Below are 144,179 nucleotides of genomic sequence, written 5' to 3'. Positions count from 1 at the left end.
GTGGTTATAGATAATGGCAGTTGGTGCTATTATTATTATTATTATTTAGTATTTATATAGCGCCGACATATTACGCAGCGCTGTACAGTGTATATATATATATCTTGTCACTAACTGTCCCTCAAAGGAGCTCACAATCTAATCCCTACCATTGCCATATGTCTATATTATGAAGTGTAAGTACTGTAGTCTAGGGCCAATTTTCGAGGGAGCCAATTTACTTATCTGTATGTTTTTGGAATGTGGGAGGAAACCGGAGTGCCCGGAGGAAACCCACGCAGACACGGAGAGAACATACAAACTCTTTGCAGATAGTGCCCTGGCTGGGATTCGAACCAGGGACCCAGCGCTGCAAGGCGAGAGAGCTAACCACTACGCCTATCTGTTATTTTCCATGTCTTCCAGGAGTAAAAATATACATGCAGGAGGATTGTGGATCAAACAATATGAACAAATTACATGGTGAATATCAATCATTTCTTGATCTTTCCTCTATTTTTTAACTTCTCACTTAATGTTTTGATGTATTTTTTACTCTTTTTCGCTTTTTAACTCTTTCTTTAAAGTTCCTCTTTAAAGAGTTAGCATAATTATATTTTAAGTGGTTTAAAATGACCAATTCTGATGATAACTCCAATTTTAAAATATAATTATTGCACACCTACTGTTATCTTCACAAAAAATAATTTTGTGTAGGACCTCTTTCATCCCAAACATAATTTTCTATAATAAAAAAAAAAAAGCAAAAAAAGCAAAAAAAAAAAAAAAAAAAAAAGCAAATTTGTTTCATTTGGACAATTTTGTTTTGCCACTCTAAAGGTGCCCATTAACGGTACAATTTATCCTTCGGATTCAATCTTTTGATGAGATTTTTGTGATTGAATTGTATAGGAAACTGTGCCGTGTGTGGCGCAAATCGATGTGAAATGATTCTTTGGTTGATTGGAAAAGGATAAATCATTTTTCCAAAAGTTGGATTTTATGACCAAATCGCAATGTAAAACCTTCATAAAGTGTCCTGTTACTGGGAAGAATCAATAATTACCTTAAAGGACAACTGAAGAGAGAGTGATGTAGAGGCTGCCATATTTATTTCCTTTTAACCTTCCTGGCGGTAAGCCCGAGCTGAGCTCGGGCTATGCCGCGCAGGAGATTATCTAAGGCCCTGCTGGGCCGATTCGCATAATTTTTTTTTTTTTTGCAACACGCAGCTAGCACTTTTCTAGCTGCGTGTGCATTCCGATCGCCGCCGCTACCGCCGATTGGCCACCGATTGCCGCGCCACCCCCCCAGACCCCGTGCGCTGCCTGGCCAATCAGTGCCAGGCAGCGCTGAGGGGTGGATCGGGACTCCCTTTGACGTCACGACGTCCATGACGTCGGTGACGTCATCCTGCCCCGTCGCCATGGCATGGGGAAGCCCTTCAGGAAATCCCGTTCTTTGAACGGGATTTCCTGTTCAAAGATTGCCGGAGGCGATCGAAGCAGGTGGGGGGATGCCGCTGCACAGTGGCTATCATGAGCGAGCCCTAGGCAGCAATATCAGTTACCTGGCAGCCCTGCTGATCCTCTGCCTCTATTATGTTTAGCCATGACCAAGCATGCAGCAGATCAGGGGCCCTATGCAATTACCAAACTCGCCAGCGCTAAGTGCTGGCGAGTTCTTAAATTAGGCGTCAGCAAGGTCGCTTAATGCAATTGCATTTAACACCCCCCAGGGCGGAAAAGAACTCGCTTGGGCGATATAATCGCCCAGCAAGTTCCTTTCCCCCTATGCAATTGCATTTTGCACCCCCCGGGAAGCGATGCTTCCCGGCAAACATAGGTGCTGACTTTTCACCTGCTCTGAGCAGGCGAAAAGACCTATCGCTGCTGTCAGCGGGCTGATTTTGGCATCTGGGAGCCTCCTTTACTAAGGAAACCCCAGATGCCAGTGATTTAAATAGGTAAAGGAGTCAGCTTTGACTCCTTACCTATTTAAAATGTAACAAAAAAACATACCGCCATCATTCCGGCTCGCCGCATGTCCCACGCCGCTCCTCCGCTCATCTCTGTGACTGTGAGTATTCTTGGAGCCGGCAAAGCATCTTTGAGTCTCCCGCCGGGGCTCCCTATTCGTCCACTAGGTGGCCCAATGAGAATCATATTAGTGGAGGAATGGGGAGCCCCGGCTGTAGACTCAAAGATGCTTTGCCGGGCTCCAAGAATACTCACAGTCACAGAGATAAGCGGAGGAGCGGCGTGGGACATGCGGCGAGCCGGAACGATGGAGGTATGTATCTTCTGAAGGTCCCGCGGTAGCGACGAGCGGCAGAAGGCGACGGGCGGCGGGTATGAGCCTTGCAACGATGCGCTGGCTCTTGCGACGATGCGCGCGCATCTTCCCGGGAGCGAGGCAGCAGTGTTGTGGTGCTGAAGGACAGCTCCATGGCACAAATGCCTTGCTCGACATCGCTGGCCATACAGGAGCATCGCTCAGCGAATACCTAGTATTCGCCTAAGTTATGCTCCTTTACGCAAGGACATCGCTCAGGTGAAACTGGCAATTGAATTTGCCGGTAAATCCTGAGCGGTGTGAGGAGATAAGAAGCTCGCATGTTTTCAGCTTCTTATCTCCTCGAATTGCATATGGCCCAAGGGTGTTTCTGACATTATTGTCAGATCTGCCAAAATTAGCTGCATGCTTGTGTCTGGTGCCTTTCAGACACTGCTGCAGCCAAATAGATCAGTAGGGATGCCAGGCAACTGGTATTATTTAAAAGGAAATAAATATGGCAACCTCCATATTCCTCTCACTTCAGTTGTCTTTTAATTAGTTTTGATAATTCAAATCACATTGAAAGATCGAATCTGAAGGAAAAATTGTACTGTTAATGTACAGAGCAACACATTCAGTTCTAATGGGATGAAGCAAATACATAGAACCTGATGCCCAAAATTGCAGTAATGCTGACAGCGCATGGCAATATTATCCATACATCTAGCAGTAAGTACCACAAGTTACACTGTTAGCGTGACCCACGATACTCGAGTAGCACAACCGTTGCTACATAACTAACGAGTGTTATCATTAATAATGCTCATGCTTATAGCGCAACTCATGGCACCTACTGATGGAAGTATGGCTTATATTGACATGCACTGTCAGTGCACGGCAGTATTACCACGATTTTGTGCATCAGGCCACAAGATACTTGTTACCAGTGTTGCTTGCAAATTATTGCCAAAGTCATTTTTGCATCGACAATCCTATTTTCGATTCAAGAACATTTTCATAAAAAATAGCCTGTATGTTCGCATTTATCGTAGAAACGTGAAAAATCGTTATTTTTAATCCCGTAAATGTGAAAAGTCAATATTTTTACTGCAAAAATGCAAAGGATGATATTTTTACTGTGACTATTTTACCGCAAAAAATTAATATTTTACAGTGAAAATTAGCAAAAACTTGAAAAATAACTTCTTTTCAATGGAATTTTTGCTTGAAAATGGAATGTAACATTATTTTTCTGAAAATGAATGTGAAAAGAATATTGGCATTTTCACTCATCACTCATGAGTACGAGTGAGCAGATCAGATTGTCTGCATGTATAGAGTAAACTTTTTCTATTTTTGCTCCTCTCTGTTGGGTATCTGTTGTCTCCAGGCTGATTTAATGTTCTTAAATAGCAAAGCTTCGACTTTTTCTCCTTAGACCCTTCCGCTGAATTAAAATGGCATCCTAACTTGAGCCCTACTTGGGTTTTCCTTTGAGCAGAATGATCCGTAAGGGAGAGCTTTCGAGGCATGGTTTGGAGGAAAAACAGAGAAAAGGGGTGATTTTATTTATTGATCAGTTAGATTCCGTTTCATTGCCTTACAGTTCACTGAACTAATGTATATTCATGTGGCCTGTCCACCGGGGCAGCTGAATCAATACTGAGCACAAAACTAAAGCAGCAGACTGCATGCATCTCCTCCACCAGAGCCTGTGATCTGAGGGGGTGCTTTGGAGCTCGGTGGAGTTATTCTTATTTCTCGATCTTTCTTGTTTATCTTTTGTTTTCCTCCACAATATTTTACATTTCAGTTTGGAATTGTGTGGATCCACATGGAATACACATTTACAGAGCTAAGGCTTACTTTACTAACGGGGCCGAAGCATGATGGGAGAGTCCTGGGATTCTCTCATCGCAGCCGTCTGAGAACCCTTTTAATGTATGATGCATTATGGCTTTTATGGATTACAAATAAAAAATGCAGCCGAATCTCTTTTGCTGTAGGAAAAAAAAAATGAGCTGGTTTACTTACGTATATATGTAAAAATCTTGCATTAAAAAACAGTAAAAAAAAAAAATACACAGAAAATAAATGACTACATAGCTTTTTAAAAAAAGAAATAACACAAATAAATAAAGAGGAAACATGGAGATAGATATAATGTTTTATTCCTTTGAAGCCAGAAATGAATTTTCTATAGCCTACATCAAAGTACAGTTGTACATAACCTGCTTTGAAAAAATCGAAATAAAACTTATTTTTTTTATGACTGAGGGAATATGGGCCATGCCATATTTATAAGGGCCATGCCATGACCATGACTGACCAGTATGCTCTGGCCAATTAGCATCTTTATTTAAATTATGATTCACTAAACAGAGGTTTGGCAATCGGCTAAATGACCACCACGCATCAGGAAGTCAGTTGGTAGTAGTGTTGGTGTTCAAATTCAGGATCCTGCATTTGGATACCTTAAGCGCTACTTACCGGGGGCTTCATCCAGCCCCAAGCTACCAGCATGTCCCTCGCCGCAGCTCTGCAGTCAGCCATTCGCCCCAGCTCCCTCCCGGTCCCCGGCGATGACGTCAGGCTGACCTCTAGGTTGGGCTCACTGTGCCAGCGTGAGCGGCACTGTCAATCACCACCACGTGGACTGGAGCAGACTGCGTAGGCGCAGAACTACTACTTAACCACTTTGCATCCAGACCTTGTTTCCCAGAGCAGAGCAGTTTTAGCATTTTGGTCATGTCCCTATTTAATCAGCTATAACTTTATTCCTACTTATGACACCTAAATGAAATATATTTTGTTTTTTTCACAACAAACTAGGCTTCATTGTATGGCATTTTTCCCCCAATCAATTCAGTTTTCTATGCATTTTAATTGGAAAAAGAGGGGGAAAATGAAAATCACCGGTCCACGTGGAGGTGATTGACAGTGCCACTCGCACAGGCGCAGTACAGGCCGACCTCCAGGTTACAGCTGCGGTGAACGGCTGCGTGCAGAGCTGCAGCGAGGGACATGCTGGGAGCTTGGGGCTGGAGGAAGCCCCGGGTAAGTAGAGCTTATTTGCTTAATTTATCCTGATAACTCCTTTAACCCTCCTGGCGGTCTAATTAATTTCGCCAGGAGGGAGCGCAGCAGTTTTTTTTTTTAAATCATGTAGCGAGCCCAGGGCTCGCTACATGATAGCCGCTGCTCAGCGGCATCCCCCCACCCACTTCGATCGCCTTCGGCAATCTCCGATCAGGAAATCCCGTTCAAAGAACGGGATTTCCTGAAGGGCTTCCCGGCGACGGGGCGGGATGACGTCAGCGACGTTGTGACGTCATTGGGAGTCCTGATCCACCCCTCAGCGCTGCCTGGCACTGATTGGCCAGGCAGCTCACGGGGTCTGAGGGGGGGGGAGGCCGCGCGGCGCGACGGTTAGCGGCGATCGGTGTGCTGATGCAGCTAGCAAAGTGCTAGCTGCGTGCAGCAAATAAAAGTCAGTAATTCGGCCCAGCAGGGCCTGAGAAAACCTCCTGCGCGGCTTAGTTCGGGGTAACCGCCAGGAAGGTTAAAGAGAGCCAAAGGTGGGCTTAAAAAAAAAAAGCAGGCTACCTGATCCTGGGGGCTGAGCTGATCAGGTATCAGCAAAAAGTGCCACACCCCGACGCTCCTGTGACCGGTAGGTCACGATGTTGAAACGAGAGATTCATTCTTTCATCCACTGTGCAGAGAGGTGGGGGAGCAGCAGGGAACGCTCGGCCAGGGATAGCTGCCCAATGACAGCTTTGGAAACCCTGCAGGAATGCCCCTGGTGGGCGTTTTGAACATGGAATCCCTCTCCCCGGTGGTGGGGGGGCAGACAGCAGCAGTGTGGGGCACAGAGGCATGTCATGAGGCAGAGAACATGCCTCTGCCCCCCATCTGCCCACCTCGGGTTCTTTTTAATTATGTCAAACGCTGCACTTCAGCACCCAAGCTAGAGGTCAAGGTCACGACGAGGTCACTCATGCTACAGCTTGAAAGGGGGAAGCATAAGAGTCATGTGAAACAGGATGTGATCCGCAACCCTATCCTTTCTACATCAACACCCTGGCTGACATGGATCAATGTCTTGCAAGTAGGGATGCTTATTGGGATTTCCCAATCGGAAATGGACATTGCCGATCGGAACACAGAAGTCGGATTTCTGCAGGAATTCCCGCATTACTGCAACTCGGTAATAGTAGCCCAATCGCAGATCTCAGAAGCATTGGACCAATCAGAGAATGCGGAGTCAACTTGGAAGTATTTGGCCAATCAGAGAATGCAAAAATGACAAAAAATAGATAATTTGGAATTTGGAAATCGGAAAACAGAAATCGAAAATCCGCAGTATCGGTGATCTGCATTGGTGGAAATCGTAATTTTTGCGGAATCGGAAATCAGCATTTCCAACCATCCCTACTTGCAAGGCATGGGCCTTTTCCTCCTTCCAGCTCCATCTAGCTTGGTGCCTAAACCCTGGGACACCTGACCTTCTGTATCCTTCAGCTGCAGTGAGACCTACCTTCACCTACAGTACCCCACCCCTTCGTGTCACACATGGGCTGAAAGTGTGGAGGAGGGCTGAGATATGCTGGATTTGAAAAACAGCAGGCTCAGTTGATCTACTGCCTGCTGTCTGTACTCTGCACTGAACAGACGAGCCAGGGAATGATGGGGTCGGTCTGAGAACAGCTGCCGGCACCACCTGCCAAAAAAATAGTCTGTTTCAGCAGTCGGTGAGGCAAGGAAGGTAAGACTTTGCATCCTGTGCCCATCCTTGTTCAGCCCATAGCCACCCACAGAAGTAGCACACAGATACAAACTTTAGACAGCGCCAGGCAGTGTGCAGAGAGAAATGTGGGGTGGATCCAGCTTTTTACGACCTAAGCCCTAGCCTTTAGGATCTTTCCATAAATCCATTCCTGTGAGTGTGAGGCTTTACACATACCTCAGATGTTGACATTTGTTTGTGTTTTTCATTGTTCTCATACACACAGAGCTGAAATGGAACTCTGACACATCTATCGGTGAGTAATGACATAAGCACTATTCCAAAAAGTCAGTTTGCATATTAGGTTTGCTGGTCCTCTAATTGAGTGTTCTCGTGGTTCTTGTCACTTGGAAGAGAAAGTGGAACATTAACATGAGAGGTCACTGATTAGGTCTGCGCCTGTCAAGAATGACTGCTATTAGCTTCTCATATGGAATGTCTGTAAGACACTAATGCATATTTAATTGTTTATAATCTTCAGTGTGTTCTATGCCAGAGGCTATATCTGCATAGTAAAAGCTCACGTAGGCCAAAATACATAAGGATCACTAATGCAGAGGGTAATTACGATCGATGGTTAAATCAATCTGTATAATTATAGGTGAGAAGCTCTTGAAGCTATTATAAAGAAAACATTTCAAATATTCACAGATGTATAAACATGTCTGGCTCTTATATTTGCAGCAAATACAATAGTTGTGAAAGGTAAAGGAACTAGCAGACTTTGTGTTGCACATCTAGGAGTCATCTGTGAGTCTTGTGAGTCATCTGGAGGCGTACATCCAAAAAAGGAACACTGAAATTTGGTAGGGATGGTCGGAAATGCCAATTTCCGATTCCGCGGTAAATCTGCATTCCGCCATTGCCAAATACCGATTCCACTTTCCGCTACCAATTTCCGCATTCCAATGCGGAATTTCCGCCGGAAATCGCGGAAATTCCGCCCGACTTTAACATCGATTTTCTCAAAAACTATAAGGTCTTTTTGAAAACTTTTTTTTGCATCTTGTTCAGGAGATTCTGCTTAATAAACCCTGATTGAAATTTGGTTTTTCTAGGACTTACGGCGGCTGTGCTATTAACAGCTAAAGTCGGCGGGTTTTTACTGTAATGTAAATGCAGAAAATAGGCAGATGCAGAGTTTCTGCATTTTACATTACAGTAAAAACCCGCTGACTTTAGCGGTTAATAGCAAAGCCCCCGTAAGTCCTAGAAACACCAAATTTTCAGGGTTTATTAAGCAGAATCTCCTAAACACGATGCAAAAAAAAAGTTTTCAAAAAGACCTTATAGTTTTTGAGAAAATCGATGTTAAAGTCGGGTGGAATTTCCGCGATTTCCGGCGGAAATTTCCGCGATATCAGGCGAAAATCCGCCTAACGCACTTGCATTACCGATTTCCACATTACGATGCGGAAATGCAATTTCCGATCGGAATTTCGGAAATTGCATTTCCGTGGAATCCGAATGAGCATCCCTAAAATTTGGGCACCCAGTAATGCTGATGGTAAAATATCGGTATTTAATACCAATATTTTCTATTCAAGTGTAAAATATCGGTATTAAGTGCAGATATTTTACTATGGCTAAACCTAAGCCTACTCTGCCACAGAACACCACCCCGACGCCTAAGCTTAACCTTCCCACCACACAAACTACCTGCCTCATTCCTAACCTTGATCCCCCATCCGCACAAACTACCTGTCTGACGCTTAACCCTAAACCTCCCACCTGTATAAACTACATGCCTGACACATAACCCTACCCCCCTGCACAAACTACCTGTCTCACTCCTAACTCTGAAACCCCTCCCCACCACCTGCACAAACTACTTGCCTGGTGCCTAACCCTAAATCTCCCACCCGCATAAACTATGCCTGACACATAACCCTACCCCCCCTGCACAAACGACCTGCCTCATTCCTAACTAGTGCTGGGCGTAATGGAAAAAACGACGCTTACGGATCATTACGCGTAATTTTACGCTATTACGCATTACGGAATTACGGTTACGGCATATACATTTATCTACGTTTCATGTGTGTAATTACGCATGGTCCTTACTAGAGATGTCGCGAACCTCCGATTTTCGGTTTGCGAACCGGGTCCGCGAACTTCCGCAGAAGGTTCGGTTCGCGGAAAAATTCGCGAACCGCAATAGACTTCAATGGGGAGGCGAACTTTGAAAAATAGAAAAAATTATGCTGGCCACAAAAGTGATGGAAAAGATGTTTCAAGGGGTCTAACACCTGGAGGGGGGCATGGCGGAGTGGGATACATGCCAAAAGTCCCGGTGAAAAATCTGGATGTGACGCAAAGCAGCGTTTTAAGGGCAGAAATCACATTGAATGCTAAATTGCAGGCCTAACGTGCTTTCAAACATCTTGCATGTGTATACATCAAACAGGGAGTGTAATTAGAGTACTGCTTCACACTGACACACCAAACTCACTGTGTAACGCACCGCAAACAGCTGTTTGTGTAGTGACGGCCATGCTGGACTACTGCGCAACATGGCGTGATTGCTCTTCCTCACTCAGTGATGTCAGGTAATGTGTGACTTCCTTCTCAACTTTCCATGGCATTGTTAAAAAGCTTACGTTTTGTTTTTAATTTACATTTTCTACTTGCTGTGTACTTGTTCAGTACCGCTACAATGAGAATCCTGTGGAGGCGGGCAAGTCTGCCATTGTGACCCCGGGTAATGGCCGGGGAATGAGAGGTTTGAATCCGGTGTGGAGCCTGAGCAACGGCTACCACTACACATCCAAGGAGGGCAGCGGGCAGGCATGCACGCCCGCCCGCCCCGAGGTAGTGACCAAAAATAACAATACAGGAGGAGGACTTTCGAGGCCCTGCTGTGTATTTGAAATGAATGTACTTTAAATCCTTTAACGAGAACCAGTTATGGCGGGCAAAGATGACACCACATTCCTTTCACGAGAATCATATGGAGGCGGGCAAGTCTGTCATTTGTGACCCCGGGTAATGGCCGGGGAATGAGGGATGGAATCCGGTGTGGAGCCTGAGAAACAGCTACTACTACACATCCAAGGAGGGCAGCAGGTAGGCATGCACGCCCACCCCGAGGTAGTGACCAAAAATAACAATACAGGAGGCGGACTTTCGAGGCCCTGCTGTGTATTTGAAATGAATTAACTTTAAATCCTTTAACGGGAATCCGTTATGGAGGGCAAGTCTGCCATTGTCACCGCGGGGAATGAAGGTTGGATTGCGGCCCGAAGTGGGAGCCTGCTGAGACCCATGCTGTAGCTGCCCTGACCGTGCTTTGCAGACCAGGCATCTGTGGTCAGATGGACCCTTGAGCCAGCGGAAGACAAACCAAGTCGAAAGCATTTGCCAAGAATGTTTTACAGAGGGCAAGTTTTTTTACCCTTTTTTTAATTTTTTTGAAAATGATAGATGGTTGTATTTTTAAATTGTTTGAAAGTTTAGATGGTTGTATTTTTAAATTGTTTGAAAGTTTAGATGGTTGTATTTTTTAATTGTTTGAAAGTTTTGATGGTTGTATTTTCAAATTGTTTAAAAGTGTATCCATTCTTCCTCCCCCCAGCCACGAACAATACCATGGGAACGTGGAGCAGCAGAAGCCCCCTGTGACGGCTGCCACGGTTGTTCTCCGCTGCTTGTCTTTTGAGGGGTGCTTCTTTTCCTCAGGTGTTCTTGCCATAGCTGTTTGTGCCTTCTCTCCAGGTGCCTTCGTAAAGCACTTGTCCCTACGTGACAGTTGGCCTTTCCACGGCTCAATTTTTGCTGGCAGAGACAACAGATGGCTTTGCTCCGATCTGAGACACACACGTGAAAAAAATTCCAAACCGCTGAGCCCCCCTGGGGTGATGGCGCTACGGTGGCATCAGCAGCAGCTGACGTTGAAGGGCATGTGTGCTACCTGGCCATAGCTGGCGATACATGGCACCGGACACTGCCCCCAGCTGTTTCTGAGGACGAGCTCCTTCTGCTTCTATCATGGAGTCGTCTCCTCCTACTCCTCTCTGACTCCTCCTCTGAACTGTCCCCCTGGTCATCTCCTCTACCGGGAACATATGTGGTATCCGTATAATCGTCATCATAATCCTCCTGGCCAGCTGCGCTTTCCTCAGACACCTCCTCAAGTGCACCAACTTCAGGTGGTCCACCATCATCCCCATCCACACACGTTACGTCCATACTATCGCCACCTAACTCAGACGTATGAGGTGGTGTACCTGCGCCTTCTTGTTGTTGTTGCAGTAGTGGCTGGGAATCAGTGATTTCACCACCACCACCAAATAACTCCTGCGAAGTGTCAAATGCAGCGGATGTGGTGCTTGTTGTAGCGCTGGTGGCTGCGGGAGATGAGGTGTTCTGTGTTAAATACTCAATCACCTCCTCACGATTTTGGGAAGTGATGGCACGTGCCTTCTTCTGAGCACTGTATTTTGGGGCAGGTCCGCGTGAAATCACAGCAACACCACCTCACACAGCCACAGACCTGCCGGTGCCTGGTGGCCTTCCTCTGGGTCTGCCTCTACCTCTTCCTCTACCTGGTTTGTCCATTTTGTCCATCTCGGGGGTATGCTAGCTATATGCAGTGAGGTGGGTTCTCACTCAACACAACAGGTAGTTAGATGCAGTGAGGTGGCCAGGTGGGTTCACACTCAACACAACAGGTAGTTAGATGCAGTGAGCTGGGTTCACTCAACAGTAAAGGTACTTAAGATGCAGTGAGGTGGGTTCTCACTCAACACAGCAGGTAGTTAGATGCAGTGAGGTGGCCAGGTGGGTTCACACTCAACACAACAGGTAGTTAGATGCAGTGAGCTGGGTTCACTCAACAGTAAAGGTACTTAAGATGCAGTGAGGTGGGTTCTCACTCAACACAACAGGTAGTTAGATGCAGTGAGGTGGCCAGGTGGGTTCACACTCAACACAACAGGTAATTAGATGCAGTGAGCTGGGTTCACTCAACACATCGCTAGGTATATGCAGTGATGAGGTGGGTTAAGTAAACACAACAGGTACAGGGTAGTTAGATGCAGTGAGCTGGGTTCACTCAACACAAAGCTAGGTATATGCAGTGATGAGGTGGGTTAAGTAAACACAACAGGTACTGGGGTATATGCAGTACAATGTGCAGCTCCCTGTCACACACACAGGCAGTCAGTCACTGAATGTGCTGGGCTGCTGGCAGTGGCACACACACTATCAATTAGCAAGGCTGTGCATGCAACAAAAGTGTCAAAAAAAAATGTACAGGTTGAGCTCTGAAAAGAGCTGTTGCTGGGTGCTTTAAAAGCAATATTATTTCACCAAGACACTGCGCTCACAGATTCAATACGTCCTCATTCCATAAGTGTAGCTCGGGAAAAAGGAGACATAAAAAACATAGCATAATACTGTTTTAGATGTGTTATCCTTCCCACAACACCCAGTGCTGCAAGCATTGATCTCGTGTATGAATATCACAAAAAGGTCTCACAGGTCCTCACCATTTAGCGTGGCTGCCAAGTCACAGACAGCTATATAAGCCTTATAGTGTCACCAGACAAACAGGTGTTGTCCCTCATCAACCAAGTGACACTCCCAGAATCCCAACACCATCACACATGGACTCTCACCTACTCAAAATGCCATCCAGATTATAAGACAGCATAAGCGCTTAGGGTATTACATCAAAAGAAGGCCACTTCTTGTCAGATAGGATCCACAATTGCCTAATGAACTGAAGAGCTTCACATAGCGTAAAAAAGTACTTTAATTTTAAAAGTTTAAAATCACTGCACTCACATGTTCCAGGTAAATACAAGCATAAAACAATGTCCTCCACGCCAGCTCTGCACGTCTGTAGCTCCGCCTCTCCCACATGTCACCCACATGTCACCCACATGTCACCCACATGTGGGTGACATGTGGGTGACAGATGTGGGCGGGGTGGACAGCGGGAGCCGGCGGGGACTTAGCGTCCTGCAAGGACGCGTAAGTGTATGCGGCGGCTGAGCGGCGAGTGACGTCGGGTGCGGCGTAGTTACAATGTAACAAAGTTGTTACATTGTAATAACTTTGTTACATTGTAACTGATAGAACATTTCCGAGGCTATTGCGAGGGATCATTTATTTAAAGGGACAGGTAAGTATTAATGGTTAATTAAGAATATTAAAGGACTTTTTTCGTGGTTATGTTTTTTGTTCAATTAAAATACTTTTTCTATGTGTTTCTGTGTTTATTTACTTTTAACTCTTAAAGGAAATGGGTAAGGGGTACAAGTACCTCTATACTCATTTCTCCTGGGAGGGGTGGTGGGCATCTGGGGGACCCCTTCTTAAAGGGGACTCCCAGATGCCACCATGAACCCCCCCCAGGAAATCGCGGCCTCCACCTCCACCGCCCATCGGAGGTGGAGAAGAGCCCCTTGTCCTTGGATTGGACAAGAGCTCGGAGGGGGAGGGGAAAGCTTGGCTGCCCCTCCCCTTCCGAGACCCCCCAATCCATGGACCATGCGGGCTGGTATAGTTAGGGTGCGGAGCCGCACCCGGCCGGTGCTCCGCATTCTGGCTATCCCAGCCTGCATGGGGGACAAGGGGTTAAAGAGGTCTGGGAGGGGGGACCCCACGTCGTTTTTTTTTTATATTTCCCACACTCAGAACGAAGTAAGTAAAACTCTTCCCACTTGGGGGAATCTATGAAAATAATACACTATTGTTACCTGTGCAAAAAAAACGGACATTTTCCGCATTTAAAACACATTTTTCCCCTTGAAACTTAAAAATCGATTTTCTCATAAACTATAAGGTCTTTTTGGAAAAAAAAAATTTCCTCCTATTCCCACTGATCCCCTTAATATACCCTGGGAATTTGGTGTTCCTAAATTTTAAGCAGGCTTTGCTATTAACCGTTAAAGTCGGCGGGTTTTTAAATGTATACATTTTTCCTTTGAAACTTTAAAATCTATTTTCTGAAAAACTATAAGGTCTTTTTGAAAAAAAATTTCCCTCTTATTCCTTCTGATCTCCTTAACCTCTTGACGACCAGCTAACAACGATTGGCGTAAACTGGTCGTCTGCGGGTTTCCATGGAAACGGCCGCTCGATCGAGCGGCCTTTCCATGTCCGTTCACGGAGGGTGTCTCCGTGAACAGCCGGAGAGCCGCCGATCACGGCTCGCTGGCAAAATGTAAACAGGCGGGGAAGAAATCCCCGCTGTTTACAACATACGGCGCTGCTGCGCAGCAGCGCCGTATGGCAGATCGGCGATCCCCGGCCTCTGATTGACCGGGGATCGCCGGCATATGATAGGCTGAAGCCTATCCTTCAATGCGCAGGACGGATATCCGTCCTGCGCAGCTCAGAGGGGAAGGGAGAGGGAGGGAGAGGGACGGAGCGCAGAGAACGCTGCGGAGGGGGGCTTTGAAGAGCCCCCCCCCCCGCAAAGCGCAGCAAGCCGGCGGCGATCAGACCCCCCCCAGCAGGACATCCCCCTAGTGGGGAAAAAAGGGGGGGAAGTCTGATCGCCCTGGCATAATACTGATCTGTGCTGCGGGCTGGAGAGCCCACGCAGCACAGATCAGGCAAATCACCCCTGGTCGGCAAGTGGTTAATATATTCTCCAAATTTGAGGCTCTTAGCATTTAAGGGGGCTTTGCTATTAACCCTTAAAGTCGGCGGCTTTTTTATATTATACGGGAGCGTAATATTACGCGTTTACGGCAGACCGTGTAATTTCAATAAGAGTTTACGGTCTTACGCGTAATTTGATACGCGTAATAACGTAACTTGCGGTCTACGTGTAATTAATTACGTGTAATACCGTAACCTTACACGTAACGCTTACGGTGCATTTGTAGTGAATTACGATGCGTAATTATGCTAATGCGTAATTACGGCCCAGCACTGTTCCTAACCCTGACCCCCACCACCTGCACAAGCTACCTGCCTGGTGCCTAACCCTAAACCTCCCACCTGCATAAACTACCTGCCTGACACATAACCCTATCTCCCCTGCACAAACTACCTTCCTCATTCCTAACCCTGACCCCCTCACCACCTGCACAAACTACCTGCCTGGTGCCTAACCCTAAACCTCCCACCCGCATAAACTACCTGCCTGACACATAACCCTATCTCCCCTGCACAAACTACCTTCCTCATTCCTAACCCTGACCCCCTCACCACCTGCACAAACTACCTGCCTGGTGCCTAACCCTAAACCTCCCACCCGCATAAACTACCTGCCTGACACATAATAGTGTTGATCAAACACCCAGATATTCAGGCTCGGGTCGGCTCGGCCGAACATGGTCCGGATGTTCGGGATATTCGGCCGAACACCGAGCCTAATTAAAGTTAATGGGGACCCGAGCATGCCTGCTTTGCAGGCCTGAAAAAACTTGCAAAATGAGGGAAACTTCTGCAAAATGGGTTGGAAATAGTGGGTGGGCATTTTACACATAGATCTTAGGCTCAGAATAAAAGCAGGTACTCATGTTTGCAGAGCAGTGCGCCAATTATACTTGACTGCCAATAAAACAAATAAAACTCCCAAAAAAAAGGCATACGTGTATGGGGAAAAACTGCACGCTTAAGGCCAATGCAGTTTATCGCCATGCATTTATACATTGTATACAAATGAATCTGATATCCTGAAAAGCTGTCCTAGTACCAATGGGACCGGCAACGCTAACCCAGCACACATGATGGAAGAGGAGGTACAGAAGAACCAGGCCTTGCATGATGATGTTCCCAGCTGGCACTGAAAGTCCTGTTTTTTTTAAAACAAAAAGCAATAGTAAAATTAAATAAACTGTGTTTTTTATGGGCACAACTGTTCCCAGCTGGCATTGAAAGTACAACACTTGAGAGTAGAGAAACAGCAATGGTGCACATCCGGCTAAAACGTCATTTTATTGCTTTAATTTAAAATCAAATAGCAAAAAGATTACACAGACCAGCATCTTGGAGAGAGGTACAGGCAGTAAAGTGGCATTGAAAGTACTTTTTTTTTAAACAATAATAAGCAACAGCAAAATTTAATAAATAGTGTTTTTTTAGGGGCACAACTGTTCCCAGCTGGCACTGAAAGTAGTGTTTTTTTTTCAACAATAAGCAACAGTAAAATTCAATAAACTGTGTTTTTTTATGGGCACAACTGTTCCCAGCTGCCACTGAAAGTACGTTTTTTTTAAACACTAAGCAACAGTAAAATTCAATAAACTGTGTTTTTTTATGGGCACAACTGTTCCCAGCTGGCACTTAAAATAACTTTTTTTTCTCAACAATAAGCAACTGTAAAATTCAATAAACTGTGTTTTTTATGGGCACAACTTTTCCCAGCTGGAAAATGGGCACAGTGACTGCTGGCAGTGGGCTGGCAGTGGTGAGGCAGGTGCACTGTGGCTGGCCTGGCCAAAAAAAAAAATGGGCATAGTGGCTGCTGGCAGTGGGCTGGCAGTGGTGAGGCAGGGGCACTGTGGCTGCTGCCAGTGGTGAGGCTGGGGCACTGTGGCTGCTGGCTGCCAATGCCTGGCAGTGGTGAGGCAGGGGCTCTGTGGCTGCTGCTGGCAGTGGGTGAGGCTGGGGCTCTGTGGCTGCTGCTGGCAGTGGTGAGGCTGGGGCACTGTGGCTAGCCTGCCTGGCAGTGCTGGCACCTAACCGCTAGCTCTGTCTCCTACCTACCCCAAGCTAGTGCTGGCACCTAACCGCTAGCTCTGTCTCCTACCTACCCCAAGCTAAACCCCCATGCAAATGGCGGAGCGAGCGCGCGTTCGGGTATTTATATACCCGAACCACGTGACCCGCTCGGCCAATCACAGCTATGGTCACAGCCAGCTAGGCTGTGTGACCATAGCTGTGGAAAAAGCATCGTCGCGGCTTATTGGCTGCCTGCAAAGGCACCAATAAGCGAGGGGAGGAGACCGAACAGCGCGGCCGAGCACCATGTGGTGCTCGGCTGTGTTCGAACTGAACCTGAACACCCCAATGTTCGGGGAATAACGAACAGTGCCGAGCACACATAACACTAACACATAACCCTATCTCCCCTACACAAACTACCTGCCTGACACTTAACCCTAAACGCCCGCACAAACTATCTGCCTGATGCCTAACCCTACCTCTCCTGCACAAACTACCTGCTTGACACCTAACCCTAAGCCCCAACATGCAAAAACGACCTGCCTGATGCCTTACCTTACCTCCCACACAAACTACCTGCCTAACCCTAGCCTCCCCCTGCACAAACTACCTGCCTCATTCCTAACCCTGACTCCCCACCCGCACAAACTAACTGCCTGATGCCTTACCATAAACCTCCCACCCACATAAACTACCTGCCTGACACATAACCCTACCTCCCCCGCACAAACTATCTGCCTGACGCCTACCCCTGACCCACAACCCACAACATGCAAAACCTACCTGCCTGAGACCTGACCCTAAACCTCCCCCCCCCACACGAACTATCTGCCTGACACCTACCCCTGACCCACACCATGCAAAAACTACCTGCCTGAGGCCTGACCCTAACCCCCCCACCCACACAAACTATCTGCCTGACGCCTACCCCTGACCCACAACATGCAAAAACTACCTGCCTGAGGCCTGACCCTAACCTCCCCACCCACACAAACTATCTGCCTGACGCCTACCCCTGACTAGAGTTGGGCCGAACCTCCGATTTTAGGTTCGCGAACCGGGTTCGCGAACTTCCGCGGAAGGTTCGGTTCGCGTTAAAGTTTGCGAACCGCAATAGACTTCAATGGGGATGCGAACTTTGAAAAAAAAATAATTATGCTGGCCACAAAAGTGATGGAAAAGATGTTTCAAGGGGTCTAACACCTGGAGGGATACACGCCAAAAGTCCCCGGGAAAAATCTGGATTTGACGAAAAGCAGCGTTTTAAGGGCAGAAATCACATTGAATGCTAAATGACAGGCCTAAAGTGCTTTAAAACATCTTGCATGTGTATACATCAATCAGGTAGTGTAATTAAGGCACTGCTTCACACTGACACACCAAACTCCACTGAACAGAACAGGTATGCAGTGGCGGGTTCACTAAACAGGTATACAGTGGCGGGTCCACTGAACAGAACAGGTATGCAGTGGCGGGTTCACTGAACAGGTATGCAGTGGTGGGTTCACAGAACAGGTATGCAGTGGTGGGTTCACAGAACAGGTATGCAGTGGCAGCAGGATCACTGAACAGGTATGCAGTGGTGGGTGGGTTCACAGAACAGGTATGCAGTGGTGGGTTCACAGAACAGGTATGCAGTGGCAGGATCACTGAACAGGTATGCAGTGGTGGTGGGTGGGTTCACAGAACAAGTATGCAGTGGCAGGATCACTGAACAGGTATGCAGTGGTGGGTGGGTTCACAGAACAGGTATGCAGTGGCAGCAGGATCACTGAACAGGTATGCAGTGGTGGGTGGGTTCACAGAACAGGTATGCAGTGGCAGGATCACTGAACAGGTATGCAGTGGTGGTGGGTGGGTTCACAGAACAGGTATGCAGTGGCAGGATCACTGAACAGGTATGCAGTGGCAGGATCACAGTACAGGTATGCAGTGGGCTGAGGGCTCACTGAACAGAACAGGTATGCAGCCAGGAAGAAGTTAAGCCTAACTAATCTTTCCCTATATGAGAGACTGCAGCAGCTCGCCCTACTCTCACTAATGCAGGCACACGAGTGGCCGTAATGGCCGCCGCTGCCTGCCTTATATAAGGGGGGTGGGGCTCCAGGGGCTAGTGTAGCCTAATTGGCTACACTGGGCCTGCTGACTGTGATGTAGAGGGTCAAAGTTGACCCTCAGGTGCATTATGGGGCGAACCGAACTTCTTCCGCAAAACGTTCGCGTGCGGTACCCGCACGCGAACCACCTAAGTTCGCGCGAACCACGTTCGCCGGCGAACCGTTCGGCCCAACTCTACCCCTGACCCACAACATGCAAAAACGACCTGCCTTATGCCTAACCCTAACCTCCCCTGCACACACTATCTGCCTGATGCCTACCCCTGACCCACAACATGCAAAAACTACCTTCCTGGAACCTAGCCCTAACCCCCTGCACAAACTACCTGTCTGACACCTAACCCTAAAACTCCCCCCTGCACTTCACTGCCTGACGCCTAACCCTAACACCCCCCGCCCTATAGCGCCCAAACTTCAGGCACTAGCGGGTACCCTAATTGCATGCTTTGCCTCTGGAGATCTCAGAAAAGAGTAAAAAGCACAAGGGGACACAGAAGTGCATTATTTCAGTTCAAATGATGCATTCATTTGATGAGATAGTTTATGTGTACATAATGGGGTTGCCTATAGGGCAAACACCAACGAAAGCATGTGAAACAGTGTCTTGTACAACTAGACTGTTGATATACAGTATATACAGTAAATAAAGGTGTGGAGGTGTCCTATAATGTTGGTGATTCAACCTTTGTTTGACAGGCGCATTGCAAAAAGGAGAGGTTCAGGAATGGGCCTCTAATGACCTCCTCCTAACCACACCACACATCCCACACTCCCACATGCAAATCATGCAACTGAAGGACTTCATCAGAGTTGCCCCCATCCTGTGGTCTCTTCCACTGCCCGTCAGGCAGTCATAGTAAGTGTCATTCTGGCTCTTTTTTACTTTGAAATTAACTGCGGATGTCCACTTTAAGTATCAGAAGCACAAGACATGATTAAAAAACCCTACATATTCAGACATTACTTATTGTGAAACTGCATACAGTATGTACATTTTCAGTAGTTTCAGAGACTGGAGCAAAGGCTTTTTAGTGGTCTGTGAGAAAATAAACTGGTGCTACAGATTTTTACCCATGTCTATCAATTTAAAAAACCAAAATATAATTTAAAGTGTACCCGTGGCTGTAAAAAAAAAGCAGAAATATTAGACCCCCCCCATTCCCCACGAGCTGTTCCAGTGCTAGGACCATCTGAAGTAACTTTGCTGTGTTACACAATGACATTAGAATATTGTACCGTGTTAGCCATCAGTAAAAGCAAGAAGTTTTGAATCAGGATGATACAGTTTATTGGCTAACTTAAAAAGTAAGAGTAAGCTTTTGGCTTTTGGCCTTCCTCTGACAGAGGCTCAAAAGCCAAAAGCTTACTCTTATGTATTTTTAAATTGTATCATCCTGATTCAAAACTTCTTACAATAACAATAAAGTGTTTGAATCTTAAACCTATTTGACAAGGGCTTGTCGAATGTGCTCACATGGCTGTGCACCCATCTCTGTATAAGTGCAGCAGCACTGCACAGACGCGAGACAGCACTCTCCTGCTCAGTAGCATGGAGCTGCTTGTGCACGTTTTTTTCACTCTGTGCACGAGCAGCTCCATGCTACTGTACAGGCACAGCTGTCAGTGCCTCAGTAGTGCAGCCTCACTCATTCATGGATGGTAGTGTAGCTGCAAAGAGGAAGAGGTCCCAACCAGCAGTGGAGGGTTCATGGCGGATCAGAGAAGACTCTGGAGTATCCAGAGGCTTCCATCTACCGAGGTAAGATTTTAACTTTTTTGTCCGTTAAAGTCAAAGGTTTGCATTTAACCAGTTTGGGGCCGTTAGAATCTATGCCACATCCGTGGCTCTCTAGTTCTGATGCGACGGAGATTCGATGCCACGGCTTTCCACAGTCCCGAGCCGAACATTGCTCACCGTGGCTGCTAACTCAGGTTTCTTACGACAGCCGAGCTTCCTCCTATCGGTAAGGAGCCAGTTTCCTTGTTCCTATCACAGTGATCACTGAACATGCATGGACCTTAAGGGGTCAGAACCTTGAAGTCCCTAATTGGTTAAGCTTTATAGTAGATATGGTGGATCGCTGCAAACAGTTTTTCATCATTGTTGATGTTATTATGTTGTTATTTCTGTTATTGATTTATATAGCACCATCATCATCTTCCACGATGTGGCATTAATCTTCTGGCAGCATGTGAGGACAAGGTCGGCAGTGGGCATCTCACCTAGATCACCATAACAGCCAGAAAGTTATGGGAGTGACTCTAGTGTCAGCCCCTGATCTGCCCTCCCTGCCCAACCCATCCTCACTGGGTCCACCATACTGACCTCACACATTCCTCCGTCTTCCTACAACACCACTACCAGCTAAAATATTTCAGCCCGCTCCCAAGAATATTTTAATAATCTTTTAAAAAGCCCATATTTCAGGACTACTTTGATCTTTTTTAAATGAAATCATTGTCAGTTATCTGTCTTGATCCCAGGAGACCTCTTCCACGGTCACAACACAACTCTGTGAAACATAATATAATTTAGGTAAATTGACTCATTCACAAAAGTCAACTCACCCTTTGGCCATACCCATGCTACACCTGAGATGAGTATAGAAAAAAAAGACAGCTAACTTGAAAGGAGGAAATTGAGTGCGCGGCCGTTATTCTATTACCTTGTCCATGTCTTTCACGAAGGTCGAGTCATTTGATTACAGCTCTAACTAATGCATCTTGACACCTTTTGATCACATTTCTAACCTTTTCTCACTCTGTCAGCAAAGCAACTGAAAAAAGTTCAGTTGGCAGTTACAAAAACAGAAGTAGAAGAAGATTGACTGCTGTGATTTGATGTTGATGGTGTAGACACTTTGGAAAGCAGCATCTTACTAGAGCAGTAGTAGTACAATTTATGTTTGGAAGTCGGTGCATCAACACACACGCAAAGAACATTCTATTCAGACAGACAGCGCACAGCAATATTTCCATTGCTACTGCCAGTATTTGAGAACCGCAAGTAGTGATGAGCAAAATGTCGATATTCTTTTTGCACCAATTTTCACGAAAATAATATAAAATTTGACTTTCAGGCAAAAATGCCTTCAGAAAGCCTTTTGTAATATGTTTGGGATTTTTTACATTAAAATTAAGGATTGTTTTGTGATTTTTTGCGATTTTTTGCATCATAAAAATATTTGTTTCCTTTGATCATATTGCGAAAATACAATGGATATTCGCAAATAGATTCTCAAAATCAAAAATGACTTTGGCAAAAATTTGCAAGCTACACTGACAGCGAACATGGGTATGGTAAAGCACATGCTGTACCATCAGAGGCGTACCTATGGTGGGGCAAGGGGGGACATATGTCCCCGAGGCGCAGCACTGTGAGGGCATGGCCACCAGCGTGAGTGTGAGGTGGCTCTCTGGCTGCCCGAAGTGCCCCTGCTTCTCTCCCTCCTTAATAACAGCAGAATATTCACCGGCTCTAATGTCATCTCTCCTCTGCATCACGCCCAACACCCTCTCCTTGGTAACAGCAATGCCATGTGACAAGAGACACCGCTGTTACCAAGGAGATGATGCTGTGCATGCTGCAGAGGAGAGATGATGTGATCGCCAAAACATTAACCACTTCCCGACCGCCCCCAGCCGATGGTCGGCAGCAAAGTCCGGGCCCAAACGACCGCAATACGCCCATCGGCGGGGGCGGCTGCGGGAGTGGCTATGCGGCTATCGCGTCATTCGTGACGAGATCAGCCGCCGGGGACTGGCTCCGCCCACCGTTCGCTGTAACCCGCCGGCCGTTCGGAAGCGCCGGTGGGTTACTAGCACCCGGATCGCCGCTGCACGTATGTATAATAGGCTTTGTAATGTATACAAAGCCTATTATACTGGCTGCCTCCTGCCCTGGTGGTCCCAGTGTCCGAGGGACCACCAGGGCAGGCTGCAGCCACCCTAGTCTGCACCCAAGCACACTGATTTCCCACCCCCTGCCCCCTGATCGCCCACAGCACCCCTCAGACCCCCCCTGCCCACCCCCCAGACCACTGTTTGCACCCAGTCACCCCCCTAATCACCCATAAATCACTCCCTGTCACTATCTGTCAACGCTATTATTTTTTTTAGTCCCTAATCTGCCCCCTACTCCCTCCTGATCACCCCCCCACCCCTCAGATTCTCCCCAGACCAGCCCCCCAGACCCCCCCCCCCCGTGTACTGTATGCATCTATCCCCCCTGATCACCTGTCAATCACCTGTCAATCACCCGTCAATCACCCATCAATCACCCCCTGTCACTGCTACCCATCAATCAGCCCCTAACCTGCCCCTTGCGGGCAATCTGATCACCCACCCACACCAATAGATCGCCCGCAGATCCGACATCAGATCACCTCCCAAGTGCAGTGTTTACATCTCTTCTCTCCTCTAAAAACCCACTAATTACCCATCAATCACCCATCAATCACCCCCTATCACCACCTGTCACTGTTACCCATCAGATTAGACCCTAATCTGCCCCTTGCGGGCACCCAATCACCCGCCCACACGCTCAAATTGCCCTCAGACCCCCCCTTATCAATTCGCCAGTGCAATATTTACATCTGTTATTCCCTGTAATAACCCTCTGATCACCTGTCAATCACCTATCAATCACCCATCAATCACCCCCTGTCACTGCCACCCATCAATCACCCCCTGTCACTGCCACCCATCAATCAGCCCCTAACCTGCCCCTTGCGGGCAATCTGATCACCCACCCACACCAATAGATCGCCCGCAGATCCGACATCAGATCACCTCCCAAGTGCAGTGTTTACATCTCTTCTCTCCTCTAAACACCCACTAATTACCCATCAATCACCCCCTATCACCACCTGTCACTGTTACCCATCAGATTAGACCCTAATCTGCCCCTTGCGGGCACCCAATCACCCGCCCACACGCTCAGATTGCCCTCAGACCCCCCCTTATCAATTCGCCAGTGCAATATTTACATCTGTTATTCCCTGTAATAACCCACTGATCACCTGTCAATCACCTATCAATCACCCCCTGTCACTGCCACCCATCAATCACCCCCTGTCACTGCCACCCATCAATCAGCCCCTAACCTGCCCCTTGCGGGCAATCTGATCACCCACCCACACCAATAGATCGCCCGCAGATCCGACATTAGATCACCTCCCAAGTGCAGTGTTTACATCTCTTCTCTCCTCTAAACACCCACTAATTACCCATCAATCACCCCCTATCACCACCTGTCACTGTTACCCATCAGATTAGACCCTAATCTGCCCCTTGCGGGCACCCAATCACCCGCCCACACGCTCAGAACGCCCTCAGACCCCAGCCCTGATCACCTCGCTAGTGCATTGCTTGCATCTATTTCCCCCCTCTAATCACACCTTGAGACACCCATCAATCACCTCCTGTCACCCCCTAGCACACCTACCCATCAGATCAGGCCCTAATTTGCCCCGTGTGGGCTCCTGATCACTTGGCCAAACCCTCAGATCCCCCTCAGACCCCTTTCCGATCACCTCCCCAGTGCATTGATTGCATCTATTTTCCCCTCTAACCGCCCCCTGAGACACCCATCAATCACCTCCTGTCACCCCCCTAGCACTCCTATCCATCAGATCAGGCCCAAAACATCCTGTCATCTAAGAGGCCACCCTGCTTATGACCGTTTCCACAAAATTTGCCCCCTCATAGACCACCTGTCATCAAAATTTGCAGATGCTTATACCCCTGAACAGTCATTTTGAGAAATTTGGTTTCCAGACTACTCACAGTTTTGGGCCCGTAAAATGCCAGGGCAGTATAGGAACCCCACAAGTGACCCCATTTTAGAAAGAAGACACCCCAAGGTATTCTGTTAGGTGTATGATGAGTTCATAGAAGATTTTATTTTTTGTCAAAAGTTAGCGTAAATTGGATTTTTATTGTTTTTTTCACAAAGTGTCATTTTTCACTAACTTGTGACAAAAAATAAAATCTTCTATGAACTCACCATACCCCTAACGGAATACCTTGGGGTGTCTTCTTTCTAAAATGGGGTCACTTGTGGGGTTCCTATATTGCCCTGGCATTTTAGGGGCCCTAAACCGTGAGGAGTAGTCTAGAAAACAAATGCCTCAAAATGACCTGTGAATAGAACGTTGGGCCCCTTAGCGCACCTAGGCTGCAAAAAAGTGTCACACATGTGGTATCGCCATACTTAGGAGAAGTAGTATAATGTGTTTTGTGGTGTATTTTTACACATACCCATGCTGGGTGGGAGAAATCTCTCTGTAAATGGACAATTGTGTGTAAAAAAAATCAAAAATGTGTCATTTACAGAGATATTTCTCCCACCCAGCATGGTTATATGTAAAAATACACCACAAAACACATTATACTACTTCTTCTGAGTATGGCGATACCACATGTGTGACACTTTTTTGCAGCCTAACTGTGCTAAGGGGCCCAAAGTCCAATGAGTACCTTTAGGATTTCACAGGTCATTTTGAGACATTTGGGTTCAAGACTACTCCTCACGGTTTAGGGCCCCTAAAATGCCAAGGCAGTATAGGAACCCCACAAGTGACCCCATTTTAGAAATAAGACACCCCAAGGTATTCTGTTAGGTGTATGATGAGTTCATAGAAGATTTTATTTTTTGTCACAAGTTAGCGGAAATTGATATGTATTGTTTTTTTTTTTTCACAAAGTGTCATTTTCCGCTAACTTGTGACAAAAAAAAAATCTTCTATGAACTCACCATACTCCTAACAGAATACCTTGGGGTGTCTTCTTTGGGGTCACTTGTGGGGTTCCTATACTGCCCTGGCATTTTAGGGGCCCTAAACCGTGAGCAGTAGTCTAGAATCCAAATGCCTCAAAATGACTTGTGAATAGGACGTTAGGCCCCTTAGCGCACCTAGGTTGCAAAAAAGTGTCACACATGTGGTATCGCCGTACTCAGAAGAAGTATTATATTGTGTTTTGGGGTGTATTTTTACACATACCCATGCTGGGTGGGAGAAATCTCTCTGTAAATGGACAATTGTGTGTAAAAAAAATCAAACAATTGTCATTTACAGAGATATTTCTCCCACCCAGCATGGGTATGTGTAAAAATACACCCCAAAACACATTATACTACTTCTCCTGAGTACGGCGGTTCCACATTTGTGGCACTTTTTTGCACCTTAATGCGCTAAGGGGCCCAAAGTCCAATGAGTACCTTTAAGATTTCACAGGTCATTTTGCGACATTTGGTTTCAAGACTACTCCTCACGGTTTAGGGCCCCTAAAATGCCAGGGCAGTATAGGAACCCCACAAATTTTAGAAGACACCCCAAGGTATTCCGTTAGGAGTATGGTGAGTTCATAGAAGATTTTATTTTTTGTCACAAGTTAGCGGAAAATGACACTTTGTGAAAAAAAACAATTAAAATCAATTTCCGCTAACTTGTGACAAAAAAAAAAATCTTCTATGAACTCACCATCCTCCTAACGGAATACCTTGGGGGGTCTTCTTTCTAAAATGGGGTAATTTGTGGGGTTCCTATACTGTCCTGGCATTTTAGGGGCCCTAAACCGTGAGGAGTAGTCTTGAAACGAAATTTCTCAAAATGACCTGTGAAATCCTAAAGGTACTCATTGAACTTTGGGCCCCTTAGCGCAGTTAAGTTGCGAAAAAGTGCCACATATGTGGTATCGCCGTACTCAGGAGAAGTAGTATAATGTGTTTTGGGGTGTATTTTTCCACATACCCATGCTGAGTGGGAGAAATATCTCTATAAATAGACAATTGTGTGTAAAAAAAATAAAACAATTGTCATTTACGGAGATATTTCTCCCACCCAGCATGGGTATGTGTAAAAATACACCCCAAAACACATTATACTACTTCTCCTGAGTACGGCAATACCACATGTGTGGCACTTTTTTGCAGTCTAACTGCGCTAAGGGGCCCAAAGTCCAATGAGCATCTTTAGGCTTTACAGGGGTGCTTACAATTAGGCACCCCCCAAAATGCCAGGACAGTGAACACACCCCACAAATGACCCCATTTTGGAAAGTAGACACTTCAAGGTTTTCAGAGAGGAGCATAGTGAGTCCGTGGCAGATTTAATTTTTTTTTGTCGCAAGTTAGAAGAAATGAAAACTTTTTTTTTTTGTCACAAAGTGTCATTTTCCGCTAACTTGCGACAAAAAATAAAACTTCTATGAACTCACCATGCCTCTAACTGAATACTTTGGGATGTCTTCTTTCCAAAATGGGGTCATTTGGGGGGTATTTGTACTATCCTGGAATTTTAGCCCCTCATGAAACCTGACAGGTGCGCAGAAAAGTCAGAGATGCTTGAAAATGGGAAAATTCACTTTTGGCACCATAGTTTGTAAACGCTATAACTTTTACCCAATCCAATAAATATACACTGAATGTTTTTTTTTTTATCAAAGACATGTAGCAGAATAACTTTCGCGCTCAAATGTATAGGAAATTTTACTTTATTTGAAAAATGTCAGCACAGCAAGTTAAAAAAGTCATTTTTTTGCCAAAATTCATGTCTTTTTTGATGAATATAATAAAAACTAAAACTCGCAGCAGCAATCAAATAGAAGCAAAAGAAAGCTGTATTAGTGACAAGAAAAGGAGGTAAAATTCCTTTAGGTGGTAGGTTGTATGACCGAGCAATAAACCGTGAAAGCTGCAGTGGTCTGAATGGAGAAAAAGGCTCTGGTCCTTAAGGGGCGAAAAGACTGTGGTCCTCAAGTGGTTAAAACCGGTGATTTTTTTGCTGTTAATAACAGATCTGGCTGTATAGGGGGTGGTGGTGGGGGGGGGGAGGGGGATTACACCTGGCTATCTAAAGGGGTACACATCTGGATATTTGACTGGGGGAAGGAGATAAATTTGGCCTTGTAAACAGGGTAAGTGGGGCTCATCTGGCTATCTATAGGGGGAAGGGGGAACATCTGGCTATCTAAACAGCATTCGTACAATTCAATCTGCCCATGCCCATGCCCACATTCTGGTGCATGGCCACACCCATTTCTTGCGCTTTGTCCCCGGGCGCTGAAAGCCCTGGATATGCCCCTGTGTACCGTAGCAACGTGCACATAATTTGAGTGCTGCGGGTCGCGCTAATAGCATAAATTATGGTACGCTGCTGGCTGTAGTAACAGTAATATTGCTGAGGGCTGTCTGAGCACACCAATAATATCAATGCTTTCTACATCAACCCCAATTTTAGTTAACCAAATAAAAACCCTAGTACACATAAATCCACACCAGGCATATCTTAAAATCCTAAAATACGTTAATTAAATCAATGAACTGCATTTAACACAGGTAGGGCTTGATTCACAAAGCAGTGCTAACCTACTTAGCATGTCTAAAGTCTTTAGATGTACTAACCAGGGTGCTAAGTAGGTTAGCACCGGATTTCTCAATCAGATCGCGCACAAAGTTTTACGCTCGCAAAGTCCTATGCGCACGCTAAGTCCCATAGGCTTTAATGGGCACTTCGTGCGGAGCGCCCTGTGCTCCGTGCAGTGCGCGCGTTAAGTTTTACGCGCATAAAGTTTTGCGTGCGAAAAGCTGGTTTAGACGTGCTAAGGGGTTTTTCACAGGCGTGCTAACAGTTAGCACCGCTTTGTGAATCAAGCCCGTATTGTATGTTCAGTATCATATTGCCTGCTAATAATAGGTACATCCATGTAAGACACCACTACAGTCATTTATTACACAAGTACAGCCTAAAACTAAGAATGAGCCCTGCACTCACATAGATAAATATATAGGGCTTGATTCACTAAACCGTGATAACTCATATTATGGCCGCGGTAGCGTTTACGCTAATTTTCACGCGCAAATATTTGTGATTGCACATGGAAATTCGCGATCACACGCAGAAATTCACGATTGCGTGCAAAAACGCTAGATCGCCTGTGATATGAGTTATCATGGTTTAGTGAATCAAGCCCATAGGTACCTAAATGCTATAGGCTAAAACAATACATTGCATGAGTACAGCAATCATTTATTCACTAATTTAAAGAGAAACCGTAACCAAGAATTTAACTTCATCCCAATCAGTAGCTGATACCCCCTTTCCCGTGAGAAATCTATTCCTTTTCTCAAACAGATCATCAGGGGGCTCTGTATGGCTGATTTTGTGGTGAAACCCCTCCCACAAATGATGTCAGCACCTCACAGCACTGAGGGACTGACATCACACCGTGGGAGCCTTGTTGCATTGTGGGAAATAACAGCTGTTAACAACTTCCAAGAAAGCAAGCAGCATCTCCTTCCAGTGACATCACCTACCAGCAGTAAAAATGTCACCATGTAATAAATGTTAGAATGTAAATCAGGGAGAGGAAAGATTTTACAATGAGCAAACACTGACTAAATTATTTATACATAATAATTGTAAAAAAATTAAGCACTTTTTTTTTATTACATTCTTTTCCCAGGAGTTCCTCTTTAAGTGAAATATACAGGTCAATAGCCCACAGATGGTAGAAAAAGATAAAACAATGCAGCTTGATGCCATTTCTGGCCACAACTTCAGTCACACCACTTTTAAAAAATACTATAAAATACATACATAAACATTGCGTAATTAGCACTTGCCATCTGATGCTGCATAAATGAATTAAAATGCATACATTAACATATATAACCAATAAAGCTATGATATTCCCTCACAAAGATAAGCAAAGAGAAGGTACTGGCCATATGGAATTATACTGTATTAAACTAACACTTATGCAAACAAAACACTATTGGTTTTCTATTGAAACACACTGTCAATAATAATTTCATAACTTCACTCAGTATATAATGTAGAGCAGGCGGAGAGGACAAAGCATGCACCATAGTTGTGACTGAGCCCAGCCGCAGTTTTTAACTAGGGTAGAAAGCACCACAACTAAACAGAATCCAGCTGTTACGGCTGTACTTAGCAGCAGAACAAAAGACCACATATTGCAGCAAAAACTGAGATGGAAGCCATAAGTATGTCAATGATCGCTGGTATCAATTAGATGCCTGCGGTAGAGGCCTGCGCGGGTCCACTTTTTCATCCCCGCACCCGACCCGCACCCGACCCGCGACCCGCTTTCTGGTGAATTTGATACCCGCAACCCAACCCGCACCCGCAGAACCGCTACCCGCACCCGACTTGCAGGCCCGCTACCCAACCCGCGACGCGCTTTTTTACATTTTCTTCTAAAGTGCACATTTAAAGTAACATTGGGGAGCTGTAAAGTTAATAAAACCTATTTGTATACACAAACCAAAGCTAAAGAAGGTTTTTAGCTTGCTTTCACTACCCGCGACCCGCAACCGCACCCGCAGACCGCTACCTGCAACCCTACCCGCACCCGCAACTCGCTACCCGCACCCGCAGCTTAAATCAATTCGGGTACCCGAACCCGACCCGCATTTCGGGTTACCCGCGGGTACCCGGCCCGCTGCAGGTCTCTAGATTGCGGTCATTGTAATTGCCAAATAGTAAAATTACACCTACATACTGGTATTTTTCTGTAAAAAGACTCATAATTTCCATTAAAATCAACCCCTTACCCCACTCACTTTTCCATAGTTGCCCATAAAAATCTGTATATATATATATATATATATATATATATATATATATATATATATATATATATATAATATAAATAGTTACCTTAGGGACTTAACTTTTTTTCATTTCTATGTCATTATTATTTTATTATTATTATTATTTAGTATTTATATAGCGCCGACATATTACGCAGCGCTGTACAATGTATATATATATATCTTGTCACTAACTGTCCCTCAAAGGAGCTCACAATCAATGTCATGAGGGTAATAATTAATATTTTCATTAAAATGCGTTTAGATTAAAATAATTTGTAGCAAAATGTACCAAAGAAAGCCTAATTGGTGGCGAAGAAACAAGATATTGATAATTTTGAATACTAATAAAATTATTGGTAAATTAATGGGAGGAGCACTGACAGGTGAAAATTGCTCTGGCCCAGAAGGGGAAATACCCCTTAGTAGGGAGTGCTCATCGATACAAACGGCATGGATTCTGTGAAAACAAATAGGAAAAAAAATCAAGTTGGATTTGTAGTTTTTGAGAAAGTCGATTTTACAAAAATTCAAAGAAAAAAATGTATTTCAGACTTGTATAAGCGGGTACAGGGGGCAGAGGTGACACAGAGGGGGACACTGGAGGCACATGGGGGCACAGAGGAGGCACCGGGGATAGAGATGGCACAGTGTTTTGACTTAGTAACAGATTCAAGTTGAGAACAAACCTGCAGGGGGGGAGGGGGGGCGCAACATGGCCGCGTGAAGACGTGTTCCTGCAAGCTCCCGGCCAAAAGGCTTCCTATATGCATCATTCTCAGCTCTTAATCCCCTCGTTTCACATATAAAACTGTCCCGGATGGTATGGCAAGCAAGCCTAACAAGAGATCGGGTAAGAGAAGGACAGCCAAGAACGCAAGAGATCGTATAGAACAATACTTCACCCCTACTACATCCCGCACCAGGCCTCCTAAGGCCCCGTTCACACTTGCGGTTTTGTAAAAACCGCACCGGATGTCCGGACCGCACCGGAGCCGGATCGGACCTGATCCGCACGGTTCCGGTACGGATCCGGTCCGGATCCGGTCCGTTTGCATCCGCTTTCCGTGCGGTATGAACACGGTTGCGGTCCGGATCCGGATTCTTAAAGAGATAACAACCTGTATAAATACCTGGGGTTCTGGGAGGTCAGCAGAAGCTCTAGGGTCATTGTTGGAGACAGGTGGACGTGTGGAGACCATCCTTGGATACAGAGACTGCAGTTGGGACCATGGATCCAGTCATTTTTTACGCTTATTACCTGGGAATTCTCTCCTTCCTGTTGTTCACCTACTACTATGTGGGGAGAAGGCGTGCTCCTCGCAGGAGATGGTGGGTGCACCCTCTACTAGCTAGGAGGCAGAGGAAGGGAGAGTTCCAGGCCCTCTACCGGGACCTCAGACGACACCCACAGAAGTTCTACAGCTACACTCGGATGTCTATTCCCCTGTAAGTATTGGCCTAAATACACCAACCCCCACCATCCCTATACACCCCACCCTCACCCCCACAACACCTCATCCCTGTATACCTAGCTAAACACACCACCCTGACCCCCACACACCTGTATACCTAGATATACACTACACCCCCACCCTCCACAACACTCCCAAACCTCTGTAAACACACCTCCCCCATCCTCCACCCAACACCTTGTCCCACAACATACTTTACAGCTTCTTCCTTTCCATCTCCTGACAGGTTTGATACCCTTTTGGAGATGGTGAAGGATGACCTTAGGAAGAAGGATACCACGTTCAGGAGAGCAGTCACACCACAAGAACAACTACTCATCACACTGAGGTATGTAAAAACAAATTTCTTTATTGCAAAAACAACCACTTTCCAACATGAAAACATTCTTCCAACATGGAAGACAAAAAATAACATATCTATGGTATAGCCCGGTCAGTGTTATTAAGGAACACCAACCACCAACTTTGTGCTGGAAGAGTTGCAGGGCATAGTTGCCCAAGTGTCTTTCGGGGACACCAGTCCCTAATATTAAAGTGCTTTCAAAAACCTAACCACTGGCACAGGACCCTCTGAGCCATGGATGAAGGACACAGGTCAGTGAAAAGGCTAGGCCTCTCACCGACCAGTCAAGGTGTCCTTCATCCATGGTTCAAAGGGTCTTGTGCAAGTGGTTAGGAACAAGAACAAAGTGAGGAGCAAGAGGAACCGATGGCAGAGGTGCAGGACTACAGGTGCAGTGCAACAGGCACAAGGTTGTGACCCAGGTAGTGTCTTTCGGGGACACCAGGCCCTAAAATTGAAGTGCTTTCAAAAACCTAACCACTGGCACAGGACCCTCTGAGCCATGGATGAAGGACACAGGTCAGTGAAAAGGCTAGGCCTCTCACCGACCAGTCAAGGTGTCCTTCATCCATGGTTCAAAGGGTCTTGTGCAAGTGGTTAGGAACAAGAACAAAGTGAGGAGCAAGAGGAACCGATGGCAGAGGTGCAGGACTACAGGTGCAGTGCAACAGGCACAAGGTTGTGACCCAGGTAGTGTCTTTCGGGGACACCAGGCCCTAAAATTGAAGTGCTTTCAAAAACCTAACCACTGGCACAGGACCCTCTGAGCCATGGATGAAGGACACAGGTCAGTGAAAAGGCTAGGCCTCTCACCGACCAGTCAAGGTGTCCTTCATCCATGGTTCAAAGGGTCTTGTGCAAGTGGTTAGGAACAAGAACAAAGTGAGGAGCAAGAGGAACCGATGGCAGAGGTGCAGGATTACAGGTAGTGTCTTTAGGGGACACCAGGCCCTAAATTAGAGCTTCTAAAACCTAACCACTGGCACAGGACCCTCTGAGCCATGGATGAAGGACACAGGTCAGTGAAAAGGCTAGGCCTCTCACCGACCAGTCAAGGTGTCCTTCATCCATGGTTCAAAGTGTCTTGTGCAAGTGGTTAGGAACAAGAACAAAGTGAGGAGCAAGAGGAACCGATGGCAGAGGTGCAGGACTACAGGTAGTGTCTTTAGGGGACACCAGGCCCTAAATTAGAGCTTCTAAAACCTAACCACTGGCACAGGACCCTCTGAGCCATGGATGAAGGACACAGGTCAGTGAAAAGGCTAGGCCTCTCACCGACCAGTCAAGGTGTCCTTCATCCATGGTTCAAAGGGTCTTGTGCAAGTGGTTAGGAACAAGAACAAAGTGAGGAGCAAGAGGAACCGATGGCAGAGGTGCAGGACTACAGGTAGTGTCTTTAGGGGACACCAGGCCCTAAATTAGAGCTTCTAAAACCTAACCACTGGCACAGGACCCTCTGAGCCATGGATGAAGGACACAGGTCAGTGAAAAGGCTAGGCCTCTCACCGACCAGTCAAGGTGTCCTTCATCCATGGTTCAAAGGGTCTAGCGCAAGTGGTTAGGAACAAGAACAAAGTGAGGAGCAAGAGGAACCGATGGCAGAGGTGCAGGACTACAGGTAGTGTCTTTAGGGGACACCAGGCCCTAAATTAGAGCTTCTAAAACCTAACCACTGGCACAGGACCCTCTGAGCCATGGATGAAGGACACAGGTCAGTGAAAAGGCTAGGCCTCTCACCGACCAGTCAAGATGTCCTTCATCCATGGTTCAAAGGGTCTTGCGCAAGTGGTTAGGAACAAGAACAAAGTAAGGAACAAGAGGAATCAAAGGCACAGGTGCAGGACTACAGGTGCAGTGCAACAGGCACAAGGTTGTGACCCAGGTAGTGTCTTTCGGGGACACCAGGCCCTAAAGTTCAAGTCCAGCAAAAACAAAAGTTCCCTGACATGGTCATCTGAACACCTCTGAACCTTGGTTGAAGGAGATGGGGCAGGGAAAAGGTTGGGCTAAAAAGCCCTGGGATGGTATCCTTCCTCCGAGGATCGGAGGTATTCAGAGGAGCATGTCCAGGAACAATATGACTGTTTTTTTCAAATTTGATCGGCACCACTACTAGAAAAGGTGGGAGTTGCTGCCTGGAAATCTGGACTCTCTTGGGTGCTGGTCGTGGATGAGCTGGACCCTGACAGCGGTGGCCCATATTGACTGCCTCTGTAGCCGGTGTACATCTGTGATGATTGCCAGGGGGGCACCGCTGTAGGTTGTGGGGGTCTAAAAATTGGTGGTTGCAACAATGGCGTGTCCATGTGTTGTTTGATCGTGTCCAGCAAAGTGGAATGGCACGCCATCATGTTTTGGGAAGGCACCTTTTCCAAATATGGTAGTAGAGACATCACAGTGTGAAAACACGGGTGTGCCTGCAATTTCAGCAGTTCCTTGCTTTGTTGATGCATTTGCTGCATCATGTTCTGCAGCTGGCCCACCGACTGATGATGCTGCGCACGCAGTTGGTCGATTTCTCCTCTGTGCATCTCATGCATCATTTTCAGCTCGTCCCTGTAGTGCCCATGTACAGCTTCGAGCTCACATTGCAGTGAAGTGATGTGGGACTTGTACTGCTCCATGATATGGCCCCTGTCCTCATCTTGCAACTGCCGGGTTATGAGTGTTTGGTGGCTCTGCAGAATCCCGAGAAGTCCGGAGACAGCCCCGGACATCTCGGACTCTGTCTCTCTCCTTGTTGGGGGGAGGGTACCTCGACGCCTCACTGGTGGTGTGGCAGCATCTTCCCGTCCTCTGGCCTGCGTCGGGGTTGCCCTGCGCGCTGGTTGTGCTGCAGTCTCTCTGTGCTCCTCTCTTTGTTCTTGGTCCCCTGGATCTTCCATACCGGTCGATTGTGGAGGTGCAGCTTCTGCCACACTCGGTCCTGCAACCTCAACATCCAAGCTCTCTTCTCCCAAGTCATCATCAAAGCCGAGAGCTTGGATAGCGAAGGACTCCCTCCTCCTACTCCTCTCCTCGGGGCAATAGGTGACATCGGCGACCTCATCATCCAACACGCTCTCCTCACTGCTGAAGCGTGCCTCCTGGGTCGGTTCCTTTTGCTCCAAATTGTCTTCAGTCCTGTAGATAAAAAAAAATATTTATTGGTGTGCCAAACAGCATGTGGCATCAATTCACAGAGCTAGCAAACACTAATCAAACACTTTATCAACCGTTTCTACCAAACGTTTGATAAAGCTTTTGAGAAAAGTTCGCTAAAGCCATGGGAATTGAGGCCAGTTCAATACATGGCCGAAGTCATGGTAGTTGTCTGCTAAAATGAGTTCTCAGTTCCTGCCCACAGTAGTGGTACTTACAGTCTAGGTTCCAAGCTTTCATTGATGAAAGATAATTGCTTGGCAAATTGGTAGTCTTTTGGTCGCTTTCCCCCGCCACTGCCACTTCGTTCGGCAAGTTTTTTCTTCCGTAGCCATTTTACGTATGCATCACGTATATTGCGCCACCTTGTCTTGAACCTTTCTCCTGTAACGACATGAAAAATTGATTTCGATTATTTCTCTTGTAGGTACATCGCAACTGGACAAACATATACATCGCTACATGTGACATTTCGTATTGGGAAGAGCACGGTGGCAGGCATCGTCGTGAGGACTTCGAGGATCATTTGGACGCGACTGAGGGCCAGATACATGCCTGTGCCAGACACCAAGAAATGGGAGGAGATCGCCCAGGGCTTCTGGACCGAGTGCAAGTTTCCTAATTGTGTTGGCGCACTGGATGGGAAACACATCAGGATTCAGAAACCCGTGGGGAGTGGCAGCCATTATTTCAACTATAAAAAGTACTTTAGCATTGTTCTAATGGCAGTGACAGATGCGGACTACAAGTTTGTGTACGTGGACGTGGGGTCGTACGGTAGTTCCAATGACTCTGGAATTTTCCAGCGTACGACCCTTTGCCGGCTGCTGGAGGAAGGCAGACTGCGTCTCCCCCGTGACAGACCCTGGCCTGGGACAAGGGCACCGGCCTACCCCTATGTGTTTGTGGGGGACGAGGCCTTCGCCCTGTCCGACCATGTAATGCGTCCGTACCCAGACAGGGGACTTGATGCCAGCCAGCTACACTTCAATGCTCGGTTGAGCCGTGCAAGGAGAATGGTGGAGTGCACATTTGGGATCCTGGTGTCAAAGTGGAGGGTGTTCCACACGCCCATGCTGCTGAAACCGGCCAACGCAGTTGTCGTGGTGAAGGCAGCATGCATCCTCCACAACTTTGTGCGGCAGGAGGAAAGAGACACTCCGGAACCCCCGAATGTGCTTCCACTTATGCCCCTGCGGAGGTATGCAAGCAGGCCAAGGGTAGTGTCACTGCGGAACAGGGACCAACTGAGACTTTATTTTAATACACCGCCAGGACGAGGGTGAATGTTTGGTTTTTAATATGTTTTGTTGAAATGTGTTTATTTTGTAGTTTCAAGTTTTTAAGTGATTTTAAATGTGTTAATTTTTTACAAGAAATAGATGTTTAATAATTGGTCATTGTGTATGTTTTATGTGCACAGGTGGGGTACATCGCAGGTGGGTGGGATACATCACAGGTGGGGTACATCACAGGTGGGTGGGATACATCACAGGTGGGGTACATCACAGGTGGGTGGGATACATCACAGGTGGGTGGGATACATCACAGGTGGGGTACAGGTGTGTGGGATACATCACAGGTGGGTGGGATACATCACAGGTGGGAGGGATACATCACAGGTGGGGTACATCACAGGTGGGTGGGATACATCACAGGTGGGGTACAGGTGGGTGGGATGCATCACAGGTGGGTGGGATACATCACAGGTGGGGTACAGGTGGGTGGGATACATCACAGGTGGGGTACAGGTGGGTGGGATGCATCAAAGGTGGGTGGGATACATCACAGGTGGGTGGGATACATCACAGGTGGGTGGGATACATCACAGGTGGGTGGGATACATCACAGGTGGGGTACAGGTGGGTGGGATACATCACAGGTGGGTGGGATACATCACAGGTGGGTGGGATACATCACAGGTGGGGTACAGGTGGGTGGGATGCATCACAGGTGGGTGGGATACATCACAGGTGGGGTACAGGTGGGTGGGATACATCACAGGTGGGGTACAGGTGGGTGGGATACATCACAGGTGGGTGGGATACATCACAGGTGGGGTACAGGTGTGTGAGATACATCACAGGTGGGTGGGATACATCACAGGTGGGTGGGATACATCACAGGTGGGGTACATCACAGGTGGGTGGGATACATCACAGGTGGGGTACAGGTGGGTGGGATGCATCACAGGTGGGTGGGATACATCACAGGTGGGGTACAGGTGGGTGGGATACATCACAGGTGGGGTACAGGTGGGTGGGATGCATCAAAGGTGGGTGGGATACATCACAGGTGGGTGGGATACATCACAGGTGGGGTACAGGTTGGTGGGATACATCACAGGTGGGTGGGATACATCACAGGTGGGGTACATCACAGGTGGGTGGGATACATCACAGGTGGGTGGGATACATCACAGGTGGGTGGGATACATCACAGGTGGGTGGGATACATCACAGGTGGGGTACAGGTGGGTGGGATGCATCACAGGTGGGTGGGATACATCACAGGTGGGGTACAGGTGGGTGGGATACATCACAGGTGGGGTACAGGTTGGTTGGATACATCACAGGTGGGGTACAGGTGGGTGGGGAACAGGTGGGTGGGCCACGGGTGGATGGGCAACACGTGGGTGACACAAATCCATTACAAAAGTGGAATACATCACAAGCTAACCACAAGCCCCCCAAAAAACTTCTAGTCAACATACCCTCTGTGCCTTGCTGTTTCTTGCTCAAGTGCTCAAAGTCCTCCACATACAGCTTAGCAATTTTTTTCCACAGGCCTCTGCATTTTTTGATGTTGCTGTGGTCCGCATCCCCCTTGTCCCACAGGGCTGGTACCTGCTGCACCTGTAGGATGAGGTCTTCTGCTGTGTAGGGCCTCACCCCCTCGTTATCAGACATATTGTCAGACATGTTGCTGCCAAAGAGCTCCAGGTTGAAGTCACTGCTGCTCCACTCTGTGAACGCTGGGCCCATGTGGTCCCCATCCAAAATGGCCACCATACCATAGAGAAAGCATAGGAAGTGGGGTAGAACGTCCGGTTTTTATAGCCAGTGTGTTGTGCGCTCTCCGGTCCTCATTGGTTTCCATTGGCCGGATGCAACAGTCCGGCTCCGGTCCGGATACGTCAGCCGGAGGAGCCGGACCAAAAAATAGCGCATGTTGGAACGGACGCCGGAGTCCGGATCCGGTCCGGCTCCGGTCCGGACGAAACGGACGCATGTGAATGGTCGCATAGACTTTCATTGCTATGCCGTGCGTCCGTTTCGTCCGGTCCTCATGCGGTCCGGCTCCGGCACGGCGATTCCGGACGGCGACCGCTAATGTGAACCGGGCCTAAGATGGCAGTTGCACAGGCCACGGGCTTGCATTTTTCAGGTTCTATGGGTTCATCCTCTGCATCAAGCGCTCTAGATGATTTATGGACCTACCTTAAGGGCATGCCCATAAAACAAGATATGGATCAACAGACAGATTGCATTCTTTGCTCTACTAAGGCCGAGATTGTCACCATCAGAGACATCCCTGCTGCGGTCCAGAGAGTGTCGCTCTTAAAGACTGAGGTCTCGGACCTCAGAGCTCAGAGTTCAGAGCTGACAGCACTTAAAGGTAGACAGGAAAAACAACAATTGCTGAATAGCGCCATGCACTCACTGATTGAAGACCTCCAGAATCGAAGCCGCCACAATAACATCCGCGTGCGCGGCCTTCCAGAAGCTACGAGAGCGGAGGCTCTCCATCCCACCCTTCAGGCGGTCTTTATCTTTAATGGTCTACTAAATCAAAGTTTGATCGCGCACACCGTGCCCTACGTTCTCCCCCTAAGGGTTCTGAGCCCCTCGGGACGTCATTTGCAGAGTCCACAACTTCAACCTGAAGGAAGCCATCATGGTGGCGGCAAGAGACTCTGGCCCTGTAGACTTCGATGGAGCTTCCCTGTCCCTCTTTCAGGAGCTGGCACCGTCTACATTGACCCAGCGGAAAGCACTGAAACCGGTCCTGGTGGCGCTTCAACAAGCTGGTGCAACCTACCACTGGGGATTCCCTTTTCAGCTACAAGCAAAGCTGGGCTCCACTTTCGGTGTCCTCTGACATCCAAGGGACCTCCCTGAGTTTTTCAGCACCCTCAATATTCCCTCTGTTCCTGCCCCTGACTGGGACCCAGATGCTTTGGAGACCCCCCACTCACAGTGCCAAAGAAAACAGGGTGCCTCCACACCCTCAACGTCGTGAGTATGTTTGTAGGCGATCCTCTTTATTGAAGTTGATATTTCAGATACTTTGTGCCAGGATCTAAGACACATGTTCCTGTGAAGGGCTGACCAAGATAACTGTTTTTATTGCCCCCCTTGCCCTGTCTCCACTCCTGCGCTCATTTGACTCTGGGAACATTGCCCACTTACTATCCTTGATCACCTTTTTGATCTTAACTAAGGGCTCCCGTCACTGTTCTATTTTCTACTCCCCCCTTCTACATATATACTAACTGCCCCCCCCCCCTTTTTTTTAGCAAATCAATGCAGCCATCCATTCAATGACTATGTGGGAACATTATTTTTCTTTTCAATCTGTTCTTCAAGTGGTTACAAGTGGTTAAAGTTGCACAGGGACCACTAATATTCTCATTATATTTTTTGTATTTTGCTGTGCTATGGGGGAGGGAGCGGGTCTAAGGGAGATTTTGTCACTTATGGTCACGTCTATGCCTATGTTGATTTTGAAGCAACGACCTTATTATCTTTGGTGTGCCACCCCTCGAGACTCTCATATAGCCAGCGGTCATTGCTTGATTGTGATACGCAAGCCCCTTCACCGCGGCAAGGTAACAATCATGAAGGGAAATTGACACATGTACATGCCTTTTGTTTTGTTGTTGCAGCCCCAGTGCAGCCAGAAAAATTAGGCAAGCATGTACACGCACCAGAAAAATTATTATAGCGGCCGCTGCTAGCAGCAGCCTTAAAAATTCAGGAATCCGCCTGGAGTCCTGGTGGACCCTGCTGGTGGTGGCGGAGAAGGCAGTCAAGCGGCCTGCAGGCAGAGATGCTGTGTGGGGACCGAATTAGTCTTGGGGCAGGCAGTCCCATGGCATGCAGGCAGAGATGCTGTGTGTGGGGACTGACTTAGTCTTCGAGCGGGCCGTAGCCCTCCAGGATCCATGCCTCATTAATTTTGATAAAGGCGAGGTACTGAACACTTTTTTGACTTAGGCATTTGGGATTACAAATTTGCAACTGCCTATCACACACACAGGTAGTCACTGAATGTGCTGGGCCTGGCAGTGGCACAGTAGGAATTAAGGGGCCAAAGGCCAGCTGCGACTGACTGACAGGGCTGTAAATAAATATAATGCAAGTGGGCCACACACAAAAAAAAAATGAATCACAAGAACAAGATTACCTCTCAAAAGAGCTGTTGAGGGCTGCTTTTTTAGCAATAAGAATCAGCAAGGAGCAAGCTAACAATCCTACAAGAACCTAACTAAGCTTTCCCTGTGAGAGTCTGCAGTAGCTCTCCCTTCTCTAATTACTGCAAAATGATAGAAAATCTCACTCAGTCAATATACAACCGAGATGAGCAGTTTAGCCACACATGGGCTCCTTGGTCGGAATATGAGGAATCAGAGGTGAACACCAGAATGCTCCATACCTAATCCATGACAATGTGTGTTAAATGTGTGTTCTCCGTGTAGACATTGGCAAGCGTCTTAGCTTGAGAACCTTCAGGGTTCCCTCTGCTCTGCGGTCCACTGCGGGCTCCTGTGCCTTGACACGCCACCTCTAAACATTTCCCTATGCCACTTTTTTTTCTTTTTCCCTCTTATCTATTATTCTCCCTTCCTTCTTTTCTTTCTTTCTCTTCTCTGCTCTTTTTTTCTCCTGTTTCCTCCAAACTCAGGTATTTAGTCATCCCGCCATATATTTGGCCTCATATGCTTAGTACTAATTCCATTTGTGTATGTTGAGACAGAGTCCATGATTTCGTGCTCTAGCGGAGATCCCCGAGTGTATGATCCCACTGGGCCTCGGGGTATCCAATTCTTTATAAGTCCTCCTGGCAGGAGGTTCTATTCATAGGACTCTGACGCTCACATGGGGGCAGCCATGTGAATTTAAGTTGCTTAGAACTGCATACATAAGTATCCTTAGATTATATTCCCAAAATTTGGGCATATGATGGACATAGAGATTTGCCCTAAATGATTGTGGAAGTGCTACACTACTCTTGAATAATAATAACTGGCAGCACTGGCTAGCTGCCTTCTGTTATGCTGTATTATGTATATTCTTGACTGTGTTGTACTCTTATTGTTTCTTTGAGATGTTATTTTCTCTTTGTTAAACTTTATTCATAATTAAAACGACCGCCTAACGCCGATAGGAGTTGGCAGGTCGAAGTGGTGTTACCATGGAAATGGCCGCTCGTTCGAGCGGCAGTTCCATGTCAGTTCATGGAGGATGTCTCCGTGAACAGCCTGCGAGCCTCTGATTGCGGCTGGCAGGCTAAATGTAAACACGCGGGGAAGAAATCCCCTGTGTTTACATTATACGGCGCTGCTGCGCAGCAGCGCCGTAAAGGAGATCGGCGATCCCCGGCCTCTGATTGGCCGGGGATCGCCGGCATCTGATAGGCTGAAGCCTATCAGAGGCGGCGCAGGATGGATCGCCGTCCTGTGCCACTCAGAAACAGGAGGGGAGGGAGGGAAAGAGAGGGAGGCTGGGAATCGCTGCAGAGGGGGGCTTTGAGGAGCCCCCCCGCTACACGCAGGTAGCCGGCGGCGATCAGACCCCCCAGCAGGACATCCCCTTAGTGGGGAAAAAAGGGGGGGAAGTCTGGTAGCCCTGCCTGCAAAGTGATCTGTGCTGTGGGCTGAAGAGCCCACGCAGCACAGATTACAGCAAAATCCCCTGGTCCTTAAATGGTTAAAGAATCTTTAAAAAAAAAAAAAAAAAGAACAAAACTGCAGTCCCTATCTCGTTCGTTAACTCGTGACTACCTGTACACACAATTTTGTGAAAACATAATTAGCACATTACAATCATCACTAAAAATAGTGTCCATGATATTTGCGCATATGCCACCTACTGGTGAGCAGAGGGAATACAATAGACCAAGAAACTAGCTACCAGCAGGTGCAACCCCATAGAGCAGAATTCTTAAGAGTGGCAAAGCGGAGAGGCCATCAAGATTCTGGGGAACATTAGAAAGCCCCAAGTATGGCCACATTAAGTTTTTTCTTTAAGTTCAGGTGTACTTTCCGCTGCTGGACAATGCTGCACTACCATTTTTTTCCTTAAAGGGATACTGTAGGGGGGTCGGGGGAAAATGAGTTAAAGTTACCCAGGGCTTCTATTAGTCCCCCACAGACATCCTGTGCCCGTGCAGCCACTCCCCAATGCTTCAGCCCCACCTCTGGTTCACTTCTGGAATTTCAGACTTTAAAGTCTAAAAACCACTGCGCCTGCGTTGCCGTGTCCTCGCTCCCCCTGATGTCACCAAGAGCGCACGGTGCAGGCACAGACTATACTGGGCCTGCGCAGTACGCTCCTGGTGACATCAGCGGCAGTGAGGACACGGCAACGCAGACGCAGTGGTTTTCAGACTTTAAAGTCTGAAATTCCAGAAGTGAACCAGAGGCGGGGCGGAAGCATCGGTGAGTGGCTGCGCAGGCACAGGATGTCTGTGGAGGACCATTAGAAGCCCTGGGTAACTTTAACTCAATTTCCCCCGACCCCCCTACAGTATCCCTTTAAAGGATCACTATCATGAAAATCATAAAATTTCAAATACATATAAATACATACAAATAAGTTCCTTCCAGAGTAAAATGAGACAAACATTACTTTTCTCCTACGCTGCTGTCACTCACAGTAGGCAGTAGAAATCTGACAGAACCGGCAGGTGTTGGAATAACCCATCCCTCATGGGGATTTTCAGGGTTTTCTTTATTTTCAAAAGCACTTCGTGAATGGCAATTGCTCTGTCCAACTGCCAAAAAATATGCAGTGAGCAGGGATGGTTGCCATCATCTTTGTATAAATCTTTTTCAGGGAGTTTGTTTATAAAGATTAAAGGCCATGCTGAGAATCCCCCATGAAGAGATGGATTAGTCCAAAACCTGTCGGTTCTGTCAGATTTCTAATACTGACTGTAAGTAACAGCAACATAGGAGAAAAGAGAGTTGTGGCTTTATTTTACTCTGGAAGAATCATCTTTCTTATTTGTATGTATTTATATGTATTTCAACTTTTACAATTTTTCGCAATAGTGATCCTTTCAATTATTGGATATATTTATACTGTAAGACCTGTTTTGCCACAGACAGTCAAAACTTGGCAGCGATTTTGCTGCTAGGGTTTACTTGGGCTTTAATCCAATATCCCATTGTGTAGACCATTCAAAATAATCTTTTGTTAGCTTCCATTCTTCCAGGTCTGCCACCGCCATGAATACGAAGAGAATTAAAATGCTTCTCCCAGGCATTATCTATTGGTGGGGCTGACTTATCTCAGACAGGCTAGATCAGAGTTAGAGCTAAGGTTTAAATTAGCGCCTTTACCTTGGGCCATGGAGTGTCAGTCTTTTGGTTTCTTGTTGTCAGTCGAGGGCAGCCTGAAGCCCCTCATTATCACTTCAAATGTAGGGAGAGGCAGACGCATGTTGCTGCTTTATTTAATGCGCTCTGCTGTACTGTAATTAATCTTCACACAGGGAGCAAAATAACATGTTGTGTTGCTTGTCAAGTCTGTGCCTTCAATCCTATGTTATAGAGGAACTGCAGTAAAAATAGCATAATGAAAAAAGTACTTAATTTTTACAATAATTTTTTATAGATTATTCAGTCAGTGTTTGCCCATCGTAAAATATTTCCTCTCCATGATTTACATTCTGAAATGTATCTGCTGGCAGGTGATGTCTGCGGAAGGAGATGCGGCTTTTTGCCAGCTGGAAACAGCTGTTATTTCCCACAATGCAACAAGGCTCCCACAGTGTGATGTCAGCACCATGGTCCTGACATCACATTGCGGGAGGGGTTTCACCACAATATCAGCCCTACAGAGCCCCCTGATGATCCGTTTGAGAAAAAGTAAAGATTTCTCATGGTAAAGGGGGTATCAACTACTGATTGGGATGAAGTTCAATGCTTGGTTACAGGTCCTCTTTAAAGAAGTATTCAAATTTTTCAAAATGGACAAGCGATTGAACCGAGTCTTCATTTGTTTGGATTCAGTGTGGAAGGGAAAAAATCAGAATGTTCCACTACATTTTCTGTTCAGTTGCAGAAATACAACCTTCTCCAAACAGAATGTTGATTTCCATTTTTGTAAAGTTGGTTTACTTGTTGTAGCTAAAGTAGTATCAACATTTTCAAGCTAAGAAAAGATTGAAGTTGGAAAATTGCATTATTTATGTCTTATGTGTTTCAACCACAAGCCTCTGAAGACATAACTACAGAAGTTGTTTAGGTAATACCAATAATGACTAAATGTACAAGATTTCTATGTAAGCTTTTGAAACATTAAAGTGACAGTGAAGCGAAAAAAACAACATTAACCACTTTACCCCCCGCGGTACGAGTTTTTCCATCCCTTTTTTCCCCCCTAAAAAAACAAGGGACGGAGAAATCCGTACCTCCCACGCGCCCGCTGTCCACACTCCCGCCACTCGTGCGCATGCTCCCGCCGCTCGTGCACGCCGCCGCCCGCTCACCCGGAGATCAATGAACGGGTAAATACATTCCCGTTCGTTGATCTAAGCCCCCGCAATGATCTGCTGCTTCTATGAGAAACAGCGCGATCATTGTGATTTTCCCAGCCTCATACTGCTTCCTGTATACAGGTCGCATGACAACAAACTTACTTTTTGCCAAATAGTAAAACTACACCCTAAAGCATTTTACATATACAAATACATTAGTTTTACACAATAAATTAACTCATTATCTCCCACACTCCCCAATTTATTTATTTTTTTGTAATTAAAAAAAATAAATATATACAATTAAAAAAACATAAATAGTTACCTTAGGGACTGAACTTTTTAAATATTTATGTCAAGAGGGTATAACACTGTTACTTTATAAACTACGGGCTTGTAATTAGGGATAGATGCAAAACTGAAAAAAATGCACCTTAATAAAATATAAAATATTGGCACCAAACATTGTGATAGGGACATAATTTAAATGGTTTTATAACCAGGACAAATGGGCAAATACATTTCATGGGTTTTTATTACAGTAGCATGCATTATTTAAAAACTATAATGTCCGAAAACTGAAAAATAATATTTTTTCCCACATTTTTTCCTATTTTCCCATTAAAACAAATTTAGAATAAAATAATTCTTGGCATAATGTCCCACCCAAAGAAAGCCTAATTGGTGGTGAAAAAAACAAGATATAGTTCATTTCATTGCAATAAGTAATAATAAAGTTATAGACGAATGAATGGAAGGAGCGCTGAAAGGTGAAAATTGCTCTGGTGTTCAAGGGGTAAAACCCCTCAGTGGTGAAGTGGTTAAGATATAATGAATTCGTTGTGTGGTACGGAAAATTACTGGAACATTAGTAGCAAAGAAAATATTCTCATATTTTTATTTTCAGATGTGTAGTTTTTTTTTTATAACATTGCATCATTCTCTAATATTTGTAGTTTACACACTACTCAGCATTCTAAATAATTTCACATAGCAGGTTAGTGAACTTTTGAACACTCCTCTGCAGAAAAAAACAAAATACAGTGACAGACACTTGTGATAATAAGCTTCAGAAGACCGACCTTTCTGCGACTTGAAAGTCGTGGAGCTCAGTGGCTTTTTTGCGTAGATAACAACTGGAGTTTCTTAACTCTTCCTGTACTGGAAACCATAGTAGACTTATGTCTCTGCTCCTAATGTTTTATATCTTAGCTGTACTACACAACAAATAATTATATCATAAGTTTATTTTCACTTCAGATTCCCTTGAAGTTTCTTTTTCAGGCATGATAAAGCACTGGATGCAATACAAACGAGAAGCAAATGCTTACTCCCAGCCAGCAATCTGCCATTTTATATGGTCCACAAACAGCTTGCCATCCAATCAAGTGTCTGCAGTACCAAATCTAGCAGGAACTGCATATGTTCAGCAAAATTATTCGAACATAATCATAGACTATGTCACCAGCAGGGGGCACCACATGCAGGTATAACCTCCCATTACCTCCCTCCCTAACCACTTACTCGATTCTGCATACTGGAAGCTGAAAAAAAGAAATTTAAAAACACTGGTGCACGTAGCAGGCAGGTAGTGTTGAGCCGAAATGTTCACAATTTCGTGTTTCTTTAATTACGGATGCGAAGTTTGCCGCTACGACACGAATTTGTAATTTCATAATTGCCATACAAACCGTCATTCGTAATTCCGTAAGCGAAATTTCAGTTTCGTAATTGTGTGTTTTGGCGCAAATTCGTGTTTAGCGCAAAACATTTTAATTTCCTGTTTTTCTATAGAAACAGTTATTTTAGTTACGAAAATGGACGTAATTTTGTTTCTATTAGTAATTATGCACATTTAGGTAATGAGTAATCTCAGGAAAGTCACTCATTGATTGCAATTACTGATAATGCAAAGGCCCTGCACATGCTGTCACATTAAATGTACCAGGAGGCTCTACCTGCAACCACTTCTAAGGCAGGTGCTCTTTGCCAAGGTGCACTTAGTGGTCATGTTTAGACACTTGGTTTTGGGCCTTGCAATATCTGATAATGCAAAGGTCCCTGCACGTGCTGTCACTTTAAATGCATCAGGAAACACTACCTGCAGCCACTTCTAAGACAGGTGCACTTTGTCAAGGTGTACTTAGTGGGCCTTGCAATATCTGATAATGCAAAGGTACCTGCAGGTGCTGTCACTTTAAATGTATCAGGAGGCTCTGGACTGGAACACAATTTTGAGAATGGACGAATTTCCGTGTTAAACACGAAATTCTGATTTGTTTGTGTTACGTAAACTATTGTAATTACAAAAAAAGAATAAATAATTATGTAATTCCCCATAAACGCGAAATTTAGGGTAATTTTGTGAAATTCGTGCACTTTTGATTACGGCCATAAGCGTAATTTCGCAAATTATGTGAAATTTCACGTAATCGTAATTAGGTAATTACGCTCATCACTACAGGCAGGGGCCTCGAGCTCTGCCACCGCCCGGGACTCTCAAATCCCCATGCGAAGCAGAGGGGAGGGGGGGGTGCAGGTGAGCCCCACTGCTCCCATCATCAGGGCTTCACCACACCAGTGGTGCTCAAATACCCCTTTTTAAAATTCGAGTTTGGTCGAATTCGAATAGTAAATTATTCGAGGTCAGTCGAATATTCGAGTCGAATAAATTTTACTATTCGATTCGACCTCGGACTTCGAGCTCACTATTCGAGTCGGTATTCGAGCTCATTATTCGAGCTGACTATTCGAATTGGCCTTAAATAGCTTCCCAACACTTGTTTTGAGGGTGAATGATGCAAGAAACATATTTTTTTCCAAGTAACAACAGCAAGTGATTATGTGGGGATGTTCCTTTAAAAAAAAAAAAGGTGAAAAGAGAAGTTGTGTCCAGAATTTTGTTCAGTACTGTATATACTTCTTCTTCTTCTTCTTCTTCTTTATCTTCTATATCTTCTTCTTCTTCTTCTATATCTTCTTCTTCTTCTTCTTCTTCTATATTGTCTTCTTCTTCTTCTTCTTCATCTTCTTCTTCTTCATCTTCTTCATCTTCATCTTCTTCATCTTCTTCTTCATCTTCTTCATCTTCATCTTCTTCATCTTCTTCTTCATCTTCTTCATCTTCATCTTCTTCATCTTCTTCATCTTCTTCTTCTTCATCTTCTTCATCTTCTTCATCTTCTTCTTCATCTTCATCTTCTTCTTCTTCTTCTTCTTCTTCTTCTTCTTCTTCTTCTTCTTCTTCTTCTTCTTCTTCTTCTTCTTCTTCTTCTTCTTCTTCTTCTTCTTCTTCTTCTTCTTCTTCTTCATCTTCTTCTTCTTCTTCTTCATCTTCTTCTTCTTCATCTTCTTCTTCTTCATCTTCTCCTATATCGTCTTCTTCTTCTTCACTTATTTCTCTTTTCATTTTTTTTTTAAAGAAATGCAGCTATTTTTGAGCGTAACAACAAATAGCTGGTGGCGCACGCATGTTGGAAGCGCCATTGTATGTGCTCCCTGGCAGTGGAAACACACAGACAGCAGGAGGTAAATTCAGCAGCAGGAGGAGGAGGATGAGTGTGTGGCAGCATGCAGTCAATGAGGCAGGCAGCGTGACATAATAGCCCTGGTACCTAGCGGTGATACCAGGGCTGTAAATAAACACAACAGGAGGTCCCAGACAGCAGTCGTGCAGCCCACATTGTGTCCAATACACAACTGGGACAACACAGTTTTCAACCCGGGCACCTCAGAAAAATTAAACCTTTTTTTGTAATGGTTTTGTAGTTTTGGTTTTACAACCAATTACACAGATATATAGCTATTTTTTGACGTAATAGCTGGTGGCAGAGTGGCAGCAGAAGGTAAATCTGTGTACCCTGGCGGTGGGAAACACAGACAGACAGCAGCAGCAGCAGGAGGAGGAATGGAGGAGTAATTATGTGAGCAGCTATTGTTTGACGTAATAGCTGGTGGCAGTGTGGCAGCAGAAGGTAATTCTGTGTACCCTGGCAGTGGGAAACACAGACAGACAGCAGCAGCAGGAGTAATGGAGGAGTAGTGTGAGTGTGGCAGCAGGTAGACAGCGTGACATAATAGCCCTGGTACCTAGCGGTGATACCAGGCCGTAAATAAACACAACAGGAGGTCCCAGACAGCGGTCGTGCAGCCCACATTGTGTCCAATACACAACTGGGACAACACAGTTTTCAACCCGGGCACCTCAGAAAAATTAAACCTTTTTTTGTAATGGTTTTGTAGTTTTGGTTTTACAACCAATTACACAGATATATAGCTATTTTTTGACGTAATAGCTGGTGGCAGAGTGGCAGCAGAAGGTAAATCTGTGTACCCTGGCGGTGGGAAACACAGACAGACAGCAGCAGCAGGAGTAATGGAGGAGTAGTGTGAGTGTGGCAGCAGGTAGACAGCGTGACATAATAGCCCTGGTACCTAGCGGTGATACCAGGCCGTAAATAAGCACAACAGGAGGTCCCAGACAGCGGTCGTGCAGCCCACATTGTGTCCAATACACAACTGGGACAACACAGTTTTCAACCCGGGCACCTCAGAAAAATTAAACCTTTTTTTTTTTAATGGTTTTTTGGTTTTGTTTGTAAAAGAAATTACACAGATATATAGCTATTGTTTGACGTAATAGCTGGTGGCAGAGTGGCAGCAGAAGGTAAATCTGTGTACCCTGGCGGTGGGAAACACAGACAGACAGCAGCAGCAGCACACAGCAGCCCACTGTAGGTGTAAAATGTGTGGCTGCAGGCGACGTAATAGTCAAAGTGAACCAGGCTGGCTTAGTGAGCAGGAGCCAGGAGGTGGTAAAGGGTGGTAAGGCACATTAACGATGGTTCTTAGCCAGTTCATGTCCCCCTCTCGCCGACAACAGGGGCCAGGAACTCGCCTTCCACCCACGCCTGGTTCATCTTCAGAAACGTCAGTCTGTCCACAGACTTGTGAGACAGACGTGAGCGTTTCTCGGTGACCACGCCACCAGCTGCACTGAAGCAGCGCTCGGACAGCACGCTGGAAGGGGGGCAGGACAGCACTTCCAGGGCGTACTACGCCAGCTCGCTCCAGATCTCCAGGCGCTTGACCCAATACTCCATGGGATCAACAGGGGCATCGCTGTCAAGCCCGCTGTAGGACCCCATGTAGTCAGCCACCATGCGGGTCAGGCGCTGGCTGTGACCGGAGGAGGATGCTGCTGCATGCACCTCCTCTCTAGTCACTGCTGCCGGAGCCTCTACAGTCCTGTAGAGCTCGTGGCTGAGAGACAGCAGGTCTGTGGGGCGCTTGCTGCTGCTGGATGCAGGCACCTGCTGCTGCCTCTGTGCTGGCTGCTGGACAGTGGGGGTGGAAGGCTGGGGGAAGGCTTCCTCCAAGCGCTCAACAAGGGCCTGCTGCAAGCTCCTTATTTGTTGCGCTGGGTCTCCTCCTGCAGGCGGCAGGAACTGGCTCAACTTCCCCTTGAGGCGTGGGTCCAACATCATGCTGATCCAGATGTCCTCCCTCTGCTTCATCTGGATCACCCTGGGGTCCCTGCGCAGGCACGTCAGCATGTGCGCTGCCATTGGGAAGAGGCGGGCCACGTCTGCTGGCACATCGACGGCAGTGCTGCTGTCCTCATCCTCCTCCTCTGCCTCGTCAGCCTCATCCTCTCTCCACCCCCGCACCAACTCAGCTGCACTGTGCTGCTCCCCCTCATCAGCAGCAAGGTCAGGGACCTCCACCAAGTCCTCCTCCTCCTCCCCCTCAGAGGTGGACTGTGCAGCTGCTTGCCGCTCCTGCTGGTCCAAGGCTGCCGCTCCCTGTTCCAGCAAAGCATCGAGGGCCCTGTTCAGCAGACAAACCAGGGGCACCCACTCGCAGACCATAGCATGGTCCCTGCTCACCATGTTAGTGGCCTGCAGAAAGGGAGCCAGCACTAAGCACACCTGCTGCATGTGCCTCCAGTCATCATCGGGGACGATGGACGGGATGTTGCTGGTCTTGTCCCTTCTCTGAGCGGCGGAAACAGTGGCCAGGGCAAGGTACTGGTTGACAGCGTGCTTCTGTTCAACCAGACGCTCCAACATCGCCAGGGTGGAGTTCCAGCGAGTCGGAACGTCAAGGATCAGCCGATGGCGTGGCAGATCCAGCTCCTTTTGCACGTCTTCCAGGCTCGCACAGGCTGCAGCCGAGCGCCGGAAGTGACGCACAACGTTCCTTGCCGTTTCCAGCAGTTCGCCCATCCCCTGGTAGGTGCGCAAGAACTTTTGCACCACCAGGTTCAGCACATGGGCAAGACAGGGGATGTGGGTCAGGTTTCCCCTGTCTATTGCGGCAACCAAATTGGCCCCATTGTCGGCCACCACCTTTCCGACTCTGAGGCCTCTGGGGGTCAGCCAAATCCTCTCCTGCTCCTGGAGTTTGGCCAACACATGGGTTGCCGTCAGCTTGGTCTTCCCAAGGCTGACCAAGTGCAGCAGCGCTTGGCAGTGGCGGGCCTTCACGCTGCTGCTGAGGCGTGGGGTTTGGCCAGGTGTGCCGGAGGATGGCAGAGGATCAGAGGAACCTGCTGCAGTTCCCCTGACCCTGCGGGGTGGCACCACCCACTGTGTTGCTGCTGCTGCTGTGCCCGCTGCTGCTCTCCCATCCTCACCCCCTTCCACCAAGCTGACCCAGTGGACAGTGAAGGACAGGTAGCGGCCTGTCTCGAAGCGGCTGCTCCAGGAGTCCATGGTGACGTGGACCCTTTCACCAACCGCGTGCTCCAGCCCTCTCTCCACATTGGCCATCACAAAGCGGTGCAGTGCAGGAATGGCCTTGCGGGAGAAAAAGTGTCTGCTGGGGAGCTGCCAGTCTGGGGCTGCGCAAGCAAGCAGCGCACGAATGTCGCTCCCCTCCTGCACGAGCGTGTACGGCAGGAGTTGGGAGCACATGGCCCGTGCCAGCAAGCCGTTCAGCTGCCGCACGCGACGGCTGCTGGGAGGCAGAGCCCTAACCACCCCCTGGAAGGACTCGCTCAAAAGGCTCTGGCGTGGCCTTTTGCTGGCACGGGAATCAGCAGACACAGCGGAGGAGGCCACTGAGGACTGGCTGCCAGAACAGGCCTCAGTGTCGGCGGCAGGAGTTGCAGAGGGGGGAGGAGCAGTGCGTTTCCGCACTCCTGCTGGTGCTGCTGGAGGAGCAGGAGGGCGGGTGGCTGCTGTTGCTGCTGCTGCTGCTGCTGAAGGCTGTGCAGTGATGGGTGTGGTGCCACTGCCAGCACCAGATGCCTTCAGCCTCTGGAACTCCTCATGCTGGTGGAAATGTTTCGCAGCAAGGTGGTTGATGAGCGAGCTGGTGCTGAACTTTAAGGGGTCTGCACCTCTGCTCAACTTCCGCTGACAGTGGTTGCAAGTGGCGTACTTGCTGTACACAGTGGGCATGGTGAAATATCGCCAGATTGGTGACAGAAACATCCCCCTACGGCATGGAAGCGCTGCTGCCTGTCTCCCTGTGGTGGTTGGGGGGGGGGCTTGGGTGCGGCTGGTGGTGGTACTGGCAGATGCTGCTGCTGCTGCTGCTGAGCCTGAGACACCAGCTGGCTGTGGGACCTGCCTACTGCTGCCAATGCTTGCAATGATGCGCCTCCTTGCAAGGCCCACAAGCGCATCCTCCTCCTCCTCCTCAGAGCTGCTGAGGACGACATCCCCTGGAGGTGGTGGCACCCAGTCTCTGTCTGTCACCGGGTCATCATCATCCTCCCCCTCCTGAAACATGTCCTGCTGGGATGATGACCCCCCAAACTCCTCTCCTGATGCATGGATGGGCTGCTTGACTGTCGCCACAGTCTTGCTGTCCAATCCCTCATCCCCCAAAGTGCCCATCAGCATCTCCTCCTCAAGATCGCCAACAACAGCAGACAATTTACTCATGATTCCTGGGGTCAAAAGACTGCTGAATGACAGGTCGGCGAGTGACGGTGAACTGGCCTCCTCCCCAGACCCTGCTGGGCGGCTGCTGCGAACAGGGGTGGTGGTGGTGGTGGTGAGGGTGGAGGCCTCGGATGCAGAGCTGATGGCGGGCTGCTCATCCTCCGTCATGAGTTGCACCACAGTGTCTGCATGCTTTTCCTCAATGGGACGTTTCCGACCCGGCTGGAGGAAAATCGGAGCAGGTGCTACACGCTGCTGCTGCTGTGTCTCTGCAGCGTGAGTTGCAGATGCTCCTGCTGGGCGGCGCCCAAGGCGTCCACGGCCAGTGGCTATGGGAGGAATGTTAGCCACTGACGCTGCTGCTGCTGCTGCGGAACTGTGCATGGTGGCGCGGCCGCGGCCTGCCACAATGCTGCTCCCTCTCCTCCTGATTCCCTTGCTGCCCTTCCCCTTGCCCAAACCACGCTGGCTGCCACTTCCAGACATCTTCGATGTTTTGGGCGTATAGACAAAAGTTTTTTAAAAGGGCGGGTGAAAAGTGGGGTACTTTAATGGAGTGGGTTGGTGGGTGAGGTGACTGAGTGAGTGTCCCTAGTACAGTAAGTAAGTAGTAACAGTCAGGAAGTACAACTAACTAATTACAATAAGCAATCAGTTATCAGAAGGAAATAGAGTGTGTGTAGTGTGTGTACACAGACAGTGAGTGCACACACGCAGGAGCTAGTAGCCTATGAACAGTGACTGAGTGTCCTAGACTCCTAGTACAGTAAGAGTAACAAGTAGTAACAGTAAGTAACTAACTAATTACAATAATCAATCAGTAATCAGAAGGAAATAGAGTGTGTGTAGTGTGTACTCAGACAGTGAGTGCACACACGCAGGAGCTAGTAGCCTATGAACAGTGACTGAGTGTCCTAGACTCCTAGTACAGTAAGAGTAACAAGTAGTAACAGTAAGTAACTAACTAATTACAATAATCAATCAGTAATCAGAAGGAAATAGAGTGTGTGTAGTGTGTACTCAGACAGTGAGTGCACACACGCAGGAGCTAGTAGCCTATGAACAGTGACTGAGTGTCCTAGACTCCTAGTACAGTAAGAGTAACAAGTAGTAACAGTAAGTAACTAACTAATTACAATAATCAATCAGTAATCAGAAGGAAATAGAGTGTGTGTAGTGTGTACTCAGACAGTGAGTGCACACACGCAGGAGCTAGTAGCCTATGAACAGTGACTGAGTGTCCTAGACTCCTAGTACACTAAGAGTAACAAGTAGTAACAGTAAGTAACTAACTAATTACAATAATCAATCAGTAATCAGAAGGAAATAGAGTGTGTGTAGTGTGTAATCAGACACTGAGTGCACACACGCAGGAGCTAGTAGCCGATGAACAGTGACTGAGTGTCCTAGACTCCTAGTACAGTAAGAGTAACAAGTAGTAACAGTAAGTAACTAACTAATTACAATAATCAATCACTAATCAGAAGGAAATAGAGTGTGTGTGTACAAGACTGTGAGTGCACACACGCAGGAGCTAGTAGCCTTAGCCTTAGCCTATGAACAGTGACAGTGAGTGTCCTAGGCTAGCCTAACTACAATACTAAATACAGAATCAATCAGTAGTAAAGGACAGCAGCAGAAATACTGGTATAGATGAGAGAAATATACTAACAGAGGACAGGAGAGAACAGCTGCCCACACAGGCAGGCCCTGAGGCCTAAAGCTGTGTAAGCCTGCAGCAGCTGTGTCTCTGTCTATGTAACACAAAAGCTACTAACTAAAATACAATGTCTATCTAACTAACAACAATATAGGTGTATATAGGAGGTGTATGTGAGCAAAACGCTAGGTAAATGACCACAATAGAGCTCTTGCTAAGCCAAAGCACAAAGGAGCAACTCTCTCTCTGTACAAGTCTCAGGCAAGCACGGAGAAACCTAACATGGCGGCCGCTATTTATAGGGTAGGGGCTGGCCAGGGTCCCCCTCTGTGATTGGCTGCCGTCAGAGGGCCTGGGAGCCCTCTGATTGGCTCTAAGGACATCAATCTGGGCTATGACGCTATTCGAGCTCGGTACCGAGCTCGAATAGCGCCGTTTTGCTCGAATAGCTCGAATAGTGAATGGGCTATTCGAGTGTACTCGAATACCCCATTCGAATAGCTCTAGCTATTCGGAGCTCGAATACCGAGCTCGAATAGCTGAGAAAGAGCTCGAATATTCGAGCTACTCGAATATTCGAGCTCTGCTGAGCACCACTGCACCACACTGCCTCTATATACAGTGGGTTGCAAAAGTATTCGGCCCCCTTGAAGTTTTCCACATTTTGTCACTAGAGATGGGCCGAACCTCCGATTTTAGGTTTGCGAACCATCGCGGAAGGTTCGGTTCGCGGAAAAGTTTGCAAACCGCAATAGACTTCATGGGGATGCGAACTTTGAAAAATAGAAAAAATTATGCTGGCAACAAAAGTGATGGAAAAGATTTTTCAAGGGGTCTAACACCTGGAGGGGGGCATGGCGGAGTGGGATACATGCCCAAAGTCCCGGGGGAAAAATCTGGATGTGACGCAAAGCAACGTTTTAAGGGCAGAAATCACATTGAATGCTAAATTGCAGGCCTTAAGTGATTTCAAACATCTTGCATGTGTATACATCAATCAGGGAGTGTAATTAGAGTTCTGCTTCACACTGACACACCAAACTCACTGTGTAACGCACCGCAAACAGCTGTTTGCGTAGTGACGGTCGTGCTGGACTGGTGCGCACCGTGGCGAGAGTGTAGGCCGTGGTGGTTTTCAAGCCCATATGGTCGCCGGGCTGTGGTAGCACAATGATAGAACAACAGTGACTGTCCAGCTGATCAAATTTGGTCTGACCACAATGAAGCAACGACCTTATTATCTTCTTGTATGTAGGTAGGCATAGGTAGGAGTCCCAGTATAGGTAGGTAGGCATAGGTAGGAGTCCCAGTATAGGTAGGCATAGGTAGGAGTCCCAGTATAGGTAGGTAGGCATAGGTAGGTGTCCCAGTAGTTAGCTAGGCATAGGTAGGAGACCCAGTATAGGTAGGTAGGCATAGGTAGGATCCCAGTATAGGTAGGTAGGCATAGGTAGGTGTCTCAGTAGTTACCTAGGCATAGGTAGGAAACCCAGTATAGGTAGGTAGGCATAGGTAGGTCCCCTAGTATAGGTAGGTAGGTAGGTGTCCCCATGTAGGTAAGTAGGTGCCCCAGGAGTTAGGTAGGCATAGGTAGGTGTCCCAGTATAGGTAGTTAGGCAGGGCCTGGCTTGCACAGTAATAACAATTACCAAGGTCCAGCTGCAACAGATAGGGCTGTATAATGTCAGTGTCAGTGAGCAACACACAAAAAAAACACATCAGGAAAACATTTGCTCTCAAAAGAGCTGTTAAGGGGTTCTATTTTAGCAATAACAATCAGCCAGGAGCAAGCCAAGAGCCTAACTAATCTTTCCCTAGGAGAAAAAAATCTGCAGCAACTCTCCCTAGTCTGTCTATTTGCAGCAGGCACACGAGTGAGTGTCATGGCCAGCGAGCCTGCCTTATATAAGGGGGGGGGGGGGGGCTCCAGGGCTTAGTGTAGCCTGAATGGCTACAATGTGCCTGCTGACTGTGATGCAGAGGGTCAAAGTTGACCCTCATAGTGCATTATGGGGCGAATCGAACTTCCGCAAAAGTTCGCCCGGTCCAGGCGAACGCGAACCCCCAAAGTTTGCCTGCAACCGTTCGCCGGCGAACCGTTTGGCCCATCTCTATTTGACACATTACTGCCACAAACATGAATCAACTTTATTGGAATTGCCCCTGAAAGACCAATACAAAGTGGTATACATGTGAGAAGTGGATTGAAAATCATACATCATTCCAAACATTTTTTACAAGTAAATAACTAGAAAGTGGGGTGTGCGTAATTGTTCAGCTCCCTGAGTCAATCCTTTGTAGAACCACCTTTTGCTGCAATTACAGCTGCCAGTCTTTTAGGGTATGTCTCTACCAGCTTTGCACATCTAGAGACTAAAATCATTCTCTGCAAGACAACTCCCACTCAGTCAGATTAGATGGACAGCGTTTGTGAACAGCAGTTTTCAGATCTTGCCACAGATTCTCGATTGGATTTAGATCTGGACTTTGACTGGGCCATTCTGACACATAGATATGGTTTGTTTTAAACCATTCCATTGTTGCCCTGGCTTTATGTTTACAGTCGTTGTGCTGCTGGAAAGTGAACCTCCACCCCAGTCTTCGCACCCTGAGCTATACCAGCCCGCATAGTCCATGGTATGAGGGGCCCTGGGAGAGAGGGGTGACCAAGCCTTTCCCTCCCCCCCGGAGCCCTTGTTCAATCCATGGACAAAGTCCAATCCATGGACAAGGGGCTCTTCCCAACCTCTGGTGCCCTAGGAGAAGGTGGGGGCGATGACTCCCTGGGGGAGGGGGGGTCATGGTGGCATCTGTCTCACCCCCTGCTAGTTGCTCCCAGTGGCCGACTGCTGCCCAGTTCCTGCCAGGATCAGCTGCTAACTGATATTCTGGAAACCACTTCAGCCCCCCACATTGCCACAGTGCCCTGCCACTGCTACTGCCACCTTTACTGCCTGGGCCTGACCCCTCTGGTGCCCTGCTGCCTTGCCACAGCCACTTACACTGCATTATTTTTTACCACACTGCCGGGTGGACAGGTTCTCCTCTGCCCTGAGCTGCACTGTGCATGGTTCCCCTTCAGGTGCCCTGCCACTGCTGGTCAACTTGTTCTGGCATACAGATAAACCTACAGATGCACCTGGGTTGCCTTTCTCTGATAGTGCCTCTGCCCCCCCGCCATTGTTCTCAGGCATGGGCAAGGGACAGCCGCCAACACCCCCGGCTACCACGCACATCGCCACATTATCGAGAGAGGAACTTCAAAGATGGGAATCCCAAGTCTGCAGTGAACCATCAGAAGGATCCCCCCTGCGGGAACTAATCTATTCCCACATCGCACTCCTGACTGGTAGAGCCAAAAGTGCCCAGGGCAACGTCACCACAGGGGGAGAAGGGCGGGTGCCCTAGAGAGACTCAAAAGGAAAGGTCTACGCACTCCCGCCCCAGCCATCCTTTTGGGGAATGTATGCTCACTTCCTAACAAGGTAGAAGAGTTGCTACTACTACTCAGCTGCAAACGATCGATTGGCAGGAACACTCCAGTTCTCTGCTTCACTGAGACCTGGCTGAATGACAGCATCCCTGAAAATGCTCTGCAAGTGCCTGGTTATGACCTCTTCCGAGCAGATCGTGTCCACACCCTATCTGGGAAAAAGCAGGGCGGAGGCATATGCTTCTACATCAACGCTGCCTGGTGCACCAATGTTTCCATCCTCAACAAGGTCTGCACCCCTGATTTTGAGCTCCTAACCATCAAATGCATGCCACTGTACTCACCCAGGGAGATCTCCTCCTCTGTTCTCGTTGGGGTTTACATCCCTCCCAATGCAGACAGCAAGCTCGCCGAAAGCAGGAAGGGCGCGTGAGGCAGGTGGACAAAAAGGGCGCCGCCATTCACTCCTATAATAAATATCGTTTAATGGGCGCCCAACAGGAAAAAAGGGCGCCGGAGAAAAATAACGTTTTACAAGCGGCGCCCGGAGACTTTTAATATTTTATAACGGCTTCTCATGATTACACATTATTTAATGATTTATAATTTTTTAAACATTATTTTTAAACAAAAAACAGTACAATATTTTTTTAAACATTATTTTTAAATGAAAAACAGCACAATATTTTTTTAAGATGTTATTAATGCTTATCGGGGGGGGGGGGGGGGTGGTCTTAGGTTTAGGCACCACCAGGGGGGTCTTAGGTTTAGGCACCACAAGGGGGGTCTTAGGTTTAGGCACCACCAGGGGGGTCTTAGGTTTAGGCACCACAAGGGGGGTCTTAGGTTTAGGCACCACCAGGGGGATCTTAGGTTTAGGCACCATCAGGGGGGTCTTAGGTTTAGGCACCACCAGGGGGTCTTAGGTTTAGGCACCACCAGGGGGTCTTAGGTTTAGGCACCACCAGGGGGGTCTAGGGGTTAGGGGTAGGTACAGGGAGGGTTCTGTGTGAGAGTAGGGTTAAGTATAGTTTTAGTAACATTCTTATTAATCTTTTATAAAACGTTATTATACATTTCACTTTTTAAACAGGGAAGAGGACAAATATAGACCTGGATACCTATTCTGGGGACACCTATAGACCTGACTACTTATTCTGGGGACATCAATACACATTGCTACTTATACTCGGGACACCTATAGACCTGGCTACCTATTCTGGGGACATCTATACTCATGGCTTGTACTGGGGAAACCTATAGATCTGGCTACTTATACTGGGGACATTTATAGACCTGGTTACTTACACTGGGGAAACCTATAGACCTGACTACTTATACTGTGAGCACCAATTTTGGGGTAACTGATATCAGATTATCTGTATTTTTGGGGAACTGCTGCTGACAGATTAAGTGTATTTTGGGGAACAGCTGCCAGATTATGTGTATGTTGGGGGAGCCACTGCTGCCAGATTACGTGTATTTTCGGGAACCACTGCCAGATTGTGTATGTTGGCGGGACCACTGCTGCCAGATTACATGTATTGTGGGTGATACGTGTATTTTGGGCGACCCGTTACCAGGTTACACGTATTTTGGGGAACTTCTTCCAGATTATATGTATGTTTTGGGGAACTGCTGCTGCCAGATTACGTCTATTTTGGAGGAACCACTGTCATATTATCTGTATTTTGGAGGAATCTCTGCCAGATGTTGTGTATTTTTGGTGAAATGCTGTCAGGTCACATCTGTTTTTGGGGGATACACTACGACAGCTCAGACTTCCCAGGAAGACCTTTTACACCACTGCTAAGGTCATGTACAGTGGGTTGCAAAAGTATTCGGCCCCCTTGAAGTTTTCCACATTTTGTCATATTACTGCCACAAACATGAATCAATTTTATTGGAATTCCACATGAAAGACCAACACAAAGTGGTGTGCACATGAGAAGTGGAATGAAAATCATACATGATTCCAAACATTTTTTACAAATAAATAACTGCAAAGTGGCGTGTGCATAAGTATTCGGCCCACTTTGATCTGAGTGCAGTCAGTTGCCTATAGACATTGCCTGATGAGTGCTAATGACTAAATAGAGTGCACCTGTGTGTAATCTAATGTCAGTACAAATACAGTTGCTCTTTGAGGGCCTCAGAGGTTATCTAAGAGAATTTTGGGAGCAACAACACCGTGAAGTCCAAAGAACACACAAGACAGGTCAGGGATCGAGTTATTGAGGAATTTAAAGCAGGCTTAGGCTACAAAAAGATTTCCAAAGCCTTGAACATCCCACGGAGCACTGTTCAAGCGATCATTCAGAAATGGAAGGAGTATGGCACAACTGTACACCTACCAAGACACGGCCATCCACCTAAACTCACAGGCCAAACAAGGAGAGCGCTGATCAGAAATGCAGTCAAGAGGCCCATAGTGACTCTGGACGAGCTGCAGAGATCTACAGCTCAGGTGGGGGAATCCATCCATAGGACAACTATTAGTCATACACTGCAAAAAGTTGGCCTTTATGGAAGAGTGGCAAGAAGAAAGGCATTGTTAACAGGAAGCATAAGAAGTCCTGTTTGCAGTTTGCCACAAGCCATGTGGGGGACACAGCAACAATGTGGAAGAAGGTGCTCTGGTCAGATGAGACCAAAATAGAACTTTTTGGCCAAAATGCAATACACTATGTGTGGCAGAAAACTAACACTGTACATCACTCTGAACACACCATCACCACTGTCAAATATGGTGGTGGCAGCATCATGCTCGGGGGGTGCATCTTTTCAGCAGGGACAGGGAAGCTGGTCAGAGTTGATGGGAAGACGGATGGAGCCAAATACAGGGCAAACTTGGAAGAAAACCTCTTGGAGTCTGCAAAAGACTTGAGACTGGGGCAGAGGTTCAACTTCCAGCAGGACAATGACCCTAAACATAAAGCCAGGGCAACAATGGAATCTTTTAAAACAAAACATATCTATGTGTTAGAATGGCCCAGTCAAAGTCCAGATCTAAATCCAATCGAGAATCTGTGGCAAGATCTGAAAACTGCTGTTCACAAATGCTGTCCATCTAAACTGACTGAACTGGAGCTGTTTTGCAAAGAAGAATGGGCAAGGATTTCAGTCTCTAGATGTGCAAAGCTGGTAGAGACATACCCTAAAAGACTGACAGCTGTAATTGCAGCAAAAGGTGGTTCTACAAAGGATTGACTCAGGGAGCTGAATAATTACGCACACCCCACTTTGCAGTTATTTATCTGTAAAAAATGTTTGGAATGATGTATGATTTTCGATCCACTTCTCACATGTACACCACTTTGTATTGGTCATTCACGAGGAATTCCAATAAAATTGATGCATGTTTATGGCAGTAATGTGACAAAATGTGGAAAACTTCAAAGGGGCCGAATACTTTTGCAAGCCACTGTATATTTGGCCCTACCCATGACACACCCACATTCTGCTGTGTGACCACTCACCTCTTTTCCCAGGACTAGACCACTTGTGTTTGCCCATTTTAAAATCTTTCCTCTCCTTGATCTACAATCTGAAATGTATCACTGGTGGTGAGGTGACATCTTTAGTCCTGCCAGGTGATCACTGTGCATAGAACTCAGGCCCGTTTCTAGGGCCGTGCAGCCCGTGCCGCCGCCCGGGGCGCTGTCGGGAGCTGTTGGGAGGTGGGCGCTGAAATGGAGGGGGGAGCCGGAGCCGCGGGGAGGGTAGCCCGACCTCTCCCGGGCCGCCCTCCGTGCTCCCCCCTCAGATGCAGAGCGCAGCGGCAGCCAGGGAGGGAGCGCTGTATACAACGTACCTCCCTGCGTTCCAAGCGCTGCTCTCTCGCCGCCGGTCTCTTCCTCTCTGCCGCCTATACGATGATACACACGCTGGTTCCTGTTTAGCCGGAACCAGCGTGTGTATCATCGTATAGGCGGCAGAGAGGAAGAGACCAGCGGCGAGAGAGCTCCCCCCTCCATTATAGGGGGCAGCTACCTACCTAACCTACCCTGGGGGGCATCTACCTAATCTAACCTACGCTGGGGGGCACCTACCTAATCTAACCTACGCTGGGCGGCACCTACCTAATCTAACCTACGCTGGGGGGCACCTACCTAATCTAACCTATGCTTGGGGGGCAGCTACCTATCTAACCTATCCTGGGGGGCACCTACCTAATCTAACCTACGCTGGGGGGCAGCTACCTAACCTAACCTACCCTGGGGGGCACCTACCTAATCTAACCTACCCTGGGGGGCACCTACCTAATCTAACCTACGCTGGGGGGCACCTACCTAATCTAACCTACGCTGGGGGGCAGCTACCTAATCTAACCTACCCTGGGAGGCACCTACCTAATCTAACCTACGCTGAGGGGCACCTACCTAATCTAACCTATGCTGGGGGGCAGCTACCTATCTAACCTATCCTGGGGGGCACCTACCTAATCTAACCTACGCTGGGGGGCAGCTACCTAATCTAACCTATACTGGGGGGCAGCTACCTAATCTAACCTATACTGGGGGGCACCTACCTAATCTAACCTATACTGGGGGGCAGCTACCCATCTAAACTATACTAGGGGGGCACCTACCTATCTAACCTATGCTGGGGGCAACTATTCTGGCTACCTATATTAGAGGCACCCACCTAGCTAACCTGTACGGGGGCACCTACCTATCTAACTTATACCGGGGGCGCCTGCCTATCTAACCTATACTGGGGGCAACTATACTGGCTACCTATACTGGAGGCACCTACCTGGCTAACCTATAGCGGGGGCAACTATACTGGCTCACCTATGCCTGGCTACCTATACTGGGGCACCTATTCTTGGCTACCTATACTGGGGGACCTATACTAAGTGCAACTAGACCTGGCTAACCTATACTGCGGGCACCCATACCTTGCTTGGGGGGGGGGCGCAATTTTTACACACTCGCCCTGGGTGCATTTTAGCCTAGAAACTGCACTGATAGAACTCACCGTAAATGAACATTCCGCAAAGAGAGAATTGGCTTGTTTGGCAGTTGGAATCAGTGTTATTTCCTACAAAGGTTACGCAGTAAACTGTCAGGACCATGGTCATGATATCACACTGTGGGACGTGTTTCACTACAATATCAGCCATACAGACCCCTCCCCCTCCCCCTTCCCCCGATGATCTAATCGAGAAAAGTTAAAGAGAACCCGAGGTGGGTTTGAAGAATATTATCTGCATACAGAGGCTGGATCTGCCTATACAGCCCAGCCTCTGTTGCTATCCCAAACCCCTCTAAGGTCCCTCTGCACTCTGCAATCCCTCATAAATCACAGCCATGCTGCTGACAAACAGCTTGTCAGAGCTGGCTGTGTTTATCTCTATAGTGTCAGTCTGCTGCTCTCCCCGCCTCCTGCAGAACTCCAGTCCCCGCCTGCATCCCTTCCCTCCCTGCTGATTGGAGAGAAGGGATGGGGGCAGGGACCGGAGCTATGCAGGAGGCGGGGGAGCAGCTGAGACTGACACTACAGATGTAAACAGAGCCTCACAGCACGGCTGTGATTTATGAGGGATTGCAGAGTGCAGGGGGACCTTAGTGGGGTTCGGGATAGCAACAGAGGCTGGGCTGTATAGGCAGATCCAGCCTCTGTATGCAGATAACATTCTTTAAACACACCTCGGGTTCTCTTTAAAGATTTCTCGTGGGAAAAGGGGGTATCAGCACCTGATTGGGGTGAAGTTCAGTCCTGGGTTAAAGTTCCTCTTTAAGTTCTCCCAACTGTAGAAAATGAAGCCCACACGGATGATGCTGCAGATACGGATTTATCACATTTATACAGAGAGCTAAAAATAAAAGATTATAGTTTCCCTACAACATTCTCTTGCTTTTATTTCCACACCCATTGCTGAAATGTTTCCGCTGCACTTTTCACTTCCTCCGGCTACTCCGTTAAGTGCTCTAAAAGTGAAAAAAGAAATTGAAATGATGTCTCCTGCACAAAGTCTCTCATGAATATTTCATGGCACCGACTAAAATTTCAGCATTTAAAGGAACACACAAAACACACACACACATAGACTAAAAAAGAGATAAAAATGTGATATGAAAGCACTGATACATTTTACAACTGTGAACAAAAGTCCTTAGACCGTTACATGCAAATGCTACTTAACCACTTCGCATCCAGACCTTGTTTCCCACTTATGGACGAGAGCAGTTTTTACATTTCAGTCATGTCCCTATTTAATCAGCTATAACTTTTTTCCTACTTGACATATATAATGAAATATATATTGGTTTTTTTTCACAACAAACTAGGCTTCATTGTATGGCATTTTTCCATCAATCAATTCGGTTTTCTATGCATTTTAATTGGAAAAAGAGGGGGGGGGGGTTTAAAATAACACATTATTCCTCAGTTTTACTAATTCCGGGTTTAAAAATTACTAAAAGTACTATAAAAAACACAAATTTTGCTCGGCTATTTCTACCTTTTAACACAAATCTTAGATGATGTTCCTGTCACAATTTATGGCGAAGATATTTGATTCTGAAATAATGCTACAGTGTGTATTTTTCACTTTGAACTGAGAAAAAAAAATTGAATGGTAAAAATCAATCGTATTGGTTAATAAACTTAAAATTGGGTGCATCAAATAGATGAAATTGTTGTATATGCTGTTGCCTCTTCAAGTTGGTCATTGCACAGCTTTGCACGCAATGTTCTCCTACAGTGGTACCAAGGCTTATAGGGGCTGGGTGAGTAGGAGGGTAGCTTGAGGATGGAGAGTGGCCGGATGGGACCCCATTGCATCCTTTTACCTGGGCATCAATGCAGCTGCTACCAGTGATGAGCGAAAATGCCAATTTCTTTTCACATTCATTTTTGGAAAAATGATGTAAAATTCGACTTTTGAGTGAAAATGCCTTCAAACATTGTTTTGTAATACGTTTGCTATTTTTCGTGTTTTTAACAATTTTTAGCTTTAAATGGTAATTTGCTTATGCTCTGATTTGGGGATTGCTGCTTTTGTCTGTCTCTGATTCAGGGATTGCTGCTTTTGTCTGTGAATGCCAATTTAGGGGAAAATTCAGGCAATTTTGGCGAAAATTTGGTGAAATTTTTCTTGTTTTTTTTTTTGCGAACATTGACAATGGGAACATACAATGCATTTTCGTTAATTTTTTTGCAGTCGAAAATAACTTTCTCGATGTGAAAATGACTGTGGCGGAAATTGGCAAGCAACACTGATTGCTACATCCATGCTGTCTACATCTTTGCTTTATTTGCACTGTTTATATTCACTTATCAACCTAATTGCTATTAAATTTGCCTTTACTTAGTTCAGTTTTATAACTCCCAGTACTTGAGCTCTAAAGTGTAACGATTGGTGTCAGCACGCAGAGAGAATCTGATCATTGGCGATCTGCAGTATCACCAAGAATGCAGATACACACCCGATTATTGATGATCTGCAGTATCACCGATAATCAGATATATTGCTAACCTCTGGACACCTATGGTATGTGAGTGTTTGGTGTAACAGTAATACTGTGAGTAATGCACCTGCTGAGCAGGTGATCAGAAGCAGCCTGGAATACTGCTTATGCTGACACAGGAACCTTCCAACAGCCTGAGATTCTCCAAGGGGTGGAGTCAGGCTGAAGGTAGGAGGAACCTGCGTGGGAGTGACACCTGAAGGGTGGATGTCACTAGTAGGTCAGGAGACTATCTCTTAAGGCAGAGAGATAGTTCCCAAGGTAGAATAGATATCAAACAATGCCTAGTCTTGGTTTGAGGTCCGTGGTCTCTACACCCTGGAACTAGTCTGATACATAACATAATGATAACACAGAGTCCCTAGTCTGGTGTGAGGTCCGTAGTCGACACTCTGGAACTAGTCTGGAGCATAACACAAATGATAATACAGTTCCCTAGTCTTGGGCGTGAGGTCCTTGGTCTCTAAGCCCTGGGACTAGTCTGGAGTATAACACAAATGATACACAGTTCCCTAATCTTGGGTGTGAGGTCCTTGGTCTCTACACCCTGGAACTAGTCTATAACATAACATAACATTGACATGCGAGAGTATTCTAGCTCAGTGTGAATTCCCAGGTCCGTCCTGGTTCTAACACACTGTGGGATCTGACTATGGTCTGAATGCTTCCACGTAAGTGTTTGCAATGGCAGACAACCAGCAACTGGCAAGCAAGCTGTATAAATAGCTGCTGGAGTCTGCCGCCCCGCCCAAGCCACTCAGCCAATCATGAGTCCAGCAGGAATCAGCTGATCCTTTCTGATCAGCTGACACTTCCCCTGCTGGTATAAAGGTCCTGACATCTGGGCCGCGCGCGCGTAGTTCTCCATCTGCCCATGTGAACTAACAGAGCCAGCCACACCACCCGCACGCCGCCGCGTACAAACCGCCGCGTTGGACGCGGAAACAGCCGCCTTGCTGTCAGCACCCGCGGCGGCTTTTCCGCGTTCTCTCGTGGTGCCAGGCGCACGTCTCCGCATGCCAGCCACTGTGCTGGACGCGGATTCAGCCGTCCTGCCGTTAGTACACGCGGCGGCTTTTCCGCGTTTCCTCACATAAAGACATATAATACACGTCCCAAAATATCAATGAACAAATGCATTTCCCCATCATTAGCTTCTGAACAGAGGTAACATATGAGTATTAATTATCTTCAACATGACTGTCCATCTCAATGACAAAGTGAACTTGTCCAAGCAGCAATCCCCGAATCAGAGACAGACCAAAGCAGCAATCTTTGAATCAAAGACAGACAAAAGGAGCAGTCCCTGAATCAGAGACAGACAAAAGCAGCAATACCCGAATCAGAGACAGACAAAAGCAGCAATTCCCGAATCAGAGACAGAAAAAAGGAGCAATCACAGAATCAGAGACAGACCAAAGCAGCAATCCTCTAATCAGAGACAGACAAAAGGAGCAATTTCTGAATTAGAGACAGACAAAATCAGCAATCCCCAAATCAGAGACAGACAAAAGCAGCAATCCTTGAATCAGAGACAGACAAAAGCAGCAATCTGTGAATCAGAGACAGACAAAAGCAGCAATCCCCAAATCAGAGACAGACAAAAGCAGCAATCCCCAAATCAGACACAGACAAAAGCAGCAATCCCTGAATCAGAGACAGACAAAAGCAGAAGTCCCCGAATCAGAGACAGACAAAAGCAGCAATCCCCAAATCAGAGACAGACAAGAGGAGCAATCCCAGAATTGGAGACGGACAAAAGCAGCAATCCCTGAATCAGAGACAGACAAAAGCTGCAGTCCAGAATCGGAGACAGACAAATGTAGCAATCCCCAAATCAGAGACAGACAAAAGCAACAATCTCTGAATCAGACACAGACAAAAGCAGCAATCCTTGAATCAGAGACAGGCAAAAAGAAAGTGATATATATTGTCTTTTTTTTTTTATTTGTCAAATTTAAATGAAACTTGCTTTAACTCACCTGCCAAAGAAAGAGGAAGAAAAGTGTAAAATACTACTGCAAGGATAAAAAAAAAAAGAAAAAAAGGAGAAAAAAAAAGAAGAAAAGCAGATGTAATTTTATGACTTTGTTCCATAAAAGAAACAATTAAAATGCAAATTGTGCAGTTTAAACAGTAACGTTTCTATAGAATGTGAATCCTTGTTGTACAAAGCAGATTGTAGTCATTTAGTCGTGGATCGCTGAGTGCTCCGAACACAGATAATATTAGTTATGCAAGCCCTTCTCTCCTTCCCTGCCGCTGGAATTAATTTCATAATTAATATAAATTCATTTTCGGATAACACAACTATTTCATATGTGTGAGGCGAGAGCAGTGATAGGTTTTAATTTGTATGTTAAAGTGTTCATTTATTCCACACACAAAAGAGATTTATGCGGCGATGATACCTTAACCCGGGAATTAGCGATTTAAAAGTGACAGATAATCTCTGGCATGGAAGAAATCCTCATCGTCTCAAGATGTGAATCCTGTAAAGACGTTTTACTCTTTATAGAGCTTTCAATGAAGAGAATGCTTTTTTCATTAGGCTTAGTGTTTTCTTTAAATATTTTTATTAAATATTAAAGAGACTCTGTAACAACATTTTCAGCCTTAGTTCTTCTATCCTTTAAGTTCCTTTGCCTGTTCTAATGTGATCTGGCTTACTGCAGCCTTTCCTAATTGCACAGTGGCTGTGTTATCTCTGTTATATGATCTAATCTGTTTTCTTCTGTCCGGTTAAGGCTGGAATGTGTGGAATGTGCAGGGCTGCTTGTGATTAGAGAGAAGCGATACACACCCTCTGCAGGCCCCCTGCAGGCTCTGTATGACTCACACACTCTGCTTATGTGAGCCTATCACAAGCTGGTTAGTTTGTTTGTAAACACTGCCTAAAACTGTTAATTACAAGCCAGGATTGCAGCAGAGAGTGGCAGAAACAGCACAGAGGGGTCCAGGAGAACATAGTGAATAGAATGGTATGCTTTTTTCTGTAAAAATTTTAGAGTACAGATTCTCTTTAACCTCAGTTCAAAAGTGTACATATGAAAAGGGTGCTGCGGTTATATGGGTGCCGGAAAAATCCAGAGCCGGGTTTCATGGAAGGCCACAAAGGCCCGGGCCTTGGGTGGCTGCAGACCAATGGGGCACCTGAACATAAAAGATGGGTTGCTACATATGAAAGAGGAGGCTGAAAATGGGGATTAACACATTCAAAAGGGAAGCTTATGCCCAAGGGAGCATTTGATGAAAGAGAGTGGCTGCTGTACATGGATTTTAGACATTGAAGAGGGGGCTGCACATGGAATGGGAGGGGCCCTTCTGTACAAGAAAACCTCCCCCCCACCAATGCCCTAACCAACCTGTCCAACTAAACCCTAACGACCACCCAACCTAAGCCTAACCCTAACTGACCCTTGTATCTATGCCTAACCCTTACAGACCCCCAAACCTATGTTCAACCCTACCCAATACCTCAAACGGCACACTCTGACCCTTGTGCTGAAGTCAATTCATCATGTATATGTTTCTGGTGGCCATAGGGTGGAGGAACTTACATACAAAAAAGTTAAAGGGAGGTGGGGCACAAAGTTGCCCCTCACAGGTCCCATAGGAGCTATGGCTAATACTACATCCTTGGGAATGTGCAGCTCAAGACCCCATTGTCTCCTCTTCCTTTTCTGGCATCTTCCACGCTGACTGAAGCATCTTCTGTCTTGAGTGGATTGTCTTCTTCCATGGCAAGGATGCCCAACTTCTCACATTATTATTATTATTTTTTTTAAATATACAGCACCAACATCTTCCATAGTGCTATACATAGTAAAAAACAAATATTGGGAATTGGAACATATATATATATATATATATATATATATATATATATATATATATATATATATATATATGAGACGTTCAAGACACTGTATAGTCATGACGTCCAGTAATACAAGTACAAAGACATACAGTAGTCAATGGGTGAATTGAGATATCACTAAAATTGGTACGTTCAAATGCAAAATTACAGCTAAATGAGAAACACTAGAAGGAGGTCCCTAGCTTACAATCTAGAGGGTATTTGGGTGGAAACAATAGGAAAGAAAACACAGGGGATGGGTTAGTGAGCTTCCAATGCTACCTATAGCAAAGTATAGGCTTGTCTGAATAGGTGTGTTTTTAGAGTATGTTTGAAGGTTTCCAGGCTGGGAGCATGACAGACAGTCTGTGGGAGAGAGTTCCAAAGTACAGGTACAGCCCGTGAGAAGTCCTGGATGCGAGAGTTCGAGGACTTAACTAAGCTAGAGGACAAAAGGGTCTCCTGGGAGAAATGGAGGATCCAGGCGAGGAGGTATCTGGAGATTAATGAGGAAATGTATGGAGGTGACAGCTTGTGTAGAGCTTTATATGATAGCATGAGAGGTTGAAACTGGATCCTTTGGGTATGTGGAAAAAAGGCGTGCATGAAAAAAGGCGTGCATGAAAAAAGGGTGCCATGAAAAAAGGACCCGGCTGGATTTAGAAATGGCGCCGATGGATAACAAAATCTGATCTTTGTCAAACTTGGTTAACGATACATACCATTGTAAAAACAGACGGAAATAATAATGAAAAGATATTAATGTTAAAAATCATTACGTAATTCAACAATAAAGCTTAACCCAACCTCACTCTCACACAAAACCCTCACCTGGGGGTGCCTAAAACTAACCACTCCCCTAGTGGCGCCTAACCCTAACCACCCCCCTTGGTGGTGCCTAACCCTAACCATCCCTCTGGTGTTGCCTACAACTAACCGTTGGTTCTGTGATTGGATCCTTGTTATTCATCCACACTTGACTGCAATCAAGGAGATTGATATTGATGAAGAATAAAGACTGATGCTGTTCCTTTAAAAAAAACAAAAAAAACAATTGTCTGTTTTGTATACATTTAGCATGTATTCTGGGGTGGAACTGTACTGACACATTTTATCCTTCTCTATTGATAAAACTAACCGCCGCCCAGGTGGTGCCTAACCCTAACCACTCCCCCTGGTGGTGCCTAACCCTGACCACTCCCTCTGCAGAAACACCCTTTTACACACAGAAACTATGATATCTTTGATAATGTAAAATCTGTACATACAAACAAAATAATATAATAAAAACAATAACGTTTCAAGCTTCTAAAACGATAACATACTTCAAAAGCTTTAATGTTCTAATGTTGTTAACGATATTTATCATGCTGCCCTTTTTTCTGCTTTTTTTCCTGTATTAACAACTGCATTGGGGTCTATGGTGGTGCCCTTTTTGTCCACCCTTACTTGGCACCCTTTTTTCCTGCTACCGAAAAAGTCTTCTTATGCAGGATAGTAAGGGATGAGTGCACTAAGGACAGTACAGCCGTGAGAAGCCATTGAATACTACTTAAAGAGGAACTTCAGCCTAAACAAACATACTGTCATTAAGTTACGTTAGTTATGTTAATTAAAATAGATAGGTATTATAATCTCTTACCCACCCTGTTTTAAAAGAACAGGCGAATGTTTGATTTCATGAGGGAAGCCATCTTTTTGGTTGAAAGGAGGTGACAGGGAGCATGAGACACAGTTCCAACTGTCCTGTGTGCTAAGCACCTCTCCCAGTTGCTAGGCAATGTGAATAACAACATAGGAAATTCCACCATGCTTTGCACAGCATCAGGGAGAAAAACCCCGGGCCGTTTTCTTTGATGGGTGGAGCTTAGCTAAAAATGCAACTAAAAATGATGCTTTGGTAAGAAAAACAAAGTTCTGATGCTGTGAAACTGTTAAAGAAACACCAAGCCTTTTCAGTTCTGCTGAGTAGATTTTTAGTCCAGAGGTTCACTTTAAAGTTTCATTTTGTCTAAAGTAAACTTTTAATTTCCACTGACAAATAGAGATCTTACTTTACATGCCTGGGTCCCTTCCTACAGACAATGCCTATTATATCATTCTTTCCTCCTGCATTATCAGAAAAAACACATTTATCATAAGTCTGGAAATGTGAATTGATACTGGCGCACCTCTATCTCTCCAACATGCTGCTCTGAGATGGGAGTCATCCAATTTCTGCATGACTATACAAGTGACAGAATGGGATTTTGCCTGGGAAGAAATCATTGTCTACTATGCAATTTAGTGGTTCAGACACCAAATGGAATTGTTCATCTTGAGGGCATCGGGGTTGCAGCATTTTGTGTGATGCAAAGATTTCTTCATTATGAATATAGATTGAGAAATATGGAATAAGGAAAGATCGGAGATGTAGTCATCATATTGTCACATATTGCTTTTCGAACAACAACGACGCTGTAAAGTCCACAAGAAATATCTCAAGACTTCACCAAAGAAAAGGTTTATTATTATTAATAATGATAATGATAATAATAGTATTAATCCTATTATTATTCATTAATATAGGGCACACTTTATACAGTCCTTTACAAAATACATCAGTCCATTCAATCCTTTTAAAAGGCTCACATTCAAAAAGTTTAAAAAAAATGTGTTTCACCACTTAACCACTTGCCGACCAAGTTGTTTCCCATTGATCTGTGCTGGGTGGGCTCTTCAGCCCCCAGCACAGATCATATTGCAGGCAGGGTGATCAGACTTCCCCCCTTTTTTCCATACTAGGGGGATGTCCTGCTGGGGGGGGTCTGATCGCCGCCGCTCTGCTGTGCCTTGCGGGGGCTCCTCAAAGCCCCCCTCCGCAGCGTGATTCCCCCCTACCTCTCCTTCCCTCCCTCTCATTCCCTCCCTCTCCCTGGCACCGTGGGCGGTACAGGACGGCGATACGTCCTGTACCGCCTCTGATAGGCTTCGGATCGTCGATCTCCTTTACGGCGCTGCTGCAGCGCCGTGCAGTGTAATCACCGGGGATTTCTTCCCCGCATGTTTACATTTCGCCTGCGAGCCGCGATCGGAGGCTCGCAGGCAGTTCACGGAGACACCCTCCGTGAACTGACATGGAACGGCCGTTTCCATGGAAACCCACAGACAACCAGTTTACGCCAATCGGCGTTAGCTGGTCGTCAAGAGGTTAAATGTTATATTTTATTTTTGCAGAAACTTTTCGTTTTATTTACATTTTTTTGTGACATTCTAACAAGTGTCCTTCGTATACATAGCAGGTTTTGTGACAAATTAGCAATATCATATTAGGGGTCTTGCTATTCTTTCAAGAGTAGGGATCTCATTTGGAATTTTAGCCCAATCAAAGAACTCAGAAGCATTGACCCAATCAGAGAATGTAAAACTTTTCTGCAAAAATAGGATTACCGCAGTCATTTTAGACCAATCACAAGATTCCATTTTTTTCCGACGTCTGGTTTTACGATTTTTTGGGGTCATATCTTGCATTCTCTAATGCAAAAAATGACAAACAAAATACTTGTTGAAAATTGGAAAATCAGAAATCGGAAAAACAGAAAACGACAATTGGCATTGGCGGAAATCTGAATTTCTGCAGAATCGGAAATGAGCATTTCTGATTATCCATATTCAAAAGTCAGCACCATAGACTTCAATGCAAAAAAAAAAAAAAAACCTTTCAGCTGACAAAACTTGGCATTCAATCGGAAGCTGGCATGAAAATCTGAATGCTGTAGTTGGCAATTCCAATCATCCCTAACAATCAGGCCGTATGTCCCCAAAATATCATAAATATCCATGTCCCCCAAATAACATGATTATTTAGGTATATTATTTAAACTGCAAGAATAACAACATTAGTTAGATGTAATGCCTGGCAGATCTCCTGCTTTCTTTCAGTTGCTATGCCCCAATCTATCACCACCTTCTTCACCCTATGTGGTGCATCCCCGCTTGAACAGGAGGTGAGGAAATAACACCTGCCCGACTTTGGTTACACCCAGGCCTTGGAGGTGCAAGGTATAGCAGCTGAGGCCTAGAAAACCAGAGTACCACCAGAGGTCACCACTGAGGCTAACAACACAGTTCAGCAGTATCACATACGCAGTTTAACAGTTCAGCAGTAACACACAGGTTATTATCTTGATTCAGAAGGATGAGGCTATCAATGTCGTGTGTTAGCAGTAGCAAAGATGACAGACAAGTCCATGGGTAACAAGTAATCCAAGCAGCAAGCAAAGGAGTATCCAGTAAACAAGCAAGGGTCAGTCCAGGCAGCAATCAAGGGAAGTCCAGTAACTTAGCAGAGGTCGGTTCAGGCAGCATTCAAGGGAAGTCGAGTAACTTAGCAGAGGTCGGTCCAGGCAGCAGGCAAAGGGTAATCCAGGAATCAAGCAGAGGTTAAATACAACATAGTAGTCCAATACAAGCCGAGGTCTAGGTCCAGAATATCAAAACAGGATTGAGAGTGCTCACCCAGCAACTAGCCAAAGCTATGCTTATCACGGGCAATGACTGGGAGCATTCTGCGCATTTAAGTAGCAATCATTCTCCAATCAGTGGCCGGCCACCTTCCGCTCAACCAATCCCACAGCAAGGCATAATCAGCAAGGGATCAGCTGACACCGCTCCTGTCAGCTGAGCGGGTCAGCTGGCTATTGTTTACCCTTGCGGAGGGCGTACTGTGAACGCACCCTCTGCTTATCAGTGTGTGTGGACTGTGAGTCACCGGCAGGTGGGGAACAAACGCCGCGACCCGGAAGTGGCAGCTTCAGCCCGGGTCTCAGCAGTGCTTTCAGCACTAACAGGTACATTCCTTATATTAGCATGTTCCTGAAACAATAAAGCAAGGTAGCATGCCCTTTAAATAACAAACGTAAATACCATAATTAAGCCTAGGCAGCCTGTCTCATAAACAGGGATGAGCATGCATAGGGTGTGGTACCAATGGAGTCCGAGGACCTTCCAAAGGAAACAAAAAATGAGACAGGGACACCAGAAGCCCCTGATAGTGCAGAACGTCTAGGGTATGGGACACTCAACAACGGTATGTGCAGAATACTTACAGGACTAGGTTGCAAACCTTAACCCACCTGGTAGTGTCTAACCTTAACCCCCCCCCCTTCCCCGGTACCTAACCTTAACCTCCTCCCCCAGGTCCTAACCATAACGCCTAAGGACTACTACACACACTCAGCACTCAAGACCCCCGCCTCCTAACCCTAACCTCACATATTTTTGCCACCATAAGCTACGATTATGGCTATAAACTGTGAATAGTGGCTGTAAACAGCTATGGTTATAAGTGGCTATAAAAAGCAAGCAATGGCTATAAAGCTCAGGCACCTCCTGGCGCCAAAATTTCCATTTATAGCAGCTAATTACAGCTTTTAACATTGCCGCCAGCTCTCTTTTTTCCTGCTTTGTCTCTGTGTGCTCCAAACAAAATAAAAGTTTTGGCTGCAGTACTACTTTAATTATCATTCATTTTCACACCCTACAAGACATTCTTATATTTTGTTTTTTTGAGCAGCATAGCATATTAATTCATTGGAAGAAGTTGGACGCACTTAGAACATCACTATTTTTAACACACAGTGGATCTAATCCATTCATCAGGCTGTTTACCAGTACGCTATGCATGATGGAAGTGCCCAAGGTGGTCTCGATGTTTGTAAGTGTGTCGTGTACAGATGAAAAAAATAAGTCTTTAGAAGGCTTCATCTTCTCCTGCAATAATCTTGGTTTTTTATGGTAATTTATTTTAGCAGGCAGCCTCCTGTTTTTCTCTGTTTGAAGTTTGAAGCAATTGTCCAGAGAGACGATATACGACTGCCCCCCCCTCCCCCAACGTTCAGCTGTGTATCCTTATTTGACATGTCACATATCGAATCATTTGTTGAATGTTCAGGAAGATGGCAATAAAATGTTATGATGCAAGCAAGTAGCTCAGTAAATAGAAAACATGAAACAAACACAGAGATGATGATTAAGAGAAATCAAAAACATTATCAGTGTCTTCTTTTTCATTTGTTTTTAAAACAGTTGCTGTACATTTTTTTATGTACCAAAAGTAGAACTCTTTTCTACCGACAGCAGCAGGGCTGGTTCTATCTACTATCTATCCTGGGGCAAAAGTAACTTAGGGGCCCCCTAGTAATAAAATCCCCCCCCCACCCGCAGCCTCCGAGCCGACTCTCAGGACCCATCCCACCACTCCCACCACACTTCCAGCCACACAAAATCATTAAGTGTCCATCATATGTCCCCAAAAGCATTGATGCGGACCCCATTATTCCCTCCTCCTTTCCCTACCTAATCAAGGCAGGTGGCACACTCCCTACAGCGCCTCTCTTTCTCATTCCCTTCAGACATGTATGGGGTCATGATCAGTGTTGCCAACTGTCAGTAAATTTCAGGATTTACAGTAAATAAACAGCTAAATTTCCGTGTCCTTGAAATCCGTAAGCTAATTGGCTGTGCCCGTAAAAAGTACTGATTTTGCACGCATGCGCAGCAGCAGTTTTACGCTGATCAAATTAAGAAACTCACTGGTTGTGATTTGTGTTATCGGGTACTAGTCCCGCCCCTCATGTCGTCATCTGCCACTCCAAGGCTCCAGCCAAAGGCTTACATGTGGCTACACTCTCCCTCCCATCCATACACTGCTCTTTATTTCCTGTGTGCTGGTCAACTCCGCCCCTGTTTTTCCCGGCTCAGTCAGTCAGCCAGCCAGCCCTCAGGAGTGGATGCACGTGGCTCGGCTTGCTGACAGGACCCAGGCTGTGAAGAGTTTTGCTTTCATGTGCCCGGCCAGTTTCTGGTCGAGGGAACAGCTTCAGGAGCTACCAGCAGCAGTGAGCGGGGACTTGGGAGACAGAGACTGGATAGGAGAAGTCCGAGTGGTGAGGAGAGCAGTTAACTCCTTTCATACCAGCCAGGGTTTTGTGTTACACTACACTGGGGGGGCAATTTTCAGGCTAGGGAAGACATGAGAGCTAAAACGATTCTTGCTTCAAACACAATTCCAGCACACACTGCAGATTGCTGCTTAATGCATCACAGATTTGTGGAAAGCACTTATGCATTAAGCAGCAATCTGCACATTGATGTGTGTGCTGGAAAAAATGGCTGAAGCAAGAATAGTTTAATGTATTCCCCTTGCCCAGCCTGAATATTCAATTTCCAATGACAAAAAAAGACTTTGTTTATTTGTTGCAATTGTTTCATTTCAGCAGTTATGGCAGGAAATTAAAGTGTTGATGAAAGGGTTGAACAATTTTAGGCCTCTTGCACACTGCAAGCAATTCAGATTCAGATTCCGCTTTTTAATCAGTTTTTACTTTTACTTTGCTCCTTGCACACTGAAAATCTGAATCTGAATCGGAGGTAAAAACTGATTAAAAATCTGAATCTGAATCTGATTTGCTTGCAGTGTGCAAGAGGCCTTATACATACCTGGGGCTTCCTTCAGCCCCCTCCATGCAGATTGCTCCCTCGCAGCCATCCAAAGCCTCCTGGACAGGGGCAAATCCAGGATTTCCAAGGGGGGGAATCCTGAAAGCCGTGTGTGGGCGTGGCCAAAACATGGTGTGGGTGGAGCCAAATACTAGCAGTTTCTAGGCTAAATTGCACCCGGGGTGGGGGCGTAAAATGCGCCCCCAACGTGGAGACAGGTATAGGTGCCCGCAGTATAGGTAGCCAGCTATAGGTCCCCCCCCCAGTATAGGTAGCCCATATAATTGCCCCCAGTATAGGTTAGATAGGTATATGTCCGCAGTATAGATTAGATAGGTATATGCCCCAGTATAGGTTAGATAGGTATATGCCTCCAGTATAGATTAGATAGGTATATGTCCCCCAGTATAGGTTAGATAGGTATATGTTCCCCAGTATAGGTTAGATAGGTATATGTCCCCCAGTATAGCTTAGATAGGTATATGCCTCCAGTATAGATTAGATAGGTCTATGCCTCCAGTATAGATTAGATAGGTAGGTGCCCCAGTATAGGTTAGATAGGTATATGTCCCCAGTATAGGTTAGATAGGTATATGTCCCCCAGTGTAGGTTAGATAGGTATATGCCCTCAGTATAGGTTAGATAGGTATATGTCCCCCAGTATAGGTTAGATAGGTATATGTCCCCCAGTATAGATTAGATAGGTATATGTCCCCCAGTATAAGTTAGATAGGTATATGTCCCCCAGTATAAGTTAGATAGGTATATGTCCCCCAGTATAGATTAGATAGGTATATGTCCCCCAGTATAGATTAGATAGGTATATGTCCCCCAGTATAAGTTAGATAGGTATATGTCCCCCAGTATAAGTTAAATAGGTATATGTCCCCCAGTATAGATTAGATAGGTATATGTCCCCCAGTATAAGTTAGATAGATATATGTCCCCCAGTATAGATTAGTTAGGTGTATGCCCAGTATAAGTTAGTTAGGCGGGGGGAGCGGGGAGAGCTGCGGAGAGAGGAGTTTCCACTTACCTGCCTTGATCCTGCACGCAGCTTCTATCTTCTGCCTCTCCCGGCGCGCGTCGCATTGGTAAGAGCTCCCCCTGTGATGACATGCGGTACGTCATCACAGGGGCAGCTGTTACCAAAGCGACAGACGCCGGCCGGGACAGGAAGTGCATAGAGGCTGCGCAGGATCCAGGCACTGTAAGTGGAAGTCTTCTCTCTCCCCGCAGCGTGAGGCCCGTACGCCCGCCGCCACCCGCCAGCAGCAAGCGAGGCCCCCCGCAGCATAAGGCCTGCTCATGAGACCCTCGCCGCACACACCCAACTTCCGGTCTCAGTGCAGGGGGGGTGCTCCAGACACCCGGAACACCCCCCTCCGTGCGCCAGTGCTGAATACTCTGCTAGATGCCTCGTTATCTTTGGCCATTTGGCAAAGGCACAGTCCGCCTGCACAAACTCCCCTGTGGCTGAGAGCATCCTGCACCTATGCAGTACGCTCCCGGCGATGGGAGCGCAGCAGGGCCATGCATGCACACTACGCCCAAGTGAGCGATCTGCCTGTAAGGGGTTGGAGGAAGCCCCAGGTATGTATAAAACTTCAACCCTGTCATCACAGGTTTACTTTAACCCAGACAGAGCATGCATGTGAGAGTTCATCTAATTACCTGGCATGACTGCTGAAAAGGACTGAATGCAAGTGTGTCCTTGGGCACTATGGTTTGGGTCACTTTAAGTGAAGCACAGTCAAATGATGTGTATTTTTGAGGGAAAACACAACAGCGGTGCTCAAACTTTTCTGGCAGGCCCACTTACGCCACTAAGGTCATGTATATCTGGCCCAACCCAGGACGCACCCATGTTTCGTTGCATAGCCACAACCATTTTTGGCACGCCGTACAGGTGTGTGTCAGTAAAAAATATCCTTTGTCAGTAAATTTGTATAATGTTGTCAGTAAAAAATAATGTGAACAGTTGGTAACACTGGTCATGATAGCTGGAGGGGACACACACACCTTGGGGACCCCTACAAGCTCTGGGGTCCTACAGAGGTTGTCCCCTTTGCCTCTATGGAAACTCTGACCCTGGATGGCTGACAATAGCACAGCTTACAGCCTGTCATCCATTCCTGTTTATCTACCAGTAAAGCAAGCATCCAGCACAGGTAGTCATTAGATAGATAGATAGATAGATAGATAGATAGATAGATAGATAGATAGTTCTAGCTCCAGCTGGGATTCAATCTCTGGTCTCCAATGTCAAAGCCAGCAGCTCTAATCAGTATCAGTCAGTGGCGTAGCAATGTGGGGTGCAGAGGTTACGACCCCATCGGGACCCTTGGGCCAGAGGGGCCACCCTCAACCGCAGTATTAGCTCTTTCAGTCCAGTGCTGGTAATAATCATTTTTAAGGAAGGATTAGAGGTAGGACTGGCACTCAACCACAACTGGAATGCAGCAGCTGGATCCTGGTTCAAAACATTACGTGCTCTAGGTCCCATACACATCAGTATTTTCCATAGAACAAACAGTAGACCTGGCACCGATTGCAATAATCCAAGTTTTCTTTAATCCAGCAGGTACAAGCAAGACATAGGAAGCAAGTGGATAGTTGGCCTAACAGCCGTTTCCCAGGTTGCCCTGCTTCTTCAGAGGCACAAAGACAGGGCACACAGGTGTCAACTCCCAATATATACACAGTGAAGCATAAAGGTCTTACCTCCCCATTCCGCAACGCACGCTAACGGACGCGCCCGCGACTACACGCCCCCTTCCGGGAACGCCCCTCTGGCCGTGTCAGGCCATTCACAGTCCAGCGGGCGCGACCAATCAGCGTGCGCCCATTGCCGGCTGTAAGCCGGCCAATCGGGCGCAAGCAGGATGGAGTACTGCGTGGGACAAAAACCTTGCAGAGGGCAGAGGTTCCCATGGCAACATAATACGCCGGGCGCCATTCCAAGCGGCGTAGTCACGGATAACAATCCGTATTAGTTGCCATATAGAACTCCATGCATAACCCCATGCAGCCAATCGGCATAAACTGTATACATAAGGAGGAACTCTGCATCATCATATAGAAACATATGATAAAGGGTGCACAGGACTAAACAAAGAATGCCCAATCAGGTACATCCCTCAATTAGTGATGCTCAAATACCCCTTTTTAAAATTCGAGTTTGGTCGAATTCGAATAGTAAATTATTCGAGGTCAGTCGAATATTCGAGTCGAATAAATTTTACTATTCGATTCGACCTCGGACTTCGAGCTCACTATTCGAGTCGGTATTCGAGCTCATTATTCGAGCTGACTATTCGAATTGGCCTTAAATAGCTTCCCAACACTTGTTTTGAGGGTGAATGATGCAAGAAACATATTTTTTTCCAAGTAACAACAGCAAGTGATTATGTGGGGATGTTCCTTTAAAAAAAAAAAAGGTGAAAAGAGAAGTTGTGTCCAGAATTTTGTTCAGTACTGTATATACTTCTTCTTCTTCTTCTTCTTTATCTTCTATATCTTCTTCTTCTTCTTCTATATCTTCTTCTTCTTCTTCATCTTCTTCTTCTTCATCTTCTTCTTCTTCATCTTCTTCATCTTCATCTTCTTCATCTTCATCTTCTTCATCTTCTTCTTCATCTTCTTCATCTTCATCTTCTTCATCTTCTTCTTCATCTTCTTCATCTTCATCTTCTTCATCTTCATCTTCATCTTCATCTTCTTCATCTTCATCTTCTTCATCTTCTTCTTCATCTTCATCTTCTTCATCTTCTTCTTCATCTTCTTCATCTTCATCTTCTTCTTCATCTTCTTCATCTTCTTCTTCATCTTCTTCATCTTCATCTTCTTCATCTTCTTCTTCTTCTTCTTCATCTTCTTCATCTTCTTCTTCTTCATCTTCTTCTTCTTCATCTTCTTCTATATCGTCTTCTTCTTCACTTATTTCTCTTTTCATTTTTTTTTTTTAAAGAAATGCAGCTATTTTTGAGCGTAACAACAAATAGCTGGTGGCGCACGCATGTTGGAAGCGCCATTGTATGTGCTCCCTGGCAGTGAAAACACACAGACAGCAGGAGGTAAATTCAGCAGCAGGAGGAGGAGGATGAGTGTGTGGCAGCATGCAGTCAATGAGGCAGGCAGCGTGACATAATAGCCCTGGTACCTAGCGGTGATACCAGGGCGTAAATAAACACAACAGGAGGTCCCAGACAGCGGTCGTGCAGCCCACATTGTGTCCAATACACAACTGGGACAACACAGTTTTCAACCCGGGCACCTCAGAAAAATTAAACCTTTTTTTGTAATGGTTTTGTAGTTTTGGTTTTACAACCAATTACACAGATATATAGCTATTGTTTGACGTAATAGCTGGTGGCAGAGTGGCAGCAGAAGGTAAATCTGTGTACCCTGGCGGTGGGAAACACAGACAGACAGCAGCAGCAGCAGGAGGAGGAATGGAGGAGTAATTATGTGAGCAGCTATTGTTTGACGTAATAGCTGGTGGCAGTGTGGCAGCAGAAGGTAATTCTGTGTACCCTGGCAGTGGGAAACACAGACAGACAGCATCAGCAGGAGGAATGGAGGAGTAGTGTGAGTGTGGCAGCAGGTAGGCAGCGTGACATAATAGCCCTGGTACCTAGCGGTGATACCAGGCCGTAAATAAACACAACAGGAGGTCCCAGACAGCGGTCGTGCAGCCCACATTGTGTCCAATACACAACTGGGACAACACAGTTTTCAACCCGGGCACCTCAGAAAAATTAAACCTTTTTTTGTAATGGTTTTGTAGTTTTGGTTTTACAACCAATTACACAGATATATAGCTATTGTTTGACGTAATAGCTGGTGGCAGAGTGGCAGCAGAAGGTAAATCTGTGTACCCTGGCGGTGGGAAACACAGACAGACAGCAGCAGCAGCAGGAGGAGGAATGGAGGAGTAATTATGTGAGCAGCTATTGTTTGACGTAATAGCTGGTGGCAGTGTGGCAGCAGAAGGTAATTCTGTGTACCCTGGCAGTGGGAAACACAGACAGACAGCAGCAGCAGCAGGAGGAGGAATGGAGGAGTAATTATGTGAGCAGCTATTGTTTGACGTAATAGCTGGTGGCAGTGTGGCAGCAGAAGGTAATTCTGTGTACCCTGGCAGTGGGAAACACAGACAGACAGCAGCAGCAGGAGGAATGGAGGAGTAGTGTGAGTGTGGCAGCAGGTAGGCAGCGTGACATAATAGCCCTGGTACCTAGCGGTGATACCAGGCCGTAAATAAACACAACAGGAGGTCCCAGACAGCGGTCGTGCAGCCCACATTGTGTCCAATACACAACTGGGACAACACAGTTTTCAACCCGGGCACCTCAGAAAAATTAAACCTTTTTTGTAATGGTTTTGTAGTTTTGGTTTTACAACCAATTACACAGATATATAGCTATTGTTTGACGTAATAGCTGGTGGCAGAGTGGCAGCAGAAGGTAAATCTGTGTACCCTGGCGGTGGGAAACACAGACAGACAGCAGCAGCAGCAGGAGGAGGAATGGAGGAGTAATTATGTGAGCAGCTATTGTTTGACGTAATAGCTGGTGGCAGTGTGGCAGCAGAAGGTAATTCTGTGTACCCTGGCAGTGGGAAACACAGACAGACAGCAGCAGCAGCAGGAGGAGGAATGGAGGAGTAATTATGTGAGCAGCTATTGTTTGACGTAATAGCTGGTGGCAGTGTGGCAGCAGAAGGTAATTCTGTGTACCCTGGCAGTGGGAAACACAGACAGACAGCAGCAGCAGGAGGAATGGAGGAGTAGTGTGAGTGTGGCAGCAGGTAGGCAGCGTGACATAATAGCCCTGGTACCTAGCGGTGATACCAGGCCGTAAATAAACACAACAGGAGGTCCCAGACAGCGGTCGTGCAGCCCACATTGTGTCCAATACACAACTGGAACAACACAGTTTTCAACCCGGGCACCTCAGAAAAATTAAACCTTTTTTTTTTTTTATGGTTTGTTTGGTTTTGGTTTTGCAACCAATATAGCTATTGTTTGACGTAATAGCTGGTGGCAGAGTGGCAGCAGAAGAAGGTAATTCTGTGTACCCTGGCAGTGGGAAACACAGACAGACAGCAGAAGGGCAGTACACAGCAGCCCACTGTAGGTGTAAAATGTGTGGCTGCAGGCGACGTAATAGTCAAAGTGAACCAGGCTGGCTTAGTGAGCAGGAGCCAGGAGGTGGTAAAGGGTGGTAAGGCACATTAACGATGGTTCCGGCAGCCAGTTCATGTCCCCCTCTCGCCGACAACAGGGGCCAGGAACTCGCCTTCCACCCACGCCTGGTTCATCTTCAGAAACGTCAGTCTGTCCACAGACTTGTGAGACAGACGTGAGCGTTTCTCGGTGACCACGCCACCAGCTGCACTGAAGCAGCGCTCGGACAGCACGCTGGAAGGGGGGCAGGACAGCACTTCCAGGGCGTACTGCGCTAGCTCGCTCCAGATCTCCATGCGCTTGACCCAATACTCCATGGGATCAACAGGGGCATCGCTGTCAAGCCCGCTGTACGACCCCATGTAGTCAGCCACCATGCGGGTCAGGCGCTGGCTGTGACCGGAGGAGGATGCTGCTGCATGCATCTCCTCTCTAGTCACTGCTGCCGGAGCCTCTACAGTCCTGTAGAGCTCGTGGCTGAGAGACAGCAGGTCTGTGGGGCGCTTGCTGCTGCTGGATGCAGGCACCTGCTGCTGCCTCTGTGCTGGCTGCTGGACAGTGGGGGTGGAAGGCTGGGGGAAGGCTTCCTCCAAGCGCTCAACAAGGGCCTGCTGCAAGCTCCTTATTTGTTGCGCTGGGTCTCCTCCTGCAGGCGGCAGGAACTGGCTCAACTTCCCCTTGAGGTGTGGGTCCAACATCATGCTGATCCAGATGTCCTCCCTCTGCTTCATCTGGATCACCCTGGGGTCCCTGCGCAGGCACGTCAGCATGTGCGCTGCCATTGGGAAGAGGCGGGCCACGTCTGCTGGCACATCGACGTCAGTGCTGTCCTCATCCTCCTCCTCTGCCGCCTCATCCTCTCTCCACCCCCGCACCAACTCAGCTGCGCTGTGCTGATCCCCCTCATCAGCAGCCAGGTCAGGGACCTCCACCAAGTCCTCCTCCTCCTCCCCCTCAGAGGTGGACTGCGCAGCTGGTTGCCGCTCCTGCTGGTCCAAGGCTGCCGCTCCCTGTTCCAGCAAAGCATCGAGGGCCCTGTTCAGCAGAGAAACCAGGGGCACCCACTCGCAGACCATAGCATGGTCCCTGCTCACCATGTTTGTGGCCTGCAGGAAGGGAGCCAGCACAAAGCACACCTGCTGCATGTGCCTCCAGTCATCATCGGGGACGATGGACGGGATGTTGCTGGTCTTGTCCCTTCTCTGAGCTGCGGAAACAGTGGCCAGGGCAAGGTACTGGTTGACAGCGTGCCTCTGTTCAACCAGACGCTCCAACATCACCAGGGTGGAGTTCCAGCGAGTCGGAACGTCAAGGATCAGCCGATGGCGTGGCAGATCCAGCTCCTTTTGCACGTCTTCCAGGCTCGCACAGGCTGCAGCCGAGCGCCGGAAGTGACGCACAACATTCCTTGCCGTTTCCAGCAGTTCGCCCATCCCCTGGTAGGTGCGCAGGAACTTCTACACCACCAGGTTCAGCACGTGGGCAAGACAGGGGATGTGGGTCAGGTTTCCCCTGTCTATGGCAGCAACCAAATTGGCCCCATTGTCGGACACCACCTCTCCGACTCTGAGGCCTCTGGGGGTCAGCCAAATCCTCTCCTGCTCCTGGAGTTTGGCCAACACGTGGGCTGCCGTCAGCTTGGTCTTGCCAAGGCTGACCAAGTGCAGCAGCGCTTGGCAGTGGCGGGCCTGCACGCTGCTGCTGAGGCGGGGGGTTTGGCCAGGTGTGGCGGAGGATGGCAGAGGATCGGAGGAACCCGCTGCAGTTCCCCTGACCCTGCGGGGTGGCACCACCCACTGTGTTGCTGCAGCTGCTGCTGTGCCCGCTGCTGCTTTCCCATCCTCACCCCCTTCCACCAAGCTGACCCAGTGGACAGTGAAGGACAGGTAGCGGCCTGTCCCGAAGCGGCTGCTCCAGGAGTCCATGGTGACGTGGACCCTTTCACCAACCGCGTGCTCCAGCCCTCGCTGCACATTGGCCATCACAAAGCGGTGCAGTGCAGGAATGGCCTTGCGGGCGAAGAAGTGTCTGCTGGGGAGCTGCCAGTCTGGGGCTGCACAAGCAAGCAGCGCCCGCATGTCGCTCCCCTCCTGCACGAGCGTGTACGGCAGGAGTTGGGAGCACATGGCCCGTGCCAGCAAGCCGTTCAGCTGCCGCACGCGACGGCTGCTGGGAGGCAGAGCCCTAACCACCCCCTGGAAGGACTCGCTCAAAAGGCTCTGGCGTGGCCTTTTGCTGACACGGGAATCAGCAGACACAGCGGAGGAGGCCACTGAGGACTGGCTGCCAGAACAGGCCTCAGTGTCGGCGGCAGGAGTTGCAGAGGGGGGAGGAGCAGTGCGTTTCCGCACTCCTGCTGGTGCTGCTGGAGGAGCAGGAGGGCGGGTGGCTGCTTTTGCTGCTGCTGCTGCTGAAGGCTGTGCAGTGATGGGTGTGGTGCCACTGCCAGCACCAGATGCCTTCAGCCTCTGGAACTCCTCATGCTGGTGGAAATGTTTAGCCGCAAGGTGGTTGATGAGCGAGCTGGTGCAGAACTTTAAGGGGTCTGCACCTCTGCTCAACTTCCGCTGACAGTGGTTGCAAGTGGCGTACTTGCTGTACACAGTGGGCATGGTGAAATATCGCCAGATTGGTGACTTAAACATCCCCCTACGGCATGGAAGCGCTGCTGCCTGTCTCCCTGTGGTGGTTGGGGGGGGGGCTTGGGGGGCTTGGGTGCGGCTGGTGGTGGTACTGGCAGATGCTGCTGCTGCTGCTGCTGAGCCTGAGACACCAGCAGGCTGTGGGACCTGCCTACTGCTGCTGCCAATGCTTGCAATGATGCGCCTCCTTGCAAGGCCCACAAGCGCATCCTCCTCCTCCTCCGAGCTGCTTAGGACGACATCCCCTGGAGGTGGTGGCACCCAGTCTCTGTCTGTCACCGGGTCATCACCATCATCCTCCCCCTCCTGAAACATGTCCTGCTGGGATGATGACCCCCCAAACTCCTCTCCTGATGCATGGATGGGCTGCTTGACTGTCGCCACAGTCTTGCTGTCCAATCCCTCATCCCCCAAAGTGCCCATCAGCATCTCCTCCTCAAAATCGCCAACAACAGCAGACAATTGACTCATCATGCCTGGGGTCAAAAGAGTGCTGAATGACAGGTCGGCGACTGACGGTGAACTGGCCTCCTCCCCAGACCCTGCTGGGCGGCTGCTGCGAACAGGGGTGGTGGTGGTGGTGGTGGTGGTGAGGGTGGAGGCCTCGGATGCAGAGCTGATGGCGGGCTGCTCATCCTCCGTCATGAGTTGCACCACAGTGTCTGCATCCTTTTCCTCAATGGGACGTTTCCGACCCGGCTGGAGGAAAATGGGAGCAGGTGCTACACGCTGCTGCTGCTGTGTCTCTGCAGCGTGAGTTGCAGATGCTCCTGCTGGGCGGCGTCCACGGCCAGTGGCTATGGGAGGAATGTTAGCCACTGACGCTGCTGCTGCTGCTGCGGAACTGTGCATGGTGGCGCGCCCGCGGCCGCGGCTTGCCACAATGCTGCTCCCTCTCCTCCTGATTCCCTTGCTGCCCTTCCCCTTGCCCAAACCGCGCTGGCTGCCACTTCCAGACATCTTCAATGTTTTGGGCGTATAGACAAAAGTTTTTTAAAAGGGCGGGTGAAAAGTGGGGTACTTTAATGGAGTGGGTTGGTTGGTGAGGTGACTGAGTGAGTGTCCCCTAGTACAATAAGTAAGTAGTAACAGTCAGGAAGTACAACTAGCAGTTACAATAATCAGTAGTAATCACAAGTAAATTTAGTGTGTGTACACTCAGACAGTGAGTGCACGCAGGCAGGAGCTAGTAGCCTATGAACACAGTGACTGAGTGTCCTAGACTCCTAGTACAGTAAGAGTAAGTAGTAACACCAGTAAGTAGAACTAACTAATTACAATAATCAATTAGCGATCAGAAGGAAATGGAGTGTGGGTGTGTGTACACTCAGACAGTGAGTGCACGCAGGCAGGAGCTAGTAGCCTATGAACACAGTGACTGAGTGTCCTAGACTCCTAGTACAGTAAGAGTAAGTAGTAACACCAGTAAGTAGAACTAACTAATTACAATAATCAATCAGCGATCAGAAGGAAATGGAGTGTGGGTGTGTGTACACTCAGACAGTGAGTGCACGCAGGCAGGAGCTAGTAGCCTATGAACACAGTGACTGAGTGTCCTAGACTCCTAGTACAGTAAGAGTAAGTAGTAACACCAGTAAGTAGAACTAACTAATTACAATAATCAATCAGCGATCAGAAGGAAATGGAGTGTGGGTGTGTGTACACTCAGACAGTGAGTGCACGCAGGCAGGAGCTAGTAGCCTATGAACACAGTGACTGAGTGTCCTAGACTCCTAGTACAGTAAGAGTAAGTAGTAACACCAGTAAGTAGAACTAACTAATTACAATAATCAATCAGCGATCAGAAGGAAATGGAGTGTGGGTGTGTGTACACTCAGACAGTGAGTGCACGCAGGCAGGAGCTAGTAGCCTATGAACACAGTGACTGAGTGTCCTAGACTCCTAGTACAGTAAGAGTAAGTAGTAACACCAGTAAGTAGAACTAACTAATTACAATAATCAATCAGCGATCAGAAGGAAATGGAGTGTGGGTGTGTGTACACTCAGACAGTGAGTGCACGCAGGCAGGAGCTAGTAGCCTATGAACACAGTGACTGAGTGTCCTAGACTCCTAGTACAGTAAGAGTAAGTAGTAACACCAGTAAGTAGAACTAACTAATTACAATAATCAATCAGCGATCAGAAGGAAATGGAGTGTGGGTGTGTGTACACTCAGACAGTGAGTGCACGCAGGCAGGAGCTAGTAGCCTATGAACACAGTGACTGAGTGTCCTAGACTCCTAGTACAGTAAGAGTAAGTAGTAACACCAGTAAGTAGAACTAACTAATTACAATAATCAATCAGCGATCAGAAGGAAATGGAGTGTGGGTGTGTGTACACTCAGACAGTGAGTGCACGCAGGCAGGAGCTAGTAGCCTATGAACACAGTGACTGAGTGTTCTAGACTCCTAGTACAGTAAGAGTAAGTAGTAACACCAGTAAGTAGAACTAACTAATTACAATAATCAATCAGCGATCAGAAGGAAATGGAGTGTGGGTGTGTGTACACTCAGACAGTGAGTGCACGCAGGCAGGAGCTAGTAGCCTATGAACACAGTGACTGAGTGTCCTAGACTCCTAGTACAGTAAGAGTAAGTAGTAACACCAGTAAGTAGAACTAACTAATTACAATAATCAATCAGCGATCAGAAGGAAATGGAGTGTGGGTGTGTGTACACTCAGACAGTGAGTGCACGCAGGCAGGAGCTAGTAGCCTATGAACACAGTGACTGAGTGTCCTAGACTCCTAGTACAGTAAGAGTAAGTAGTAACACCAGTAAGTAGAACTAACTAATTACAATAATCAATCAGCGATCAGAAGGAAATGGAGTGTGGGTGTGTGTACACTCAGACAGTGAGTGCACGCAGGCAGGAGCTAGTAGCCTATGAACACAGTGACTGAGTGTCCTAGACTCCTAGTACAGTAAGAGTAAGTAGTAACACCAGTAAGTAGAACTAACTAATTACAATAATCAATCAGCGATCAGAAGGAAATGGAGTGTGGGTGTGTGTACACTCAGACAGTGAGTGCACGCAGGCAGGAGCTAGTAGCCTATGAACACAGTGACTGAGTGTCCTAGACTCCTAGTACAGTAAGAGTAAGTAGTAACACCAGTAAGTAGAACTAACTAATTACAATAATCAATCAGCGATCAGAAGGAAATGGAGTGTGGGTGTGTGTACACTCAGACAGTGAGTGCACGCACGCAGGAGCTAGTAGCCTATGAACACAGTGACTGAGTGTCCTAGACTCCTAGTACAGTAAGAGTAAGTAGTAACACCAGTAAGTAGAACTAACTAATTACAATAATCAATCAGCGATCAGAAGGAAATGGAGTGTGGGTGTGTGTACACTCAGACAGTGAGTGCACGCACGCAGGAGCTAGTAGCCTATGAACACAGTGACTGAGTGTCCTAGACTCCTAGTACAGTAAGAGTAAGTAGTAACACCAGTAAGTAGAACTAACTAATTACAATAATCAATCAGCGATCAGAAGGAAATGGAGTGTGGGTGTGTGTACACTCAGACAGTGAGTGCACGCACGCAGGAGCTAGTAGCCTATGAACACAGTGACTGAGTGTCCTAGACTCCTAGTACAGTAACAGTAAGTAGTAACACCAGTAAGTAGAACTAACTAATTACAATAATCAATCAGCGATCAGAAGGAAATGGAGTGTGGGTGTGTGTACACTCAGACAGTGAGTGCACGCACGCAGGAGCTAGTAGCCTATGAACACAGTGACTGAGTGTCCTAGACTCCTAGTACAGTAAGAGTAAGTAGTAACACCAGTAAGTAGAACTAACTAATTACAATAATCAATCAGCGATCAGAAGGAAATGGAGTGTGGGTGTGTGTACACTCAGACAGTGAGTGCACGCACGCAGGAGCTAGTAGCCTATGAACACAGTGACTGAGTGTCCTAGACTCCTAGTACAGTAAGAGTAAGTAATAACAGTAAGTAGAACTAACTAATTACAATAATCAATCAGCGATCAGAAGGAAATGGAGTGTGGGTGTGTGTACACTCAGACAGTGAGTGCACGCAGGCAGGAGCTAGTAGCCTATGAACACAGTGACTGAGTGTCCTAGACTCCTAGTACAGTAAGAGTAAGTAGTAACACCAGTAAGTAGAACTAACTAATTACAATAATCAATCAGCGATCAGAAGGAAATGGAGTGTGGGTGTGTGTACACTCAGACAGTGAGTGCACGCAGGCAGGAGCTAGTAGCCTATGAACACAGTGACTGAGTGTCCTAGACTCCTAGTACAGTAAGAGTAAGTAGTAACACCAGTAAGTAGAACTAACTAATTACAATAATCAATCAGCGATCAGAAGGAAATGGAGTGTGGGTGTGTGTACACTCAGACAGTGAGTGCACGCAGGCAGGAGCTAGTAGCCTATGAACACAGTGACTGAGTGTCCTAGACTCCTAGTACAGTAAGAGTAAGTAGTAACACCAGTAAGTAGAACTAACTAATTACAATAATCAATCAGCGATCAGAAGGAAATGGAGTGTGGGTGTGTGTACACTCAGACAGTGAGTGCACGCAGGCAGGAGCTAGTAGCCTATGAACACAGTGACTGAGTGTCCTAGACTCCTAGTACAGTAAGAGTAAGTAGTAACAGTAAGTAGAACTAACTAATTACAATAATCAATCAGCGATCAGAAGGAAATAGAGTGTGTGTTGTGTGTGTACACTCAGACAGTGAGTGCGCACACGCAGGAGCTAGTAGCCTATATGAACAGTGACAGTGAGTGTCCCTACGGGTACAGTAAGAGTAAGTAGTAAGTAAGTACAACTAACAATAATCATTCAGTAATCAGAAGGAAATAGAGTGTGTGTACACACAGACAGTGAGTGAGTGCACACACGCAGGAGCTAGCTAGTAGCCTATAAACAGTGACAGTCAGTGAGTGTCCTACTCCTAGTACAGTATAACTACAATACTATTTAGTAAAGGACAGCAGAAATACTGGTATAGATGAGAGAAATAAACAGAGGACAGCTGCCCACAGAGGCAAGGCCCCCCTGAGGCCTAAACCTGTAAGCTTGCAGCAGCTGCCTGCAGTTCTCTAATGTAACACACAAGCTACTAACTAAAATACAATGTCTATCTAACTAACAACAATATAGGTGTATATGGCAGGTATAGGTGAGCAAAAACGCTAGGTAAATGACCACAATAGAGCACTTGCTAAGCCAAAGCACAAAGGAGCAACTCTCTCTCTCTGTACAAGTCTCAGGCAAGCATGGAAAAACCTAACATGGCGGCCGCTATTTATAGGGTAGGGGCTGGCCAGGGTCCCCCTCTGTGATTGGCTGCCGTCAGAGGGCCTGGGAGCCCTCTGATTGGCTCTAAGGACATCAATCTGGGCTATGACGCTATTCGAGCTCGGCACCGAGCTCGAATAGCGCCGGTTTGCTCGAATAGCTCGAATAGTGAATGGGCTATTCGAGTGTACTCGGATAGCCCATTCGAATAGCTCCAGCTATTCGGAGCTCGAATACCGAGCTCGAATAGCTGAAAAAGAGCTCGAATATTCGAGCTACTCGAATATTCGAGCTCTGCTGAGCACCACTGCCCTCAATGCTAGATTAGCAATATCAGTCCGTTGCTTTCGCAAATATGTGCAAGCTGGTATAATCAGAGTTCCATTAGACATGTATTAAATCGGGAGAGATCAGTAATAGACAACAATTGTCCTGGGCTTACCACCCTATTTCTCCCCTTCAGAAATAACATGTCATCCATAGGGAGAAGATCAATCCTGGTGCCCTGAAACAAAAACACAAAAAAACAGACATGATTAAAAACAAAGTATATGAGGCATATATAAGTTTCAACGGCAAGACATTCAGCTAGGTAATAAACAGACAGCAACTAGACCGGCATGGGTCCTAAAAAGGAAATATTGTAAGAATCAATATTTTTCAAGAAAACAAAACAGTTCATTTCTCTCATTCAGCCCTAGTCGTCCACAGGCTCTTGTCTTAGATATCAGCTTGGCCTCCTCTTGTCTGAGGAGTTTCTCCCAATCGCCACCTCTCCTTGGCTGGTCGACCACTTTTAACCCTGTAAATCTTAAGGGGGAGCTCTCACTCCCATGTTCCTCTAACACATGTTTAATCATTCGACCAGCACCTTTCTTAGTTTTCAATGAGTTAACATGTTCCTGATATCTTGTACATAGGAAACGGGTTGTCATCCCAATATAATAACGATTACAGGAGCAAAAAACTGCATAAACAACATGTGTTGATCGACAATGTATAAAATCTCTAATAGGGATCATCTCACCCCCTAAATTCATACATTTCCCTTGTACAAAGTGGGCACAGTGGTTACAGTTACCACATTTGAAACAACCTTTAGGTCTCAAATCAGTTAGCCAGTTAGATTTTTTCTCTTCTCTAAATTCACTTCTTACTACAGCATCCCCAATAGTTTGTGCCCTCCGAAAGGTAATCAGGGGTCTTTCTGGAAGCTTTTTCCCACAGTTAACTTTAGAACGTAGGTCTCCCCAGTTTTTTTGAATTGAATTTCTCAGTCTCATTGCCATTGGGGAGTATTCAAAGATCATGGGGATCCCCCCACTAGGTTCCTCCTTTGCTTTAGTTTTATTTTTCCTAACCAGTAGTTCAGTTCTAGGTTTTTTATTTGCCTTCTCAAAGGCTGAAACAATCAAAGGTAGTGGGTAACCCCTGGTCAGGAATCTTAACCCCAGCTCATAGTAGCTTTGATCCACAAAATCAGTGTCCCTGCTGTTATTCCTCTTTAAGCGGATAAATTGGCTATAAGGAATAGAGTTTTTCACATGGTCCGGATGGTAACTGGAATACTCAAGGATACTGTTGGTTGCTGTAGACTTCCTATAGCCCTTAGTAATAAGGTTTCCCTCCTCTACCATTATTATTAGATCCAGAAATTCCATTTTATCTCCTCCCCATACTCCAGTAAACCGCATGTTAAAATCATTTACAATGATCCACTGGACAAAGCCTTCAAAATCCTCATTAGTGCCGTCCCAAACCACTAGGACGTCATCCATATATCTTAGCCAGGATTTAATGGCGTGGCGATAGGGATTAGATTCAGCAAGAACCACTTGCTCTTCCCAGGCAGCCAGGAATATATTAGCAAAAGTAGGGGCTACCGAGGTCTCCATCGCCACGCCAGAGGCCTGTCTATACCAGCAGTCCTGAAAGAGAAAAGCATTGTGAGATAATATGAAGTATAAACACTCAGCGATGTAACTTGCCCATCCCTCATCTTTTCCTTTTTGGAACAAAAATTCCCTCACCACCTCTGTTCCCAATTTTTGAGGGATCCTAGTATAGAGGCTTTCTACATCAATAGAAGCCAGTCTCAGCCCCTCCCACCACTGCACCTGTGGGAGCTTTACCAGGACGTCCAGAGTGTCAACCAGATAGGAAGGAATCTGAGCCAGAAACGGTCTCAGTTGATATTCCAAAAATTTAGATAAGGGCTCCATGAGGGAGCCTCTGGCTGACACTATTGGGCGCCCTGGCGGCTCCTCCAAGTTTTTGTGCACCTTAGGTAGGAAGTACCAGACTGGCTTTCGTGGGAATGGTGGGAGGAGGTCCTCCCCCAGTTTTTTGGATAACCATCCTAATTCAACCCCTCTTCGTAGCAGAGTACGTAGAAGGTCTTTATAGTGGCAGCTCGGGTCTCTCCGTACTTTTTCATAAAACCCATCTGGGCCTTCCAGTTGTCGTTTAGCTTCCCTAACGTAATAGCTGTTGGACATCACCACTAAATTCCCCCCCTTATCTGGTTTTTTGATAACAATTTTGGGGTTGTCTTTGAGCCATTTTAAAGCCTCCAATTCCAGTAGTGAAAGATTAGGTTGAGCATCTGGATAGATAAGGGCCTTCATATCTTCCTGAACCTTTACATCAAATTCATCAACACCTGAACCCGGGGTACTGGTGAATTCACGTGTGGATTTACACACTCTAAATGGCAAACGGGTTTCCCCCTCATTTTCAAAGTTCGTCTCTGTCCCCGGATTACTTTCTTTCCACAGAGACTGCAGATCCATCAGGGCCTGCAGGTCCTGTGTTGTTGGTATAAATCCTAGATCCTCAGTATTAGGCTCCGGCCTCTTAGGGGTCTGATTCCAATTATCCTGCTGAATTGCAATATTCAATCTCCGTATTGAACAGTACCAATCAACTTCAAACTTAAAATTATCATAGGGTGCACTAATGGAGAAATTCAAACCCTTCATCAAAAGAGTCATACAACCAGCATGAAGTATTTCCCCAGAGATATTGATCACCTGTAGTTGGTCCTTTTCCTTAAAGAGAATCAGTTCTTCCTGTAGTAGCCCCTGCCACGGGTGTGTCTCTTCCATTTGACCTTCTTCTCGTGGGGCTGATTTGGATTTTTGTTTCCTCCCTCCTCTCCTGATCCTATGCCTAAAGGGACACTGCCACTTGCACATTCTTGATCTCCTGTTGGTTTTAATGTGGGCTTTTTAGGTACTTTAACAACTGGCTCATCTGAACTTGATCCCGATCCAGAATCCGTCGTCCAGTATCCACGATTTTTCCTAGGTCTTTTTCTACCTCTTGATCCACTCCGAAGGTCCTGATTGTCCCCAATTAAAGATACGACCTTTATCAAAGTCCTCTTGATCCCTACGAAATTTGCGTAATTTACGCTCTTTAATGCTCTCCTGTATTGGAGCCAATCTGGCATCTATTTTCTTGACAATATCCTGTAGTTGCTGTGGAGGAGACAGGCCTGCTAGTTCCTTCTTACAATCTTCTATTTCAACTGAAGTTTTGTTGTATTCCTGTTCCGTGCGATCCAAAACGATCTTTTGTAACTTCAGAGCATTGTCTAATTGCTGTGTTTTCCAAAGCTTCATGAAATCTCCGTCATCTTGGTACTCAGCTGCCTCACTATAGTTCCTAAAACCTCTGGCAACTATTTGTTTGTCTTCATAGCGTTTAAGTGTAGCAACGGTCCAGAACAATTTAATCTCTCGTTCTGAAATCCTGTTCAGTTTTTGTTCCACCACTTTGACTCCTACGATTTTACTTGCCTCCGTACCCTTTGCTGTGTCCGTTAAGAACGTTTTCCAGTCAGATCTTCCGGCCAAAACAGCCGTGGGTAAGGGGTTTACCCCAATCGCGGGTATCCCCTGTATCCCTACTCCGGCCGAGATTGGCTCTTGCATTGGTGCTCAAATCCCCGAATTCAGACGTCAATTTTAAGGAAGGATTAGAGGTAGGACTGGCACTCAACCACAACTGCAATGCAGCATCTGGATCCTGGTTCAAAACATTACGTGCTCTAGGTCCCATACACATCAGTTAGCGTGCGTTGCGGAATGGGGAGGTAAGACCTTTATGCTTTACTGTGTATATATTGGGGGTTGACACCTGTGTGCCCTGTCTTTGTGCCTCTGAAGAAGCAGGGCAACCTGCGAAACGGCTGTGAGGCCGACTATCCACTTGCTTCCTATGTCTTGCTTGTACCTGCTGGATTAAAGAAAACTTGGATTATTGCAATCGGTGCCAGGTCTACTGTTTGTTCTATGGAAAATGCTGGTAATAATCACTTCTATAGATGCTTTGAATAGTAGTGATCACTAAAAAACTATTCCCCATCCCCTTCTTGCACCTCTTGGCAGGTTTTGGTGTGATGTATCAACTGGTATGTATAGAGTGCTTGGGGGTCACCAATGTAAAACTTGCACTGGGGCCCAGAGCTCCTTAGCTACGCCACTGGTACCAGTGGCATAGCATTAGGGGTTGCAGAGATTGCAACTGCACCAGGGCCCCTTGATCAGAGGGGTCCACTAGGGGCATTCCTTTGTCCATCTTATTAGCTTTTCATTGGTGTTCTGCTGGTAATGATGAACACCTCTATATGTACATTGCATAGTGGCAATCCTTAAAAAAACTGTTTCCTTACTCTAAATACACCTCTCTGACACTGCAGCTGTCCTTGGTGGATTTGGGGCTGCATATTAATAGTTTCCATGGGGCCACATGTAAAACTCACACTGGGTCCCCAAGCTCCTTAGTTATGCCACTGATCAGTACACTATCCAGCCACAGCTCCTGTGCGGCATAGACAGGGGAGGTGTCAGACTCTGGGTGAGTGAACAGTGGAAGTGGTGTAACACTGTGGAGGCATGGACTGTGGGGAAGAAGGCAGTAAGTGACATCATATGCAATCATCCTCCAAGTCCACAGCGGGAGGTGAGGTGTAATATATGTAAAGTTAAAGCGCACCTTTTATTGTGCCAGTTTCCACAATATTCCTGGAATATTGTGGAAACTGGCACAATAAAAGGTGCGCTTTAACTTGTGGTGTGCTGGTGAGACTTGTGGATTGACTCGATGTGTGGTACTGCCTATACCACGTCACCAAGCACCCCGGAAATTTGATGGTGGATGGTGTGCCTGCTTCATCTGGAAAATATAATATATGTAAAGGGATAAAGGGATATGTATAGAAACACTTTTTAATCAGAGTATGGCATCAAGTCAAAATAAGTCAAGACTTCTTTAATATTGATCTGGTCAGTTAAAATGTACCTAAGACGGAGCGGGGGGGGGGGGGGGTGCATACATACCTGGAGCTTCCTCCAGCCCCCACCTGGATTGTCGCTCCCTTACTGTCCTCCTCCGACTCCTGGATCTTCTGTGACGGGCCCTGAAAAGTCCTCCAGTAGGGGCCAGTGGACGCAGGTGCAGTCCTGCCATGGACGCACCCCATCGCGCTCCTGTGGCCTGGGGAGTTCTGCGCTTGCACAGTATCTCATTAGTAATTCATCAGGCCAAACATCCTCTAGTGGGCCATGTGCTCACTGCCTGGCACCATGAAGCTTAACTGGCATGTGCCATAAAATACCATAATTGGCTAGTCTGCCACTGGCACCCTGTGTCACAGATGACAGCAGTCTCGCTCTGTGCACATGCTAAATATCATTTTGACTTAACACAGAAGGAATTTGCAATAATTCAGCTTTAAATTAGTAAGTAAGGTTCCCCATGATGCATGACATCCAAATGTGCAAATGATCTCCTGATGCCCCTGAAAGCCTGGCGCACACCCAGATCCCATGATGTATATCTAGCCTATAGCTTACAGAGCCACATTAATCCAACATGCATATGAAGAGCACGTGTGACAGACATGAAAGGGTCTGGAAAGGCCATGGACAATATGCTGCCTAAAACATCTTTCAACATGACCGGTTTGGTGATCGGTAAGTGGTGATCTGGGTAGGCATAATGATGGATGAACGCACAGACCTCTACAGGCTAGACAATGGCACCTTGATTGCCATTAGATATCAAGGTGGATTCCTTATAGCAATTGTCAGACCCAACAGTGGTGCAGTGGTCCTGGGTAGGGTTCCTTTTGTATGCATGACAAAGCCTAATTGCACGTGGAGAGAGTATGCAGGCTGATCCTGGATGAAGGAATTGATACACTGACCGGACCTCATGCTCTCCTGACCTTAATCCAATAGATACATTTTTTGGACTTTATGTCTCAATCCAGAACAGTATCATCCACACAGCAACCTAGGCAATTGTCTGGAGCCTAGTGGGAATCAAGGGGCCCACCTGGCCTTTTTGTGTGACCGCACTTTAACTCAGCTTACGAAAGGGGCCAAAGGGGGCCCCAAAACTAGTGTTGGGCGAACACCTGGATGTTCAGGTTCGGGAAAGTTCGCCGAACATGGCCGCAATGTTCGGCATGTTCGGGCCGAACCCCGAACTCCCCGAACATCCCGCTTTTAGGGGCCCTATGGGGTCGCAGGCATAAGGGGGGAGCATGCCCCGATCGCGGGGGGGGTCGGAAATTCCCCCCACCCCCTCCGCTAGCGCTCCCCCCTCTGCCCGCTTCCCCATACAAAAATTTCAAGAAGTACCTGTGTCCGGTGGTAGTGGGTGGCTGGCAGTGGGCGGCACTATGAAGTGACTGACTGAGGAGGAGGAGTCCGGAGAGTGACGCTTTGAGGGAGGCCGGGCAGTGGGCGGATCAGCAGTAGTACGGTACTACTGCTGAACCGCCCGCTGCCCGGCCTCCCTCAACGCGTCACTCTCCGGACTCCTCCTCCTCAGTCAGTCCCTTCATAGTGCCGCCCACTGCCAGCCAGGCAGCCACCCACTACCACCGGACACAGGTACTTCTTGAAATTTTTGTATGGGGAAGCGGGCAGAGGGGGGAGCGCTAGCGGAGGGGGTGGGGGGAATTTCCGACCCCCCCCCCGCGATCGGGGCATGCTCCCCCCTTATGCCTGCGACCCCATAGGGGGGCAGTATTCGGCCGAACAGGGCCCTGTTCGGCCGAACAGGAGCCCTGTTCGGCCCTGTTCGGCGGCCATTAGAAGTTCGGGTCGAACCCGAACTTAAAAGGCCGAACACCATCAGGTGTTCGGCCGAACTCGAACATCACCCGAACAGGGTGATGTTCTGCAGAACCCGAACAGTGGCGAACACTGTTCGCCCAACACTACCCAAAACTACTACCTTGCCTAGGGCCCTACTTCATTTTGATCCATCTCTGTCTCAGTCTATTTGATGCCACAAGGTTGTAACTGAAACGGTTCATGATTTTTTATTAAACATCGAGACCTTAGGTGTGTGTATATATATATATATATATATATATATATATATATACATATATATATATATATATATATATATATATATACACACAGAGAGAGAGAGAGAGAGAGAGAGAGAAAGCGTTACAGTATTTTGAAAAACAAGAGAGACTTGCATCTCTCACAGAGCAGATTTCTCCAACAATTTCATGTTTCCAAGCAGGTAAAGCCAGATAGTTATGAGCTTAGGAAAGTCCAAGATGTCAATAGTATGTATTGATCCGCATAGAAACACAGACAAGAGCATGTAGGGGAGATTACAGCATTCATCAGTGTGCTATCACAGTGGTATTATTGTACCCTGTTGATAATTATACAGACAGAGACTCTTACAGACCTTGAGCTCTGCGTAACATGACCGGCTACCACTTTGCACCACGGTTATGTTGCAAAAAGACTATGATTTACTTGAGTTTATGGCTGTCTCTTCAATGTGTAGCTATCTGCCTGGATCAATATGGATCAATATACACTAGGAACCTTTTGGAATTTCCACAAATGCTAGCGAAGTTACCATATTAAATGTTATATCATCAAGGGGCAAAATCTCCAAGGAGGACTCTACTGCAAAATACCTGTTGATAGAGAAGTGTTGAATCTAAAGTACAAATTAACCTTATAACCCTTTCTCAGTCAATGCAGCCAGTGACTAAGTGGTTAGCACTTCTACCTTGTAGTATTAGGGTCTTGTATCCTTTCCAGGACATTATCTGCAGGGTATTTGCATACTCTAATTATGTTTGTGCATGTTTCCTCAATGTGCTCTGTTTTTCTCTCACATTCTAAGATCAAACTTGCAAGTTACTTGGTTTTTAGTCAACACTGGCCCTAGACTGTGGTGGGAACATCAGAGTGTGAGCCTCTTGGAGTGACAGTAAAAAAGGGAAAAAAATATCAGTCCTCTCAATTTGGAAAAAAATCAAGTAGTGATCCCCCGAGCAATTCTATGCCTCAGGTCACTGTGTACGTATCTATTGGGTCTACAGCTAGCGGTATGAACTAATATAGGTAGAAAAAGGTGACCTTAGACCTCAAAAATTCAAAAATTACAAAAACTTTATTGGAGACATTCAGTATAGACACCTAATCACACTGATTAAAAGCATTTAAAATCACAGCAATAAGACTCATCCGAGCTCCCATGCACATCCACACTGGGGATCTCCTACTCATACCTTCACACAACACGCATACCATGGATACATCCACCTAGTGGAGAGACCTGTTACACAACTCATCAAAGTGCACTGCATGATGCACAATAATATAACATCATAAACTCAATTATTCACAGAATGGATATTGTGACTATATAACTTTAAATGTGCACGTCTCAGCACAAGCAGCTTATAAGCTTAATTTCAAATGTCCGCCCGCATTCAGGAGTTAGTGGACATCTTCACATCAATGATGCATAAGGCATTGCATGCATATCAAGCAGGGCAGTCCAGTTAAATAGCGTTAGCTTAGTGATTTGGGTAGGAAAGCGCAGGGCTCAGTGCAGGCATATTAGCAAAGCAGTGTCACCGGTGATAGTAACAAGCAAATATCCATGCAAGTTACAATTGCTTAGGTGGGCACAGACACCTCACTATCTTCCACCCACTGCAAATCCAAACAGCCATCTGGTTGCAGTTAGTGAGTACTCACACTTTGTAGATGTCCCAAATACGCGCGTGTCCCCTTGGGACGATAGCTTTCATCCCGCTATCTACCCACGCCCACGTGGTTCCTTAGTGGGGATTGGCGTAGGACAGCAGCTGAGAGTGAGTTCTGAGTCCTATGGTCCTATGGCTCTGCCCACCCTCTATGAGTGACAGTGACATGTTCTAATGAAAATTGGTGAAAAGATCACTGGAGGTGCCCATACAATGATAAAAATATTAAAGACCGATGAAGGTAAAAATTGAAGGTAGGTGTTGGCCTACCTTCAGAGAGTTGACTCACATGTATAGCAAAATAAACTTTATTCTGCACCAGGGACAATGAGTTCCACTGCTTTACGGCTGTTTCATCAGGTAAATATTTGATTAACTTTTGTCCTAAGAGAGCATTTTTCATCTTGTTTAAAAAAAACAAAAACTTTTCAGCACTTTACAAATGAAGAAGCACTAAACTGTTGGTAAAAACTAGAATCAAACGTATTTTTAGTATTTTCTTGCTTGCTGTTGCTTTAAAGGGTATTCAGCTAATTAAGGTGTGACACGACATCTCCTGTGAGAAAACCCAGGAAGAAAGTTAACTGAATAGGAATTCATGTATAATTTCAGTCATCTCAGCAGAGACCATTTTAGAAAGGCATGCAATAACATGACTACATATTAAAAGTCATTCCAAAGAAAACACCTGATAGCGTTTTGGAAAATACATTTCCATCCTACTTATAAAAAATCACAAAGCTTATCTGTCCAGGTATGCTGACTTCAAAAAATACCCTACAAAACGATCCAAAACCAACCTTCCTGATTTACCAATTAAAAAAAAAACCTAAATACAGAAAAGCACCCAGTATCCGGCACAGGCGGGTATTGCCTGATGCCGGACACGGGTTCTTGCTGGTTGCTTGACCAACCAGCCGAAAATAGCACTTACTTCCCCCTGTGCAGCAGAACCAACTTACCGTTCCTCCGGGTGGCGACTCCTACACTTCCTGTAGCAGCTTTCTGGTGTCCTCTGTGTACAGGGCCCAATGTGAGTCACATGGCATGCTGGGAACCGTACAGCCTCTGGAGGCTGCAGAAGTGTAGACAGTGCCTGGGGGATAGGTAAGTTGCTTCTGCAGGGCAAAACCTCTACACATAACAAAAGTACTGCCCCGTTGTCCACCTCAGGCATGCCGGTCAGTTTAGACTTCTGCATGCCTGAGTACCTGATAATGGAGACATTGCTGTAGAAGGATAATTCTTCAGAAGAGAACACAGTCATGTACATGAGAGCTTAAAGAGGGACTCCAGTGAAATTATGTAATTAAAAAAGTGCTTCGTTTTTACAATAATTATGTATAAATGATTTATTCAGTGTTTGCCCATTGTAAATATTTTAAATCCCTGATTTCTATTCTGCCATTTATCACATGGTGACATTTTTACTGCTGGCAGGTGATGTAGCTGCTGATTGCTGTTTTGGCAGTTGGAAACAGCTGTAAACAGCTATTTCCCACAATGCAACAGGGTTCACAGACAGGAAACTGCCAAGAGTACATACTCATGGGAGGGGTTTACCACAATATCAGCCATACAGCGCCCCCTGATGGGCTGTTTGTGTAAAAGGGGGTATCAGCTACTGATTGGGATAAAGTTCAATTCTTGGTCGGAGTTTCTCTTTGAAAGAGAAACTGTCGCGAAACTCTTAAAATTTAAAACACATACAAATAAAAAGTATGTTTCTTCCTAAATAAAATGATCCATAAATTACTTCTCTCCTATATTGCTGTCACTTACAGCAGGTAGTAGAAATCTAACATTACAGACAGATTTTGAGCTAGTCCATTTCTCCATAGGGGATTCTCATCATGGCCTTTATTCTTTCTAAAGACACTCCCTGAAAAAGATTTATACAAAGGGCCTGATTCACAAAGCGGTGTTAACAGTTAGCACGCTGGTGAAAAGCCCTTTATCATGCCTAAACTCAGTTTAGGCATGATAAGTTTAGGTGTGATAAGTTTAGGTGTGATAAGTGTTATAATTTAAGTAAGCCTCAGTTATTTGGACTGAGTTAGTCAAAAAGGCTTGGAGTGCAGATCAGCCCTTTAAGGGGATTTTCTCTGAGAGAGAGAAAATCTGCAGTTCTGTCAGCAGAACTAGAACATACCAAGAAGCTGTTCTAGTACAAGGCCGCAGGTCTCCCTGACCTGGGCATGTACCACCACTAGAACAATAAACATCAGCCATGTTTTGGTAAACATCCACATTCCTGCATGTAGGTCAAATGCCTCATTGATTATTAATCGAGTAGGTGTGTATGGTGACACCACAAGTGGGTCCACCAATAGACTGATATAGGGGATGGCAAAGATGATGTCATATTTAACTCTTTCCTAGTCGGTATTAAACCTGGGGTGAGCGATGGAGAGGTCATTCTGCTCTTTACTTTCACAATAGCTCGCAAGTCTGACTGGGACTTCTAAGCATGTTCTTCCTTTCTGTAATCTGATATAATGTATGCTGTGCATAGGTAGTTTAGTGTAACGTAGTTAGGAAGAAGGTACCTGATTGACTTCAGCAGGGAGTCTAATCACGAGCTTGTAACGCAACATGAAGATTGGCATAGCTAGGATATGATGAATGTATCTATCTGTATTCCTGTTTCCTGAATAAATAACGTAAACATTGAAGAAGCCTGAGAAAGTCTATCTCCTGTTCGCTGTGTGGAGAGTCAAGTGATCTCACAGTCTGTGAGACGGTGGTGTCGAAGCAAGGTGATATAAGAGCAGTTTATAACAGTGGTGCCGTGAACCCAGCTGCGCTGTCTAGCAGAAAAGGCAGGCAAGGACCGGGCCAGATGTCAGTCTGTTATCTAGTTTTCAAGATATTCCACAGCGACACAAGCGGAGTTGACGCGGACTGGAAAGCTTATCAAGAGGATAAGTGGTGTGTGGGAGGCCGCTGGAGAGGCCAACACACGGACTGCAATCCGAGTGATGATCAGCGGCGAGTCATGGACCTGTTTTATTTGGATTGCAATGTACACGCAATCTAGCCGAACAAAAGATTCCGTGGTGAGGTATCCCAGGCAGAGGTTTTGAGCAAGTTACCTTCGGGACCGGAGAATCCACTGAGAGAACGCTCAGTAAACGCTCACCGCGGTCCATAGACTCGTGGAAAAAACTTGCCGTCAGCCGATCGGATTGGAAGTCGGTACAAGTCTGTAGAGCCAGGCAAGTATAGTGTTTCATTTGTTTAATTCTAATGCAAGTGTGTGGTATTACATGTTGACAGTTTGTTCCAGCAGTGCTTTCTCTCTAAGGTTTCCAGTGTGTGTTCTTACTGGTTTTCCTGTATTGGTTTTTTTTTCTCTCTCTCGGGTTGTGCTAGTGGCTGCTGTGTGCAGTTTTTGTTTGTTCTTTCTCTTTCTCCCGCGTGTCCAGCGTGAGTTTGGGAGGTTTGCCAGATATGGGTGTCCCCCGCAGGAGAGATAAGGGGGGGGCTAAGGCTTTCGAGTAGTAGAGGAGAAGGAGAGAGAGGGAAGAGAGAGGAGACTGGTAATGAGAAAAGTGAAAGAGAGACAGCATGTTTTTTTTTTTTTTTCCCCTGTCCATAGGGGTGTTTCTGAGATGTTCTGCAAGCTGGTTCCAGTTCAGTGCTATTAGTGCTATGTGATGTTTCTGTTATTTCAGCATGATTCAGTGTCATGGGTTTTATTGTTTTTTTCTTGCGGATCGCAGAGCGTAGGTTTAGTGGGAAGGGGGGCCAATACAGGGCATCCTCCCACCCTCCTCTCTACAGATTGGGGGAAGCACGGTTGAGGTTTGGGTCCGCGGATATCTGCTAGCAGCTGGAAGTTTTGTTCAGCTTCTGTCACTCCGCATTCCAGGCAAAGATTTATGATATGAGTAAAGTTTCGGTGTAGTTGTGGAGAATTCCTTCTGTTCAGGATGTTTTTTCAGAGGGTGCATGTTTTTTTTTCCTCCATCTACATGTCCAAGATGATTTGCGGGTTTTTTTTCTGGGAAGGAGATAGGAAATTTCACACGCTGTTGTGTCTGTTTTGCAGGTATCCGAGAAATATATATGCTGAAATGTTTAGTGTGCATACTATGCCTTGTATGTTCTATGTATGTTCTAACTGTTTTTTTCTGAAGGTGCATAGGATTAAGAGGTTGCTACGGGAGATTGATAGCAGCCATCTTGGCTGGCATGCCATGACTCAACATGGCGTCGGGTTTCTGAGAAAGCCACTCCCATCTGCATGATGTATCAGGAGGGGAGGGGGCGGGAAGTGCCCACTGATAGGCACGCCCCGATGGCAGGGGGGAGGATGTGCTGGGGGGGATCCCACGTCCCATGTCACAGCTGTGCACAAGGCGCCGTGCACGGAAGCAGCTGGTGGGAGGGGGGTCCAGAGTGGGGACAGTAGAGAGATTCTACTGAGTTTTTTGGCTTCCAGATGATTTCCTCAGAAGAAGTCTGGACACAGGGAGTGTCCGCATACGTGAGCCAAGCAAGTTGCAGGCTCACAGATAGGAAGTGTGTCCCAGCTAGGTGCAGGGACACACGTAGCAGTGCAGGTCAGGAAAGTGTCTGTACTGAGTTGCTTACGGGATTATTCCTGTAAGGGGGGCACCTTAATGGGTGGTGCAGCATGAGTTCCCAATAGAGTATAGGGGGGGACAGTGCATCAGGGGGGTGCCGGAGGTTGGAAAAAAGGGAGTTGACCATTACGGGTTTCCGTCGCCGCTGCTTCAGAGCGGTAACGTTTTTTCCCGTTTTTTGTGGTGGACAGGGCCAGAGCTTGACTAAGAGGTCTATGCTGGGCTGGGGCTGTTTTTTTTGTGCGTTTTTTTTCGTCCACTGATTGGTCAAATATGTTTTTTTCCAGCTCCTATCAATTGTAGCACAAAGAACAAGAACTGACAGCAGTTCATGGGGCAATTATGCAAATGAAAGAATTGCCATGTACAGAGTGACAGTGTATCAGTACGCTGTTTGCCATGTGACTACCTACCACGTGGGCATTCAGGGATCTGCATACAGGCATGCGACGCTGATATGCTTAGCCCTGCACCCTGTGTAGTTTAAGTGCAAAGTGCTCCTTCCTACAGGGAGGCAGCCGTTTTTTTGTGAAGTCTGGGGGTAGTGGTACGGCAAACATTGGTCAGAGGGTACAACACACAGAACTTCTAGCAGAGCTGGTATCGCGATGAAGTTCTAGATAAGTAAATGCGATAATGAGTAAGAGTATTGCAGGCTCACCTGCAAAGCAGCATCAGGTGTGGCATCCGTAATCTGTGCATGCGACGGCCGCGCATGGACAGATAGGGGGGGATGTGGAGTGAGCTGCAATGAGGTGAGAGTTCCAAAGGTGAAGTCTGCGGGAGCATGTTTTAAACAGGTAAGTACTGAGGATAGTACTGAGGTAGGGGGGTGAAGTTTAACTCCAATCTACCAATAAGAGTAAACAGAGTTCATGAGAACCATAAAGCAACGAGATCAATTACGGTATATATTGATCAATTTAAAGTGTAAAGAGTACAAGCCGCAGGGCGAATCCCAAATCATTAATAAGAATTGATTTGTTTGTATTTTGATTTCAGGAGTTGGGCAATATGGACTCGAGACAGCTGCAGTGCTGGCAGCAAAGATGGAGATGTCAGTCGGATAAGCGAAAGGTTCCAGATGCCAATCTAAGTTTGGAGAAACACGAGATTCCTGAAATTGGAAAGAGACTAAGAGGTCTTGCTCTCTCTCTTCCAGGGGTAACCACCTAGAGCAGAGAAGTTGTGTGAGCACGAACATCGAAAAGTGAAACATAAAGGAAAGAAACCAGGTACGGTTAGGTTCAGAAGTGGGGATCTGCGAATCAAGCCTTTTTAGGGGGGATTGTTATAATTTAAGTAGGCCTCAGTTATTTGGACTGAGTTAGTCAAAAAGGCTTGGAGTGCAGATAGGCCCTTTAAGGGGATTTTCTCTGAGAGAGAGAAAATCTGCAGTTCTGAGGTCAGGTCAAATGCCTCATTGATTATTAATCGAGTAGGTGTGTATGGTGACCCACAAGTGGGTCCACCAATAGACTGATATAGGGGATGGCGAAGATGATGTCATATTTAACTCTTTCCTAGTCGGTATTAAACCTGGGGTGAGCGATAGAGAGGTCATTCTGCTCTTTACTTTCGCAATAGCTCGCAAGTCTGACTGGGACTTCTAAGCATGTTCTTCCTTTCTGTAATCTGATATAATGTATGCTGTGCATAGGTAGTTTAGTGTAACGTAGTTAGGAAGAAGGTACCTGATTGACTTCAGCAGGGAGTCTAATCACGAGCTTGTAACGCAACATGAAGATTGGCATGGCTAGGATATGATGAATGTATCTATCTGTATTCCTGTTTCCTGAATAAATAACGTAAACATTGAAGAAGCCTGAGAAAGTCTATCTCCTGTTCGCTGTGTGGAGAGTCAAGTGATCTCACAGTCTGTGAGACGGTGGTGTCGAAGCAAGGTGATATAAGAGCAGTTTATAACAGTGGTGCCGAAACCCGGGATGAGCGATGGAGAGGTCATTCTGCTCTTTACTTTCGCAATAGCTCGCAAGTCTGACTGGGACTTCTAAGCATGTTCTTCCTTTCTGTAATCTGATATAATGTATGCTGTACATAGGTAGTTTAGTGTAACGTAGTTAGGAAGAAGGTACCTGATTGACTTCAGCAGGGAGTCTAATCACGAGCTTGTAACGCAACATGAAGATTGGCATGGCTAGGATATGATGAATGTATCTATCTGTATTCCTGTTTCCTGAATAAATAACGTAAACATTGAAGAAGCCTGAGAAAGTCTATCTCCTGTTCGCTGTGTGGAGAGTCAAGTGATCTCACAGTCTGTAAGACGGTGGTGTCGAAGCAAGGTGATATAAGAGCAGTTTATAACAATAAGTTTAGGCATGATAAGTTTAGGTGTGATAAGTTTAGGCATGATAAGTTTAAGCACCAACTGCGTTAGCACCGCAGTGCACAGCTGATCAAACGTTTTGCGCTAGCAAAGTCTGGTACACATCGCATAGAGTTTAATGGCGCTGCTTTGCGTGCGGGACTTTGCACGCTATCTACACTTATCTAAACTTAGCATGCCTAAACTTATCACACCTAAACTTATCACACCTAAACTTATCACGCCTAAACTGGCTTTTCACCAGCGTGGTGCAATGGTTATCACGCCTAAAGTCTCTAACTGGGTTAGCACCGCTTTGTGAATCGAGCCCAAAGATGCTGACCAGCCTCCCTGCTCACCATACACTTTTTTGGCAGTTGGAAGGAGCAACTGCCATTCACTAAGTGCATTTTGAAAATGAAGAAATCCCTGTGAACCCCCCATGAGATGAGCTACTCCAAAACCTGTCGGTTCTGCCAGATTCCTACTACCTACTGTAAGTGATAGCAACATAGGAGAAAAGTAATTTATACATCATTTTACTCTGGAAGAAACATACTTCTTAATTGTATATGTTTACATATATTTTAAATTGTACTATTTTTGCTACAGAAGTTCTTTAACTCCAACCACTAGACATTGTTTTACTCATGCCAAACATGGTCTCTGTACTCACACACAAAAATGTACACTTTGACCTCCTTAACGACTTATAAAGTTTGGCTGGCTTCCTTCCGGCAAGCTGAGCATATTTGGTCTTTGACCAAACTAAAGTATGTTTTACTAATACACTCAAGTGACAATCACAATTAAAGCGATGCCTCTGAAGCGGTTCAGTACTGATTTCTCATTGTTTTTATTCTCGCCAAAATGCTGTCAGTGTTTCAAACAAAGGGAACATGATGGCCGACTGATTTGGACAGGAAAGTAATTGCAATTTTTGTTCCTTTTACTTATCTCTTTTGTTTTTATATCTAGCATTTTCCATTTGCATGAGCATTTTTCTAGTATTTGATGTTCCACAATGATTAATCCACTCATTGTCTGCATATCTATAACTCGTTTCTTTGTGTATTTTTACACAGTAGCCTGTGATATATTGCACTACATAAAGATGCATTGTTTTGTGGTACAAAAGAAGGAGAGACAAAGAAAGAAAATTGATGTATGTAATGTAGAGTGAGTACCATAAATTTACAATTTGTTGGAACACAGTCTGAGGTCCCCTGCCGCTCTGCAGATAGTTACTGAACATGGTGGCAATGGTGCAACACTGGGTGCCGTAAAGTGGACCCGTGGTGAAAATAAACTGATGAGATAATAATATTTATCCTCCTACTCCTAAAATGGACTTTTACAAATCCCATGGTTTTCTTTTATATTTAAACATTTATAAAATAGGTTGTATGTTTTACTGTCTCTAATCAGTATCAGCCTATTAAGGGCTTGATTTACAAAACGGTGCTAACTTTAGCACTGGCCCTTAGCACGTCTAAACTCAGTTGAAATGTGAGAAGTAGTGATCATGCGCAAAGTACCGCGTGCAAAGTTTTGCGCGCGCACTGCACAGAGCGCAGGGCGCTCCGCGCGAAGTGCCTATTAAAGCCTATGGGACTTATCACGCGCATAGAACTTTGCGCGTGTAAAACTTTGAGCGCAAAACTTTGCGCGCGATCTGATTGAGAGATCCGGTGCTAACCTACTTAGCACCCTGGTTAGCGCGCCTTAAGACTTTAGACGTGCTAAGTAGGTTAGCACCTCTTAGTAAATCAAGCCCTAAGTGTTCCAGACTCAGAATACATGAACTATTGATCTTTTTATATCTCTCCCCTGAGCTCAGAAGTTGTGTTCTGCAAGGAAAACTTTTATGGCTGTAATTTGCTTATCAGTGATGTTTACTATATTGCCAACAAGGTACTGACGAGACAGAAGCTGTCACTTCCATGCCTAGAAATTAACTCTTTCAGGGCCCATTCACACTTGCTGATCGCAAAACGCTAGCGATTTTGCTAGTGTTTTGCTCTGGCGGTTTTTGGCGTTTAACGCCCAAACAAAATCACCATTCACACCTGGCGATTTTTTTGCAATGGCGTTTTGCGCTTCTATAGCACTGAAACGCGATCGACCGGGAAATCGCCTGAAAATGGTGCAGGCTACACGTTTGCGTTAAGAGTTTTTGGGCGATTTGCGCAAATCGTCCAAATGAGAACGGGCCCATAGACTTTTATTACCCTAGCGCTTTGAAATGCTAGCATTTGAGCTTTTAGCCGAAATAGCCAGCAAAACGCTCAAGTGTAAATGGGCCCTAAGGCTGCAAGAAAAAAAAAACAAGTAAAACAGCCCGGTTTAATAATATGTTTTGTGCCATACATACATTTGTTTATTAAAGATGGCTGGAAGAGCTCACCGGCGAGCAGTATTCTGCAAACATCGGCTGTTTGCATTCACAGTGAACAGCGAACATTTGGCTTGTTCGATTCAACACTTCTACATAATCATTGAGCTAAACTTTGACCCCCTTACCTCACAGTCAGCAGACACATAGCAACCAATCAGCTAGCACCCCTTCCTTGACCCCCCCCCCCCCCACCCACCTATCAAAAAGCAGTTGTGGTGGCCATATTAGATGAATTCTCTGCTGGCTGCTGACTGTTAGTGAGAGCAGGGTCAGACTTGCTGCAGATAGGTTAGGAAAGTATTAGCTAGGCCTGTGTTCTTGTTCCTTACTTGCTGTGAAATTACTCCAAACAGCCTTTTTGAGGGCTAGCACATCAGTCTCCTGTGCTTTTTTTTTTTTGTATTTGACACTCCACAGCCCACTGACACCCAGAGCTGTGTGCACACTAATGCTGTTGTCTCATTAAGTTGCAGGCACAGAACCACTCCAATGCATTATTATTTCATTGTATTCTGATAGTACTATTGTATCTCTCTGTGCGAGACACTCCACAGCCCACTGATGCCTAGAGCTGTGCATCATGTGATTTCTGCCCATTAGGATTTAAAACCCAATTTTGCGTCAATTCCGTAATTTTTGGTGAGACTTTTGGCATGGATCCCCCTCTGGCATGCCCCTGTCCAGGTGTTAGACCCCTTGAAACAACTTTTTCATCACTTTTGTGGCCAGAAACAGTCTTTGAAGGTTTTAAAATTCACCTGCCCATTGAAGTCTATGGCGGTTTGCCAGATTCGCCTGTTCGCGAACATTATGCGGAGGTGGAAAATTCTATGTTCGCGACATCTCTAATGTTTATCTCATCATGTCACATGTCCCCTCGGGATCACTTTAAAGCAACGTGTCACAGAGGAGCTTGGCTTAATACAGAGCTCGATTACATTACCGTACTTCTTGCTTTTGCATTAGGAAGCAGGTCGTACTTTTGGGAAGTATACAATAAAGTTCTTCTTTTTTGAATCTGACAGTATCAAATCATCAATCTGGAGGTAAGTTCACTACTGCCTCCCTTTCTAAACTGTTTTTTGTGTGTATTTCACCATTCTTTGCAAGTTTCATTCATCCTCGGTGGGGGGGTGTTCCCCCTTTTTCTTCTACAGAAAGCGACTTCTTCTGAGTGGGATCGCGTCTAAGCTCCCCACCTGCCTGTACAGTGGTTGCTTTAGCAGTAACCCACCTTTGTGAGTATCAATTCATGCAAAGTACTTCACAACTACATAAACATAACATATAGCACCATTGTAAGCTCCCGACTTTCCAGTTTGTCTTCTTCAAAGCATTTCCCCGTACTGACATTTGCCATGGGGGTATCATGAAAGGTTGGATAAACAGAGGTGTTAAATGAAACTTGGCCGATGCAGCTGATAATTACCGGCTCTGCCGAGAATCTTGCATGTGCACAGTGGTTCTTGATGCTCGTCAACACTAGGGTTGTCCCAGCATTGGAGAACTCATGGAGAAGCACATGATCAGTTTGATCAGCTGATAGATTTGTAAGGCACTGATTTTCTGGTCCTGATCATGTGTTAAACCAGGAAATCATCACAGCAAATCAGAGGCTTACAAATCTATCAGCTGATCAAACTGATCATGTGCTTCTTCATGAGTTCCCCAAGTCTGGGTCATCTCTAGTCAACACCTCTGCCATCAATCAGCCGGCGAATCAACTCAGCCAAGAGCATTGTCCTTTCCACTCACTCTGTTCCTGTGTGACATCACTCCCAGGTCACTCCATTGCCCCAGCCCCCATAAAGCAACAGCACTGTACAGCCTTGGCCCTGTTGTCCAAGGGATCAGGTCCTGATCTCCTTGCCTCGTATATGTGTAGGAGGCTTAACTATAAGCAAACAGCCTCTTTAGGAGCCCCAATACCTACCTTATCTCCAACTCAGGAGTCCACTTTGTCCTTGTGACCTTCCTTGTTCTATGGTGTGTGTGTGAGTGTGTGTGGTGGTGGTGGGGGGGGGGGGATCACGACGGCAAGATTTTTTAACACTTTGATGGATGCTCCACCTATAGTATCACCAGAGTAAATGGGACCTTAGGCACAGTAGTAGCTTTGGCTCCTGCTTATGGCCCTTTTGGTAAGATGGTATAAGGGTCAGAAGAAGTGGCAGTTGGGCCACCTGACACCTACTGGGCCCCAGGCACCTGCTTGCTTAGTTTATCTGATGGATAATCCTGCTCTGAGTATCACCCCTATTTACAGTGACATGTCCAGTAACAATGAAAAAATGGACAGGATAGAGTACCTCCTCCCAAGCACTGTTAACCTATTGTCCTCCTGGCTGTTATTTTCCATGGAATTTGGAGTTCACCAACACAAAGCTCCCCCTCCTGTGTGATACCAGCCCACACAGTCTATAAGATTGGAGGGAAACCTGCAGAAGGGAGGCAGCAGAGCCTCCTCCTCCTTCGTAGAACACCCTTGATCAAAGTTATGGAAAACTGATACCCCCCTCCAGTGCTCAGGTGGAGGTAGGGGAAACTGTCTACCACCACACATGTGGCAGGCAGTAGGCCCTGGTTGTGGAATTATGGCATAATTGAATAGACCCTTAAATATCAAGGGGCCACCCAGAAGTTATTCTTATTTGTGTTCCCACTGTAGAGAGTTCCCATTATTTCCTGGCCTGGGACATCCATGGCATTTCATGACATACTGTACAACACTAAATTGTCCTGGGCACAGTAAATGGGGTGCAGAAAGAAAAAATGCCCAGGGACTCATTTTCCAAAAACTGCTTTATTTGTTTCTGTCTCCTACTGTTGGAGAGCGTATCCACTTCCTGTCTAAAGAGGAAATGTGAGAAATACTCCCCGATGGGGACGAAGAGTGCAACGATTAAAACTGGAAAGAGGTTGTAACACTTTTTCAAACCCAAAACAGTTTTTCCGCCAGAGTGAATAGTTTAGAAAGCAAAACTTTACCGAGTTGTGAACCAGTGAAACACTAGTAACCCCACTCTCCTCTCCAGAGGAGAGTGAGACTGTAATCGCTTGGCTGAGTTTAGTAGCTATTTTTCGTCTTTCCCTACAGTGATACAGGCCAGTTAAAGGAAAACTAAGGGGGAATTGATATGGAGGCTGACACATTTACTCATATTTCCTTTTTGCAAATCGCCTGGCTGTCCTGTCAATTGTCCAATCATCCTGGCTCAGGTTCAATCATCCAATTTCAAGAAGAAAAGCATATCAGGCACCACTTCCAATGCTTAAAGGGAACCTTAACTGGCGAGGAAAAATACATTCACTTACCTGGGGGCTTTCCCAAGCCTCCTGCAGCCGTCCGGTGCCCGCGCCGGTCCTTCGGTGCCCTCCGGTCTCCCTCCGCCGCTAAGTTTCGTTTTCGGACGACTGCCACTCGTCCTCGGGCCACTTCCGCATTCCTCGTCGTAAACTGCAGTAAAGCGCGTCCGCATGACGCGTTTGGCGTCATGCACATGACGCGTTTGGCGTCATGCGGACGCGCTTTTTCTGCAGTTTACGACGAGGAATGCGGAAGAGGCCCGAGGACGACTGGCAGTCATCCGAAAACGAAACTTAGCGGCGGAGGGAGACCGGAGGGCACCGAAGGACCGGCGCGGGCACCGGACGGCTGCAGGAGGCTTGGGAAAGCCCCCAGGTAAGTGAATTAATTTTTCCTCGCCAGTTAAGGTTCCCTTTAAGTGTATACTGAATCCAAAAAGCTACAGCAAGTTACATCAATTAGCGTGAACAAGACGGTCTGACAGCTGTTTCACGGGTCCCCCTGCTTCGTCAGAGGCTTTGTCACTTTTGGCCTCTGACGAAGCAGGGGGACCTGCGAAACGGCTGTCCGGCCGTCTTGTTCACTTTAATTGATGTAACTTGCTGTACCTTTTTGGATTAAATATACACTTAAGCATTGGAATTGGTGCCCGACCTGCTTTTCTTTTTGAAATTGGATGTTTGAACCTTCATTGGTGGTTAGCACATTTTGGACAGCTGAATCCAAAGTGCATCTAAGTAGTGTGCATACAGGTGCCAGTCACTGCTTTCTACTGCTCACCATACAATTACTCTATTACTTTTAGCCAGAGACCCTGGACACGCATGCAGATCAGGTGCTCTGACTGAAGTCTGACTAGATTAGCTGAATGCTTGTTCAAGTGGGTGATTCAGACACTGCTGCAGTCAAAAAGATCAGCAGAACATCCAGGCAAGTGTTATTGCTTAAAAGGAAATAAACAACACATCCCTCTCACTTCAGGGCGTACATTTGAAATGGCTGCGCCCAAATTTTGGTGCAGGGAGAAGCCGAAATATGTCTTACCCTGTTGCAGGAAAACTCCTGGGTGTCATTAATGTTATTCCTCTCCAAGTTGTGGAAACTTGGGGGGAATACATAATTCGGGCACCGACTATTGCCGGCGGCCAAACTACCTCTTTTTTTCTAATTTGAGCTCCGGCTATCGCTGGCACCCAAATTAGTCACTGAGCTCCCTTGAAGCCTGTGGCTCCGCCCAAAGCGCAGCGCCAAAAATAACTGACTTAAACTTCAGGTGCCCTTTAAATAAGAATAATAAAACAACTGTAGTGCACTTATCTCTTAACCTCTTTAGCGGTAACACCGTGCTGGACACGGGGTAAGCCACCGCAAAGGATTCCTCAGGCCCTGCTGGGCCGATTTGCATTTTTTTTTCAAACACGCAGCTAGCACTTTGCTAGCTGCGTGTTTGTTGCGATTGCCGCCGCCCGCCGCCGATGCGCCGCTACCTGCCGCGATACAGGCCCCCCCCCGCATACCCCTTGCGCAGCCTGGCCAATCGCTGCCAGGCTGCGCTATGGGGTGGATCGGGACTCCCTGTGATGTCACGACGTCGACGACGTCGATGTCACTCCATTCATCGACATGGCGACGGGGGAAGCCCTCAAGGAAATCCCGTTCAGAATGGGATTTCCTTATGGGCAAGCGGCGCCAGCGGCGATCTGACGCTACGGGGTGATGCTCTGACGCTACGGGGTGATGCCGCAGGGAGGGGGGAAGCATGTAGCTAGCGCTAGGCTAGCTACATGCTAAAAAAAAAAAAGGTGAAAAAAAACCTCCCGCGGCCGTGCAGCCGCGCGAATCATATTGCCAGGAAGTTTAAAGTGAATTTGAAGCAAAAAATTACAAAAAAACAGATAATTAACTAAGGAGAGGGAAAGTTCTGGGTCCTATAGAGCATTCCCATTCCTCTCCTCATCCCCTCGTTCACCCGCAGGCTCCTCTGTTTTAATTTCCAGCCACGGGAGGCTTCGGCAGTCTTCAAGAGCCCCAGTGCTCCCGAAGACTTCTGAAGCCCACCCGCAGCGGAAGAGAGCAGTCTCCTACCGATGGGTCGGAGACCGCTAACTGAGGAGCCAGCACAGGAACGATGGGATGAGGAGAGGAACAGGAAGGCTCTATAGGACCCATAGCCTTCCCCCTCCTTAGTTAAGTATGTTTTTTTTTTTTTTTTAAATTCAGACTCCCTTTAATAATTGTTCTTGGAACTATCTATAGCCTGTGGAAAAATCTAATCCTTAATTTTGTTACTCTGCAGTAGTGGATCCATGAATATCTGCATGTTCATTTTAAATGCTGGCAGCGTCCCAATGAGATGCTTATCTGACAACATGCGTCCTGGAAAAAAATGAATAGATATTATAGAGTGTGGAAAAATCCATTCGAAATGGAATGTATAATGACCGAAAACAAATTCATGCAAAACAATCCGATTTTAAAATTGGGCCTTTCATTTTCTACGCTTGGCGGCATTATCAGATTGTGTATCGCCCTCTCTGAAAACAGGACACAGCTGATCAAACAGTCTGTGCTACAGAAGTGCGCCGCTCACAGAACTCAGCTACAGCAACACTGAAAATACTTTATTACCAGTCTGAACATTTGTTCAGGATGTTGGAATTTCCAGCAATGCTGTTTGTGTAGCTGATTGGAAGAAAATAACGATGGCGAAAGTGCAGATAGGGACAGATAACGACGAGCCTTCATGGCAACGCAATATGCCCCAATTAACGTTTATCTGGAAAATATTAGAGCGGATGTTTCATTGTAAAATCTAGGATAATTGAAACACAAAGATGTTTTATGTAAAGGGACTACAAATTTGCTGCAATTAATTTATTATTTTAAGTTATTATCAACACTAGACATTATGGTCTTTATTCAATTATCTTTTCCTAACCCCGATGTTAGGAGATAATTTTTCATCTTCTGTTTAAAGTAGTATGAAACTCAGCATTTCCTCTTTGTTCTAAAAGATTATTTACAACAAATCAACTACTACAAAAAAAAATATAGCAGAACAGTATTCAAAAAGTTCAACACAGTACTTATTTCTTCTGTGGATAGCTCTTGGCTTCAGTGTGCAGCTTTCGGCCCCATCCAAAGAGGTAACAGCATTATCTTTTGTTTACACCTTTGTCAGATAAATTTAGTGAACATTAGCAAACTGCTGAAATTGAGCTGTACTGAGCTGAGAAGCAGAAATAGCTGAGAAGTGATCACTAGATAGATATTAATATATAAATACAGCAGCTATGCAATAAAATTCAGTGGCAGCTTTCAGAGCAGATAAACTGTACTTTGGGAACTTGCAATTTTTAAATAGACAATATTACTTATGCACAAAAGCAAATATGGTAACTGTATAGGTAATAAAAAGTAGAAAAACATTTTTATTGAATGTTATGCCAGAGATTTGTCCCCACTTAAAATAACTTTTCAGCACTCTGCAATTGAAAAAGTACCTAAAAGTAGGTGAAAAAGAACAATGAAAATTATTTTGAGTGCTTTCTTGCTTGCTGGTCTCTTTACTATGCATTTTATTAATAATGTGTGAAAATATCTCCTAGGAGAAAACTTTGGAGAAAAAAATGAATTGAATAAGGGCCTAAGGCCAATTACCTTAACAGGCACTAGAATAGGTATGCAAAAACATGTCACAGAGCTACAACAAAATGGCAGGGACCTTTTTTCCCTGCTTCATCACTGTCCTCAAATTTGTATAACACCCATCCCTTGTCCATTTAGGTTCTCTGTTTGTTTATATTAGGAAATGTAAATAAGCCTCAAAGGGTTTGGGGGCTGAATAGAACTTTTAGCTTATGCTTGGAATACACAGTGAGTTTTTTTGGCAGATTGACTGGCTGATCATTTTTCCGTTCAATTTTCTGGTTGATTTTTTTGAACGCTTTCCGTTCATTACTATGAAAAAATCGTTCCAAAAAACGATTGAAATCAGATTAAACTTGTCGTCAATTATTTATCGAGCCATCTATCTGCTGAAAAAATCATGGTGTATACCCAGCATTGGGCAAACAGTTACAGTTCATGTTGAGAAGTGACAATTAGCAACACTGAAAACTGTGTTGCACATCTTTCTTTAAGCGGACCTAAAGATGTTTTTGAAAAAAGAGAGCTTGATTTACCTGGGGCTTCTACCAGCCCCCAGAGCCGTCTTGTCCTGCGCCGTTCCTCATCAACGATCCTCCGTTCCCGCATCAATGTCTTATAACTGTGCATCATTAGTACTGAGTATTTCTCTTTGCAAAACAATCAATGTAACTGTCTTTGATTTTCTCAGTTCAATAATGTATACCCTTTCAAACATATATGTTCTGATGTAAGGCATACCATGTTATCCGTTCTTGTTTCAAACCAATAAAAATTATTGGTGAAAATACAAACAAAACAGTTTTGACTTTGGTCATTTCATTTGTATGTGACTGCAATGAAACATCTACTGAATTGAGGTGGGTGAGTTGGGATAACTACCTGTATATAAATACAATCTATTGCTAGAGTTTTTGTCGATGCCATACTATGGCTTAGAGAATAAATGTTATACAGTCATTTGGTTTATGCGGTTTATGGGCAAGTAGTAAAAATATTACTTCAATTATGCCCCAGTGATAAGCATCCAGATATATTTATTTAAGTCGTTGTTTTCATTTCTTGTTCAAGGAACACATGTTTTTATGGATCATTTAAAGGGCCCTTTTATGTTTCTGTTGTAAAAAATATATAGAGTTTGCTTTTTAGTGTGTGTGTTGTTTACTGTGTACTTTTGGAAACCAGAGGCCTCTTTGAAAATCCTGTTTAAAGTCCTACAGAGACCAGTTGTGTGCAGTCACAACTACGGTTTTACTAACTTCCCAGCAATCTGCGCTATGCTCAGATGCTGGATTAATAAAGGTTTGCCATGATAGACCGTTTCAAAAATGTATTATTATTATTATCATTAGTGATTTATAAAGTGCCAACATTCTGTGGCGCTGTACAAAGTAAGAAGCACACATGGGGTACATAATAGAGACAATGGTATACAGCAATATACAAAAAATACAGGATTGGTACAAAATACAGAATTGGTAATGACAGTGACAAAGATAACATGATGAATCAAATGTATAACAGAATCAAAGCCACAAAAGAGTGAGAGAGCCCTGCCCTTGTGAATTTACAATCTAAAGGAATAGGGGGAAACAAGAGGTAGGGTAGTATACAGTAAACATACCTAGAGGCAGTGCATTTTTTGGATATCTAGGAGTGCAACTTGGCCTTGGGTCAAATGGGGAATGGCCTATGGTAGAGTATTTGCTTGTCAGAAAAAGTGAGCTTTGAGGGAACATTTAAAGATATCAAAGGTTGGAGAGTGACGGATGTGTTGTGGAAGGGCATTCCAGAGGAGGAGAGGAGAAGTGAAGGACATGCAAAATCTTGTACACCTGAATGCGAGAAGGTAATTCTAGAGGAGGAAAACAAAAAGGTCATGTGCAAATCTGAGATTGCGTTTGGGATAGTATCTAGAAACTAGAGAGGAGATGTTCAGAGTAGAGAGATTGTAGACAGCTTTGTAGGTTAGTGTTAAGAGTTTGAACTGGACCCTTTGGTTATTGGTCAATTGGTAGCCATTGAAGGAGGAGCAACAAAGAAAGATGAATGAGCCGAGGAGCCGAGTTCAGTACAGATTGGAGTGGTGCCGGTCTGTTAGTTGGTAGTCCGTAAAGTAGTATATTACAATAAAACAATTAGGTCCAGGTTTAGAGAATTACATAGGTTCTCCAATGCTCTGCATCTTTGCAAATCCACATCTTTGATTGGAAAACCAGATCTCCTCTCCAATCTAGTTCTGTTCAGGGAGATTAGGGTCCCTATTCAATTCACTGTTTCTCCCAAGTTTTTCACTATGAGATCATTCTATATTATATCTTTAACTAGCTAACAACAGCTCCATGCCAATTGGCGTGGACCAGGTGGCAGCCTCAGGACCATTCAACGAATTGGCGTGAAGACCTGGGGCAAGGTTCTCTGACATCAGTCTCCCAGTGGCGATCGCCGCTAGGAGACTGTTAGACGGGGAAGCCACTGTTTATTTACAATGTACAGTGCTGCAATCTAAGGCGATCTGTACTGGGGACAGCTGTGTGACACGGCTGTCCCCCTGGGAGACACAGAAGCGATCGGCTGTCTTAGGCTGATGCCTATGGATGCCTATGACAGCCAATCACTGTGATTGGCTGGCGGGGGTAGGGGGGGCGGGAAATTAAATTATTACAAAATAGGAAATTTTATTTAAATAAACAAATAAATATATAAACAACCAAACAGTGATTGGAGCCCAAGAACAGGAAGCTCTGTTGGTGGGCAAAAAAGGGGGGGGGGGAATCACTTGTGTGCTTAGTTGTATGCCTCTGTAGCGAGGCCTTAAAGCTGCTGCAGTGGCCTAAATTGTAAAAAAAATAGCCTGGTCACTAGGGGGGTGTAGGCCTATGGTCCTTAAGTGGTTGAAATAACTTTTCAAAAAGCTAAAATAGAAAGTACCAGCAAGTAGGTCAAATTACCATAAACAAAACTGACTGTCAAATTATTTTGAATATTTTCTTGCTTGCTTTTGACTTAACCTCCTGAGCGGTATGGACGAGCTCAGCTCGTCCATCACCGCCGGAGGCTGCCGCTCAGGCCCTGCTGGGCCGATTTTCTTCAAATAAAAAGCAGCACACGCAGCCGGCACTTTGCCAGCCGTGTGTGCTGCCTGATCGCCGCCGCTCTGCGGCGATCCGCCGCGAGCAGCGGCGAAAGAGGGTCCCCCCAGCCGCCCGAGCCCTGCGCAGCCGGACCAATCAGTTCCGGCCAGCGCTAAGGGCTGGATCGGAGGCGGCTGACGTCAGGACGTCGGCTGACGTCCATGACGTCACTCCGCTCGTCGCCATGGCAACGAGGAAAGCCAAACAAGGAAGGCTGCTCATTGCGGCCTTCCTTGTTTATTCTGGGCGCCGGAGGCGATCGGAAGAACGCCTCCGGAGCGCCCTCTAGTGGGCTTTCATGCAGCCAACTTTCAGTTGGCTGCATGAAATAGTTTTTTTTTAATTAAAAAAAAAAACCTCCCGCAGCCTCCCTGGCGATCTCAATAGAACGCCGGGGAGGTTAAAAGGCATTTGATATTGTTTGAAAATAACCAGTGGTGCTCGGAATCCCCCAATCACGAATTCGACTCGCCCTGTCACGAGTTACTCATGATCACGACCTCGTGATGAGCATCCCTGAAAATAACATCTAGGCGTTAACTTAAGAGAAAAAACGAAGGTTCTAGGGCCCGTAAGTAATTCACTTTTTCTCCTAAGTTTCCTCCTAAGTGATATTTTTGCACCTTGTCAATAAAAAGCCTTTTAAACCACGGACAAGCAAGAAAATACTCAAAATAATTTTGATAGTACCTTTTCGCCTACATTTTGGTACTTTTTCAATTGCAAAGTAGTAAAAAGTTATTTTGAAAAGAAGTTTAAAAATTATCTCCTAGGAAAAAACTCAGGAGAAATAGTTAATTGCATAAAAGCCTAGAACCCTATGTTTTCTTCTAGATGGAATTTTCACAACCTATTAATAAAATGCCTTTTAAACCACCAGCAAACCCCCAAAAAAATATCTAGAATAGTTTTGACAGTCATTTTTTTACCTACTTTTTGGTACCTTTTTAGTTACAGAGTGCTGAAAAGTTATTTGAAACAGGCGATGAAGAAAACTGAGTAGAAACAGTTAGTTGCATATGTGCCCTTGTCAATATAATGGCCCTTATTCAATTGGTGAGAGTGATATAGAGGCTGCCATATTTATTTCCTTTTAAGCAATACCAGTTGCCTGGCTCCACTGCATACTAACCCCCTGGAAACCCCGTAATGAAATTCACTGCTCTTTCTTTTGATACATGTAAATTTACACTACCACTAGGTTGATACATTATCTGTAATTTTACTGTATTTAAATATTTAATTTTTATCTATCGTAACTTTAAAATTGATTTTCTCCAAAACTACAAGGTCCTCCTTTTATTCCCACTGTCCTTTAAGGAGAGGTCCTAGGTAAAACAAAAATCAAAATCCACTTACCTGGGGCTTCCTCGCCGCAGCCCTCGCCGCAGCTCCGCTCACTGCCGGTGTCCTCCGCTGAAGAAGCCAACCTCGCCAGGTCGGCTTCCGGGTCGGCTTCATGTGCGCTCCATGGCGCGGGTCACATGGTGTAGCCGTCGTCATCAGGTCTCTACTGCGCAGGCACAGTAGTTCTGCGCCTGCACAATACAGACCTGATGGCATTGGCTACACCATGTAATCTGCGCCGTGAAGAGCACATGAAGCCGACCCGAAGCCGACCTGGTGAGGTCGGCTTCTTCAGTGGAGGACACCGGCAGTGAGCGGAGCTGAGGCGAGGGCACGGGATTTTTGCCAGGGGCTGGAGGAGGCCCCAGGTAAGTGGATTTTGATTTTTGTTTTACCTTGGATGTATCCTTTAACATACACTGCAAATTTGGTGTTTCGAGCATGTACGGGCGCTTTGCTATTAACCGCTAAAGTTTGCAGCCATTGACTTTAATGTAAAAAATGTGAATGTCAAAAAAGCTTGCATTAAATGCGAATGGCAAACAGGCCAAGTTTGCCAGGAACTGTCCAGCGGCAAACTGTTTGGGCCATCCCTACTGCCTGCCGGATTATAAATTCAAAAGATACCAGCTTAAGTATAGCACAAAACACAAGCACGCCGGCACTTGATCCTGGGGCCAGCCCTACTGACAGGAATGACGTCAAGTAATGATTGTCGCTGAGTCATTACATCACTTCCAGTTCCTGTTACCTCTGCTCTATGTTGCCAGCCATGTGGGCAATAGTTAAAGGGTTTTTTTCTTTGGTGATTCTTGTAAGGGCCAAGAATACCTAGGCGAGAAGCAGGGAGAGACCAGGAGCCCAGTGGTGCAGTATTGTCAGGTATAGGGAGGATAAACTTATATAAATATATACTCACAAAGGTGGGTTGCAGTTCCTGCAACCACAGTATAGCCCAGCAGGGAATTAGAGGTGCCTACACTCTACCCCCTGTGCTTTCAAGGCATTTTGCATTGACCTGAGGAAGTGGGCCATGACCCGTGAAATGCGTTGTCAGATTGCTTTTTGAATGAAAACTTTTTTTCAGTTGAACTGCTGTCTATATATTCAATTACCTCTCTTTTTATTACTTAATTTTTTATTTGTATTTAAAAATACTAAAATAGAACACACATTGGGCGCCTCCATCCTATCCATTACCATGGGGAATAGCACTGCCATCCCCAACATGGCTGCTGCACATGGGGCACCGGCAGCAGGGGCACCGGACCAAGCTGGAAAGATACACCAAAAAGACAGCAATCAGCAACAAATATGTGAGAATCTGCTCAGCTGCCTGTGCAGACAGGCAGCTTTTTGACCATTGTTCAGGTCTGCATTCTGCAGGTCTCTTTAAGAGAGACTTTTTGTCAGTATTGCAGCTTGCTGCTGAGGAATTTTCATACATTCGTTATGCAAATCCCCTACCTGCCTCCTGTGATGACTGGCTGTATAAAGGTTGGGATTACCCACAGTCCTTTGCTGGTCATTCCTTCAGGGTTTGTAGTAAACACTCCTAGAGAGTGTCAGCCATGCTACTTCATGTTGAAGTTATCTTAGAGTAATTCCTGGAAAACTGCACTAGGCAGGTTTCCTTAGTGCAGTTAGGATTGCTTATCTGTTTGTTTGTTCTGTTGCGATGTTCCTGTCCCAGCGGTGGTCGACAGGAAATGGTTCTGATCTCTGTTCTTGGAGTATAGCTGGTGCAGCGGTTGCTACCAGCTATCTCTTCTGATCTGTCTCCTTGGATCGCGCTAGCCACTTTCCGCTAGTGCTGTGGATCCTTCTGTTCTGCTACTCTGTACCTGGATCGCGCTAGTCACTTTCGCTAGTGCTGTGGATCCTTCTGTTCTGCTACTCTGTACCTGGATCGCGCTAGTCACTTTCGCTAGTGCTGTGGATCCTTCTGTTCTGCTACTCTGTCTGCCTGGATCGCACTCGCCTAGCGCTAGTGCTGTGGATCCTTCTGTTCTGTCTTCCTGGATTGCGCTGGCCACTTTCGCTAGTGCTGTGGATCCTATCTCTCGCTTGTCCCTGTTTTCGTGTGTCTGTCTTGTCTGCTACGAACACTTGGAAGCTCGGTGAGGTAACCGTTAAGCAAGCGCTCGCGTTCTCTGTTTCGTGTTTGTCTGTCTTTGGTTAGTTAGGCGTGCTTGTCTCTGTTGTGCGTAACACGCGGAGACCGCGCACGAACGCGTGCACTGTTGCGAATGAGTGCGGAGTTCGCGTTCAGCTAGCGTTTGTTATTTTCCTTATCGTTCTCTTTGTATGATTTGCTGTGCCTTTGCTACCCTTGTGCTCTGTCCTGCTCAGTCTTGTGTCGCTATTGGCAATCGCCATTCTTGCGATTGCGTTTCCTACTTCGTTTCCGCCGTTGTGTGTTCAACGTCGCTGGGTGGCGACTAGTTTGGTGGGCACACATTGGTTCTGTCCCTTTGCTCTGTTCCCTGTGGGCTATCCAGCCCTGCCTGATTGTACCTTGTCCTGGATCTGTACAATTCCCATTTGGCATCTGTGGCTGTGCAGCGGCTGTGTTCGCCTGCACTCCACAGCGCCATCTGCCGGTGGGAATTGCCCTCTGCGGGTGCATAGCACCTAGCCGGTGTCCTCAATTATAAGCTTGTGGAGGAAATCCACCGCGTCAGCGCACGTCTGGTGCGCTGACCACGGAGACGATTCCACAATCGTTACAGAATGATCAGCCCAACCAAAATTCCCAGGGCAGAGGGAACCTTTGATTTGCTTCAGATATCATTGCCTGAGACAAAAGCGTATGTGGATCCTATTATAGGTAGGATCGCACACTATATTAAAGCAGTTAAAAGATCTGTACTCGTTCCTGATCCCTACCCCAGAGCAGGGACAAGGTCCTCCAGCACCCAAGGCTGAGACACCAAAGTGCGCCCCTCCATCCCTCCCACCCCAGCTGTCACACACTGATTGCTATTAGACTAAGAGGGCCACAGGGCCCACAACCTCCCCAACACCTTAATATCTAGTTCTCTGGCCTGCAGTCACTGCTATGTATCACCTTTTCTTATTTCTTTCTGCTTCATACACAATTAGGAATGACAGCTGAATGAATTGTGCGCCCCCTCCTACACTGCGCCCTGAGGCTGGAGCCTCTCCAGCCTATGCCTTGGCCCGGCCCTGCCCTACCCATATGGAGATTATCTAGATACCGGGTTGTTTGAACCACCATTCGCCTCATGGGAAATCGGGGCCTTGGTGGAAGAATTTGATTTTGATTGGAAAACCTTTTGCGATTTTTATATCGCAAAAAGGGCGGATGTCCTGAACGATTGTCTTGACTCTATGTACCTTTTGATTGATTCTGATGAATGTGACGAGTGTGTTGTGGATCTGGTGATGTTTGTATGGCAGAACATTTTGGATGAATTACACACACACCAATCAATTGATCCCAATAAAGAGGTAAAAGTTTCCCGTTCTGTTCCTGCTCCAGTTCCATCTGTAGACTGTGCGCACTATGATTGTTCATCCTTTGTTAAGTGTGCATGGGAGCCCCCGTTTGAGAAATGGGAGATCGAGCTCCTGGTCTATGAATTGGAAGGTGATTGGAGATCGTTTTGCAATCATTACCTTTCTAAAAGTGAAGCAGTTTTGTATGCGTGCATTGAGTCTGCGTGCACTTTAATCAAGACTGGTGAATGTATCTCTGACTTTGTGACTCCGCTGTTTGACGTGTGGAGAATTATTTTGGATGAACTACATGCGCTTCAATCTGCTAATTCCTGTAAAGACACATTGTCAACGGACGATTGTTCCAATCCTCTGGATTTAAAGAAAGTGAGTTTTGAATGCATTTCCTTTCCCAAAGCAACTGAGTATTTGAAGCCTGAGTGCAAGTCATTCAGAGCAGTTGCTTGTGTGGAAGTTGAACCAGTGCGGTTTAATGTCGCCACCGTACGTATGGCTGCAAAAGGTCTGTGTGGTCCTTTGTCTAAGAAAGACAGATCTCAGGTTCTCTGAGATCGTCCATTTATGAACCTGCTATGGGGAAAATTCCTAAGTTATGCAACTTTAAGAAAATTATTGATGTGTCTAATAAAGTTTCTTCTGTTGTTGTCGCCACTTCTTTTGCAAATGAATCTATGTCTTATTCTGTTCACACCTGTGAAGGCCTGTTGCCTAATGACAGTTGCGCCAGTGTTTCTGTCCTAGATGCCTTGCAGTCTGCTCCGCAGATCGCGGAGGTTTGCACTATGGAAGCATCAGTTTCGCAACCTAAAGCGATCTTGGATCCGCAAATTTTGCATTCTGTCTCCTCGGATTCTACATCGTTAGCCGAGTCTGAGAGTGAGACAGCACTTTGGTTTTACGAATCTGACTCTGAAGCATCTTTGCTGGGTCCAGAGAAGGTTTCTCTGAGCCTGCCCTGTACCATGAATAACAATATGACGTCCAATCACATTGACATTTGGGAACCCCTTTCTTGCTTTGAAGAAAGTTCTGACTCTCCACCCTGTACTCTGGATGAGTCAATATTGCCTTGTACTATATCTCCTGCAGTGTCCCTAGAGGCTCGTCTAGGTATTGCTGCTATTTTCACCTGTTTTTCTGCAGTTTTGGAGTTCCAAGCTAGTTTGACTGCTACGCAGAATTCTGGGTGCAGTGAGATTGAAGTTAGGGAGTCAGTGTGTGTTCCAGGAAATATTCCTGTACATTCCCCTCATGATGATGAAATTCAGTCTCGGTTTATGGTGGAACCATTCCTGGGACATCTGCCCTGTCTGCAGGAGGTATTTAATGCTCAGCCCTGTAACATGGATAGTTCAGAATCCTTCATAGAAAACTTGGAGAATGACATTTCTGAGGTCTTAGTTGATGTTTCGGAGGTTTCCGAGTCCCTCCTAAAGGGTGCAGAACTTGTAGGAGATGTCTCCTGCCCCCCAAGTCCTTCTGAGGTGTTGTCCACTTCAATAGGCATTGCTGCCTTGCTGGCTACCTTTTCAGCTCTGGTGGAGCTTCAGTCATGGGTAGTCAAAGATGAATTTCTGTCAGATACCATTACAGTCATTGAGATCTCTAAGCCTGAGACCGAGTCTTCTTTTGAAATACCAGTACCTGTGACCTCTACTCGTGATGATTTTCTGCCCGGTCCTGGTTTTGGTCTGGTCGTGCCGGACTCTGAGGTTGGCAGTTCCCCGACATGTCCTGAGGTTTCTCCTGTGCTGGTGTACCCCAGTGTGCTCTGTGACCCAGAAAGCCCAAGTGTGCCTCGGTTACCAGCGTACTCAGATGCTTCCTCGGTGGAGACATGTTCTGATTTAGCCAGCCTGCTTGCATGCCCAGAAGTGGTCCCTGAAAGTCCTGATCTTGATGGGTGTCCTGCTAATTCTGAATCTGGAGCTGTCATAGGTTCCATGGGGGTGCTTGGTAGCTCTCCATGTGAGCCTGGTGAGCGTTCTGGCTTCTTGGAATCTCTGCGGAGCTTCAAGGTGTTCTGGGAGATTCCGAGAGAAGTTTTGCTTGGTACCCTGAATACGATCAACAGCGGCTTTTGTTTTCAAAGAGACACTTTGAACAGGTTTTGTGGCAGATTTGGTATTTTCGGACGCTCCTTGGAAGGTGGTGGGTATTGTCTGGAGTGTGTCGGTGGCTTCTTCTCTGGTATCCACATCCTGATGGGTGTTACGCTGAGACTTGTAGTGCTGACAGGCATGTTTCGGTGGCTTCTGTTTCCGATGAGGTCGGTTTCGGGTGGACTGACTCTGGAATTGGACCTTGTCGGGCTGTCCCGACCTTCATGAGTCTTCTGTTAGAGTTGTTTGGAGATATCATTTTTGAGGGTCGTCTGGAATTCGACCCTAGAAGGGGGGGTACTGTGAGAATCTGCTCAGCTGTCTGTGCAGACAGGCAGCTTTTTGACCACTGTTCAGGTCTGCATTCTGCAGGTCTCTTTAAGAGAGACTTTTTGTCAGTATTGCAGCTTGCTGCTGAGGAATTTGCATACATTCGTTATGCAAATCCCCTACCTGCCTCCTGTGATGACTGGCTGTATAAAGGTTGGGATTACCCACAGTCCTTTGCTGGTCATTCCTTCAGGGTTTGTAGTAAACACTCCTAGAGAGTGTCAGCCATGCTACTTCTTGTTAAAGTTATCTTAGAGTAATTCCTGGAAAACTGCACTAGGCAGGTTTCCTTAGTGCAGTTAGGATTGCTTATCTGTTTGTTTGTTCTGTTGCGATTGTCCTGTCCCAGCGGTGGTCGACAGGAAATAGTTCTGATCTCTGTTCTTGGAGTTTAGCTGGTGCAGCGGTTGCTACCAGCTATCTCTTCTGATCTGTCTCCTTGGATCGTGCTAGCCACTTTCCGCTAGTGCTGTGGATCCTTCTGTTCTGCTACTCTGTACCTGGATCGCGCTAGTCACTTTCACTAGTGCTGTGGATCCTTCTGTTCTGCTACTCTGTACCTGGATCGCGCTAGTCACTTTCGCTAGTGCTGTGGATCCTTCTGTTCTGCTACGCTGTCTGCCTGGATCGCACTCGCCTAGCGCTAGTGCTGTGGATCCTTCTGTTCTGTCTTCCTGGATCACGCTGGCCACTTTCGCTAGTGCTGTGGATCCTATCTCTCGCTTGTCCCTGTTTTCGTGTGTCTGTCTTGTCTGCTATGAACATTTGCTGGAGGCTCGGTGAGGTAACCGTTAAGCAAGCGCTCGCGTTCTCTGTTTCGTGTTTGTCTGTCTTTGGTTAGTTAGGCGTGCTTGTCTCTGTTGTGCGTAACACGCGGAGACCGTGCACGAACGCGTGCACTGTTGCGAATGAGTGCGGTGTTCGCGTTCAGCTAGCGTATGTTATTTTCCTTATTGTTCTCTTTGTATGATTTGCTGTGCCTTTGCTACCCTTGTACTCTGTCCTGCTCAGTCTTGTGTCGCTATTGGCAATCGCCATTCTTGCGATTGCGTTTCCTACTTCGTTTCCGCCGTTGTGTGTTCGACGTCTCTGGGTGGCGACTAGTTTGGTGGGCACACATTGGTTCCGTCCCTTTGCTCTGTTCCCTGTGGGCTATCCAGCCCTGCCTGATCGTACCTTGTCCTGGATCTGTACAATTCCCATTTGGCATCTGTGGCTGTGCAGCGGCTGTGTTCGTCTGCACTCCACAGCGCCATCTGCCGGTGGGAATTGCCCTCTGCGGATGCATAGCACCTAGCCTGGGTGTCCTCAATTATACGCTTGTGGAGGAAATCCGCCGCGTCAGCGCACGTCTGGTGCGCTGACCACGGAGACGATTCCACAATCGTTACAACATAGGCCTCAATTCACTAAGTTTTATCAAACACATTATTAAACATTTGATAATTTACCTCATGAGTAAAATCTAATTTTGAATTCACTAAGGTGTTATCGATATTCGATAAAACATTTGATAAATCTATAACAATTTAGTGAATTAAAAATTAGATTTTACTCATGAGGTAAATTATGAAACGTTCGATAAAGTGTTTGATGAAGCTTAGTGCATTAAGGCCATAGTGAGTCCAGTAGGCAGGTCTTGTGGTTACCACAATGTTCCGCAGCCAATGGGGGAAAGCCTGAAAGCATGCAAGGAGCATTTGCCTACTACACCCTCAGAAGAAGGACTCACAAAACAGCGCTGTCAAGGTAATCCCATCATGTAGTCAGTCATCATGTAATCAGTGGTGCTCATCAGGATTCCGGATATCTAGGTAACCCGGATATCCAAACTTTTTTCCGCTATCCGATTCGGATTCCGGATTTTGTTAAAAATCCAGATAGCTATCTGCGGATATTTGGGTGCATACCGCAGGATATCCACGAATATTGCGGATATCCGGATCCGAAATACTGTAACTAAGGAGATGACGTCCTGGAGCCAATCAGAGGGCTCCCAGCAGAAGCCCTAGCAACCAATCACAGAGGGGAATCCTGGCCAGCCCCACCTGACCTCATTGAGCCAAAAGGAGGGCTCCCAGCCTAAACCCTGGCACCCAATCACAGAAAGGAACACTGGCCAGCCCCCCTGTATAATAAGGAGGGCTGCCATGATGAGACATATTGTCTTAGCTTGCTGAATGCTCACTGAGAGACATGCTCCAGTGCTGGTGGCCTAGCAAGGGCTGTACACAGTTATAAACCTAAAGCTATTCAGTGATTAACCCCTTCACTATCACTACACTATTGTTAAATCATTAATTAGCTTGATGTCATTTGTGTGACAGTCAGAGTGTGTGCTGCAGGCAGCTGCTATGTTTCTCTGTGTGTGCTGTGCACAGACCAGGCCAGCTGCTGCCTGCTGGCCAGCTATTAGCCTTAGGTATAGGTTAGGGAATAGGGGATAGGATTACTTTGTTATTGTGTAGTTAGTACTGTAGTACTGCAGTCAGTGCTTGTAGTTGTTAGAGTAGTAGTACTACTGTGTTAGCTTTCTCCAGAACTGCTGTGCTGTGAGCAGTGGCAGTGTGACAGTTAGTGTGCACTAGTGTCTTCTCCTCGGCTGTCTGACTGTCACTCAGCACTTGGCACGTGTCACGTGGCACGTGCCAAGTGCCACGTGACATGTGCGTGGCAAATGCCATGTGACATGTGGCAAGTGATACGTGGCTAGTGCCATGTGACACGTGCCAAGTGCTGCGTGACGTGACACGTGCCAAGTGCCACGTGACACGTGCTGCTAAGTGCCAATTGCCACATGCCACGTCAGGCATGCTCCTGGAACACATTACACCTGCTGCTGCATTGCCCTGCTCCTGCTGCCTGTGCAGCTCCCACTGCCAGGCCAGGGGGCCACAGGTCACTGATACCACCTATATTTAACCCAAAACACAATTGCTGCGTAATTTTTTGGAGGTGTCTTGGCTGAAAACTGTCATGTCCCACTTGTGCGGTTGGACTTTGGACACAATGTGGGCTGCACGACCGCTGTCTGGAACCTAGGCCTAATGTTAATTGACAGCCATTTTTTTTTGAGGGGGTGGATTTTAAGTCCCAACATCATCAATTAGTGTTCCTCTTTACAAAATAATGATGCTACATGCCTCATATACCCTGAAAAACATTTTTTAAGCAATTTAAAGGCCACTTCCGTTTTTTCTATCCAGATATCCGAATTTGCCCGGATATTCCCTCTATGCATGTTTAGCATTTGTATTCTTCCTAATGTAGCCTACCTTTGAGCAGCAGCCTCTTTCATCCGTGTGTAGTCCTTTATTTTCCATTTGCATGTTACTCTTCCGTGTAACAGACCCCACCTTTACTTGTCCAACCTAGAAGGGTCAGTTTGGCACTGGTGGCTTCACCCAATGTCTTGCAGGGGATGTAATGCACCAGACGCCATATCAGCAATGTTATCATCCTTGTCATCAAATACACCTTATCAGCCACAATTTCAGCAGGAGAACTGAAGAACTCTATTACTGGCTGGGGGGCTTGCTAGTACTTGCTTGGCACTGAAGAGTTGAAGATTTGATACCAGTGCTGGTCATAATGGAAAAATCTACGCTTACGGATCATTACGCGTAATTTTACGCTATTACGCATTACGCAATTACGGTTACGGCGTAGAAAATAATCTACGGTACATCACTGTAATTACGCGTAAACTTACGCAGTTACGCGTAATGATACCGTAATGTAGGCGCTTACACTACGATGTTACGCGTAGTGCTGTAATACCTATTAATGCGTATTTTTTTACGCATACGGCCGATATGTACGCAATAGCCGTCAATGTGACAATTATTGCGTACATATCATTCATATGCGTCAAAACGTACGCTTATACTGAAGGGCGGGAGAAGATACTATTGGTTGCTTAGGATGTTGACTGATTGGCTACTCTTAGAAAAGGGGAGTTTTTACGTTAGTAATTACGCGTAAAATTACGCGTAAGTGTTCGTAAAATTACGCATACCTAGCAATTACGGTAGAGAGTGTAATTACGATACCACTCTACTGCTTACGCGTAAATAATTACGCGTAAGACCGTAATTTACGCGTAGGGCTTACGCGTAAATTTACATTGAATTACGATGCGTAATTACGCTCATGCGTAATTTCGGCCCAGCACTGTTTGATACTGAAGCCAAAATCAGGTGTCCCCAGCTGCTTGGGTATTCTGTAGTTCTTGTCCAAGCTCTTGTCCCATAGAAACATATCAATTCCTGCCATGCACCGAGGAGGACCAACAGTATGAAACAGGCTGTCTGCATGTTGGGTTGATGCGACTCAGTACATTTTTATAAGCTATAGGCTTGCTATACACTAGCGGTTCTGGCTGTAAGCCCGGCTGCAGGGGCATAAAGAGATAATTAGCAGATTCAGTAGTGATGCATTGTGGGAGACCACAATCACTCACTTAATGCTGAATTATCGCAAAAATACCTTCTGTTTTAAGAAGGCAAACTACACTGAACGTTGCTTTTTAGTATGCGGCTTTTAATTCTCTTTTAGTCCCCTATACTTTCCTAGTAGTTTTGAGTCACCCCGAGCTGCTTGTGTATTCTAATGAGTAGAGTGTAATGCATTGCAGTAAGACTTAGGATTATACTTCTGCTTAACACAGTTTATTTCATACACCCCTAAATTCCCGATGTGCCACCTCAAGCCACACATGCACTCACTTGCAAGCATTCATGTGGTATGGGTATTTTTTTGGAACAGGGATGCCCAACTCCAGACCATCTAGGGCTTTATCCATGCCAGTGTTTAGGATGGACCGAGAAATAGCAGTTGTGTCCTTCTTGATGATCCACACCTTTCTAAATCCTAATTCACTCCTATCAATAAAATTTAGCTGTGCCAAAAATGTGTGAGGACCTCTGCCCTTGAGGACTGGAGTTGGAAATCCCTGTTTTAGAAGGTCTGGGATTTTACCTGGTCTTGGATTTTGATGAATCAGAACCGAGGTGTTGTTCCATGATTCGGCATTACACCGGTCCCAGTCAGATTCCACCAAGTGATTTGCATTCCTCACATGTCTACATGATTATGCAAAATATGTTTCAAAGTGTATCAAATTAATTTAGTGTATAATGTATTCCAACCATTTCTGAATAGCAACGTAAAGGGCACGATGACCTCGACAAAATGTGGCTGCCACAAAACAAAAATGAAGAGCCGGTGCCAACAGGAAGACCGGATGAAATATACATAATATTTAGATTTGCAGGGCTGTGACTTGATGAAGCATGAGCGGATATGACAATAAGCAAAATGATATAGCGCATTATAAAGCCACGCGTTGGTATGATCTTCAAGGATACACCAACCTTTACGCTTGATGCCCCCATCCCCATAAATATATGCAGTTATGCCATTTTGTGTAAACCTAGGCCATGAAATTGGCGGAGATTGGTCTCTAAATAAATATTATTGGGCCTGTGCGGAAAAAAATAAAATTGTTAATTAGGAACCATTCCCTAAGGGTTTTTTTTAACTATTACCTCGGCATGGAATCGCCATTGAAAACCATAAACACAACTGTCACAACATGGCATTGAAAAGGTTTCAGAAGTTATCTCTAATTCAGTATTAATGGCCTTGAACAAATTCATTCAAACCACTTTTTACAGCTAACTTAAGAAAGAGGCAGTTTTTTTACACAAACAGCCAGTTTGCAAAAACAAATCAGAATTCATCTTCGTTGAGCTACTTAAAGGAATATTTAAGTATGAAAAAAATGATTTTAACTTACCTGGGGCTTCTTGCAACCCCCTGGAGTTGTCCTCCTGATTCCCCTCCCCCCTGGTCAGCAGCAGCGACACCCGCAAAGCTAGCTCATCATATTGGCAGCAGGAGTTTGATCTGGGTGTGCATGACTCGGGGCCACACATGTGCAGTAGCCGGTGGGCACAGGACAACTCCAGAGAGATGCAAGAATTTTTTTAATCAAACTTTTCTTTAAAGGTAACGTTATCGTCCATTTCAGCCAACAGTTATTGCATGTATGTACATCTTTAGAGTAACCTCAGCTATAATTGGTTGCCTTTGTTTATTGTGGTTTCACCATTATTTATTCTGTTATAAAGTAAATTGTCAGTGTTTAAAAAAAAAGGTTTCACTTACCTGGTTGGGTCTTCTAACGGCCCCCTGCAGACATCCTGTCCCACGCCAGTCCTCAAAGATCCTCCAGTCCCCCGCCACAGCTCACTTTCAATTCTGCTGTCTTACAAGATGAATGCAACTGCACCTTTGTGGCCATGGCTGCACTCGTCCTCGATTCCATTCACATTGCCAGGAGCATCCTGGCAAAGGTTTTCTCTTACTTCACCTGCGCAGGATGCTCCTGGCCATTGGTACGAACGAGGACACATGCGGCCAGAGCCATGCATATGCAGTTGCTTTTATTTGTAAGTCGATGGTAACAAAAGGGAGCCATGATGGAGGACCAGAGGATCCATTAGGACCGTCGTGGGACAGGACATCTGCAGGGGGCCAATCAAATACCAAAGCTACATCATTTGGTTGGTCCATTTTAAGGCTGCATCCACTGGTGTTTTTTAACCACTTGACCACTGAGAGGTTTTTCCCCTGTAGGACCAGAGCAGTTTTCACCTTTCAGCGCTCCTCCATTTCTTTCTACAATAACTAATCAAAACAAAATGATATGAAAATACCCTGAATTTACACAAGCATATTGAGAAGCAGAACCCCTCACAGAACCAAAGTAAAAAAAAGTCTCTGTGGAGGTATGACAGACTCCTTAAAGGGAACCGGCTCTCGTCACGTCACGTCACGTCATCGGAGCCAGCTACGCAGGAGAAGTGCGCCCTCTACGTATCTCTCCTACGCTACACTGGCTCCGACCGACAGAAGAGCGGGGAGCCGGTTCTAGTAGCTGCAGGCAGCGGAGGACGGCGGTGTGGGAGGAAGCCCCGGGAATGTATAAAACCTTTTCTTTATTTCATCTCTGGTTTTCTTTAAGAGGGAATTTGCACAGAGTATCCTGCACAGAAACAAAATACTAAATCAGTATTAGGGGTCTGGCTGACCCCTTGAAGCAAACCTGAACTAAAAATACACTTCTGAAATAAATAACTTCAAGTACAACTATCAGTAAGGGAGTGTTATAAAACTACCATAGTCAAATTTTTATTTAACATCTGTGTAAACATTTTCTCACTTTTCATATTAAAAATCAGAGCTAGTGTCAGTTTTAGCTGCATTGGAACAATCCATTAGCAAAAGGTAAAACTGTGTTTAATGTGAAATGTGACATTTCAGCCCGTGCAGGTCACTTCATCTCTCAGAAGAGTACGGAGTATTTTTATTTGATGGTAGAAGACCTTTGTTGTGAAAATCCTCCTTGGAATCAGGTTTCAGGCCTGGAACCCACTGAAATCCGCAAACGCAAAACGCAACCGCTAGCGTTTTGCCTGAGCGGTTTGCAAGCGGATTCATGCGAGTTTTCGGTCGCGTTTTGCAACAGTGTATTTTTTTCCTCAGCGGTTGTGTAGCGTTTTGCGTTTCGCGTTTTTATCCTGATTGGTCCTGTGAATTATTTTTAATTTTGTTACAGTGTGCTGAACCGCAAAACGCTAGCAAAACCGCTCGGTTTAGGTTTTGCTGAGCGTTTCTGCTAGCGTTTCAATACTTTACATTGAAGCGTTAACGCTCCCAAAATGCTGCAGGTCCTGCGTTTGCGTTTCTGGGAAACGCAAACGCTCCTGTGGAAGTTGCCCCATCCATTAACATCAGCTGAGCGTTTTGGCAAAACGCTAGCGTATCGCAGCGCTGCCAAAATGCTCAAAAAAACGCTCTTGTGGGTTCCAGCCCTCACACACAATAAGCAGAGAATGCTTACTTAAGAGTAGGGATCCTCATTCAGATTCAGCATAATTGAAATTTCCGCATTTCTGATTGGAAATTGGCAAGTCTAAACCTGAATTTGGAAACCGGAAAATCGGAATTCCACATGAATAGGATTTACTGCAACTCTGTAATTTTAGCCCAGTCACAGAACCGTGAAGATTTGGACCAATCAGAGAATGCAACATTTTTCTACAAATATCGGATAACCGCAGGATTTTTAGGTCGATAGTTTTTCCGATTTTCCAATTTTTTTTGTGTCATTGCTTGAGGCAGAGCTTAGGGCTGTAGCTCTGCCTCTTCATGCATCAATCCCCGCCCCTCTCAATCTTCCTTCACTGAGAGGGGCAGGGAGAGGTGGAGATCCGTGGGCAGATTGATGTGCATGGAGGCAGAGTTTCAGCTCAAAGCTCTGCCTCCATGGGCAACACAATCCACGACCATGAAAGTCGTGGATTTTGCACAGGGGATTTGGGGGGATATGAACTCCTCGTTTAGACTCGCTTCAGGGTCTCTTTAAGTAAATATTATTTTTTTCTCCCTGTCACATGATGCTTCTATTTCCAAGCTGTCTAACTTTTTATAACATTGGCATCAGCTCAGAATTATTAGCATCTCATTGGCCATCCATCTATATTCCCTGTCACTCACTTACTGGCCAGACAGGCCATTCAGCATTGGCCAGTGTGACACTTTGACTTCCCTATGTGTTTAATTGATCATGATTGGTCAAGAGGTTTGGAGACCCATGAAGGTGCCACACGTGCCGGGTCCATGTTACCACTTGAGTGCGTGTGTACTCTCATGGACATACTGTGCATGTGTTCACCCTGCAGACCAGGACTTCAGAAGGGGCTGATGCCGGGGCACGGAAGGTGCAGTAAATCTCTGTACTTCTCTACGTTCACACACAAAAGGCGTCATTTTTGTCATATTTTTAGAAATAAAGTATCCTTTAAGTGCAGAAGGCTGAAGCCTATTCATTGCTGTTCGATGAGAGTGGATTTATTTTTTAATTTTGATTACACACGTCAGCTCTTTCCAGCTATAATTTGCAACCTAAATTAGCATGTGCAGCTAGTTTAATAGTCACCATCTAGCTTTAACTCAAAGTTAGAGAAAAATAGCATTGTAAAACATGTATTATGTTAAATAATTGCCCTTTAATTACTATATTTGCATTAGCATGTATACATATTTGTAAGTGGCTTGGATGTTGCCACAATGCTAAAGCATGCAGGGGTCTCTCAGCTGTCAAACAAGCTATAATTTGTGTTGACAGAAGTAAATGTGCCCACGCATGTGTTCTCCAGAATTCTTTTATTTAAATGTCAAAAAAAAAATCCTGAATATGATTACTGATTTTACACATTCCGCTATTCTTGCAAATGTCATTTTGGTTAGTTTTTATTTTTCAACTGTATCTCCAGGAATTATACCAATATAGATTTTGTTTACCCTAAACCCCTCCCCACTCTATAAATAATCCTGATTTATTTTCCCCAGAAGATATTTCGCTGTATACATGAAACACTAACTTTACTTGTGTAACGGGTGTGATGTATCTACTGTATAGCACGTTTCACAATCACAAATTTGTTTAATGTGCTACGTAATTTGGGGGAACGCTGTTAAATTCATTGTATACTGTCTGCATATGTTAAAGTTTAGTGTGATTTGCTTTCTTAAAACAGAGGGTACTTGCGATAATTTAGCTTTAAGTCAACATCTGTGGTTACCCACAATGCACTGCTACTGAATAAGCCAATTATCTCTTTATGCACCTGAAGCCAGGCTTACCTCAAGAACTGCTGGTGCATAGCAAGACTATAGCTTTACATTTTACAGAATAACATCAACCCAACATATAGAAAGCCTGTTTCGGACTTTTGGTCCTCCGCAGTGCATGGCAGCCATTGATATGGCTCTATGGGATAGGGCTTGGACCAGTACAACACAGTAACCAAGCAGCTCGGGGTGACCCAAGACATACGTTAAAGAGAACCAGTGGTGGATTATGACCTAAAAAACAGATACTTACCTGGGATGAGGGATGCCTCTGGATCCTTCAGAGCTTCCCTCACATCCTCCTCCAGACCACCCCCGCTGCCCAGGACCCTCTTGAATTTCTTGAACAATGAGGATTTGACAACAGCTAATACCTACTGTCTGAGTGTTAGCTTTCCATCCAGGATCACCCCCAGGTCTCGCACTGAGTCTTTATACTGCACAGCATCTTCCCCAGTTAATAGTTTGAAGAGGGGAGACATTTGGACTATATCCATCATGTGTGGATGGATACCACCAACACCTCTGTTTGTCAGATTTTAGCCTCAACCAGCTGGTGTTCATCCAGTTTTGTAATTCCACAAGACAGGCATTGATGGATGCTGATGGGTCTTGTGTGCCAGGCTTAGGACAGATACAATTGTTTGTTGTCTGTATAATACAATAATGCCATTGTATCCTAGGCCAAAGTTCTGGACTATTTTGCCCACTGGGAGCACATAGACTGCTAAGAGCAAAGGTGATAGCACAGAACCCTGTGGGACTCCATAAGCAAGTGGCACTGGAATAAAGTAGTGGTTGGCAGGGTACACTTGCTGTGTCCTGCCAGACAGGAAGGACTGAGACCAGATGAGAGCAGGACCACTTAGGCCGCAGTATATCTTCAGTCACTGGATTAATATTACATGGACCATGGTATCAAAAACTGCAGACAAGTCAAGAAGAGTCAGAATTGAGCACTCACCTTTGTCTCTTGCTGTAAGTAGATCACTCAGTACCCGGGCTTGTGCCATTTTAGTGCTGTGCCTTTTCATGAATCCTGACTGAAAGGTATCAAATATGTTGTTATCTATAAGTCTGGCTTGTAGCTGCTTGGCGACTGCCTCTTTGATAACTTTTGACTTGAATGGTTAGTTCCCCACAGATCTGTAGTTGGCCACTGAATCAGGATCCAGTGAAAATTTCTTCAAGAGGAGTTTTATGATTGCTTTCTTCAGTACCTCTGTATATAGTCCTCTTAGCAAAGAGCACTGAGTTATTTTGTGTAGTCCTGGGCTGAATAGCTCCAAGCACTGCGTTAAGGGACCACCTGGGCCGGGATCTAGATCACACATAGTAGGGTGGAGACTTTGGATGAGAAAAACTATATTTTCCTCACTCAGAGAGTCAATACGGCAATAGGCACATGCAAAACTCTAGGGTCCATTGAGATTGTTAGTAAAATGCTGGTGTGGATGATGGACACTTTTTTTTGTGAAGAAGGTAGAGAAATCTTCAAATCTTCAGCTATAGAGGTGATCATTATCAGAATAGGACCAACAGCAGTTGAAGGAGGGCCCTGGAGATGAAGTAGGTAAAAATGTTGTGAGCTGCACTTCTTAATTTGCCCACCACTATAGGCCGCTATGTAATAAATGGCTATATCGGCGCACGTTGGTCCAGAAACACTGCTGGCAGGTGAGCTATAGTGGCGCCCCGGGTGTTATCTTGGCACCACTACGTAATCAGCAGCTATAGCAGTGCATGAAGGTCTGGAAGGTAACACTGCTACTGGTGGGGGAGTGGAGTGCTGTAGCCGGATGCCCCAGCCCTGGTTCAGGAGATATACAGGAGAAGAGGTTGTCAAGACACAGAGATAGTAGGATATTAGTAAATTGACAGATATTCTACTATCAGCATTACCCTGCTCCCTTTTAATTTCTACCTTTTTAAACTCATTAGCAACCTAAATACAATTATCTTGTTTCAGGTAAGTGCACTGCTTTTGACCTCAGTCAGCAGAAGTCATTGTGCTGTTAATTCTTGGAATGCTTTGATCTCTCTCTACTAGCAGAAAATATATAAACTGAAAGCAGAAGTCCTCTGTTATTATCTCACACTGCCCCCTAGTGACAAGTGTCCATAAATACACTTTACAGCAGAACTAATTAGAAGCAGGGAAAAAATAAAAAAAAAATTAAAATAAACCGGTCTGGAGCACTTGCAAGCCTTCAAATAAATTGGCTGCTGAAAGCTTAAATGTACTCCCCTTGTGGTCCTCTCAGACCTTGGTGCCCCAGTGTGGACACAGTCCCTATTGCTACATCACTGATCTGGAGACTTAAAGGGGCACTACAGCGAAAAACTGTAAAATTTTAAATATGTGCAAACATATACAAATAAGAAGTACATCTTTTCCAGAGTAAAATGAGCCATAAATTACTTTTCTCCTATGTTGCTGTCACTTACAGTAGGTAGTAGAAATCTGACAGAAGTGACAGGTTTTGGACTAGTCCATCTCTTCATAGGGGATTCTTAGGAGTTTATTTATTTTCAAAAGCACTTAGTGAATAGCAGTTGCTCTGTCCAACTGTCAAAAAACTGTGTAGGGAGCAGGGAAGCTGGCTAGCATCATTGTTTAAATCCTTTTTAGGGAATATCTTTATAAAGAATAAAAGTCTTGCTGATAATCCCATATGAAGAGATGGACTAGTCAAAAACCTGTCGCTTCTGTCAGATTTCTACTACCTACTGTAAGTGACAGCAACATAGGAGAAAAGTAATTTATGGCTCATTTTACTCTGAAAAAAACGTACCTCTTATTTGTTTAGGTTGCACATATTTTAAATGTCACAATTTTTCGGCATAGTGCCCCTTTAATTTGCTGTTCTTTATGGGCTGGGGCAGTTTGTTACTTCTGGCAATGAGTTTTGCTTTTGCCAAAAAGCATCAATAAGTAATAACATCAACATTTCTGATCCTGCTCATGTTGTAGCCTATTTTGTTGTATTTCGTTGATCAATAGCATATCTACTGTTTTGCTTATCCCTGTTCCCCATAAATCTGAGCCTGGTTATATTGTTCCACAGATGTAATGTAATCCTCGTCTCAGTTAGGAAATGTTTTTCCTCTTCGTATGGGTAATTTCACAAAGCATTTCCTTTTTTTTTTTAAACATTTCTTGCAAAAACTATTAAAGCCGGCACAATTTGTTATTCTTTGATCGTGGTTTAGTTACTAAAATATGTACAGTTGAACATTTGTAAAAGCTCTCTTCAGATTCCAGCATGGGGATTCAAAATATGGTTTAAATAATTAAAGCAGCCTTTTGGAAAAAACAATTTCTGAAATGTTCCTGTTTAATTAAAGATGGTGTTGCATTTTTTTTGTTGTTGTGAAATTCAATTAAGTTTTCACTTCTTCTAATGAAAAAGGCAGTGGTGCTTGAGTACAGCATCCTTAATTTAAAAATTCGACATGGCATTCCAATTAAGTTGTGCGACAGTTGCCATGTTGCATAAAAACTCTATTACGGGTGGTAATCTACAGAACCTGAAGGCCATAAAAAGCCCAGGCTCGGTTTTTGAGAAGCCTTCCTGTAGGTTAAAAGAGTACTTAACATTTAATTTGTAGCTTATCCTGATCATGAAGCTGTTAGGTCCACTTGAACATGCAACATTTGAGATGACTAATTGCAGGACTTTAGAATTACATACCTATCATGATGGTCCTATCCTAAGAAGGCCAATTAGAAATAATCTCACACAAGCAATTTCTTTGGCGAGCCAATAAAATCTTCTTACTGGTGAATAATTAAAAAATATATATATATTATTATTAGATAGCATCAAACTGATGAATTTAAACCCAATACTAAGCACAAATATTTTCCTAGTCCGTTGTGGGAACTTAGTAGACAAGCTTGTTTTGTGTCTGTCTTTAAAAAAATTGCTTTAATCCTGTAATTAGTCATTTCAAGCATTGCATGTTCAAGTGGACCTAACAGCTTCATGGTCAAGATGGGCTCTGCAACCTTCCCAGCCTATAAGTAACTACAAATTAAGTCTCCAGGTCAGTGAGGTAACAATAGGGGGTGCAGGAGTTGTGACCACACTGGAGCCCAGGGAGTTCACTAGGGGGTGCGCTAGGTGCAGACTGCACCAGGTATCACCTGCAGAGGGGGTGACACCAAGCTCCAGCCTTAGGGAGAATGGAGTAGGCTATGTAGATACAGACAAGGCTAGTGCCTAATGTACTTCTCCCTCCTGCTTTCCTCCCCTCTGGCTGCTCCGTATTGAGCTAATTATAGAGTTTAGAGGCCACCAGGATATCATCTTAACATGGTGATCATCTTAACATCGAGCGAGCGATCCTTATGGGCAGCCAGCGAGACACTAAGGAGGACGGGGGCTGCGGTGAGGGACAGAAACAGCTAGCAGGGGCTGGGAGAAGCCCCAGGTGAGTAAAAAATAGATTAGAAGTAGGCATGCTCATTCGAATTTTGCGGAATTTAAATTTCCAAATTTCCGAACTTAGAAATCGGAACTCGTAAATCGGATTTCTGCAGAAATACTGCATTACTGCAATTTGGTCATTTTAGCCCAATCACAGAACTCAAAAGCAATGGACCAGCAATCAGAGAACGCAGAGACAACTCAGAAGTATTTAGCCAATCAGAGAATGCAAAAAATAACCAAATAACCCCCCTACTCGGAAATCGGAAATGATCGGGAATCCACAGAATCGGTAATTGGCGGAAATCAGAATTTCTGCAGAATCAGAAATTGGCATTTCCAACTATCCCTAATTAGACAAGACAAATAACATTTATATCGCGCTTTTCTCCTGGTGGACTTAAAGAGAAACCATGGCCAAGAATTGAACTTCATCCCAATCAGTAGCTGATACCCCTTTTTACATGAGAAATCTTTTCCTTTTCTCAAACGCATCACCGGGGGCTCTTATTGGCCGATATTGTGGTGAAATCCCTCCCACAAGAAACCATGGTCCTGGCAGTTTACTGTCTGTGAACCTTTTTGCATTGTGGGAAATAGCTGTTTACAGCTGTTTCCAACTGCCAAAAAATAAAGCACCTGCCAGAAGTAAAAATGTCACCATGTGATAAATGTCAGAATGTAAATCAGGGAGAGGAAAGATTTTACAATGGGCAAACACTGACTAAATCATTTATACATAATTATTGTAAAAATGAAGCACTTTTTTATTACATTATTTTCACTGGAGTTCCTCTTTAAAGTGCCAGAGCTGCATCCACTAGGACACACTCTATAGGCAGTATCAGTGTTAGGGAGACTTGCCTAAGATCTCCTACTGAATAGGTGCAGGCTTACTGACCAGGCAGATCCAAGAGTCAAACCCTGGTCTTCTCTTCAGAGGCAGAGACCTTAACCATTAAACCATCGAGCCAATAGTCATTTGCCTCATGAATCCTTTAAGAAGTCCAATTAGAAATTATCCAAAACATGCAATTTCTTTGGCGAGCCAATCAAATCTTGCTATCAGTGAAATTGTTTTTAAAAATATATTGTTATTAGATTGCATCAAACCGATGAATTTAAGCTCAACACTAAGCACAAATGTTTTCCTAGTCCTGTCTGGACACTATTAGTAGATGAGCTGTTTTGTCTTCAAAAATCTTTAAAGTGGAACTAAATTCAGAACTTCCTCTCTGCTCTAATGTGCTAGTACATGTTAGTACACATCGGTACACGATTTTTTTTCTCCATAGCGGCGCATTGTGAAAATGAAAAAGCTTTCAGTTAAAACGCATATAGTGGGAACTGAGCCATAGGAAAACATGGGTATTCCTTTGAAAATCAAAATCAGTTTTCTTTCAGTTAAAAAGGAGAGCAACTGATTAAGTGTAAGGGCCCATTCTCACTTAGAAGCGCAAAACGCTAGGGTTGCGTGGGGGATTTTACCTTGATTAGCGCGGTATAATCACTGTACACTCTCACAATTTTTGAGCGATCGCGATTAGCGCTTTTTTAGCATTCTTATCATGATCGATCTAGAATCGCGGTAAAATACGACATGTATTGTGTTTTGCAATTGGCACTAATCGCAAGTGGCCGGCAATCGCAGCGGTGAGATCACTGCCATATAGTTTGTATTGAGCTAGTGCTTTAAAAAGTGCTAGCGCTCGCCAGCGATTAGCGGGTATCACCCACTAATTGCCCCAATAAGAACAAGCCTTAAAAGGGCCTTAAGGGAGGTTTGTAAACTGTGTGCGATGTGGGGGCTAAAGCAAGCATACTTACCTAGGGAGGGCTGCTCCAGAGCCTCCCTTGTCTATTTGGATGCCTCCATCTTCTCTCTCCCCTATCACACAACCAGAGGTTGACACTAGTCCCCACGCAATGCATACTGGGGATGCACAATGTATGCAGGGAGATGTAGTTGCAAATTGAGGAAGTGTCCAAAATAGACATCAGGAGCCTACAGAGGAGCGCAACTGCAGTAAAAAGGAGGGAAAGAACCAGTGCTGGAGTAAGTATATGTGCTCTGCTGCTCACTATGCTTTTCCAATGGGAGGGAAGAGAGAGGTGGGCCCCTTCAGCACTTGGGTCTGCCCCTACATTGCAAGGACTGGGGGAGGAGCTGTAGTTACATCCTTGGGTTCATGGCATCAAGATGCCAATATCAAATTCTGATTTTACCATCTGTAGAAATTAAGCTTCATCAGAGCAGGCTATGCCTTTCCAACCTTCATCTGCAAAATTTTGGTGATCTTGTGCCTACTGCTCTTTGTTGAGCTGGATATCACCTTATATGGTATAAGATGTTGCAAATGAGATGCCTTGCTGCTCATCACACTTGTAAAGAAGAGTTACACATGTGCAGGCTCGGATTTACGTCAAAGGAGCCTCTAGGCACAGATGTCCTTGCACCCTAGACTTCACCATTATGAACCTACAAACAGCACCGCAAGCATGCTGACTGGCCCAGCTGTCACTTCTCCCTTAGTTCCCTTAGTATCATAGATAGCTACAGATACCCTTTAATATTAGGTAACCCTCAATATTAAGTATCTAGAAGTGCCCCCAAGTATTAGGCAGCTATAGGTGCCCTTGACTGAAGGGAGATCTCGTCAGTGGAAGGCCAAGACCCAGTGACTAACCTCTCATTTACACAATGCTCGGGACTAGGAAGGAGGCACTTGGGGACGGTATTGAGCCAGCTTTCATCATCAGGCGCCTGTAGGCACGTGCCTACAGTGCCTTTGGTAAATCCCTGCGCATGTAGCTTTAGCCTTTCTGTTATCTCAAATCAGTCTGGCCACTCCCCTTTTGCAGCTCTTATCAAGTACACAGTCCTATGCAGATAATTGCAATAGCTAAATTAAGCGCAGGCTGGGGGAGTTTTGGGGTAGTTGAGCATTGCATAGCAAGTCCACTTTACCTCCTTCCACAGATACCGACTGTATAGAAACCTAACATCTCTTCTTGTTCCAGGGCTGTGTATCCATTTTCTAATCATTGCTTTATTCACTTGGTCTCACCAAGTGATATTCAAATACTCCTGAATTAGACTTGCAGAATACGCGTTGCTTCAAGTTGGGCGTATTTTGTTTCTAGTCTGTGTTTCTTCTTGATGTGAACAGAATACATTCCACGGCCGAGGGGAGATTCTTGAAATGGAATCTTTTGCTGAACTTTAGACAAAGTGAAAGGGTCACACAGTAATCTCTCCATTTAACTTTTCCTTTCAGCGTTCTCCAGAAACTTGTCAATTTACCAGACAAGGGCAAGGCTGGGCGAGCGCA

This window comes from Hyperolius riggenbachi, chromosome 9 (genome assembly GCF_040937935.1).
Source record: "Hyperolius riggenbachi isolate aHypRig1 chromosome 9, aHypRig1.pri, whole genome shotgun sequence".
NCBI classification, from domain to species: Eukaryota; Metazoa; Chordata; class Amphibia; order Anura; family Hyperoliidae; genus Hyperolius; species Hyperolius riggenbachi.
The sequence above is the reverse complement of the archived record's forward strand: the minus strand, read 5'-3'. Positions refer to the sequence as shown.